The sequence below is a fragment of the Pelodiscus sinensis genome, chromosome 16, assembly GCF_052426305.1.
Source record: "Pelodiscus sinensis isolate ZL-2025 chromosome 16, ASM5242630v1, whole genome shotgun sequence".
Taxonomy (NCBI): domain Eukaryota; kingdom Metazoa; phylum Chordata; order Testudines; family Trionychidae; genus Pelodiscus; species Pelodiscus sinensis.
Genome location: NC_143067.1, coordinates 27926377 through 28070555, shown reverse-complemented (window position 1 = coordinate 28070555; position 144179 = coordinate 27926377). Strand labels below are relative to the sequence as shown.

Below are 144179 nucleotides of genomic sequence, written 5' to 3'. Positions count from 1 at the left end.
CTCTAAACCTGGACTCATCCAACAAACTCCCCTCACCCAGACTCCCATCCCACTGAGCCCCAGCAAGCTGCACCTGGATACCCTATCCTATGAAATTCCACTTCCCCAGCATCTGGATCCCACACCAACCCCCAGGTTTCCCAGACTCCTTAATTGAGCTGCACCAGAGACCCATTGACCCTACACCAGAACCCCACACTGAGCCCCTGTGCATCCAGAACTCCCACTGAGCCATCCACACCGCCCGACACCTGGGTTTCCCTACAACAGGGGTGGGCAATAATTTTTTATGGCGGGGCCACTCCAAAAATTTGGAAAGTGATCAAAGGCTGCACTATTGCATGATATTAATGGAGGAGGTACAGGGTCTGGGATGGAGGTTAGTGTAGAAAGAAGCTTGGGGTAAAGGAAGGAGTTTGGGTGAAGGAGACAGTTCTGAGCGGGGATACTGGACTGGTGATTCTCTCCCTCCCCTTCCCCCCATCCGAGGGAAGCTGGTGCGTGCCTCCTCTGGTGCTGAACCCTCCTCCCGTGGCGCAGCCAAACCCCCATGCGCACCTGCCCTGGGGCCAAACCTCCCTCCCATGGCGCAGCCAAACCCCCGCATGCATCTACCCCAGGACCAAACCCTGGGGCCAATGCCCACTACCGTGGTGCAGGGCAACCCCTGCACTCAACTCACCCCACGCTCCTCCTCCAGGGCCGACGCCCCCTCCCACAGCGTGCCTGGCACACCACAGAGCTAGCTGTGGGAGGGGAGCAGCCAGCACACTTCCAGAACCCCCGGAAGTGGTGCGAAGCTGCAGGCAGGATACTACGCTGAAGGTAGGTAGTGAGGCTTCTTGGGGGTGGGAGGGAAATGGGGAGTGGAGTGGGCCTAAACACCTTGCGATCGACTGGTCGAGGCCTCATGATCGACCAGTCGATCGCTTATCAACTGCTTGGTGACCACGGCATTAGCCATTGCTCCTGGATTACAGGAGAATTTCAATTTGGGACATTATGGGGTGACTCCTCTTCCCATTGTGTGATGCTGGAGCAATTTGCCAGAAGATGCAGGTGGGGTAGTGAGAGCAGGGCTCCATCTTGCCTCCTCCATCATGACTTTTCAAAGGGCTAATCGAAGATGCAGGTAGGCCAGCTAGCCTTATGCTGCGTGTGTGCTGCAGGGAGGACTGGCTCATTTGTGGCAGCAGGTACTCTGTGCTGGCCTGCTAAGTGGAACTGGGCAGAGCAATAAAGGGCCAGGAGGAATGGATCCCACTCCACCTGGGCCAGAGAAGCCCTTCAGAGCTTTCCCACAGGTAAGCAGTGGCCTCAGCTGGGCCAATTTGTTTTGTTTGTTTGTTTTTACTTGTTCAAATTCTGTGATGGTCAGGGCAGGGGAGAGCTGGGTTGGGGAGGGCAGTGATCTTGACTGGTGGGAGCCTGAGGAGAAAGGACTGTGGAGGGAAGAAGGGGGGGGCGGAAGGAGGAGGGATGTGGTGGCAAGGAAGAGAGAAGTTATTGGTAGTATAGGTCTTTTCAGTCTCAGCTCTTTTCAGTGGATGGGAGATTACATTTGCCTGGTGCGAACAGAGCTGGGGATTTGGTTCCTTTACCCCTGGTGATATTGGGTCTACCAGTCTGATACATAAAGCTGTCACCAGCATGCTGCCTCAGTGGGATACTTTTACACTGACCATACCTCCTGGAAAATCTGGGACTGTCCAGATTTTAAATACTCTGTCCCAGTGTCCCATCAAGTAGTGAAATGTCCCAGAAAGCCCCGCTGGCCATTCCACTACTTGATGGGGTCACTGGCTTGCAGGAATAAGTGACCAAGTCCGTGCATTACCATTGCTCGCAGTGCAGCATAGCAGCAACAGCTTCTTCCCCTCCCCACCTCTCCCAGAGAGCGTAGGTGGCTCCATTGGAGCTATGGGGGTGGGCCACCACTCACTGTCCCACTACTGTGTAGCCTCCTCCCTCCCCCCATTGGGACTGCCTCTGTCGTGTGAGGTCCCGGTCCAGTGCTGTGCCTCCTTCTCCACATGTGCAGGTGGCAGCTTGTTCTTGATACAGCAGCCATCACTGCTGTCGCTGCCAGCAAGGGGGGTCCGCCAGGTCTGAGACAAAAGGTGCCAAGGAGCCACTCCCAGGCCTTGGTGCTTTTGAGCTATCCCCTGAGCCCTGCTGCGGCGCTGCCCTCCCCCCTTCAGGGTACAGAGGCTCGGTGCCCCCATGCACTGCTGCTCTCTCCCCGCCCTTCCTCAGGATGCCAGGTAAGCATCTCCCCTCGTGCCCAGACCCCGCACCTCAGTGCCCCCTCACTCACTTTCCTTCCCCATCCAAGACCCCACGCCTTCCCCTTGCTCCTGCATCCTCCCTCCTGGCCAGACACCCTGGCCCCATACTGCCTCTGCACCTCATCTCCCACCCAGATCCTGAACCCCATGCCTATCCCACACATTGGCAGGCCTGTCCCGCTCCCTGAACCCTCCTTTTTGTCCTCACCCCAGAGCCTAAGAGGGTCCATAATATCCACTAATTCCAGAACCCAAAAAAAGTAGATCTGGCCTACGGGATGCCCTGATCCTTAGTTGTCTCTGTCCTTTCCCCTTGCTGGAGTGCTGGAGAAGTGAGGTGTCTCAGCTGGGGACCAGATTAGTGAGGGTTGGGGGTTTTTGTAGGAGTTTTTTTGTTTCTCGCTTGTGTGGTTCCCAACTGATTTTTCTGTGGGTCAGTGGCCTCCAAACCAAAAAAGTTTCCTCACCCCTTCCAAAAATAAAGAAAACATTGAAACCTTTTGTGTTGGACATATGTTAATATTTTACTTTATTTAAAATGAAGTTTGATAAACTAAGATGAGAAAGATAAACCGCTTACTCTATTTAATCATTTAAATTAAACCATTCTCTCTAGCTGCAGCACTAGCAAAATCATGTAATTAATGGTGAGTTTCCATTAGCAACTGGTGGTTCATGGAAAGGTTTACACTGAACCTGGCAATTCACCTGCCAAAAAGTAAGAGACCACAGCAGGCTCCCTGCTGCTGCACAAGAGCCCACAGAGAGATCAGGTCTGTTACCATAGCGATGAAATCACCATGTCGCTCGGGTGTGGATGATGGACAGACTCTCTGTAAGTCTTCCTCATCCAAACAGTTGGGCTGTGTCTAGACTGGCCAGTTTTTCCAGAAAATCAGCAGCTTTTCCGGAAAAACTTGCCAGCTGTCTACACTGGCCACTTGAATTTCTGCAAAAGCACTGACTTCCTACTGTAAGAAATCAGTGCTTCTTGCGGAAATACTATTCTGCTCCCGTTCAGGCAAAAGTCCCTTTTGCGCAAAGCTTTTGCGCAAAAGGGCCAATGTAGACAGATCAGATTTGTTTTCTGCAAAAAAGCCCCAATCGTGAAAATGGCGATCAGGGCTTTTTTGCGGAAAGTGCATCTAGATTGGCACGGACGCTTTTCCGCAAAAAGTGCTTTTGTGGAAAAGCATCCGTGCCAATCTAAACGCTCTGTTCCAAAAATGCTTTTAACGGAAATCATGCCAATCTAGACACAGCCTTGATGATTTAAAGGGAGCATTAAGATGCCACATGAAAATACTTGGTGTGTCCACAAGGGGGCAGACTGTATCAGCTCTCTACAGAGAGGGGTGTCATGACTTATGTGTTTGGGTAAACAAATCCTTTGTGAGTTCTGTGAAAAGGTGAGATGTTTTGACTTCCAGTTTCAAGGGATTTGTTCCTCTGTCTTTGGGCTGCACGTTGTCTAGGCTTGAATGAAGTTAGCTATGACAACACATTTCTGAGTTATTTTGACACACAAAGTGAAACCAGTGCTAAACACTACATGTCCAGTGAGAGAAAGTGCTGCTGTCAAAAGAAGTCAGTTCAATGTCTCTCTAATTTTCATCAAAGATTGCCTCTACCAGGCAGTAGGGTTTTACTGACTGGTCTCTTATAATTTTGAAGGGTGACTAAATGTTAACTGGATCTTCTTGGGTAATATCAACAGATTGCTTTGGGCCCAATCCTACCTTAAAATTTAAATTGGATCAGGTCCCATTGGAAAGTTGTCTCATTTGGCAATTATTACTAGGTATTATTTACATAATATAGGCATTGTCATGATGGCATTGACATATACATTTCTCAGTAGCTTTACATATTAAATAGCCCAGCCCCATTGATCTTTATGGGAAATGTACCTTTCAAGCTGTGGTGCTGAGGATTAGTGACATGGGCTTCTCCACTCTGTAATTGCTGTGGTTAGTTCAGTATTGTCATTATGGCTTATGGAAATGGAGGACACTTGATAGTTTTCAGTAACTTCAAAAAATACAGTTGCAGTACATCTCATTAGGGATGCTAAGTCACACTGGGGCTGCCACTGGCTCCCAGCCCCTTTTGGAGCAGCCCCTGTCCACAGCAAGCTAAACTCCCCACAGAAAGAGGCTGCTCTAGACACTGGTGCAGTCCCTGTATGTGGCTCCCAGGTTCTTCACGGACAGGAGCTGTTCCAGACAAGAGCAATCCCTGTCTGCAGCAGGCCCTTTCCAGCCCCCTACTTTTGGTCCCATGAAATTGTGGGATAGTTCTGGATGAGTCCTAGGCCCTGAGTCAAATGGGGCTGCATCTACACTGCAAAGTAATAGGTCTCAGATCCTGGATCCTATCTTGAATCAAGGTTGTCCAGAGACCCTAGGTCTGGGGCCTGAGTTAATGCAATTGCAATATAGTTGCATGAGGAATTCCTATAATTCCCAAACCCATCCCTAGTGGTAAAGGATAGTAGGAGGAATTCTTGGGGAGGGGAGTCAAATGACACCCTTTACTTTTACTCATCTGTCCATCTTCACCTGCAGGTACTACCCCCAGGGGTGGGACTTCCTGTGGCAAGTGGGCAGTTCTGAAGAGGTCAGGGGCCTGACTAGCCGTGTCAGGGGGCATGGCTAATGTGTCCCTACTTTTGGATCAGAAAATATGGTCACTATAGACATTTTACCTTCTTGGTTCTGTGAGCTGAATGGGTGCAGTTGTTGTGAAAGCAGCAGCCAGCCCGTATTTTACTGGCATCTCCCTTGGCAATTCTTATTCGTTGCCTGAGGTGCTTTCTGCTGTTGAAACAATCAACATAGGAAGCCCTCAACTTGTTTGTGTGAAGAAGTGAAAATGAGGTGGCAACTTTTGCAGTCTGATTCTAGTCATTTTCTTCCTGTCAGGGGGCAAAAGCCAGCTGAGGGAGAGGCCTGACACCCTGTTCGACTGTGTGAAGAAAGAACAGATTTCTCAATTAGCTTTAACAGGTTGTTGGCATTCTGTGTTTCCCAGGAATAATGAGAGGATTTGGGAGCATGTGCAAGCTGCCTGCATGTCAACTATGAGGGTATATAGTAAACCTGTTATTGACATTCCTTATTCCGTGCTGTTAATTGGGTAACTTCTGCATACCTGGCACATGGTACAAAACATGCTCCATTTTGTTGAGAAAGAAATTGCAGAAAAGTGGAAGGCTTTTCAAAAATAACTTGTTTGGGTTCAGGGATTTGTCTGGAAAGGGACAAGCATGCAATGAGCAGGGACACAGGATGCTCAGGGAAGAGAGGTGACAAGAAATGTAGCCGTGTTAGTCTGGTGTAGCTGAAACAAAAAAAACAGGACTATGTAGCACTTTAAAGACTAACAAGATGGTTTATTAGGTTGTGACAATTTTCTTCCACTATTTGACCTGAGGAAGTGGGTCTGGCCCACGAAAGCTCATCACCTAATAAACCATCTTGTTAGTCTTTAAAGTGCTAAATAGTCCTGGTTTTTGTTTCAGGGAAGAGAGGAGAGAGACAGTGGGAAGAGGCAGGGCCTGGGCTGGGAGAGGGTGGGGCCTAGGCTGGGATGCTACTGCTTCCCCAAGTGGAAGCTTCACCAACCACCCATGTTAAGATTTATTTACTTTTTCTTTGCTCTATCTGAGAAGGGCAGATTGATAGTCACAGTGCAAGAAAGGCTATCAGACGATAGTTCATTTCTGTGTATTCTGCATTTGTACAAGCAAATAATAATGGCAGCAAGGCAGAATTCTTTCCTTGTGCAGTTTCTGACCTCTTCCATAAAAATAAGCTAAACCAAGCATTCATTTTTAGTACATTCAGACTGACAGCATCCTACTTGAGAAAAAGCCATTTGATAATCATAGGTGTCTACATGACCTGTGTGTCAGCATCTGCTGAAAACACATCTGTTTGGAGCAAGTCTTAATCATGCACCTTTAACTCTTTGAAAAATCAGGTTCTGTAAACATGCTGCTAAAGTTGAAGGAAAATTTTGCCAGGCATTAAAATCTTCTGTCTGCCTTGGGAAATATGTTATAAATAGCCCATTGTTGCAAGATTTTAGGATAAATTTCTCCCACTAGGAAAAACAATCTAATCACTGCATAAAAAGCTTGCATTACTCTAATAGAATAAGAATGGAAAGCAATGCATTGTAGTCTAATGATGCCTTAGTCTATTTATCCCACAAAAGGAAACATTATATAAATATTAATCCATAATGCATTTCCATTCAATGAATGACAGAACAGCCTGCAATGACAGAACAGCCTGAATTTTTGGATAATCATTACTTTAGGACCAGTTTTTAACTTTTGTTGATGCCCGCTGTGCATTATTTCTTCAGTATAGTGTCTAACATAATTCCAAACAATGTATATAAACTGCTCATGAATTACAATAGCCTCCCTCTCTAGCCCCATTCAATATTTTCATCAGCTTTCACTTGCCAAATATTCTTTTCAGGATTGGTTTGACTGTATCCTCATTACAGGAGGATTTATATAGCATAGCAAAAAAAAAAAAAAAAAAATCAGACGGCTTCCTAGCAGATAATTGCAATGCATATGAAAAAGTGTTGTTCAGCTTTTTAATGCTCTGCCCACTCAGCAATGTTTATTTCCCTCACAAAACCATTCTGAAAATGATTCACATAAGTGCCACATCTTTTATATAAGGCAACACAATGAAGAATTACTGCTATTTTCAATTAGGAAAGAAAGACGAGAAAACTTTAAAAAACTCAAATTAAGTGTTTAAGGGAGATAGTGTGTGACGTGTTCTACTAGTTCATAAGCAGGTATATAGGTTCTTTCAGTGTGCAAATGTAAGGTAATTGTTCGGATGAGAAAATTATCTGTTTTAGTAACATTTTATTAATGTATACATCCCTGTGAAAGGTCTTCAATGAAATTGCTCATGTTAATTTATTACATTTAGAATTCCCTTTCTGAATGAATTTTTGCCATGGAGTAAAATTTTCACAATCACATGCATTGACTCCTAAGAATCCTAATTAACTTAGAAACTTTTCAAAAAGGTTACGCCTTTTTTTTTGTATTGTTGATGTCTGGGTGGTTTTTTTTTCTATACATATGTTTTCACATACCATAGGACATTTTTCTGAACTGGGTCTTATCCCTCCTAGGCTATGTCTAGACTACATCCCTTTTTCGAAAAGGGGACGTAAATTAGATGTATTGCAATTGCTGATGAAGCGGGGATTTAAATCTCCCCCGCTTCATTAGCATAAAAATGGCTGCCGCTTTTTTTCCGCTTTGTCGGAAAAAAGCGCCAATCTAGATGCTGATCTTGTGGAAAATAAAGCCTTTTCCAAAAGATCCCTTATCCCTTATTTCATAGAGGGATAAGGGATCTTTCGGAAAAGGCTTTATTTTCCGAAAGATCAGCGTCTAGACTGGCACTTTTCCCCGGCAAAGCTGTGTGCGGAAAAAAAGCGGCAGCCATTTTTATGCTAATGAAGCATGGGAGATTTAAATCCCCGCTTCATTAGCAATTGTGATACATCTAATTTACATTCCTTTTACGAAAAAGGGATGTAGTCTAGACGTAGCCCTATGGAAGAATATAAAGGACATGATATTGCAAATCCTTGGTCTCACAGATACTAGCAATCAAAAGATTAAAAATCAGGGAAAGTATAAGTAAAGGCATACCAATTTGTTAAATGCTGCCCTTTGACAATAGCTAGACTGGTGGCAAAATGACACTATGGAAAATAGTGATTGTTATACTGAAACCTTATTTTCCCACTTTCCCCTCAGTTGTATCTCACACTCACCTATTGATTATTTTTAATAAATCAGGATGTCTACATGGGGCCAAACGTCTGAAAAAACCCTCTTTCAAAAGCCTGCTTATTATTTGTAAAACGAGGTTTACAGGAGCTTTCGAAAGAGGATTTTTTTCTGGCATTTGGCCCCATGTAGACAGGCCAAATATCGGAAAATCCTCTTCCAGAAAAAAAAAATTAAGAAGGTATGCAGGTGGGAGTGCGATTTGCATACCTTCTTCGAAAAAACCACAGTGTAGCCATACCCTCAGACAGGGACGTCATGTTCATAGAATCAGAATCAAAGAACACTAGAACAGGAAGGGACCTCGAGAGGTCATTGAGTCCAGTCCCCTGCCCTCACGGCAGGACCCAGTACCATCTAGACCATCCCTGATAGATGTCTATCTAACCTGCTCTTAAATATCTCCAGAAAAGGAGATTCTACAACCTCCCTAGGCAACTTATTCCAGTGTTTAACCTACCTTACAGTTAGGAAGCTTTTCCTAATGTACAACCTAAACCTCCCTTGCTGTGGTATAAGCCCATTGTTTCTTGTCCTATCCTCAGAGACCAAGGAGAATAATTTTTCTCCCTCCTCCTTGTGACACCCTTTTAGATACCTGAAAATTGCTATCATGTCCTCTCTCAGGCTTCTCTTTTCCAAACTAAACAAACCCAAATTCTTTCGGTCATCCTTCATAGGTCATGTTCTCTAGACCTTTAATCATCCTTGTTGTTGTTCTCTGGACCGTCTCCAATTTCGCCGCATCCTTCTGGAAATGTGGTGCCCAGAACTGGACACAATACTCCAACTGAAGCCTAATCAGTGCAGAGTAGAGCAGAAGAATAATTTCTTGCATCTTGCTCACAACACTCCAGTTAATGCATCCCAGAATCATGTTTGCTTTTTTTGCAACAGCGTCACACTGTTGACTCATATTTAGCTTCTGGTCCACTCTGACCCCTAGAACTGTTTCTGCAGTACTCCTTCCTGGACAGTCGCTTCCCATTCTGTATGTATGAAACTCATACAATCATAGAATCATAGAGCTGGAAGAGACCTCAGAAGGTCATCAAGTCCAGCCCCCTGCTTTAGGCAGGACCAATTCCAACTAAATCAACCCGGCCAGGGCTTTGTCAAGCCGAGACTTAAACACCTCTAGGGATGGAGACTCCACTACTTCCCTAGGTAACCCATTCCAGTGTTTCACCACTCTCCTAGTGAAATAGTTTTTCTTAATATCCAACCTGGACCTCTCCCACCACAACTTGAGACCATTGCCCTTTGTTCTGCCATCAGTTCGAACCCCGTGCCGTGGAATGAGGAGTACTAGCTGTACTAGCCGCGCCGCACGGGGTTTGAACTGCCGGCATTTAAAAATGGCGCTGGCCGGCTTCATGCAAATGAAGCCCGGGAAATTCAAATCCCGGGCTTCATTTGCAAGTGCGGTATGCCTACATTACCCTCCTAGTTCGAATTAGGAGGGTAGTGTAGACATACCCCGAGGGAGTCAAAATCTGCTTTTTTGAAGTCTAAGGTGTGTATTTTACTACTCTCTTTTCTTCCTTTGGTCAGGATCCTGAAATCTACCATCTCATGATCACTGCTTCCCAGGTAGTCACCCACCTCCACTTCCCCTATTAGTTCCTCCCTGTTTGTGAGCAGAAGGTCAAGCTGCGCATGGCCCCTGGTCGGATCCTTCAGCACTTGTGTCAAGAAGTTATCCCCAACATTCCCCAAAAACTTCCTGGATTTCCTGTGTACTGCTGTATTGGTTTCCCAACAGATGTCAGGGTGATTAAAGTCCCCCACGAGAACCGATAACCAGTTGTCTGAAGAAAGCCTCATCTACCTCATCCACCTGATTCAGTGGCCTGTAGCAGACACCAACTACAACATCACTGCTGTTGTTTGCTCCTATAAAATTAAGACTCTCAACAGGTTTTATCTTTCTTTATACTGGAATTCAGAGCAATCATGGTACTCTCTTATTTATTGTGCAACTCTTCCTCCTTTTGTCCCCTGCCTGTTCTTCCTGAACAGTCTATACCGTTCCATGACCGTGTTCCAGTCACGAGAGTCATCCCACCAAGTCTCTGTTATCCCAATTAAATCATATTTTTAGGACTGGTCCAGGGCCTCCAGTTCTTCCTGTTTGTTGCCCAGGCTTCTCGCATTAGTGTACAAATACCTCAGATAACCAGTTGATCGCCCTACCTTCTCCATTCAACTCAGGTATTCTTCTTTGTTGCTTGTTCCTTTTTGCATTTCTTCCCAGTATCCGACTTTCCCACTCCCCTCAGAGTTTTGATCACTGTTACCCCCAAAAACCTAGTTTAAAGCACTCCTCACTAGGTTTGCAAGCCTGCCCGTGAAGATACTCCTTCCTCTCTTGGTTAAGTGGATCCCATCTCTTCCTAACAATCCTTGTGCCCGGAACAGAGTCCCATGGTAGAAGAACACAAAGCCTTCTGTGCAACACCACCTGTGCAACCATGCATTTATTTCCTCAATTCGACGATCCTTGTCCAGTCCTTCCCCTTCAACAGGGAGGATGGACGAGAACACCACTTGCGCTCCGAATTCATGGATCCTTCTTCCCAGTGCAACATAATCTGTATTAACCCACTCAAGGTCATTCTTGGCTGTGTCTTTAGTTCCCACATGGAGAAGCAGGAAAGGGTAGCGATCCGAAGGTTTGATCAATTTGTTAAGCCTCTCAGTCACATCCTGAATGCAAGGCTCCCAGTAAGCAGCACACCTCTCCAGATTTGAGGTCCAGACGGCAGATGGATGGCTCAGTCCCTCTTAGGAGGGAGTCCCCAACCACCGTCACCCGTCATTTTCTTTTGGGGGTGGTGGCCGTGGAACCCTCATCCTTAGGACTCCGCATCACATGCCGTCCAGTAGATGTTGTTCCCTTCCGGTTTCTTCCTTGTGAGGTCCCTTCCAAAGTATTCAGCACTGCAGAGCCTGTGGATAGAGCCTGAAAGCGATTACTTACCTCTATAGCATTGGGGAATTCCCGTGCTGGCCTTTTTCCCTTCTAGAAGTTACATGCTGCCAGTTCTCTTCCTGGTCCCATACTGCCCTCTCCGGCTCTTCTGCCTGCTGTGCTTGAAGGATTAAACACTGCCTTCTATCAAGGAAGTCTTCATCCTCTCTGATCAAGTGTAGGGTTGACACTTGGGCCCCTAGTCCCCTAATTTTTTCTTCCAAAATGGTGACCAGCTTGCACTTTATGCAGATGAAATCTGTTCTTTCTTCTGGGAGGAAGACAAACATGGCACACTCCATGCAGGTAACAACAGCAGACCTATCACCATACATCGCTGCTGTCCTGGAGATGGGATTTAAAAAGAAAAGCAAGAGAACCTCACGCCCTTCCCTCTCCCTCTCTAAACTCCCTGTTAGCACTCACCTGTTCACAAGCTCCCTGGTCGCTTGCCCACTGCCTTATAAAGCCCTGGACTGCCTGAAAGTCACTCCCTCTACCAAAGCTCAGCCAATCTAGAATTCAAACTTTAATTAGAAGCCAACAGTTTCCACCTGCCAATCACAGCACACACTCCATGAAGGGGAGGGGGAGGGCAAAGGGAAGTGGAGGGGGAAAAAAGCCTCACTCACAAACACAGGGGAAAAAACAAACAAAAGCAAAAAAAGAACACACACCAATCCTCACTCACAAACACAAGCTCAGCATACAGCAAGAAAGCCCCAAACACAACACCCACTTCCCTTAAGAGTCCTGTACCTGCTTCTCCTCTATCTGGAGAACTCGCTCTCTAAAGCTTCACTCACAAACACTGATTGTTCCTTCCTAAGTGGAGTACTTTTCATTTATCCTCAGTAAACTTCATTCTATTTATCTCAAACCATTTCTCCAATTTGTCCAGATCATTTTGAATTATGAACCTATGTTCCAAAGCACCTGCAACCCCTCCCAGCTTTATATCATCTGCAAACTTAATAACCATTTTCTTTATGCCATCATCTAAATCAATGGCTCCAAAACTTTTCAGCCTCACACCTCCCTTTTGATTTTTGAGAAACCCTCACACCCTCTGTCTCTTCTTTACTATCATCCTACTCCCCTTTTAACAAAAAATGCAATTTGTAATTTAAAATGAAAAACAAACACAAAAACTTGGTATAAAAATATTTAAAATTAAAAATATTCACAAATAGTTTTTCTTGGCACAAAATTTAATAAAAATGTAATTTAACATCATAGAAGAAAAAATTGAATTTAATGTGAAGGATGATGCTGCATTTTCTTCATGAGTTGGGAAATCCTAGGTTTGAATATGAAAGTGTGCAATGTAAATCATTTTCGACATCCAGTAGATTTCTTTGTTTTGTTTTTAATGTAACTAAGCTTGAAAAGCTTTTTTCACAGAGGTACATTGACAAAAATGGAAGAATAATACGTAGCGCTTCTTCTCCAACTTTTGAATACATTGGGAAATATTTTATCCAAAATTCCTCCAAGCTTGTGTTTTCAAAATTATCTTTCGCACTTGAATCATATTTTATTTTGAGTGCTTGTTCTTGCAATACTTCTGGCAATGAATTGACATCAACACTGAATTGATATCATACTACTTTATGAATGGGGGTTTCAAAAAATGTTGGCAGTCCAGATGAAACACAATTTTGTTCTTCACATCCTTTTTACAAACTTCTTAGAAACATTCATTTTCAGTGAGTGATGAAAATGTCGGAAAAGACAAAAAGTTAGGCATCTGAGCTTGTGTTCAACATTTCCAAAGCTGGGTTTTTTTTGTATATGCTTTGATGGCATTGTGGAGCGCTATAATGCTTGCAGCTTCAAATTGAGGTTGTTCAAAGGTTCAAAAAATGTCCATGAGGTATGCCAGTGAAAGTTGAATGTTTGGTCTGTAAATGCATGATATAACTCTTCTTTCTTCTGTTGCTTGAGGAAAATTTCCACTTTGTCTTTCAGTTTGAATAATCTCGAAAGCATGTTACCTTTGGAAAGCCATTGTACCTCCATGTGAAACAAAAAAGTTTTATGATCCGCTCCCAAATCCATGCAAAGAGCATCAAAAAGTCTCATATTTAAAGCACTGTTCTTCACAAAATTGACAATTTTGATGGCCAAATTCAATGAGTCACATAGGTCGGCTGGAAGGGTTTAGCAGCCAACACTTGTCTGTGTATGACACAGTGAGTTGTGGTTACGGCTGGATTTTTTTCTTTCACCAATGTCACAAATCCAGAGTGAAAGCCAAGCATTGCTAGAGCCCTGTCTGTGCATACACTAACCAGTTTTCCTTATGAAAGTCTATTTTCTTCAAAAAAAATTGGAAATCATTTTCATAATATCAGAAGCCTTTGATGTGGTCGTCAATTCCTTTGAAAAAAGCAGTTCTTCTTTCACAGTTCTATTTTTAATGAATCGAAAGTAGACAAGCAACTGACAGCACTGTGCTACATCAGTGGTATTGTCGCACTGAATTGCAAAAAAAGGAGAAGCCAAAACTGACTCCACAACTTGAAGTTTAAGATGTTTCGCCAACTCATTGATTGGACATTTCACGGAATTGTCATAAAGTGAAATTTCTGAGTTTTTTCTTGCTTTCCACACCATGCACAATATCAGCTGCGTTTAACAAGCAAGGTTGCACAAAGGTTTCTCCGATTATGTGTGCTTTCTTGGCTTTAGTGATGAGCAATGACACGTCATAAGGTGCGTCTTCCACTTTGGCCAATAGTTGATGGAAAGCTCCAGTAGTGTCCAGCTTCATGTGTAACAAATTTTGAAGTATAGCAGCAAAAAGATCTCTTTTGGTTTCTCTGTCAAAGCACTATAGTTCTTTGTCAAGTGTCGCTCAAGATGAGTAGGTCTCAAGGCGTCATTGCTAAGAACTGTGTGGAATACTATGCACTGAGGATGATGGATCCCATTTTTTTTCTATGACAGTGCAGCCATACCTAATGTAGTCTTCCTTTTCTTAATCGCAGCCATAATATATTAATTTAAAAAATCTATAAAACTAATTTTCCCAATTAGAATAAATTTAATGGACACAATTTACTTTGATAAGTTATTGCAAACATTTATTTACTACTACTATTATGTACGGATGCATGCTCCTTATATATAACCCAGCACCAGTAACCATGCAAGACTGGTTACCTACTCCCATGATAGAACAGTCCCAAACACTCCCACAAGCATACTAGAAAGTTCGAAAAAAGTTTCATTGCCTTCTACATTGTTCTTTGGCCTCCCCACCAACTGAACTGGTACCCCTTCACGTCAAAAGGCAAATATTTTTCTGGTATAAAACTTGAAAATTAAAAATTGTTTACCTTACTGTCTCCAATCTTTTTACACCCAAGATCACTTTTTAAAAGTCAGAGCAAGCCTCAAGATCCCACCCCTTTCTAGAGGCCCGGCTCTCTCCATTTCCCTCCTCTCCATCATTTGCTGCCCCCAGCCCTTACTAACTCTCACTGGGTTGAGACAGGATGAGCGGACTCTGGAGTGGGAATGAGGGATTTGGGTGTGGGAAGAGGTGGAGAAGAGGGGGCTCCAGACTGGAGAGTGTTGGGGGTCAGGTGGAGTGTTGGGGTGCTGAGCAAACCACAGGCTTGTGGCTATGAGAGTGCAGGAGTTCAGGTTGGGATGTATGAGGGGCTCAGGGCACGGGGGTTGGGAGTATGATGGGCTCAGGACACAGATTTGCAGTGTGTGGATTGTGCAGTAGTGCTGTGACAGAAGACTGAGGATTTGAGATGCTCAGGACAGGGCGTTCCAGTGTATGATAGGCTCAGGATTGAGGTGTGTGTGCGGATTCAGGGGTGTTATGATGCTATGGCCAGGCCAGCACAAATGTTTCAGCATTGTCTTTATTTATGGGAGGAGTGGGGAACCTGTTATGGGTCAGAGGTCACTGACCCACAGAAAAATAAGTCAGGGAATACATAAGTGAGATGCAAAAAAACCCAAACACTCCTAGTTCATAATCCCCCATACACCACTGATGTGGCCCCAACTGAGTGACCTCCCTCCCCTGGTACCCCAGTCCCATGGGGGGTAGGTAGGATGGAGGCTCAAGGCATCATGCCAGATTAATTCTTCTGGGGTTTGAGGGTTAGTGGAATTTGTGGGCCCCTCTACACTCTGAGGTGGGGCCAAAATGAAGGATCCAGTGTTTGGGACAGGGCTGCCAGTGAGTGGGAGAGGGATGGGTGGGCAGAATCTGGGAGGAAAATAGGCTACAGGAGCAAGCTGTAGGTGTCTGGCCAGGAGGTAGGGGGCCTGCTTGAGCAGGGGACAGGTGGGTCCCTGGGTAGGGCACTCATGGAGATCTGGCAGGGGGGCAGGGGGACAGGGTACTTGTGGGGGTCTGGGCGGGGGGGCAGGGTACCAGTGGGGGCAGGAGAGTATGGTATTTGGGCTCTGGGCGGGGTGGGGCATGGTACTCATGGGGGCCTGGGAAGGGGGGGCAGCTAATTCGTAGGGTCTGGGCAGGGGGGCAGGTACCAGTGGGGGTTTTGGGCAGGGGGGCGTGGTACTTGGGTTCTGGGCGGGGGGCATGGTATTTGTGGGGGTCTAGGTGGGAGGGCAGAGTACTCGTGGGGGGTCTGGGCCAGAGGGGCAGGGTAATTGTGGGGGCGTTGGGTGAGGGGCAGGCACTTGTGGGGGTCTGGACAGGAGGCAGGGCACTCGTTGGGGGTTTGAGCAGGAGGGCAGGGCATGGCCCTCAGGGGGTCTGTACAGGAGGAGTAAGGGCACTTATGGGGATCTGGATGTGGGGAGAGGACAGCTAAGCTGGTACCTGGGGGTCCCGCAACCAAGTCCAGGTGCTCAGAAAGCACCTGTGCTGCTTGTTTCCTGGGCTGCTTCATGAGTCTGAGCTAGCAGCTGTTTGCAACTCTGCCCGCATTCGAGCCTTTTTAATCAATGATTATTCAAGGAGCCAGCTCCAAGGCCCTTTTTTGGGGGGAGGTTAGCACCTTTTCAAAGTCAGCTCCAAATTAGCACCTTTTCAAAGTGGCTCTGGGGCATGTCTGTAGCCCCAGGAGGAGGGAGGGAGACAGACCTGGGGAAGCCATAGTTCAAAACAAACAGTTACAGATGAACTTTGGGTGAAGTAACACCAGAGCGGGCTCTTTCTTGGGGGGGGGGGGTAACCTCGCTGGGTCACCTTGTGGCCCCCCGTGGAATTTCTTCACACTCCCCCAGTTTGAGAACCTATGATCTAAACGTTTGATGAAGCTATTGAACAGAACCTGTCCCAAAACAGACCCCTGCAGAACCCCATTTTTTAGGCCCTTCCAACAGGATTGTGAACCGTTAATAGCTACTCTCTAATGGTATGTCTACACTACCCCCCCTAGTTCGAACTAGGGCGGGTAATGTTGTCATACGGAGTTGCAAATGAAGCCCGGGATTTGAATTTCCCGGGCTTCATTTGCATGAAGCCGGCCGGCGCCATTTTTAAATGCCGGCTAGTTCGGACTCCACAAGGCGTACAGCTAGTTCGAACTAGGGGGGTAGTGTAGACATACCCTAAGGGTATGTCTACACTACAAAGTTAATTCGAACTAACAGACGTTAGTTCGAATTAACTTTGATAGGCACTACACAGGCAAACCTCTAGTTCGAACTTAATTCGAACTAGCGGTGCGCTTAATTCGAACTAGGTAAACCTCATTCCATGAGGACTAATGCCTAGTTCGAACTTACTAGTTCGAATTAAGGGCTGTGTAGCCACTTAATTTGAACTAGTGGGAGGCTAGCCCTCCCCAGCTTTCGCTGGTGGCCACTCTGGGCACCACCAGGGAAACTCTTCTTCCCCCCTCCCCGCCCGCAGCCCTTAAAGGGGCACGGGCTGGCTACGGTGCTTGTGCCAGGTACAAGCCTGCCAGCACCCAGCCAGCAGACCCTGCACCTGGCACGACTCGAGCCGGCCACCCGCTGCCACCCAGCCCTCCGCCTCGTCCCGGGACCAGTCTGGCGGCTCCTGGGAGCATGCCCAGGTCCGCAAGAGGCGGGCGCCCGCCTGGTCTAGTGCAGACATTGTGGACCTCATCCACGACCTCCGCACTAGGCACAGGAAAGTGGCCGTCTAGGGCAGGAGAGCTGCTAGCCTGACCACCCAGGAGCAGGTTGGCATGAAAATCAAGGTGGTTCACTGAGACCCCCGACCCTGAGCCCTGAGCTTAGAATGGCCGTACTGGGTCAGACCAAAGGTCCATCTAGCCCAGTAGCCTGTCTGCCGACAGCGGCCCACACTAGGTACTCTAGAGAGGATGGACCGAAGACAATGACCAAGCCATTTGTCTCGTGCCATCCATCTCCAGCCTTCCACAAACTTTGGGCAGGGACACCATTCCTACCCCCTGGCTAATACCACTCCATGGACCCAACCTCCATGACTTTATCTCACTTCTCTTTAAACTCTGTTCTAGTTGTAGCCTTCACAGCCTCCTGCAGCAAAGAGTTACACAGGTTGACTCTTTGCTTTGTGAAGAAGAACTTTCTGTTGTTAGTTTGAAGCCTGCTACCCATTCATTTCATTTGGTGTCCTCTAGTCCTTCTTTATGGGAACTAATGAAGATCTTTTCTTGATGCACCCTCTCCACACCACTCATGCTTTTATAGACCTCTATCATATCCCCCCTCAGTCTCCTCTTTTCTAAGTTGAGAAGTCCCAGTCTCTTTAGCCTCTCTTCATATTGGACCTGTTCCAAACCCCTCATCATTTTAGTTGCCCTCCCCTCTCCCACCCTCTCTCTTCCCCTCTCCCACCTCCTTTTCCCAGTCTCCCCGAGTTTTGTTCAATAAAGAGGGTTTCTATTTTTAAACACACGTGTCCTTTATTTTGAACATCAGGAAGGGGGGCTAGGAAGGGGTAAGTGGAAGGAGGTGAGGGAGGAATGGGGTACGAGCCCCCGATGGGGAGGACTGGGCTGCCTCTGCGGGCTCCTTGGGGTGGAAACTCTCCTGAAGCCCCTTGATTGACCCCCCCCCCCGGATGGCAGCCTGCGGCAAGTGCAGCCGGTCTGATGGCCGAGTGCTGTGATGTGCCGAGTGTGGGCACTCAGGGCACTCCAAGCCAGGACTGCTTTGCAAGTGGGGAACCCCTGAGAACTGTCTGTCTGGGGTGGGGGTCGGGTCCCTTTAAGCACAGCCCTCAGCTAGCCTGAGGCAGCAGCTCCATGCTCTAAGTCCTAATCTAATGCCCTGCTGGCACTGCTTCCGGCCATCCTTAACCTCGGTTCAGGGTCCACTCAGTGTGGACATGCTATTTCGAATTAGCAAAATGCTAATTCGAACTAGTTTTTAAGTCTAGATGCACTAATTCGAATTACCTTAGTTCGAATTAACTAATTCGAACTAAGTTAGTTTGAATTAGTGCTGTAGTGTAGACATACCCTAAGAATGGTTATCTAGCCAATTATGCACCCATCTTATAGTATCCCTATCTAAGTTGTATTTGCCTTATTTATTGATAGGAAGATCATGTGAGACCGTATCAAAGGCCTTACTAAAGTCTAGGTATACCACATCCACTGTTCCTCCCTTATCCATAAGACTTGTTTTCCTATCAAAGAAAGCTATCAGATTGGTTTGACATGATTTGTTCTTCACAAATCCATGCTGGCTGTTCCCTATCACATTATCTTCCAGATGTTTGCAGATGGATTCCTTAATTACTTGCTCCATTATCTTTCTTGGCACAGAAGTTAAACTGACTGGTCTGTAGTTTCCTGGGTTGTACTTATTTTTATAGATGGGCACTATATTTGCCCTTTTCCAGTCTTCTGGAATCTCTCCCGTCAAAGATGATAGCTAAAGGCTCAGATACCTCCTCTATCAGCTCCTTGAGTATTCTAGGATACATTTCATCAGGCCATGATGACTTGCAGACATCTAACTTTTCTATGTGATTTTTAACTTATTCCTTTTTTTATTTTATTTTCTAAACCTACCCCCTTCCCACTAGTATTCACTCTGTTAGGCATCCCGTCATCATCAGACTTCTTGGTGAAGACCAAAACAAAGAAGTCATTAAGCATCTCTGCCATTTCCAAGTTTCCTGTTACTGTTTCTCCCTCCTCACTAAGCATTGGACCTACCCTGTCCTTGGTCTTCCTCTTGCTTTTAATATATTTATAGAAGTACTGTAGCTAGTTTGAGCTTGTTTTGTGCCTTTGCCCTTCTAATTTTGCCCCTGCACACCTGTATTATTTGCTTATATACCACATCTAGATTTACAAGGCCTTGTTCCTTGATTGGGACTTGTAGGTTCTGGCCTCTTAATGCTATCTGCTTCTGTAGTAGTAGAAAGTGGGCTCTCATTAGTGGCAGGTAGGGAGAAAACAGCAAGATCACAAGTGTCTGGTAGTCACACTGGCCATGTGTAAGGAATTATAAATTCAGGTAGGAGTAAAGAAGCAAGAGAGAATCTCTCCCATTAGTTTGAGGGTGGCAAGGAAAGGAAGGGGAGAGGATTTAGCAGCAGTGATTCACAGGAAAGGGCAACATTGCACAAATGGAGTGTGCTGGGTTTGTTTGCAGTTCTGGCAAATAGGATATGATATGTGGTGAATGCATTTTAATGCCCTATTTTGTTGATATACTTGCTGGATATGCTGTTAAGATTCTAGAGTCCTATCCCAGTCATGGTTTATTTCTCATGTAAGATTAAGCTGTCACTAAGAAACTCTATATTATGTGCTGTAAATAAATGAGTAGGTAAAGTCATGATTGATTGGACCTCAGAGCGTGAGACAGAGATGAAGCATCTTAAAAGGCAAGGTACGACAAGCATTTAGTGGTTCATGTGTTTATGTGGAATATTAAACCATTTGAGCCAAAACCCTGCTCAGAGAATTTGGGCAGCATCCCTTTCACCCCATGGCTGTGTCTAGACTGGCAAGTTTATCTGCAAAATCATCTGCTTTTGCGGAAAAACTTGCCAGCTGTCTACACTGGCCGCTTGAATTTCCGCAAGAACACTGACGATCTCATGTAAGATCGTCAGTGTTCTTGCGGAAATACTATGCTGCTCCCGTTTGGGCAAAAGCCCTCTTGCGCAAATCATTTGCGCAAGAGGGCCAGTATAGACAGCACAGTACTGTTTTGCGCAAAAAAGCCCCGATGGCTAAAATGGCGATCGGGGCTTTTTTGCGCAAAACCGCGTCTAGATTGGCACGGACACTTTTCCGCAAAAAGTGCTTTTAAAAAAAAGTCCGTGCCAATCTAGATGCTCTTTTCCGAAAATGCTTTTAACGGAAAACTTTTCCATTAAAAGCATTTCTGGAAAATCATGCCAGTGTAGACGTAGCCCATAAATATACAAAATACCTGCAACCTTCTTCTCTATTACAGTAAATGACTTGTTCCCTCCACTAAAATCTTGATCATGGTTCTCTTTAGTTTCTGAAGTGTTCGGAGACCTCCTCACAGAGGACTTGAATCTCACAGATCCTGTGTTAATTCTATTTTGGTTCTGGGAAAACATGCCTTTAAAAAAAGTGAGGATTAGCTAAGAAACTCTAACGAGGTGTAGGGCAGAGCATATTTAAATCGGGATGAGCTGTCCAAGGCAAATATAATGAATCTGGCATTAGTCTTAATAAGCATGATTTTCGATAGTACCAAATAAAAAAATGAGACGAAAATAAATGAGTCTTTTAAAATTGTGATTTCAGGAATGGTAGCCTTGGGCCTTATGAGTTGTAATTCATGGCATCTTGTTGCAGTAAATACATTTCTTTTGGTTTTGATCCATATGTGAAATCCCTGACTGTGACAGTATAGTCAATAGTATTTCACAGCCAATGTGTTTTCTACAGTATCATTATAAAGCCTTTAGGGGAAAAATTTTATTCCCTTCCAGTAATAGCATGGAACATTCTTTTGAGGTTAATAAGATGATGGATATTTTAATCTATGTGAAAATGGTAAAGAAAAATCTGTTTAAAGTGATTCTCTTTTAATAGTATGTTGTGCATTGACTTGCTTGAGATAAATTTGAAGCCATTCTGAAATGCCTGGAAAAAAATATTAGCAAACTGCACCTGAAAGCTTATCACCAATAACTGAAAAAACAGCATGATGTTAGTTCTTTTTATATTGCAAAGAAGTCCAGATTTTTCAAAACCTTTTCTGCTGATTGAGAATTTTATCACTTTTATTTGTAGATTGGCATCTTATTCCACTGTCTTGTCAGGTAAAATATCTCTTATACATTTTTTCATATGTAAATCTTCCCATGTTTTTTTTAAAGGAGATAAAACATCTGTGGACAGTTATTTGTATTGTTTATGTCTGGGCCTCCTACACCAACATCATGTGCCTCCTATTCTGAAAAACCGTGTGTTATCTACAACCCTTTCCTCTTCCTTCCCAGAAATCCCACTATCTTTGTTTTGAATCACTTTGTACAATTGGGCTTCTAATTCTGATTATGCCACTCTGCTTTATTTTCAATTAACTTTGGTATAGTCGGATGATGTTTAAATTGCTTAGTATTGTTTTCCTTCTCAGATTCAATTCTTGCCTTTCTATATTTGAATAAACAACTAACTGTATACATGTCAGACTCCCTAAAGATTCTGAAGAATTCTTAAGGAAAATTTAAAAAGAGTAGTAAAAAATGATGGGGTCTGGGAAGGACTGACTTCACTATGTGAAGTTTGGCTATATAAAGATGGTATGATATAGTTACAACTTAATATGTGAAGGGTATCAATACAAAGGAGGGAGAGGAATTGGACTAACTTGTGAACCTCTTACTCATCTTTCTGAGTACTTAGTCCTACTGGAACTATGTGTAGTAGTAATTGCTTACCAGTATGATTTAGGATTTCATGAGAAATCCATTAAGAGGTACAGGTTGAATCTCTCAAATCTGGCACCCTCAGAACCCAAGAATTTGTTGAACCACAGTAGATCAATATTATCTAGCAGCATTACAAACACTCCAACTGCCTACTGGGCTCTAAGAAGACAATTAGGAGTAAATTAGAGGTAAATAACAGCACACAGAACACTGCAGTCCAGAACTGGTGGCTGTAAACAAACTTTATGACTACACCTATGGTAAGTGGACATCTGGCTAACTAAAATGTGGGATCATAGATATTGCCAGGCCAGAGAATGCCATACTGGAGAGATTCAACCTATACCCGTAGTTTCATTTAGGAATAATGAATTGAAATAAAGGAAAGTGGAAGAGAGGTGTATTTGGGTATAGACTAGAACTCCACAGGGAAGAGATGGAAACCTCATCAACTACAACTTTTCAAAAGACTGGACACGATGTTTAAATGTACTCAACAAGGACAGTTGTGCATTGGCAGAAATCATCCAACTTTTATGACCTTTCCAAATTCCTCCCTTATGCCCTTTATTCGTGTAGTAGGGTCACCGATGTAGTAAGGTTAGTATTTACTGCCGTAGTGTCCTGACAGGTCTTCTGCCCCATCAGTGCTGATAACCTGAAGGCTGCTTGCATGTGTACTCAATGATATGTGCTGTGTTGCCTTGCACAATTATTAGACACAGTGGACCTCAAAAGAGCCCCCCAAGGCCACAAGCCAGATAAGGATTGAAGGTGCCAACCAGGTTTATCGTAAAGTGAAGTACTGTAATCAATGTCAGTAGACTCTACCAAACTGCTACACATATGTATCGTAACAAAGGAATGACTCAATCAGTGGGAGGTCCCAGTGCCCCCAGGTCAGACAAAGACTGTCCTTCCAAGACACCACTTTATATACAGGTACAAACAAGTGATAGAAATGTAGCCGTGTTAGTCTGGGGTAGTTGAAGCAAAATGCAGGACAATGTAGCACTTTAAAGACTAACAAGATGGTTTATTAGATGATGAGCTTTCGTGGGCCAGACCCACTTCCTCAGATCAAATAGTGGAAGAAAGTAGTCACAACCATATATACCAAAGGATACAATTAAAAAAAATGAACAAATATGAAAAGGACAAATCACATTGCAGAACAGAAGGGGGATGCGGGGGGGTGGGAACGGGGAGGAAGGAAGGTAAGTGTCTGTGAATTGCTGATATTAAAGGTAGGGAGAGTGGGATGTTTGTGAGTTAATGGTATTACAGGTGATAATTGGGAAAACTGTCTTGGTAATGGGTGAGAAAGTTCAAAGTCTTGTTAAGTCCTTGTTGACAAGTGTCGAATTTTAACATGAATGACAGTTCAGAGGATTCCCTTTCAAGTGCAGATGTAAAAGGTCTTTGTAGCAGAATGCAGGTGGCTAAGTCATTTAGAGAGTGTCCTTTCTGGTTAAAGTGGCAAGAAACTGTTTTCTCTTTGTGATCTTGTCTGATATCTTGTTTTGTGGGCATTAATCCTTTGGCGAAGTGTCTGAGATGTTTGTCCAATGTACATAGCAGACGGACACTTTCGGCACATGATAGCATAGATTATATTTCTGGATGCGCAGGAATATGTGTTCTTGATCTTATAACTCACTTGGTTAGGTCCAATAATGGTATCAGCAGAATGAATATGTGGACAAAGCTGGCAACGGGGTTTGTTGCAAGGGAAGGTACCAGGGTTGGTATTAGTGTGGTATGTCCTGTGGTGGTTGGTAAGAATCATCTTGAGGTTAGGTGGTTGTCTATAGGAGACTATGGGTCTGTCTCCCAGAGCCTCTTTGAGTATGGTATCCTGTTCCAATATAGGCTGTAGTTTATTGATAATGTGTTGGACAGGTTTAAGTTGGGGGTTGTAGGTGATGACAAGTGGTGTTCTATTGTTGGTTTTCTTGGGTCTGTCTTGAAGTAGATGGTTTCTAGGTATTCGTCTGGCTCTTTCAATTTGCTTTTTTATTTCTCTGGGTGGGTAGTTGAGATTTATAAATGCTTGGTAGAGATCCTGAAGCTTCTGGTCTCTGTCAGTGGGGTTAGAGCAGATGCGGTTGTATCGAAGGACTTGGCTATAGACGATGGATCGTGTGGTGTGTTCTGGATGGGAGCTGGATGCATGTAGGTAACTGTATGAGTCGGTGGGTTTTCTGTAGAGAGTGGTGTCTAATTTTCCATTGTTGATTTGTACGGTGGTGTCCAGGAAGTGGATCTCTCGTGTAGAATGGTCCAGGCTGAGGTTGATGGTGGGGTGTAGGTTGTTGAAATCTCTGTGGAATATCTCCAGTGTTTCTTGGCCATGTGTCCAGATCATAAAGATGTCATCGATGTACCGTAGGTAGAGGAGGGGTGAAAGGGGACGGGAGTTGAGGAAACGTTGTTCTAGGTCAGCCATAAAGATGTTAGCATACTGTGGGGCCATGCATGTACCCATGGCTGTGCCGCTGATCTGGAGGTATAAGTTGTTCTCAAACTGGAAATAATTGTGGGTGAGAACAAAGTTACATAGGTCTGCTATCAGGTTGGCAGTAGTGTCCTCTGGGATAGTGTTTCTAATTGCTTGTAATCCGTCTTCATGTGGGATGTTGGTATATAGAGCTTCTACATCCATGGTGGCAAGGATGGTATTATTGGGGAGGTTATCGATGTTTTGTAGTTTCCTTAGGAAGTCAGTAGTGTCTCGGAGAAAGCTGGGGGTATTGGTTACGAAGGGTTTGAGAAGAGTGTCTACATAGCTGGATAGACCAGTAGTGAGCGTGCCAATACCAGAGATGATGGGACGTCCGGGGTGCCCAGGTTTATGGATCTTGGGAAGTAGATAGAACAATCCTGGTCGGGGGTCAGAAGGTGATTCTGTGAGGATTTGTTCCCGAGTAGCTGTGGGGAGGCTTTTAAGGAGACAGTGTAGTTTCTTTTGGTAGTCCAAGGTGGGGTCAGAGGGGAGAGGTTTGTAAAATGTGGTGTTCGAGAGTTGTCTGGTTGCCTCCAAGTAACACATCACTCCTCATATGTTAAGTTGCCACCCTCTGATGTTGTCAGGTTACCACCCATCATCCCATACCTCATGGTTTGATTAGATCATCATTCTGTCATTTTAGACCCTTTCCTGAAACTCAGTCTGTATTTGTAGAGAGTGTGGGTACCTAGGTGTTTTTTAATGAGCTGGTATTGCCATATGCTTTCGAGTTATGACCAGTACTAATTACTATTTTACAGTCAGTACCTATTACTAATTACTAGCCAAGTGTTGTCCATTGTCAGGCCTCAAACCAGGCCTGTGCTACATGGGCTTTTGTTTCAGGCCCTCATCTTACTACAATTAGCCATTTGTTCTCAACAATCCAAGTCTGAGAGCTGAGTGGAGGCAGTGCCAATAGCTTTTCCTGTGAAGTTCTTCTGCTTGACTTCTTGATTATCCAGAGGGCTGATCATACCACATAAGGACAGGATTCCCTGCACTTATGCCTAAACATGTGTCTCTCTTGTCCGCTCAGAGAAAGACTGACCAGAAACCCATTCTGTGTCCTATACCTGGCCTTAAAGCACACTGCTAGGACCTGATTATTGCTGTTCAAAGGCAATCAAATGTTTTAAGTTTCTGATAAATGTGGTGAACATTGAGAGAACACTGTTATTTTTTAGTGTTGGGATAGAATCAATACATGTTGTAACCCTAACACTGGATTAATATAGCAGGCAAATTAGAAGCAATATCACAGCAGCTGGAAAAATAAATTACTACAGTCTACATCTTGCCTTCTTTTTCTTTTGGGGTGCCTCTGAGGGTACAGAAGCATCATTTTCAAGGTGAGAGATGCTTGGTTGCTCTGGAAATCATTTTTTGAAAAGATCTGCTATTTACTTTAATAACATATAGCACCCCACGAATATATCGTAACATAGTGCTATAAATAATGTTTACTATATTTGTGGGTCTACAGAGATGACATTCTCTGCTGCTTTTTAGTTTTATATCTCACCTTTTTAAAGAAGAGAGAGAGAGAGAGAGAGAGAGAGAGAGACTGTGGGAACTGCTAGTATGAGAGCCTGGATATCAGTTGGCTGATATAATATGATACTGAATTTACAGAGTAGTGCCTCTGTGAGATCGTCCTTCCTTTCCCCAGTCATCTCCTAAGTAAGGTGCCAAGTCAGGTTCAAATTTATTCTTAATGATCCCAAAATATATCAGTTGCTTTCTGCTTCTTTGTTTTTTCCACCAATTTCATTCCTGTAACAAGGAAATCATTAACTTCTGCTTTGATTATATATCCAGCAATATAATTTTTCATTGCATAGCAGTTGTCCTTTTGCATAGTTTATGTTATGACATTTTAACATTTCCTGTGACTCAGTTAATTGTATGTTATCTCCAATCAATGTCCATCTCCATAGATACAGCACAATTCGTGACCATAGTACAAAGAAAGCCATGATAAGAAATGTTCTTCCTAAACTGAAGCAGAATAACTAGAGCAAGGTTATTCTTTAATTTGGGGTGGGCAATAATTTTTTACTGGAGGGGGGCACTCCAAGATTTTGGAAAGTGGCTTAGGGCCTCACTCTCATTATATTAATGAAAGAGGTTCAGGGTCTGGGATGGAGGCTGAGTGCTGAAGGGTAAGGGATTGAGGTGCAGAAGGAAGAATGGAGTGTGGGAGGGAGTTTGGGTGAAGGAGATGTTTGTCACTGGGGCACTGAACTGGTCAACGACTCATTAGAAGATTTAAAGTAACTTTAAGTCAGAAAAGTGGCTAAGTGGACAAATAAGGGGCTGCAAGTTTCTGACCACTGAGCACTCTTGCATATATGGATGTAGGAGGGGGCAGAGGGTTTGGGTATGTGGAGTAGGGGGGCAGGATTGGGGGGCAGAGGGTTGGGAAAGGGAGAGCTGGGTTGCCAGAGGCAGACTCTGGCCAGGAGACTTACCTGAGTGACTCCTGGCCAGCAGCCCAGCACATTTCTCAGGCAGGCAGAAAGTCTGTCCCACCTCCACACAGGCTGCAGGGCCATGTGTGTGTGAATAACTATGAGCTGGAGAGGAGGGGGGAGTGGTGCTTCGTGTGCTGCCTGTTATTCAAACAGGCAGCTCCCATTGTCTGGTTTCTGGGCAGAAAGCGGCCAATGGGATTGTGCTAGGGGTGCGGGCAGCACCTGAAGCCTTCCCACTCCCCACTCTGGGCTCGCAGTTTTTAAAGAGAAACGGCCTGGCAGCCACTTTTCTGAGCAGCATGCAGGTGGGACAAGGCAAGCAGGGAGCCTCCCTGGGGCTCCCCGCAACATCCACGGGCCAGATCTGGTGGCTTGACAGGCCAGATCCAGCTTGCAGGCTGTATTTTGCCTAGGCCTGCTTTAATTAATTAGTTTTAATGAAGTAGCGTAATAGTAAGATAAGAAAACAGCCTGAATATCATGAAAAACTTCATAGCTGTGAGATCTGTAAGGTTCTTGAACATTCTCCCAAAAGAAGTGGTGGAAGGCATTATTTTAGAAATTGAAAGACCAGACAACTGGCAAATAAACTTTTACTGGTGGGAAGAGATGCTCTGATTTAATATATGTTTTCCTCTTAAATACCTATGATTCTGAGAATGAACTCTATTTCATTTTTATTTGTAAGTGTAGAAGACTTTTATTTACCTAACTTTATTTCAACTAGGTGAAGAACTAGGAATATTAATAATTTGGGGGGTCTGATAGGTTAGTCAAAATGTATATCTGGCATGTAGGCATATGTAATTTTGTTAGAGACACATAGAATATAAAAAAATCAATGGGTAAAAGCGAAGAAAATCTTCACTTAACATTGAGCAGTATGTTACTCGGCATGAAATAAATATGTTTGCAGAGGTTCAAGTTAGCCACTCTACACTTCCCAATGGCACAATGCACAGCTGGCCAATATTAACTCTTCATTAACTATTTTTAAGTATTTAATAAATAATAGCACAGTGGTATGACATGTGTTCTGTTACTATAACTATGCGTATAAGCACCATATCAGTGTAACATATGGCATAAACTATGTCTCAGTATATTATTTCTCCTTATCTTTAAATATGAATAATTTAAAAAATATAAATAGTTTGTATATGACTCTTGATGAAGAGAAGGTGTGGATGTTCACAACTTTTAAGAGGAAAGAAGATTTGGAAAGTGGCAGCATAATGTAGGGAAAATGAGCATTTGTCTATATTAAATTGGCACTGATCAAATTTAAATTGTTTAAAAACTAATTTACTTAAACATAAACATATGTGAATTCTCTTAATCCTATTTAAATGAGACTACGATCAAATTTGCTTAAGCAGATTCTTTTCTGAATTAAACTAAATCCGGTATTAAAATAATTTAAATAAGATTAAGATTGTCCATATTGTGTGTTCTTCTAATTTAAGTAAATTGGTTTCACTTCAAAACTAAGTTAAAGCAGTACAGCTTTGAATATTGCCAAGGCTTGAGGCTTCTTCTTGTTTGTGCCATACTAGCTGTTTTATGTATCCAGCGCCTACGCTCATGCATTTTACTACAGTTGGGATTGGGCATAATGATATTGAACCCAGAGCCATACTTTTGAAGTCTTTGAAGAAAGTATTGTGGTATTACCTTCAGTGGGAATAGAATCAGGGACTTTACTGTATGACTGTGTTCCAAACTGTACTATTGCAATGTTTAAGTCACTAATATTTACTACTCAAGTTGTTAAAACTATCTAAACAGTAAAATGCCATTGCTTTGTTCTTGGTGAGTTCTTCATACAAATCATATTTCTATGAAGCTTGAAGAATGTTTTCCTGTCGTGAATGTAAATGAGTTTAAAATAACCAAACAATTCATTCTGACTATATCCTTTGTGTGTGCCTTTAAAATTCAATACCTTTGTAAAAGAACATGAATGGAAGAACCATCATGCAAAAGTAAGAGGCAGTCAAAGAAAAACTGCCAAACAGCTTTGGTTGTGGCAATTTGATTAAAGAAAATGCTATAAACTGGAAGCATAGCAAGCAATCAGTTTGAATCTGCCTTATTTGCATTAACTCACAGTTAGAACTCACAAATCATAAAGTATTTTTCTCATAGGGTTAAAAATGGATTTTTCCAATATTAAATATTTTTGATGTACCATTTAACTTCTGTACAGAAAGCCTAGAGTGTGAAGCTGAAAAAATAATATGTTGAACAGTACTGTTTACTGCTTTAAAATCATCACTGGCAAGACACAGAGTGAATATGTTACCATAATGGAATTGGCTTTCAGTCCTTGTAATGCATTTCTTTTTCAGCCTTACCTTGCTTCTTCTGGATGACTTTGTCAGTGGACTCCGCTTTGTATTGTTGTTGGTGTCTGGCTGCCAAAGGAGCCACTTGGACTCAGTTAGAATCAACACCTCTGCTCTCTTCTGTAAGAAAGAGGCTGAGATACAACTTGGACAAATGGAGGATTGTGATTCCTAACAATAAGAGACTTCAAGAAAATTGTGAGAAGGTTTCTAGGCTTTATTTTGGAAATGGGATACAGACCACAAAATACACCTTGCTCTCCTTTGTGCCCTGACACCTCTTTGAACAGTTTTACCGGTATACATTTGCAAAAACTAAAGCAATGATGGATCAGCTTTCAGATCCATCCCATCATAAGTGGTCTTTTTTGTGCGGGGAGGAATGTAGAGGGGGAGTAAGTTCTGAGTTTGACATTTTGCAGAAACCAAAATTGCAACTATGGAAACAAATGTGAGTGGATTACACTGCAACAGAAGTTACGGATGTAAAAAACCCCCATAAAATATATGAAAATTTAGACTAAAAAAAATGTATACCGAAGCAACCTGCTTCAAGACTGAGATCTGCACCCTTGTCTGAAGGTGTCAATCTGAGCAGCAAACAATCCTCAAAGATAATTAATATCCCTGATTTAGAATGCACAGATGGCTCAAAACAACATATTGAAAAGAATGTATTTTCTTACGGTCTATAAGATTTTAGAGATTTTTTTAAAACTATGTTAATTTTAAGTAAGCACATTGATGTCATCAATATAAAGGTACACAGAACTTGTCCAGAAAGGGTGATGAGATCTCAGTTTGTGTGGATCAGACTTTCCCACCAACTGCTTGTTGTAGGATAAGTGACATTGGCCTGAAGAATCCTGCCCAAAGCAGCCAGTGAGAAATGCCATTCTGATTGAGACAGGTGAAATTTGCACATCTAGCTCTCACTTTGAAATTCTGTAATATGATGCCTGGTTCTGTTATCCCATGTTTTGGCCTATTTTTTTCATTACCATATACCTGTAAATTCATATAGGGCCTAACCCTAACCTTAAAAACAAGCCCATACATTTCTAAACATAGCTTTTAAATATTTTATTGGCTTTTTTTAAGTTGGTAATCCTACAATCATAAATCAATGTAAATACAGGAATCTGGATGTAAAGGAAATCATGAGAAACAGTTTTTATGTGTTTGGATTTGAATGGTGATATTGTTCACAAATTAAATGAAATTATTTTGAATGTTATGAAACTATATCTCCTATAGAATCCTCATTAGAAATGGAGACATCACAATGTGGTAGGAAATAATCTGTTCTTTAGTGGGATGATGTGGAAAGAGAAGTGTGTGTGTGTGTGTATGTCTACACTACCACCCTAGTTCGAACTAGGGTGGTTAATGTAGGCAACCGGAGTTGCAAATGAAGCCCAGGATTTGAATTTCCTGGGCTTCATTTGCATGTTGCCGGGCGCCACCATTTTTAAATGTCCGCTAGTTCAGACTCCGTGCCTGCGGCTACACACGGCACGAACTAGGTAGCTCGGATTAGGCTTCCTGCAGAACCTGTGGAACCAGCGCCTGCCCACGTGGAGCTTGGTGCACCCTGGCTGAGTGCCATGGCCAGCTGGCCGGGCAGCCACTTCTCTTCCCTCCACCCCGGCTGCCCTGAGCTCAGCCCAGAGAGGCTGCCTCTAGCTCCAGCTTTGCTGGAGCAAGCTTCCCAGGCTGAGTGCACAATCACAGATGCCCATCTGATGGACTGTATACAACTAGCAATCTCAGACTACAACCCAGACTTCAAGACACTGGCAGATACTGTTCAGTCACAGGTGTCACACTGAGACTTTGTTATTGGAAGAAAAAATATATAATTATCAATACTTGATTTTAGATTTACAAAATAGCAGAGAACAAAATGTATAATTGTAAATGCTTCATTTGACATTTAAATAGCATGAATTAAAAACAGATAATTTATTTCATAACTATAAACATGTGATTTTAATTTTATATATTGCATAATTTAAAAATAAACTGTTTAACAGAGTGTATAAGGGCTGGGGATAGCAAGTGATGGACAGGAGAATAGAGAGGGCGGGGCTTCAAGGAAGGGGTGGGGTGGTAGATCTTTGCCTGTTCTGAGACTTAAAAAGTGATCTTGCGTGTAAAATGGTTGGAGACCACTGGTCTAGACAGTATTTGGTCCTGCCATGAGCACAGGGGATTGGACTTGATGACCTCTTGTGGTCCCTTCCAGTCCTAGTATTCTATGAATCTATGATTCTAAGAGGAGCTGGTTTTTAAACTGGGTGTCCTCACAGACCAGCTCCCATCGGGTACCCCACAGAAGCAGCAGCGTGAAATGGCAGGGGCTCCTCAGGAGTGAGGCTTGAGTGCACTGGCTGCCGGCCCTACGCCCAAGGGATTATAGAATAGTCAACTAATCAATAAGAATTCATGAGGTTAATCAACAATTCAATTAACTGATATTTAACATCTCTAGTATGTAACACTTTTCAGGAGTTCTTTTGTCATCAGTGAACTGCAACGAGACAGACTTTAGGACCCAGAGTCAGCCTGTCTGACAGTGGCAGAACTGGTTTCTTGGAGAATATTACCTATTCCTGTGACGTCTGTATTCCAACAGGTGTAGTTTTCAATCAAGTGAAAGACAGCAGTCCGGGAAAACTCAAACCCTCATTTCACTGCTGTGCATTCTTCTGGATTATTTAACCACTTTACCTTATTTTATTATTACTTCAAACTATAATTTAGAGGGAAATAAGATGCCACGGAAATATGCTCTAGGCTGCTGTTCTATGAAGATCATAAGGAAAAAACTTTTTTTCAAGAAAGCTCACAGCCAGCACACTGCTTCAGATTCTGAGACACAAAATGATGACTCAGAAAAGAGAGGAAAAGGTAAAAAAAGAAAGAAGAAAAATGAAAATAGATGGGTGGTTGTCTCCAACTTGCCCTTTGAAAGCTGCAAATGGAAAGAGAACCCAAATAGACATTATGACTGTAATAAAATCAAGACCACCAAATACACTTTCTTATCCTTCATTCCAAAAAATGTCTTTGAACAGTTTCATCGTTTTGCCAACTTATATTTTGTGGCCATTGTAGCATTGAACTTTGTGCCAGTGGTAAATGCTTTTCAACCAGCCGTTTCTGTGATCCCAGTTTGTGTTATAATGGCTATCACAGCAATTAAAGATGCCTGGGAGGACTTTCGGAGATATCAGTTGGACAAAGAGATCAATAATATGGTCTGCCTCATTTACAGCAGGTAAATAAATCACATGTTTTTCCATGTAATTGCCTCAAATTCTATTTTATTCAGAGTATCTTAATAAATGATGACGTTTCTGGAAACAAAATAACTACTAGGGGAAAAGCTCTTCCATAGTGGAAACCAATGTTTTTGTGTGTTTGATAGATAAAATTAAAGGGATGCCACAAAACAAATTTGTAAATAATACATTATGAGGGGCTAATTAGAATGATTTTTCCAGAATGACTAAGAAAAAACTAATTTCATAAGCTTATAAAAAGGTGTGACCCCTACATAAAGAGTACACCACCAAAATTGTCTATAGTCACAATTTCCTGAATTGCCTGCAGAATTGATGTTTTTTGTTTTCCTGTAGCATCAATGGTATTTTCAACCTTAAGGAAATGACACATTGTAATAGAGGTAATGAAAATATTGTCACCTTTATAAGAAAGGTGGTGATAAACAAAAAATCTTTTGTTTGTTTGTTTTTTGTTTAATTTTACTTTGCTCAGAAAAAGAAGTCTTAGGGAAAATATAGCAAATATGCTAAACATTAGCCGAGTGACTTTGTGCAGGAAATCTTAATTATCGCTCTTGTACACAAAAGAAGCATAATAAATTGTTTTAAAAAATCATTTACCAGAGATGGCTAATTCTAAGTGTTATGTGGGAATGCAGAGAAGTTATTTTTTGGTCTTTAGCAGTCCCTCTTGTGCCATTTTGTATTGCTCTATGTTCTTTCTAAATCTAGGAAACTGTGTGCACTTTGAAATGTCTTTGTCTTCCTAAAAAATTCTATGCTTATAGTTTCCAAAAGATCCAGTATATCCTTAAACCTTTTTTATGTATGAAAATATATCTGCCAACTTACAAGTGGATGTATGAAAGCTTTGCGGAAGTGAGCATAATGCCTCCAGCTCATTTTTTTCCTCCAGGCATGGGACACGGGGTTAATCAAACATTAAGAATAGTTGTTGGACCAGCCCAAGATGACGATGTATTCATTTGGATTGCAATGATGTCTGGAGATTCTGAAAAGAGTCCTTTTCAGTTGTCTTTCACCAGATATTTGTGGCCTTAAGGAAGCTGTAGAACAAGGGGAAGTGGGTGTCTTCAGGACAATAGAGGTTCTCTTCTCATGGAAAAAATGGTATATAAATTAAATTGCCAACAGACTTGTTATATGTTGTAATTAATCTGAATAACTTCAGTTCTTCAGGAAACTGACATTTCTTGTTCTTCTTGTTAGCTACACTGTCACAGAGGTGCTTAGTGTCTCCTGGTTTTCTTTTCTTCCTTATGAATCATCTGTCATATATTATTTTATACCAAGTGTGAAACACTTTTTTCTAGGCAGTGGAAGCCTTGTGAAACTAAATTATAATCTTGTTGCAGTAGAGCATTTTCTTTTAATACAGTGACTGATCTCCCATCTGAAGGTGAATGAGTAATCAGATTTACAGTATTACCCTATGAGAAATTGAATTGGATACTGTGTTATCTATCTCTGTGGTTTCAGAAGTCAAGCTAATGAATTCTGGAATCTGGTACCTCAACTCACAGTGGGGACTAATGAATTTAAACAGGGCATCTTGTAACATGGCCCTTTTCCTTTTTCCTTTTTTAACTAAGATGACATGTAAAGACAGTACTGGAAAGGGATAAGCTTTCCTAATAGCATAATTAAATAAGGCTCAGCTGAGAACAGGAGTGAGGACAATAGTCACTGAAGAGTGTTTTAGGCTCTAATTCTTGAATGGCTTATGGCCTTAGTAATTGGTGATGGAGGCTTGGATCTCTAGGGCTGCAAGTTCACAGAAAACATAATAAAGTGTTTATAAATTGTAGCATCTTGTGCACATATAGTACTTACAAAATAAATTAAAAAGTTAGTAATCTAATTGCAAGTTGAACACACCTGTCTACAGTCACCTCCATTTTCTGTGTCAGTACAGATTTGTCCCTACATATATATGTTCTGTCTAGTTTTCAATGTCACTATCAGGAAGTCATCTATGATATTTACCTTATAGTTTCTCTTTCTCAATTGCATTCCATTTCTTCAAGAGTACTCCTTCATATATGTACTCCTTCATATAAGCCTGATTAATTCTTCTTTATCCTTAGTATTTAATTATGTCCTTTAAATATTTGTGATCAAAGTCCCTTGACTACACTCATAACTATCTCTTAACAAAGATGCCAGAAAAGATCATGGAGAAAATAATTAAGGAATCAATCTGCTAACATCTGGAAGATAACAGGACAATAAGTAAGAGTCAGTGTGGATTTGTAAAGAAAAAAGCATGTCAAACCAATATAATATCTTTCTTTGATAGGATATCAAGCCTTGTGGATAAGGGGGAAGCAGTAGATATGATATACCTAGACTTTAGTAAAGCATTTGATAAAGTCTTGCATGACTTTCTTATTAATAAACTATGAAATTACTCCTTAGATGGGGCTAATCTAAGGTGGGTGATTAACTCGTTGGATAACCATTCTCAGAGAATGGTTCATTCTCAATGGTTCATTCTGGAAGTGCATAAAAAGTGAGGTTCTGCAGGGATCAGTTTTCATCAACAATTTAGATGATGGTATAGAGAGTACTCTTATAAAGTTTGCAGATGATACCAAACTGAGAGGGGTTGCAAGAGCTTTGGAGAATAGGGTCATAATTCAAAATGATCTGGACAAACTGGAGAAATGATAAAAAGGATGAAGTTCAATAAGGACTTCATACAAAATACAAAATACTCCACTTAGGGAGGAACAATCAGTTCCATACATACAGAATGGGAAGTGACTGTCTAGGAAGGAGTACTGCAGAAAGGAGATTGAGGGGTCAGAGTGGACCACAAGCCAAATATAAATCAACAGTGTGACACTTGCAAAAAAAATTCAAACATCATTCTGCGATGCATTAATAGGGATCTTGCAAGCAAGACACTGCAAGTAATTCTTCCCCTCTACTGTGGGCTGATTAGGCCTCAGATGGAATATTCTGTCCAGTTCTGGGTGCAACATTTCAGGAAAGATGTGGAGAAATCGGAGTGGGTCAAGAGAAGAACAACAAAAATGATTAAAAGTCTAGAAGACAGGACCTATGAGGGAAGCCTAAAAAAAATGCATGTCTTTAATTTGGAAAAGAGAAGACTGAGAGGAAACACAATAGCAACTTTCATGTATCTAAAAGGGTTTTAGAATGAGGAGGAAGAAAAAGGGTTTTTCTAATGTCCAACCTAAACCTCCCTGGCTGTAATTTAAGCCCATTGCTTTCTGTCCTATCCTCAGATGTCAAAGAGAATAAGATGCCTGAGAAGCAGAAATTAAATCCATAATTCTAAAAGAGCTGCACACTGTTCTAGAATGTCTTCTAACACCGTTCATACTGAAAGGACATACTGAAAACAAAGAGATATTAAAAAACAACAAATAGTCTTGCAGCACAGTAGAGACTAACAAAACATGGGTCATGAGCTTTCGGGGGAACAATCCACTTCTTCAGAAGAATGTGTGGATAAATAAATAATGGATGGGAGGGGGGAGAGGAGGAAAAAGAAAGGGGGTGGGAGAAAAAAAGGGAAAAGAATAGTCAGTTAGAGTGTCCTTGCTACATGAAGCTGATAGAGAAGGTACTAAGTGTTCTTAAGTACCCATTGTTTGGTTTATTTATGTCATTAGGATGTGGAATATAGCAAGCCATTGACCCTATGTGTTTGGAATCCATTCTATCATTCACTAAAGTCTGTCCAGGTAAAACTTAGATTATCTGGAATTTTCATACCTGTATTAACAACGTGGGTATGTACAGTCTGCTCTGTTATGAAAGATTGATGCACTTTTTGGACTTCTAGCAAATTGTGGCCATAAAATTAAAATAAATTTAATTAAAATAAAATAAAATTTGATGTGGCCATAAAATTAAAATAAATGACATCTATGTTGCAAGCTGCCATGGAACTTACTGAAAGCCATAGTATCAAATTTGTGAAGCAATAATTAAAAATGGAATTCATACCTTGGAGAGACAGCTCACTAAGTGGTAAAAGAATATCAAACCTGCTGAGCTGATTAAACTTAAAAGAACATCTGATTTTCAACAGTTGCTTTGTTTAGATCCAAACCTCAGAACTTAACATCAGGAAGCAGTGAGTTATCACTTCTTATTGCCAGTCAAAGTACTCCACTGCAGTCACGATTCTTGGCTCCCTTAAATTAAAACCTGCCATAGCAATGCTATCTCCTGTTTGTGCACTGCTTTAATAACAGCCTCTTTTAGGGCTATCACTTTATTGTGCTAAGACCTTTCACCTGCTTCACCCAAAAATGTGTATGCAGTAGTTTAACAGATGGTAACACCAAACTAATGACTAAAGACAAAGGGCAAACAGGCACCTTCGTTTCTGGTTTAATGAACAGGGCTCGAAAACCACTATTTCTACTTGCCCATGGCGAGTAGATTTCAGCAGGTCGCTCTGTGTGCCCCATTCACCGGCGCTGCGCACATGCACAGTGCCAGTCTGGTGCATGTGTGGTACGGGGCTGGCGAGTAGCTCTCGCCTCAGTTTGTCGAGCCCTGTTAATGAACATATCATGGCAAGGAGTGCCATGGAGAACTTACTAAGTGGCTGAAACAATGGGTGAACAGCTTATTGGGATGCTGCAAGCAGTCAAGCTGGCCTGAATGGTGCTAATGCAGAATTGGATAAGCAAACATTAAGTGACTAAACTTGAAGTGGTGTGCGCTCTCCATCTGCTGTCAGTTTCCAAGCTGCAGGATTCTGCAGTCACTGCTAATACATTGAGGTGTGAAATCAGAAAAATGTCAAAAGAGTGCCCTGCTTAGAAAATGCTCCTGAAAGTTACTAGACAGTGAAGTTTGAACAACACCAAAACTGCTTTTTACAAAATAAATAAATACATTTTAATTGGTCCAGTTTGTTTTCAAAATGGATTCTGACCAAATCTGGTAAAACAAAGAAATACAATAGTAAAATAGTCCTAACTCTTACCTATCTTAAGCCAGCACAGACTTGGAATGTCTACTCCATAAGAATATTGGCATCTTTTAGCATTGAAAGAATAGTGACCATGGTAGAAGGCAAGAGATTATTGTATTGAAATGTAGGGTCCCTTTTGTGGCATTAAGGAACTTTCAGTCCCCAGGCAGTAGGATTATTTTAATGGTATATTTTGTTACTTTCTAGAAAATAGCATGTCATAGCAATATCAACAGTATTGTTAACTTGCTAACTTATCATTCAAGACCAATCCTGAGTTTTTCCAATTGCAAGGAACATACATATCTGTTCACAAACGAGGACTTATCTGGCTGCATAAACTACAACTTACATAAAGAACTGTCACCTCTAGCTCATAGATTTGAATCCAGCCTAACAAAGCAGTGACTGGAAGATTGGCACAGAACTGGCCTCTTGTTCTTTCCAAACACATGTGTCCACCTCATAAAAATCACTTAGGCCATGTTTACACTAGGAAATTATTTCAAAATTAGTAAAATCAAAGTAACAGAATCAAAATAGTGTGTCCCCACTACAGGAGACCATCAAAATTACTCAAAATTATTTTGAAATAGTGCATCCACACTGACTGGAGCCTGCCGTGGACTTAGACCCGACCCCCCGCCCCCCAGCAGCACTCCGGAGAGGGCACCAGGAGGGTGGACACTTCCTGTGGCTGCTTGATCAGGCAAGCTGTGACACATGCTTTCAGGGGCTCCTCTCTACGGCTGCTTCTCACACACCACTCCTCCATTGCCTCCCTCCTCACAGGACACAAAATGCAAGTCGTGTGCTCTGGTTGCCCTTGCAGATGCCACATCATTCAGCTCTTCCAAACTGCTCACATGCTGCTCCAGCAGAACAAGGACCACCCTGCACTGCAGGCCCTGATCACCCAGGTCATAGAATCATAGAATCATAGAATAATAGGACTGGAAGGGACCTCAAGAGGTCATCGAGTCCAGCCCCCCGCCCTCAAGGCAGGACCAAGCTCCGTCTACACCATCCCTGACAGATGTCTATCTAACCTGTTCTTAAATATCTCCAGAGAGGGAGATTCCACCACCTCCCTTGGCAATTTATTCCAATATTTGACCAACCTGACAGTTAGGAATTTTTTCCTAATGTCCAATCTAAACCTCCCTTGCTGCACTTTAAGCCCATTACTCCTTGTCCTGTCCTCAGAAACCAAGAGGAACAAATTTTCTCCTTCCTCCTTATGACACCCTTTTAGATATGAAAACCGCTATCATGTCCCCCCTTAATCTTCTTTTTTCCAAACTAAACAAGCCCAGTTCATGAAGCCTGGCTTCATAGGTCATGTTCTCTAGACCTTTAATCATTCTTGTCGCTCTTCTCTGTACCCTTTCCAATTTCTCCACATCTTTCTTGAAATGTGGCACCCAGAACTGGACACAGTACTCCAGCTGAGGCCTAACTAGTGCAGAGTAGAGCGGCAGAATGACTTCACGAGTTTTGCTTACAACACACCTGTTGATACAACCTAGAATCATATTTGCTTTTTTTGCAACAGCATCACACTGTTGACTCATATTCAACTTGTGGTCCACTATGACCCCTAGATCCCTTTCCGCCATGCTCCTTCCTAGACGGTCGCTTCCCATCTTGTATGTATGGAACTGATTGTTCCTTCCTAAGTGGAGCACTTTGCATTTCTCTTTATTAAACCTCATCCTGTTTACCTCTGACCATTTCTCTAACTTGCTAAGGTCATTTTGAATTATGTCCCTATCCTCCAAAGAAGTTGCAACCCCACCCAGTTTGGTATCATCTGCAAACTTAATAAGCGTACTCTCTATCCCAATATCTACATCATTGATGAAGATATTGAACAGTACGGGTCCCAAAACAGACCCTTGCAGACCTCCACTTGTTATCCCTTTCCAGCAGGATTTAGAACCGTTAACGCTTGTTAACGGTCCTGGTGTTTCTGCTGCTGCAAAGGCCCCCTCAATATCCAGGACACTGTGGAATGCCACTTCTGGCAGAGGGAGGCCAGTTTGGACCGGTGGGACCACATCATTCTGCAGCAGGATGACCAGCAGTGACTCCAGAACTTCCACATGCTGAAGGCCACCTACCTGGAGCTCTGTGAGTGGCTTGCCCCTTCCCTCAGGTGATAGGACACACAACTGAGACTCGCCATTGCTGTGCAGAAGCGTTATCATCACCCTGTGGATGTTTGCTATGCTGGACAGCTACTTCTCTTCTCTTTTGGGAACCAGTTCGGCATGGGAAAATCCAAAGCAGGGCTGTGCTCCTGCAGGCAGCAAGGAGCCATGTGCTGCTACAGTGGGTTGTCACTCCAGGCAACGTGGACACCATTGTGAACTGCTTTGCTGCTAAGGGCTTTCCCAAATGCGGGGAGCCATAGACAGCACTCATATCTCTTTCCTGGCCCCCAACTACCATGTCTCAGACTACATCAACAGGAAGGGGTACTTCTCCATGGTGCTGCACGCCCACATGGATCACAAGGAATGATTCACTAACATCAGTGTTGGGTGGTCAGGGAAGGCTAATGATGCCCGCATCTTCCGGAACTCTTGCTAGCACTTTTTTTCCCAACTGCACCATCAGAGTTGGACGTGGACATGCTCATCTGCATCCAGGGTGATGCAGCCTACCCCTTGTTCCCCTGGCTCATGAAGATCAACACAGGCACCCTGGACTCCACCAAGGAGCACTTCAATACCAGGCTGAGCAAGTGCTGCATGGTGGTGGAATGTATGTTCAACGGCTTACAGGGGAGGTTCAGGAGTCTCCTCACCCATCTGGCCTCAGTGAGCACAACATCCCCTTTGTGGTGGCAGCAGCTTGTGTGCTCCTCAACCTATGTGAGAGCAAGGGGGAGACTTTTCTGCCAGGATGAGGGGCAGAGGCTGAAAGGCAGGCCAGGGCATACAAACAGTGCTATTCAGAGAGCCCATCAAGGGGCTGGACTCATCAGAAAGGCCTTGAGGGAGACTTTTGTGCAAGGCCAGCTATAAGACTCTTCCCAGTGCTCTCCACAAGAGTCCCTGCATTCCCTCTGTGTGCATTTCCTCCCCCACCCGTCCCTTCCCTGTCCTCCTCACTTTCCTCCCCTCCCCAAGAGGTCCAACCACCCCATATTCTGTGGCTCCAGCACGCCCTGGAGTGGGGGCTAGGAAAAGAAGCCATGGGAAGTCAAGTCTCCTCCACATAGCCATGCTTGACTGGGAGTGAATGCTACCCAAATGTGGGCATGACCCTGTGCTGTGTGCAGCACTGCTGTGTGGTTCCATGACCCCAGAATCTTTAGTGGTGGCTTGTTGTGGGAAGGTGTTACATCCCAGAGGCCAGAATAAGGCAGGCATCCCCAGGAACTTTGTGTGAGTGTCATGGGGCTGAGTGCTCCAGACTGGTGTTCCATGTGCACTCACATGCACAGGCTGTTGTATGACCCCCGAGGCCGACTAGGCTGAACAAGGAGTGTGCAGCTTCTTGCAGCCTATCACCTTCCCACAGAAGCTTCCCACCTGTGTGTATAGGCCTGCCAAAGCTCCTTGATTTTCATTTGGGCCTTGTCGGGTGTCCAAATGTGGTCTTTGTTGGTGATCTGGCTGTAGATATCAGCATTCCTTTTTCTACTGTGGAGATCCTGGATGTTGGTCTCCTCCCCTCTGACCTTGATAAGATCCAGCATTTCCACACCAGTCTAGGCTGGAGCTGTTTTCCGTCCCTGGCAGCCAAAGGAGTTGCAGGAGTGCTGGCAGCTGTGGGAGGCTGTAAGTGGGTGTTGGGATTGCTCATGGCTACCTGGGATGCTGCTGTGTGGCATGGAGCTGGCAAAGCTCATCACATGGCACAAACCCTGCCTATGGTTTTAAGCTCCGTAAGAGAAAGGGAGAAGTGAAGCTAGCAGGTGTGGCCACAGCAGTCAAAAGTGCAGCTGTGAGAGGCCTCTGGAGGCCAATTATTTCAAATTGGCAGCACCGGATCATCCACACTAACACTATTTCAAAATAACTCCCTAGTGTAGACCAGAGCCTACAGAATACACTAATTGACACCCTAGTAACAATGTTGAGAGAAATGTATGGAGCAGCATAGAGACCTAGCTACTTTCTCCTCCTCCACAAAAGTGGTTCCTTCATGTCAGAGATGAGGCATGCATGCTATGGCTCAGTACTGCAATGTGTTCTGTAACTAGACTTCAGTGTCTATTCCGTGTCTGTCTGATACCTTCCACAAATGCTAAATTCACTCCTAAACATTACTCCATAGTCTGTCTTTACAGAAGAAATTCTCAGCTTTTGGTTCTGAAGTTCTCAATTTTTTTGCTGAACAGTTCTTTTGATGAATTATTTTATAGCCTCTCTGGTTGCAAAGATAACTGACCAAGAATACACAACTGCAATAATATTCTGTTTACTGAATACATAACATCAAGGAATATAGAGTTGATTACAGTTTTAATTAAAAGCTAGAGATGGTGCTTCTTGAGATAGTTTTAAAATCTGGATTGTTATGAAATATATGTGTGATAAAAGGAAATGTCTGCATTTACATGATGCAGTGAATGTTTTTGCTGGAGGACTGGAAGAAAGGTTTTGTTTGTTTTTGTCTTTAAAAAACACTGCAAAAGATTCTTGGGTAGAAGAACAAAGGATTCAGGGCCAATGTGGTCACAGAAGAAAAAAAATCAGCTGAGAAGCAAAAATACACATTATTTGAAAGTTGTGAATGCTAATTGAGAACTCTTCCTATCAGGGAATTAACTAAATGACTATTTCAGAAGGCTTCACAGGTAAATCCTTTTGCACATGCCTGTAGCTAGTTTGCTGTCCCTTTACGGCAAGCCAGACTCAGCTTGCTTGTGATCATGCAACTATCCTCCAGCTGATTGTGATGGAATTGTGTGGTGCATCGGATCATGGAGAAGAGTACTTAACAGATGTGAAGTCATTCTAGGGAGGAGACCTGGGAGAGTGAAGCAAGAGAAGTTATCTTTTCAGGAAATGGCCTGGCGAGATCAGGCTGGAGAAGATACTCAGAAAGTGGGTTAAGTTCCTTGTGGAGTATGGGACAAGGAAATGAAATTGACCAGAGTCCTCAGGGAGTGGAGGCAGTGGAAGAAACTTCTGATTAGAAGAAGCAGCAGAAAATAAAGCTCTATAGATCTCTGGCAGAGGGGCAAAAAGCAGAGAATTTCTGAGTAGCCCAAGTAATAGAGATGTAGCCATGTTAGTCTGGTCTAGCTGAAACAAAAGACAGTACTATGCAGCACTTTAAAGACTAACAAGATGGTTTATTAGGTGATGAGCTTTCGTGGGCCAGACCCACTTCCTCAGATCAAATTGTGGAAGAAAATTGTCATGACCATATATACCAAATGGATACAATCAAAAAAAGTGAACACATAAAAAGGACAAATAAAATTTCAGAACAGAGGGGGGATAAGGCGGAGAGGTTAATGTCTATAAGCTAATGATATTATAGGTGATAATTGGGGAAGCTATCTTTGTAATGGGTAAGGTAATTAGCATCTTTGTTGAGTCAAATTTAAGCATGAATGACAGTTCAACAGAGGATCTTTAGAGATGATGACCCTTGCAATGCCCAATTAAGGCACACAGGGAACCTTACACGTGAAGGCTTGCAATTAAGTCTCCCAGCATAGCTAGCTTTGCCTTCCCTCCACTTGGACATTGTTTTTCTTAATACCTTGGTTTAGAAATCCCAGAAATCTGTTTGAATCCTAGAAATAAACTGTGATGACATTGTTGACACAATGTAAATCATTTATTCATATATAACCACTCAATTTTTTTGTGGGCCTTTTTTCTCAGATACAGATTCAGAAAACACCTTTGATCCATGTCCATGGATACATAAAGGGAAAGAAGTCAGAGCAACAGGAAGTAGCAGTGGCTTTTGACTGGCTGGATAGGTCTTTAGGACAACTAAGTGGAAGAGAAAATGATTATCTAGTACGAGATATGCAGACCAATTGGGAGAGGTGGGGGAAAGATAAGAATCATTCTATTGAAAACCTCAGATTTTGAAAGAGCCCGTTTTTTGCCTACAGAAAAACAGAGGTCTGTTCTTCCTCAGTTTCCTCTGTGGGCAGAGTCTTCATCACTGACATCTCTCATATTTTCTCATTCATTTGATCAAGTGCTGCTCTGCCTCATCCCAACATCCTGATGCTGCTTACTGGAAGGAGTAACTCAGGTTTCAAGTTCTCCACCTATCAGAAATCACTTCATGCTGATTTTTTCAACAGCATAATTATTTTTATTTGTTCATTGCCAGAACTGCCTAGGTTCGCAAAGTTGCTTTATTTATTTAGCACCAGGAGCTTGTGACTGTGCTGAGAACTTAAATCAATGAATAGCAAATAAGCATTGCTCACCGTCTATGTGAAACACTAAAGGAAACTGCTTCATTTAAAGATCTTGCATAAGACTTTAGCAAAGGTTTTTATACGGTTTCCCACAATATTCTTGCCAGCCAGTTAAGGAAGTATGGATTGGATAAATGGACTGTAAGATGGTTAGAAAACTGGCTAGACTCTCGGGCCCAATGGGTAGTAATCAACGGCTCAATGTCATGTTGGCCGTCGGTTTCTAGCAGAGTGCCCCAAGGATTGGTTCTAGGGCTGGTTTTGTTCAACATCTTTATTGATGATCTGGATGAGGGATGGATTGCACCCTCAGCAAGTTTGCACATGATACTAAGCTAGGGGAGAGGTAGATACACTGGAGGGAAGTGATAGGGTCCAGAGTGACCTAAATAGATTAGAGGATTGGGCCAAAAGAAATCTGATGAGGTTCAACAAGGACAAGTGTAGAGTCCTGCACTTGGGATGGAAGAATCCCAAGGATTGTTACAGGCTGGTGACTGAATGGCTAAGTAGCAGTTCTGCAGAAAAGGACCTGGGGATTACAGTGGATGAGAAAACAAAAGGAAAAACTATGTAGCACTTTAAAGACTAACAAGATGGTTTAATAGGAGATGAGCTTTTGTCAGCCAGACCCACTTCCTTAGATCATATTCTGGAAGAGAATTGGCATATTAGGTTGCATGAGGAGAAGCATTGCATTTATTCTCCTTTATTCGGCTTTGGTGAGGCCACACCTGGAGTATTGTGTCTAGTTCTGGGCCTCCAACTACAGGAAGGATGTGGACGCATTGGAGAGGGTCCAGCAGAGGGCAACCAAAATGATTAGGGGGCTGGAGCACATGACCTATGAGGAGAGACTGAGGGATTTGGGTTTGTTTAGTCTGCAGAAGAGAAGAGTGAAGGGGGATTTGATAGCAGCTTTCAACTTCCTGAAGGAAGGTTCCAAAGAGGATGTTCTCTGTAGTGACAGATGACAGAACAAGGAGCAATGGTCTCAAGTTACAGTGAAAGAGGTCTAGGTTGAATATTAGGAAAAGCTATTTCACTAGGAGGGTGGTGAAGTACTGGAAAGGGTTACCTAGGGAGGTAGTGGAATCTCCATCCCTAGAGATTTGTTTTTAAGTCTCGGCTTGACAAAGCCCTGGCTGGGTGATTTAGTTGGGATTGGTCCTGCCTTGGGCAGGGGGTATGACTTAATGACCTCCTGAGGTCTCTTCCATCTCTTTGATTCTATGTTTCTATGATTCTATAATTTCAAACCTGGTGGCTACGGGGGGGAGGGAGGAGTAGTGGAAGGGATTGCTTCTGAAGAGTTGTTTTGTGCCTTATATCTTGAGGTAAGGCACTATAAGGTGCTAAAATGTAAATGATGCCTTGTACTGAGGAAACTTGTTAATTACACTGTAACAGTGATAGAAATGTAGCCGTGTTAGTCTGTTGTAGCTGAAACAAAATACAGGACTATGTAGCACTTTAAAGACTAACAAGATGGTTTATTAGATGATGAAGTTAGATGAAGTTCATCATCTAATAAATCATCTTGTTAGTCTTTAAAGTGCTACATAGTTCTGTATTTTGTTTCAGTGATATAACAAATAGTGCTGTAAAAAAAAATTTAGGATGGGGAAGGAACATAGTCTTTTGATACAAAACATTTAAGAGCTCTAATTCCCTATTGAAGGTAGGAAGAGAAGAGACTAGTGGGAAGAAAACACACCTGCAAGCCAGGAACTCCTGAATATGAATCTCAGCTCTGAAATGACTGTCCTTGGAGCACTGAGCACATCATTTGGCATTTCTGCCTCAGTTTCCCTTCAGTAAAATGAGTTAAATATTACTCTGTGATAAAATTAAAGTTTCTAAAGCTCCTTGAAGATGAAAGGCATTACACATAATAAATGATAGAATCATAGAGCTGGAAGAGACCTCAGAAGGTCATCAAGTCCAGCCCCCTACTCTAGGCAGGACCAATCCCAACTAAATCAACCCAGCCAGGGCTTTGTCAAGCTGAGACTTAAACACTTCTAGGGATGGAGACTCCACTGCTTCCCTAGGTAATCCATTCCAGTGCTTCACCACTCTCCTAGTGAAATAGTTTTTCCTAATATCCAACCTGGACCTCTCCCCTCACAACTTGAGTTCATTGCTCCTTCTTCTGCCATCTGTCACTAATCTTTAATCAGGCTATAATCACCATCTCATTCTGACAGTTTACTCTCTTAACTGTTTTATTATTCAGAGAACTTTCCTGTAATTTTGTGTATGTTTCATTGAAAAGCAGAAATTCATTCATTCAGTAGGTTATTTTTGTTTACATAGGCTTTTTGGTCCCTTCTAGCTGTCAGGTAAATGGGCCAGGCTTTTCTAAAGATCTCTGTGAGCAAGATCAATGGAAAGAAAGTTTGGTAGATATTGGAACTAAACAAGAGGTGGGGAGAGAGAACACAACAGGAGTCTACTGCACTGCAGACTAGCACCATGCCCAAGTACATCTCGTAAAGGTTATGACACATCATCTGCTTATTGTAGTCTGCATCTGTCCTTTCGTTTCTATGTTCTGTACAAACAGATTCAAAGGTTTTACCAGGAAGGTGTTAAACACTGTTAAAGGTCACACTGCATTTGTATCATAGTCATACCCATCCCCACCTTCGTGAAACATTTAGTGCTCAGCTACTTAAATATTTTTAAGCAGCAATTTGTCAGAGTTACTGGGATGGAACCTTTTTTGTTTTTAATGTATAAATAACACTGAGCATCAGCTTAGTCTGGCCCACGAAAGCTCATCATCTAATAAACCATCTTGTTAGTCTTTAAAGTGCTACATTGTCCTGCATTTTGCTTAAAATAGGATTGACTTCTTAGGGTATGGGCTTTCAGCTCATTGTTGCAAAACTCTGGAAGCAAGTTCTTGGCAACCAGTTTCACAGGTGGAACAAATGTCTGAGAACAGCTTTGCTAACAGAATTAACATGGAGAGTTAGATTCTGGCAAGCCCCTGTGTGGTTGTGGTGCAGATTATAAGGATGTAATGTAGGGGTGGGGAACATTTTTTGGGTCAGGGCTGCTGACCCCCAGGATAGTAGATTTTGTATATACCGCCCCACGGTGGGATAGCAGAGGGTGCTGGAGTGGTAGTACAGGCTTCCCAATGCTGGGGGAAGCCCCAAGCCTCAGGGTCCAGATCCAGGCAAGCAGGGCACTGCCGGTTCCCCACCGTGGTGTAAGGAGTTGCTCCTTCTGCATGATCTAGCCATAGTTGCACGCCTCTGGCTTGCATGTGTTCAAAGACTGTTCCCTGGCTTGTGCTATGAGTATAACCCCATTCTCCTCTATCCTGACTAACCAACTGTGGAGAGGGTACATGCCGCAATCTGCTGGGAAGGCAGCAGTGGGCATGATCCCCACATGCTCCTGAAACCCTCCAGGGTTCTTGCCAGGGCAGTGCAGCTCTATATGCCTTCACTGTTGGCTAGCAGTGCTTTATATACACAAGCCCTTAAGTGAGTAGCTGTATATGATGCTGTGATGATATTCTCTCCATGTGATCTCCAGGCCCACTTGTATGGCCAGGAACATGTAGCCTACATGTTGGCTTCCACTCAGGATACTGTCTAAGAGCACTGTCCATCCATGGGACCAGTGAATTGCTAAATAATTTGTCCATAATCAACATGTTTCATAAATGCCCTTTACATAACCCCTTTAAATTGCCTCTGTCCACCAGATACATCAGAAGAATTGAAATCTACTGTATTGGTGGCTTGAGAACTGTTCAGTATTCAAGTAAAAACATATACTAGCTCTGTGGGATGGTGAGAGATCTTCTTTGCCACAGGGCATCTGCAAAACCTTGACTTATGGAACAGTTCTAGAGCCCTGTGATCAACTCATGACACTTTTAGTCAGAGCTCGTTAAATGTGACTGATATATAGGTCCATGTAATGATTAGCCAAATTTGAGATACTCTGAAAAAAGGGAACCAGCGAAGAAATTAGTTATCACAACGGAGTGTGTCGCAAAAAAGGCTCTAACTATACCAGGGAAATCTGTATTGCCATATGCAAAATGGACCTCTGCTTGTAGTGAATGGAGAATTCCTGAGGTAACTGCTGACCAGACTGTCAGTGCCTCATAATCCTTGAAAAAAAGATGTTGCTCAAGAAAACAAAACTTCATTCAGCACTGAAGTCACCACTGAAAGCAGTTTAAGCTGGTATTACTACACAAAGGATGAGGGGAACAAATTAGGGCATCCAACCCTTGTTCCCCCTCAAAGGCCCCTTTGGCTCCAAAATGAAGCAAAACAGGCAAACTGATAGACTCTAAGGGTATGTCTACACTACAAAGTTAATTCGAACTAACGGACGTTAGTTCAAATTAACTTTGGTAGGCGCTACACATGCGAACCGCTAGTTCGAACTTAATTCGAACTAGCGGAGTGCTTAGTTCGAACTAGGTAAACCTCATTCTACGACGACTAAGCCTAGTTCGAACGTCCTAGTTCGAATTAAGGGGTGTGTAGCCTTCCCCAGCCCTCCCGAATTAAGGGCTAGCCCTCCCCAGCTTTCCCTGGTGGCCACTCTGGCCAACACCAGGGAAACTCTATTGCCCCCCTCCCGGCCCCGGACTCCTTAAAGAGGCACGGGATGGCTACGATGCCCGTGCCAGGTGCAAGCCTGCCAGCACCCAGCCAGCAGACCATGCACCTGGCACGGCTCGAGCCAGCCACCCGATGCCCCCCAGCCCTCCCCCTCTTCCCGGGACCAGGCTGGCGGCTCCTGGGAGCTTGCCCGGGACCGCAAGAGGCGGGCACCCGCCTGGTCTAGTGCGGACATCGTGGACCTCGTCCATGACCTCCACACTAGGCACAGGAAAGTGGCCGTCTAGGGCAGGAGAGCTGCCAGCCTGGCCTCCCAGGAGCAGGTGTGCATGAAAATCAAGGTGGACCACTGAGACCCCCGACCCTGAGCCCTGAGCTTACAATGGCCGTACTGGGTCAGACCAAAGGTCCATCTAGCTCAGTAGCCTGTCTGCCGACAACGGCCAACCCTAGGGACCCTGGAGGGGATGGACTGAAGACAATGACCAAGCCATTTGTCTCGTGCAATTCCTCTCCAGCCTTCCACAAACTTTGGGCAGGCACACCACTCCTACCCCCTGGCTAATACCACTCCATGGACCCAACCTCCATGACTTTATCTCACTTCTCTTTAAACTCTGTTCTAGTTCTAGCCTTCACAGCCTCCTGCAGCAAGGAGTTCCACAGGTTGACTCTTTGCTTTGTGAAGAACAACTTTCTGTTACTAGTTTGAAGCCTGCTACCCATTCCTTTCCTTTGGTGTCCTCTAGTCCTTCTATTATGGGAACTAATGAAGAACTTTTCTTGATGCACCCTTTCCACCCCACTCATGCTTTTATAGACCTCTATCCTATCCCCCCTCTTTCTCCTCTTTTCTAAACTGAAAAGTCCCAGTCTCTTTAGCCTCTCTTCATATGGGACCTGTTCCAAATCTCTGATCATTTTAGTTGCCCTCCCCTCTCCCACCCTCTCTCTTTCCCTCTCCCACCTCCTTTTCCCAGTCTCCCCGAGTTTTGTTCAATAAAGAGAGATTCTATTTTTGACCACACGTTTTCTTTATTTTGTACATCAGGAAGGGGGGCTAGGGAAGGGTAAGTGGAAGGAGGTGAGGGAGGAATGGGGTACGAGCCCCCGATGGGGAGGACTGGGCTGGCTCTGCGGGCTTCTGGGGGTGGAAGCTGTCCTGCAGCCCCCCCAATTGCCCCCTCTCCCCAGATGGCAGCCTGCAGCAAGTGCAGCCGGTCTTATGGCCGAATGCTGTGATGTGCCCAGTGTGGGCACTCCAAGCCAGGACTGTTTTGCAAGCGGGTCACCCCTGAGAGCTGTCTGTCCGGGGTGGGGGTCGGGTCCCTTTAAGCTCAGCCCTCGGCTAGCCTGAGGCAGCAGGTCCATGCTCTAAGTCCTCATCTGATGCCCTGCCGGCACTGCTTCCGGCCATCCTTAAGCCCGGTTCAGGGTCCACTTAATGTGGACATGCTAGTTCGCATTAGCAAAACGCTAATTTGAACTAGTTTTTTAGTCTGGATGCGTTAGTTCGAATTAGCTTAGTTCGAATTAACTAATTCGAACTAAGTTAGTTCGAATTAGCGCTGTAGTGTAGACATACCCTAAGATCTTTGTCACATCTCTGAACCATTTGGCTGACACCTTCCTGCAGTTTCTATCCCAATGACTGAATCCAGAAAAGCATCAATAGAAAGTTGTTTGAGCAAGGATCAGTAGATAGGCACTGCAGATGTCATCACACTGATTCCTGTAACTATAACATCATCTTAATGTTCCCTTCCTGTGCAAAGGTATTGAGAAGGAGGTGACAAATTAGAAGTTTTGTGAGAAGTGAAAAGTATTTTTTCCTTTGAGTGTAGGAAAAGACTTTGACATCTATTCATTGAGCATTTTTTTCTGGACAAATAGTGTGGCACGAAAGAAGGTGAAGGACACAAAAAGCAGAAGTGTGTGTGTGGAGCATAAGAGTAATAAGGGGTCAAAGATGAAATAAGGGAAGATTAAAGAATTAATTTTTATTGCCATTAATATTAACAATATTTTAAACATATCTCCCATGTTATATATTCCCTGAGAAAGGTTTGTGAAGATTCTTACAGAGTAGGATTTCATGTAATGAATGTGAAGTGGATGCAATGAGGAAATGATATACCATTGTATTGTATGCAAAAATATTACCAGAAAATGTTGTGTTGGAATCAAGAGGTTTCCAAGTCACAGTATGTTATGTTCTTCCTTTTTAGATATAAGTATTGAAACACCTGCAGGGTAATCCAGGGTACTTATGTGTGTTGTAGGTGGAGTGGTCCAATGTCCAGGACATGCTTGCTTTTATTATACCCAGATATTTAGTAATTACTCAGAGCTATAAATTAATACTTATTGTTAGATGCAAGGCTCACTACTAGCTCTAATGCTTTGAGAGATATTAGACATTGCAGTCACTTGTCATTGTCATTGCATTTTCCCCCCTCCCACTTCAATTTTGACCTGATTTTCAGTAGGTGCTATCTCAAGACTTTACAGCGAGTACTTGAGCCTTTCTGAACTCTTGGGATTCAGATTATATAAAACATTTATTTCTAGCTCTTGGGGCTCATGAGACATGCTGGCAGTTAAAATCATAGTTGAATTGAAGAGTATTACAGGGAGTAAGCAACAGTAATGGGAAAGGTGTATGGGTGTCAGAATCTTAGAAATATAGGGTTGGAAGGGACCTCAAGAGGTCATCCAATTAGAGATAAGACCAAGTAAACCAAGGTCATCCCTGACAGGTGTTTGTCCAACATGCTCTTAAAAATATCAAATGATGGGAATTCTACAACCTCACATAATAACCTACTCCAGTGGTTAACTCCCCATATAATTAGAATTTTTTTCTTAATATCTAGCCTAAATGACTCTGACTGGAAATTAAGATCTTCTAGTGAACATGCAGAACAGTTGATTGCTGTCCTCCTGCTTTACCATGTTATCAGTCTTCTTTTTCCCAAATTAAACAAAAACAGGCTTTTTAAACTTTGTCTTGGAAGTTAGGGTTTCAATGGCTAAAATGAAGAAATGATACACTATTGTATTTCATGCAAAAATGTTACCAGAAATGGTAAGTGTTGGCATCAAGAGGTTCCCAAGTCACAGTATATTATGTTTTCTGTTACTGTCCTCTGGACTTTCTTCAAATTAACCACATCTTTCCTAAGGAATCGCACCCGGAACTGGTCACAGTATTCCAGAGGCCAACTAAAAAGTGATAGTTACTTCCATGTTTTACAAATGACATTGCTGTTATTAACCTGAGAATGATGTTAGCTTTTTTTTTCCAGCTGCATCAAATTGCAAACTCATTCAACTTGTGATCCACTATGACCCCCAGATACTTTTAACCTAATCTCAGTGTTCCCTCTAAGATTTTCCATGCATGAGCGGAGTGAGTTTTGTCTTGTGCACCAATATTGAGGTAATGTGCACTTGTCTGGATGTGTGGCACCCACCAGTGGCACTGCTCCCTGAGACAGTCTCTAAGGCCCCAGCAGCCACTGCGCCACATTGCAGGCCTTGATCCTGCAAAAAAAATCCATTTGGCAGAGTTGGGAATAGAACCTTAGGGACATGTCTACACTAGGAAATTATTTCAAAATAACTTACTTTGAAATAATAACTACCGAAATAACTATTTCAGAATAACATGTCCATACTACAGGGAAGCCTCAAAATTAATCCAAATCAGGCTCCCCTAATGCGAATGTGCTACCTCAACTTAGAGCCTCAGGAAGCACTGGGGAATAATTACTTTGAATGACTCTGGGGAGTAGTTATTTCAAAATAGCGGCAGTGGAGCATCCACATTCCTGCTATGTTGTAATAACTATATTGAAAAAAGCATTAATCCTAGTGGAAAGCAGGAGTTATTATTTTTAAAAAACCAGCTCCTTATTTTGAAATAACATGCTTGGAAGTGTGGACACTCGGCTTGTTATTTCAAAATAACCCCCTAGTGTAGACCAGGGGTAGGAGACCTGACCAATGTTCCCTATAAGCTGAGTACTTCTGCAGATTCTCAAGAAATTTAAATGCTGCCAAAGTGATTAACAGAGCACTCACAGCTAGGTTTTGTGTTTCTAGTGGTGGTGCATATTTGCTCATGCCCCGGTGCACATAAAAATTTATTCCACACATGGGTGGAAAAAATCCAGATATGGATAGAAAAAAGTAGAGGGAACACTGGTTCTGACTCCAAATCTGGTGTAGACACCAATTCTGGAAAAGTCTTCTGTGAAGTAATACTGAAATGTTTATGTGAAAATGAAAGAGAGTGGGAAGGAAGCTCAAACAGAAACCTCTGGCATGGTGCCACGGCCCTTTTCATAGCAATTTAAATATAAATCAATCTACAGAAACTCTTAGATTCAGGCCTGACAGGCTGTATTGGTGGGTTCAGGGCCAGCATTAGAGTGGAGCAAGGAGGACAATAGCCCTGAGCCACATGCCCCAGAGCAGGAGTAGCCAACCCAAGGCTCTCGAGCCACATGCGGCTCTTTGCTTAAAGAAATGTGGCTCTTGCTAGTTTAGAGCCGTAAGCCTGGAGTGCTCATGGACAGCTGCTCTGCACACGCACCCCACGGCCTGGAGGGAGAAGTGTGTGGTGGTGGCGGCTCCAAGATGCAGGCATTAGGTTAGAGTAGAGGGGAGGGAGGCTGGGGATGCTGGGCTCTGGGGTAGGGGAGGGGGATTGGGTTAGAGCAGGGGGAGGAGGGGATGTCTGGCTCTGGGGGAAAGGGAGAGCATTGGGTTAGAGCAGGGGGCTGAGAGTGCCTGGCTCTGTGGGAGGGGGAGGGCACTGGGTTTGAGCAGGGTGGGGGCGGGGACTGAAGAACCATAAACTCAAAGTCTTCATGAATGCAGCATAAGGCAGCCAACACAGATGTCATATTTAAATTCCAGGGGGGAAAAGAATCAGCATATACCTGATGGGTTTCTTTAAAGAAAATTCAAAGGCTATTGTTTGCCAGGCTGAAGCAATTATTCTGAGATATGAGTCTCTCCCTTATTGTTTTTGAACCTCTCATATTTGCAGTCTGGAACAGACCTGAATTTTTAGAACAATAAAAAAGCCATAATCTGCATAAGTAAAAAGAGGAAACCATACCAGAGATCAACAAGCTGGAGTGAAACAGGCACTTCAAATTGTGCTAATTTACTTCTCAGTTCATCTTAATTTTAAAAATCTCACAGGACATAATAGGGCAGTACCTAAAATACATGGTGGGGATACTTATTTTTAGTGTGAGAATATTACTATATTTTTAAAGGTTGTTGTTGGTTTTTTAAATTTGCTGTTTGTTCCTTGTTAAGTTCTCTGAAGATCTATGGACTGGCCATGAATGTTTTAAGTAACTAGAGACTTTTTTATTGTTTTTTGTCCAAAATGTCCTGTAATATTATTTTATCACTATACTCTGTGTACTATATCTATCTATCGATAGATAGACATATAACAATAAATATATAATTTGTGGATCTTTGTACCCCACAGCTATTTAGCTTTTTGTCTCTAAGTGGTTGGCCACCTCTGCCCCAGGGGATACTATCTGGTGGGGCTCAGGCAGCAGGCTTCAATTTCAAAACATTGCAGAAATCCAGCAAGTGAGCAGCTAAGGGAGGTAGGGTGGGGGCTCACTCTTTAGTTTCTGTCTTGAGGCCCAGTGAGTCTAACATCAGCCCTGAATGGGTTTTTCAAAGGCACTCATACCTTGGCTTAATTTATTCCCATGATAGTCAAATGTAAAATTCCCATTGATTTCAATAAGTGTAGAGTTAAGCCAATGCTGACTGTTTTGATCCCGCTCTATAGGATACTTAATCAACTTACGATGCTCTGGAATGCTTCAGTCATGCACTGCTGCATTATTAGTGTAGCAATGATAATTCACAGCTGTTAACATTCCTCTGGGCTAATTGGAGCAGTAAAAGGAGCCCATATCCCAAGATGGGAAGAAACCTAGCAGAAAAATGCATGACCATACCTTGTGTCAGGTGCAGAGCTGGATAATCAGAAAGTGTGGAAGACAATTCAATGAGCATGTCAGATCAGTTCCCATGACCACTTTGAAAAGAGAGTCATCTGCGCAATTAAAACATCTATTCTAACACTTCCTAATGAGCCATAGTTACTAATTAAGGGATAACAGTTCAGATGGAGACCTATACAAGGCAATAAATAGCATTTCTGGATGATTAAGCGCTGAAGAGTAACTGAAGTGTTGAATCATCACTTAAATAATTTAGTAAGTATCTATTCTAGTATCTGGAACATTTTCCTGATTGTGGGTTCAGAAGTAACATACTTCCACAAACCATATTACAAAAATAACCTTTCTGTTGCAAGGGTTTAAAAAAACCCTATGTTTCTGTTTCCAGCACTGACTTTCAATTGGCCATTTTTATAGCATACTGCAAGATTCTTTAGTTGGAATATGTTTTCCCTCCCAACACTAGCTGATGGACAACTGAGCAACATGGAGGAGAAAAGGTGTGTGTGTTGGGAAGGAGGTGACTCACTACTAACTCACAGCTAAATAAATAAATTATTCAGAGAAATAAATTGTATTTATTGGCCAGATATGCAGATAATGAGCTTTTCAGAAGCGTAAAACAGATAATCTCAGGCTCAAAGCTTTAGTGAATACACTTTTCACATGACACTTTTAAATAGAATATAATTGTAAAATAAAAATTGAGTGCTGTCTTAGGATACACATGCTAAGCCAGAGCAAGAACATTGTATCACCTGGAGAGCCAAAAAAGAAAACAAACTTGATGATAAGTGAGCAAAGTAGAAGATTCAGAGTTGGGATGAATCTGGCAAAAAGGACACATGGGGTGATGCAAAGTGCAGTGGAAATATAGCAAAAGCATTGCAGCTGTGAAGAAGATTCCTCTATTATGCAGAAAAAATAACCACTGAATATAGTTCTGCAATGGAAGATTCTCTGGCTTTCCTGTTCTGACTAGTGCAAAGGTTACAGAGTCACTTCAGTCATTTGGAAGCTAGGGACAGTGCACGAACTGTGGCATCCAGGAGGCAAACATGAGGTTGAGGGATGGATTTGTAGCTGTGTAGTTGTGGGGGAGGATCCCTCTTTCCAGTGCACATCTGAGGGTCCAGTCCAAACACCTTACTGGGGTAAGCTGATCCTTGCCCCTATAGCTAATGAATTACGCTGTTTTAAATGGCTTTCTTAGTTCTCTTCAGTCAGACCACACTCCATACATGCAATATATGGGTATTTCTTTATTTTAGTTTATATTATTTTATATTGTAACCATAATAAGCAGAGATGTAACTAATTCCTGCCCTTTGCACTAAGTTTTCATGAGAGGACTAAAAAGCTTCCAGGGTCAGAGAACACTAATAAAATGGTTGCATATGCCGTGGATAATTTTATCTATAACCTAGGTAGGCCAAAATGCAGAAGCCAAATCAGCCATCTTGTGCTTCCATTGATTTCCTGTGACAAGTGGCTGGAATGGGAATAGGTCTGGAAAACAGGCCTGGAGATGGAAGAAAATATGGTATGTGGAGAGTTTCACACATCCAAATGGAAGCTGCATGGAACACAAATTAAAGCAGGCAGCTGAGTATGAGCCAGAGATGCCTGAGGCAGCAGACTGTGCGCCAGTTAGAAAGAGAAGTGATCCCAGAATTCCTAGAGCCCAAAGTCGTAGTTTGGAGTCACTGTTTAAAAAGTTTGGCCTTCCTTGAATCATAGAGGGAAAGTCTGTTCAGTAGTTATTATTTGATTTATTATACTTTGAAATAAACCATATTTATCTTCCTTATGTCTTAAGGCTATAATACTTTTCTGTTTTCACTAATTCAAAACCTGTAAATGTGCTTCACCTTAAGATTTTCATTACCCTTTTTTTTTTAAAAAGTCACAGCAGCCTACTTATTTTAAGGTGGTGCCTCTCAGTTGTTGCATATATTGAAACCATGAAAGTGGACTAAACCTGAAGATTGTCATAACCTTTCAAGATTTATTAACTAGAGAGAGCTGAAATAACTGCAGCTGAGAAAGTCAGTCTGCCTTAAATATCTCTATTTTGGTGTTAGGAAACTCAAAAAAGTAGCCTTCCAGTCAAAAGTAATGTAGCGTTGTCTGGAAAATGTGAAACTCACTACAGAAGTTCTGTCCAGTGTACTTTTAGGGCTTAAATCTTAACATGAGAAATTTTTTTTAAAGTGTCCATCATTGTGAGGCGTATAGACCTAATATTTTTTAGCAGAATACTAAATGACATGGAGTGATGCTAGTGCCTTAAACAATCAAGATGCTATCATTTTACTTTGGTTAAAGATACTATTGTTACACAACTTGCTTTCCAACGTAAGGTGTGCAGAAGAGATGCTATGAGACTACAGTTTAGTGCTCTGTGTTTTCCTGGGCACTGTGACTGCGCGTCCGGGAGTCCCCGACCCTGCATGCTCCTTCGCAGCCTGATGTGACTCTCTTCCAGCTATAGAGTAAACAGGGTTTATTGCTTCTCTGAGATACAGCCCAGCACAGGCTCGATGTTGACATAGGAGCCAGGGCAGACAGCCTTAGTCTTCTTGGGGGGAAGGGGTTTACAGGCCCCTGAATCCCCCTGTACTGGACTTAGTCTGCTTCCTTCATGCTTCCCCCAGACAAGAATGCTCCTTCCCCCAGCCACCAGTCACTCATTCTCTCCAGGCAGTCACACCCCCTCCTTTGTTCAAACTCCTTTCCCTGGCCAGCTGTGAAGGGGCTGGGCCATTGTCTATCTGCCATAGACACACACAGTCTCTGCAGACCAGCATAGGGCAGTAGGGGTCACACACAGCATAACACAGTGAATGCAAAACCAGAGTGAATTCAGAGCCAAAAGAGTAGATAGAACACCTTCTCCCCCCTCCAGCCCCCCACATCACAGGCACCAAAACCTAAAGTATGGTATAGCTGGGTTTTCTTTTCATAAGGAGCTGGTAGTTCTAGCTTTTGCTCCAAATGTGGTTATTCAAATGTGGCATTTCTTTAACTCAACAGGAAAGAGCAAGACTATGTTGAGAAGTGCTGGAAAGATGTGCGAGTGGGAGACTTTGTGCAGCTGCAATGTAATGAGATCATCCCAGCCGATATCCTGTTACTGTTCTCCTCTGATCAGAATGGGATCTGTCACTTGGAGACTGCAAACCTCGATGGGGAGACCAATCTTAAACAACGACAAGTTGTGAAAGGATTTTCTAATCAGGTAGCCCTGTAGGACATATGACAAAGAATATTCAAGATTTTCTGCCTCTGTTTCCATGACAACTAGTTTCATGAAATACAATATAAGCACATTCTGAAGAGCTGAATAATACTTGCTCAGTCTCACAGAGTCATAGATGCACGCCATCTCAGGGCTTGAATGTATAGTATGATAAGCAGCAGAGTGCTTTAACAGGTTTGTGTAGGTGTGTCACAGAAGTGCACAAATATAAATGAATGTTGTGTAACACAAATAAGCGCATATATTATTCTGTTTCCTGCTTGTAGGAACTAATGACAGTACCTTCTGGGTTGCAAGTGGTATTCTACTTCCTGTTTTTGCAGAAAAACTTGCCAGCTGTCTACACTGGCCGCTTGAATATCTGCAAGAACATTGACGATCTCATGTAAGATTGTCAGTGTTCTTGAGGAAATACTATGCTGCTCCCATTCGGGCAAAAGCCCTCTTGCACAAATGCTTTTGCGCAAGAGGGCTAGTGTAGACAACGCGGTATTGTTTTGCGCAAAAAAGCCCCGATGGCGAAAATGACGATTGGGGCTTTCTTCCGCAAAACTGTGGCTAGATTGGCATGGACGCTTTTCTGCAAAAAGTGCTTTTGCGGAAAAGCGTCCGTGCCAATCTAGACGCTCTTTTCCGCAAATTCTTTTAACAGAAAAACTTTTCCATTAAAAGCATTTGCGGAAAATCATGCCAGTCTGTATGTAGCTAGAAGTGTTGGATGCACTCTGCAGACAATTATGAATGACATTTAATACACCCCTCCCAATTCAGTCTTTCGGCAAGAGAGAATAGGTGTATGTTTCATTCCCAGACTCTCTTATGGCCTTTGAGTTTTTATGGTTAGGTTCCTATACATCACTTTGACATATATTAAGCAGTTCTAGTGCACAGTAAGCTGAAAATAACTTTGTGAATGGCCCTGCTTGAGAGTACAATATATTATTCTTTAAGATATTAGGCCAAATTTTAATTTAAACTAAAATTGAAGATTGGCTGCTTAGTCATCAGCTTGAATATACAGAGGTGAGAAATTAAATATTTGTTGTTCACACTTTTGCATAGATCATTGTTCCTTTCTCAGAAGAAATTGATAAATCCTAAAAGTGAGAGAGCTTGACCTTAAAGGAATACTCTTAAATGACTAGTGAGAGGTGTCAAATAAGACAAAACTAATTTAATCAGATACATCAGAATGAATGGAAAAAACTTGTTTCATTGGGAGCTATAATTGCAAATGGGGTAAAAATAAAGAACATATAGATAATTCCTGTAACTGAATATCAATAGTTTTGTGAGCAGAAATTGAGAATAGCCATAATGCACAAACATAGTAACCATTATTGCACAAATCTCCAAATATTTTTAGCACAAAAATATTAATGTTTTGTTTTTTGTTCATTTCAATAGTTCAGTAGTTAATTTTTAATTCATTTCATTTTTAATTCATTTCAATAGTTCAGTAGTTAAGTTAAGAATGGGAAATGTGGTTCACCAGGGTTAGCCCCTGGTGGGCCACCAACACTTTATTTTCCTGTGCATTGGTAGATAGAGCCACTCGCAGCTCCCGTTGGCCGTGGATCATTGTCTTGGCCAATGGGAGCTGCAGGAAGCAGTGTCCCTGTCTGTGCTACTTCCTGCAACTCCCATTGGCTGGGAAGGGCTATCTGCAGCCAATGGGAATTGCAAGCATCTCTACCTGTGAACACATAGATAAATAAAGCACTGAGCCACTTATTGCCCACCCCTGAGTTAAGTAGCTTTAGAAGCAAATTTATCCCTACTCCATCCCCTTCATTTAATTCAGTGGGGACTCCTAAGATATTAGCTGTCATAAAAGGCATTCCTCATAGATCTTGAAGGTCTAAGGAAGTTAATGCTCCATAAGATCATATGAAATTTGTGATTTAAGGTGTACTTACATGAAAATTTCTATGAAAGGATGGGGAGAGAACAAAGAAATATGTTTTCTCAGCAATTTAACATTTTATGTTTCGTTCCCCCAAGCCCATACTATTACTCTGAACAGCAAGACAATTCCAGATGATAGGTCTTTAAAGAATAAGAACTCAATCCTTCACTGATCTCTCTGGGTATGTCTACACTACAAAGTTAATTCGTACTAACAGACGTTAGTTCGAATTAACTTTGATAGGCGCTACACATGCGAACCGCTAGTTCGAACTTAATTCGAACTAGCAGAGTGCTTAATTCGAACTAGGTGAACCTCATTCTACGAGGACTAACGTCTAGTTCGAATTAAGTAGTTCGAATTAAGGGCTGTGTAGCCACTTAATTCGAACTAGTGGGAGGCTAGCCCTCCCCAGCTTTCCCTGGTGGCCACTCTGGGCACTACCAGGGAAACTCTTCTGCCCCCCCTCCCGGCCCCAGAGCCCTTAAAGGGGCGCGGGCTGACTACGGTGCCCATGCCAGGTGCAAGCCTGCCAGCACCCAGCCAGAAGACCCTGCACCTGGCACGGCTCGAGCCAGCCACCCGCTGCCACCCAGCCCTCTGCCTCTTCCCGGGACCAGGCTGGCGGCTCCCGGGAGCCTGCCCAGGTCCGCAAGAGGTGGGTGCCCGCCTGGTCCAGTGCAGACATCGTGGACCTCATCCATGACCTCCGCACTAGGCACAGGAAAGTGGCCGTCTAGGGCAGGAGAGCTGCCAGCCTGACCACCCAGGAGCAGGTTGGCATGAAAATCAAGGTGGTCCACTGAGACCCCCGACCCTGAGCCCTGAGCTTAGAATGGCCGTACTGGGTCAGACCAAAGGTCCATCTAGCCCAGTAGCCTGTCTGTCAACAGCGGCCAACACTAGGTACCCTGGAGGGGATGGACTGAAGACAATGACCAAGCCATTTGTCTCGTGCCATCCATCTCCAGCCTTCCACAAACAGAGGCCAGGGACACCATTTCTACCCCCTGGCTAATAACACTCCATGGACCCAACCTCCATGACTTGATCTCACTTCTCTTTAAACTCTGTTCTAGTTCTAGCCTTCACAGCCTCCTGCAGCAAGGAGTTCCACAGGTTGACTATTTGCTTTGTTAAGAAGAACTTTCTGTTGTTAGTTTGAAGCCTGCTACCCAGTAATTTCATTTGGTGTCCTTTAGTCCTTCTATTATGGGAACTAATGAAGAACTTTTCTTTATGCACCCTCTCCACACCACTCATGCTTTTATAGACCTCTATCATATCCCCTCTCAGTCTCCTCTTTTCTAAGATGAAAAGTCCCAGTCTCTTTAGCCTCTCTTCATATGGGACCTGTTCCAAACCCCTGATCATTTTAGTTGCCCTCCCCTCTCCCACCCTCTCTCTTCCCCTGTCCCACCTCCTTTTCCCAGTTTCCCCGAGTTTTGTTCAATAAAGAGAGTTTCTATTTTTGAACACGTGTCCTTTATTTTGTACATCAGGAAGGGGGGCTAGGAAGGGGTAAGTGGAAGGAGGTGAGGGAGGAATGGGGTACGAGCCCCCGATGAGGAAGACTGGGGTGGCTCTGCGGGCTCCTCGTGGTGGAAGCTCTCCTGCAGCCCCCTGATTGACCCCCTCCCTGGATGGCAGCCTGTGGCAAGTGCAGCCGGGCTGATGGCTGAGTGCTGTGATGTGCCGAGTGTGGGCACTCAGGGCACTCCAAGCCAGGACTGCTTTGCAAGCGGGGAACCCCTGAGAACTGTCTGTCTGGGGTGGGTCGGGTCCCTTTAAGCACAGCCCTCGGCTAGCCTGAGACAGCAGCTCCACGCTGTAAGTCCTAATCTGATGCCCTGCCAGCACTGCTTCCGGCCATCCTTAACCTCGGTTCAGGGTCCACTCAGTGTGGACATGCTAGTTCGAATTAGCAAAATGCTAATTTGAACTAGTTTTTAAGTCTAGATGCGCTAATTCGAATTAGCTTAGTTCGAATTAACTAATTCAAACTAAGTTAGTTCGATTTAGTGCTGTAGTGTAGACATGCCCTCTCTTCCAAAGGACTGAGCACCTTTACCTCCCAATACGGTCAATGGAAGTTAAGGGCAATAAACACCCTCGCATCAAGCCCTATATTAGTATGTACTGATCTGTTGTTTCTTTTAAATAACTTGCCTTTCCACTAGCTTTTGTTCCAGATATCAAGGTAGAGCATGGCTAGGCAAGAGCCTGTCAGTGGGCTGAATCAGGCCCACCTAAGTCTTTTATCTGGCCCACACGGAAGTTCCCTGTCCTGCCCGATAACAAATTGCCTGGGAGCCAGGGACACATGAGCCCTTTCAACTACTTCTATTTAAAGGGCTCACATCTCCCCCGCAGCTCGTAGGCAATGTGTTAGCAGCAGGGCTTGGAGCTGTGAGCTCTTTCAACTGCTTCCATGTAAAGGGCTTGCCTTCCCCACCTGCTAAAATAGAAGGAGTTGAAAGGGCTTGCAGCTCCCGGCCCCACCACTAACACATTGCCTAGGATCCACAGAGGTGGCACGAGCCCTTTCACTTGTTTCTCTGTAAAGGCCCTGCCCCACCCCAGCTGGGGTGGCTTGTAACCACTTCCAAAATGGCCACCCCTTCAAAAATTATTGCTCACCTCTGAGGTAGAGGATAATAAACTACATTGTGTGTTAGCTATTATCTAGCTTGAGGTGGGCAATAATTTTCACAGGGTGGTCACTTCACAAATTTTGGTACCTAGTTGTGGGCTAACTTGGGCAGGAGGGGTGAAGCTGGGGACTAGAGAGAGAAAAAGAGAGTTGCGTGAGTGTGAAAGACAGACACTTCTTGTGTGAGAGACAGACTTTATTATACAGATTGTGTTTGTCACAGACCACCCCCCCATACCCACACAGGCTGGGGGTGTATGTCAATGACACAGAGAGTTTGTGCTGGCTGCTGCTGGGTAAGTTTCTGAGAGAAGACACACTCTGTCTCTTTAAGGGAAATCTGTCCTATTCTGTTGTTTCTCCCTTCCCTTGTGCTGCACTGCTCTGAGTCACTTTCCATCCATGTTTGAGACTGGAGCAGCCCCGCTGTGTGTATCTCTGTCCCCAGTTCCTGCTCTACAGAGATGGGATACAGGGGTGGGGGACACCTTGACTTCAGCACTTCTCTCTCCCCTCCATACTCACCTCCCCTGCTCTGCACAGCTAGCAGGAGAATCCTGGGAGCAGTTTCACTGCAGGATGGAGCAAGGGTTTGGAAGGGGCAGGTGAACACATGTTGCTGGCTGAGTATGCACACTCTGTTAATCATCTGGTCAGGCCAGAGAGAGAAATGCTTGGTGGGCCAGATCTAATCCCTGGGCTTGATTTTGCCCACCCCTGATCTAGCTGCTGCATATTCTGAATTCTCCCTACCATTTTCAATGTGAGAAGATCTGTGGTTTCAGTTCATCTCCTAATGCTTCAATTAATACAATCTTCTATTAATCTAACAGTTTTATTTGTCTGTTTCACTGTTTAAAAGATTGGTTCTAATTAAAATTTCCACTTAATAGATTTGCAACCTACTATTAGTTTGCATTCTTAAGACTATATACTCAATTGATTACAACAGTCCAAAATTATAGCTAGTTCTCTTTGCAAATGAAAGAATATATTTATTTTATTATATTTAAAAAGAGGTTACTTGTATCATAACTCAGCTGTGTGCAACTGGGGGGTCTCAATTGTTTTCCTGGCTTAGCAAGTGGCAGGGTAGCAGACTGGCATTTTAAATTAAATGGGCCTCAACCAAAATTTTCCCAGCTCTGGGGATCACGAATTAAAAAAAGGTTGAGTACCACTGGCATAACTGATGCTATGAGGAAACAGAATATCATCATTGTTACAGTTCAGGGCAAATCTACCTCATGGTCCTTCGAGGAGACCCACTGGAGGTGGAGAACTTGTACTGACCTCCCTTAGGTATTTCCCAGGAAATCCACTTTGTAAGTGTTTTCCCAAAAGTCCATTCTTATCTTGCATGTTATTCCATTTTGTCCAGCCAGGCCTTAAATCACATCTTCTTTCCTTCTGACCCAGAGAGGTTACATACAATCTTAGCCCAAAATAGTACATAAACTTTGTTTTTAGGATGAAGGACCTCAAAAATACTTAAACTTAATTCAATTAGATTTTTCAAATATTTTGCTAGAAATTGCCAAGTCAGTTAGGAAATTTTGAACACTTCTAAATGTTGATGAAAAGGGTAGAGAATGTCTGCATTTTCCCCTTCCATTTTTTCTCCAACATTATTAGCTCATAACATGTGGGGAGGAGGGTGGTATTTTCTTTTATATGTCTTAATATGAATAGCAATACCACCTCTTCCCAGTTTAGATTTCTCTCCTCTTAAAGTAACTGGCAGATAAGAAAGAAACAGGAAGAATCTGTCGTATCCTTTAAATGATGGTAAACTACAACCACTACTAGTTGCAGACAGGAACAATAAATCTACATATTCTTCATTCTTAGTATGGAATTTATCTTGTGCACATGCTTAAGTGCTTTGTCAGATTAAATCTATAGTTCCATAAAACTCAGACTATCTCTAAGCTAGTTATGACTGCAGTGAGGTGTTCTGATTGTTGGATTTTAAACGTTATTATTTGACTTAATTCCCAATGCATTTTCTTTTGTAGAACACTCCATTTGATCCAGAAATTTTCCAAAACACCATAGTCTGTGAAAAGCCAAATAATGATCTCAATAAATTCAAAGGTTATGTGTAAGTACTTGCTATTTGTTTCTATAAATGTGTTCAATCACCTCTGAGCTTCAAAGTACCATTTTTAAAGTTATTTTTCAGAAAGTAATGGGCTTAAAAGCTGCACTGTTACCTAAATGTGGGCTCTGGAAGCTGTGTTCTAGGTCCAATGTAGATGGGATTTGGCATTTGTGGCTATGTCAATGCCAATATTTGGGTTTGGATTCAATGTTGTCAGAATTACATGAACCCTCTTCATGAAACTTCAGCTATGTCTGTACCCAGATATAGGTCCTTTTAAATTTTAAATCTGACCTGGAACCAACACCAGAAGCACTAACCTGGGCCAGATTCTGAATCTAAATATCTGCTAATGTTCAAAGGGGTACAGATTCAAAGTTCTGGTTTCTTTATATATGGGTATGGCTAGACGACAGATTCTATCGACAAAGTTTCTGTCAACAAAGAGCGTCTAGACTACATCCAGTTCTGTTGACAAAGCAAGCCGCTTTGTCGACATGAGAGTGTAGACACAAAGGACAGTATAGATGCAATAATGCCTTCTGTCGACAGAACTCTGTCGACAAAAGGAGTTATTCCTCCTAGAATGAGGTTTACCACCATCGACAAAACTACTTAGTTCTGTTGACGTTGTGTTGACAGAACTCGGCGGTAGTGTAGACGCAGGTATACTTTTGTCAACAAAAGTCCACTTTTGTTGACAAAACCCTGTAGTCTACACACACCCTATATGTCGACAGGAAATAAAAGGCATCCAGGAATGAACTAATTTGGCATCATTTTCCTATAGTAGTAGAAATCAAGAGTAATTCCATTGAGATCAATGAGATTATATAATGTAAAATATGTGCACGTGAGGAAAGAATTTGCCTCTAATTTTTTATTCCTGTTTGTAGAATGGTAGTAGAGGTCTATATAATACAGCAAGGGCCAATTTTTCTATTGTAGTGTAATCACTGTGGATACGTCTAGACTACATGGCTCCATCGACGGAGCCATATAAACTAGTTTACCCAGCATAGTCAATGAAGCGGGGATTTAAATAATCCCCACTTCATTAAAATAAAAATGGCCACCGCACTGTGCTGATGATCAGCTGATCCGGCACAGCGCGGCAGTCTAGACATGGCGCAGTCGACAAGGGAAGCCTTTGTCTACCACTCCGGTATGCCTCGTGAAGACTGAAGCAAAGAATTCACTTAGTTTAACTGCAGTGACATTATAGTCTTTGAGGGCTCCTTCAGCAACTTGATTGTCCAAGGGCACCACTGGTTGTTTAGGAGGCTTCCTGCTTCTGATTTACTTAAAAAACATTTTGCTATTACTTTGGAGGGAGTTGGCTAGCTGTTCTTCAAACTCCCTTTTGGCTTTTCACTTCACAGATTTTATGCTCCTTTCTATTTTCCTCACCTGGATTTGACTTCCACTTTTTAAATGATGTCTTTTTATCTGTCACTGCTTCTTTTACTTCATTAAGTCAAGTCATTGTGGCACTTTTTTGGTTCTCTTACTCTATTTTTTAATTTGGGGTATACATTTAAGTTGGATTTCCATTATGTTGTTTTTGAAAAGTTTTCATGCAGCTTGCAGAGATTTTACATTTGTCACTGTGTCTTTTAATTTCTTTTTAACTAACCTCCTCACTTTTGTGTAGTTTACCTTTCTGAGATTAAATGCCACAGTGTTAGACTGCTGATGTGTTTTCCCCTGCACTAGGATGTTAAATTTTACAACTTTAAGGTCACTATTTCCAAGAAGTCCAGTTATATTTACCTTTTGAACCAGATCCTGTGCTCTGCTAAGGACTAAATCAAGAATAGCCTCTCTCCTTGTAGGTTCCAGAACCAGCTGCTCCAAGAAGCAGTCATTTAAGGTATCAAGAAATTTTATCTTTACATCCCGTCCTGAGGGGATGTGTACCCAGTCAATATGAGGATAGTTGAAATCCCCCACTATTACTGAGTTTTTTATTTTGATAGACTCTCTAATCTCCTTTAGCATTTCATAGTCACTATCATTGTCCTGGTCAGGTGGTCGATAATATATCCCTACTGCTATATTTTTATTATTGGAGCATTGAATTACTATCCACAAAGATTCTATGGAACATTTTGGTTCATTTAACGTTTTTACTGAATTTGATTCTACATTTTCTTTCCCATATAGTTCCATTCACCCACCAGCAGGACCTGTTGTGTCCCATTGATTTTCTGCAGTCCACCAAGTTTCTGTGATGCCTGTTATATCAATATTGTCCTTTAATACGAGGCACTGTAGTTCACCCATCTTATTTTTTAGACTTCTAGAGTTTGTGTATAAGCACTTCAAAAATGTGTCACTTTTTCTCTATCTGCCATTTCCTGATGTGTTAGACTCTTTTTTTTCATTTGACTGTGTCTCATCTGATCTGATCCATATATCATTTTCCATTCTCTCCTTCTGGCTAGAACATAGAGAATGTCTATTAATAGACCCTCCCCTAACAGATGTCTCTGTTTGATGTGTGTGCTTCTCTGCACCCATCGGTTTTCCCCCAGCCCTAAGTTTAAAAACTGCTTTATGACCTTTTTAATGTTAAATGCCAGCAGTCTGGTTCCATTTTGGTTTAAGTGGAGCCCCAGTTCCTAATAAACCTGAATCCCTCCTCTCTACACCATCATCTCATCAATGCATTGAGACTCTAAAGCTCTGCCTGCCTACCTGGCCCTGCATGTGGAACTGGAAGCATTTCAGAACACACTACCATAAAGGCCCCGGATTTCATTTTTTCCCCTAACAGCCTAAATTTGGCCTCCAAATCCTCTCCCCTACCCTTTTGTATGTTATTGGTATCTACATGTACCTTGACCACTGCTCCTTCCCAGCACTACACATAAGTTTTTCTAGATGTCTTGAGAGATCTGCAACCTTCACACCAGGTAGGCAGTCACCATATGGTTCTCCTGGTCATCACAAACCCAGCTATCTATGTTTCTAAGGATGGACTCCCCATTACTAATACCTTCCTTTTCCTAATGACTGGAGTTCCCTCTCCCAGAGAGGTATCCTTAGTGTGGGAGGATACCACAACATCATCTGGAAGGAGGCAACTATGGGATTGACATGCATCTGATGAAGTGGGTCTTTGCCCACGAAAGCTTATGCTCCAATAGGTCTATAAAGTGCCACAGGATTCCTTGTCAACTATGGGATGGTTATCCTCTGCTCCAGTTGACTGTTCTCCTCCCCTGAGTCTTTCATCCTCCTTAACAGCACAGTGGCCGTTTGACTGGAGGTGGGACAGTTCTACTGTGTCCCAGAAAGCCTCATCTATGTATCTCTCTGCCTCTTTTAGCTCCTCCAATTCAGCCACCCTGGCCTCTAAAGCCTGTATACAATCTCTGAGGACCAGGAGCTTCTTGCATTGAATGCATGCATACACCATCTGTGCATAGGTCAGGTAATCATAGATGCTACATTGGTTGCAATAAATAGGATAGCCCTCACTCTGCTGCTGGGCTTCTGCCTGCATTCTCTCCTACGGAGAATTAGATTATTGATTGGGTTTTTATTCAAATCAAGTAGTTTTGGTTTTAGTTTAATTTAAAAGTTTTGAAGAATGCCAAATGTATCTTGACTCCTTCCAACTCCCCCTCTAAACTCACTGACAAAAATTCCTGTTAGCTGATCCTGTTCACAAAGCTCCCTGGTCGCTTACTCGTGGTCTTTATATAGCCCTGGCCTTACTGAAAGCCCCATCCCCTGGTTAAGGCTTGATCAATGAACAGAGGTTTCTAGATTTCAAATCCTCATCAGAGCTTCCAACCGCCAACCTCAGCGCACAGTGCTTCAGACAAACAGCTCAGCACATGAATCTCCAAACAAAGAAATAAACAGACAAGCACAAGCTCAGCACACTGTATCTTTCAGGCAACCAGCAAGTAATCCCCTGTGATGGAGTGAGGTCACAGAAAACCCCTTTGGGGGGCTTTCCGGAGTGCTGACAAGGCTATTGCCACTCGCCTTCCCACTCTCTGGGGCGTCTCACCTCTTGGTCCCGCTGGCCCAGCCCTGCTGGTGTCTCCCAGCCAAGGCAACAAACTGAGATCACTGCCTTCCCCTCTCCCCTCCCATTGAGAAGCAGTACAGATGATGAACCTGTTCAGATCCAGTTTTGGCTCAGCTTTCTGGGATACCACTCCCCAAATGGGATCAAACCCCAAAGATTGATTTAGGTAAGCCCCCTTTAACAATGAAAGGGGGAATGTACACACTGATTACTCCCACGTGTAATAAATATTTACACTGGGCAAGATAGTAAGTAAAAGTGATTTTATTAAGTACAAGCAGCAGGATTTAAGTGGTAATAAGTGAGAACAGGCAGAGCAAAGTAGATTAGAAATCAAAAGTAACAAAAAATGCTTAGCTAATTCTAACTCTAAATCCCCATGATGAATTTATTACAAACTCACCTTAAAACTGTTTCTGTTCCAGCTGCACCTTCAAACCAGGGAAATCTCCATTTCCCCTGGAATCTCTGGTTCACTTTCCCTGGGTGTGTCCAGCCAGCCCAAAGACAAAAGATTCCTACCTTCCTATTCTTTTTAAAGAATTCCCTATTCAATGGGGAGCCACCTGGCTGCTCCCTACCAACCACTGCTAAGACTTAAAGACAAAAGGCTATTTGCATATGATTGCCTAGACACTGAGGCCTGCCTTAATGACATTCATTCACACATTTAAAATCCATGAAGTATTCCCTGCTCCATGTCTAATTTTACACACAAGAATGATACACACACCAAAATAAGATAGACAGAACCAGCGGATTATGACATGAAGATTGATAGTTTACATGAAATAATTTGCTGAAAACACCTTTGAGTTATGTATATTTATGTGCATAAGTCCATTTCATAAAGCATGGGGGGATCTGCCATACCCACAAACACCAACACACACACTACAGACAGCCACTTACCCCACAGGTCCCATAATTGCTCCTTCTTCACCTGGAGAACTGCCTCACGAAACTCCCTGTTAGCTGCCCTGAACTTACTGAATGCAGAATCCATTCAGTGGTTTTCATCATGCTGGTCCAAGGACAGAGGGAAGAATCTTCAGTAAAAAAATATTCACTGAAGCTTAATGCATGTAATGATCAATGAGGCTTGAGTTCTTCCCTTTAGTTTTGCTATGGTTTAAGACAATTTAGAATCCTAATCATGGGAAACCAGAATTATTTTAAGCAATTTCCCACCGAAGGTTGATGTTCCAACAAATGATTGGAACTGATACCCCTCTGATACTCAACAAATGATTGTGACCCAATGTAAAATGAATGTATTGAATTCGCTCTAAGACTATGGTTCTCAAACAGGGGTATGTATATGCCTGGGGTTACCCTGAGGTCTTCCAAAGGGTACGTCCACTCATCTAGATATTTCCCTAGTTTTACAACAGGTTAAATAAAAAGAACTAGTGAAGTCAGTACAAACTAAAATTTCATACTGAGAATTACTTGTTTAAAATGCTGTATATCTGCACTGAGTGGTAAGAACAATATCTATATTCCAATTGATTTATTTTATAATTGCATAGTAAAAATGAGAAAGTAAGCTTTTTTCAGTAATAGTAGCACTTTCATATTTTAAGCCTGCTTTTGTAAGCAATTAGGTTTTTTTAAAGTGAGGTGCAACTTGAGGATACGCAAGATAAATCAGACTCCTGAAAGGTGTAGAATAGTCTGAAAATGTCGAGAGTCACTGCTCTAAATGGTATGTACCTAGAATAAAACAACACAATGGCTACGTCTAGACTGGCATGATTTTCCGTAAATGTTTTTAACGGAAAAGTTTTCCATTAAAAGTATTTGCGGAAAAGAGCGTCTAGATTGGCACGGACACTTTTCCGCAAAAGCACTTTTTGTGGAAAAGCATCCGTGCCAATCTAGATGCGCTTTTGCGCAAAAAAGCCCCGATCACCATTTTCGCAATCGGGGCTTTTTTGCGCAAAACAAATCTGAGCTGTCTACACTGGCCCTTTTGCACAAAAGCTTTGCGCAAAAGGGACTTTTGCCCGACGGGAGCAGCATAGTATTTCCGCAAGAAGCACTGATTTCAGACAGTAGGAAGTCAGTGTTCTTGTGGAAATTCAAGTGGCCAGTGTAGACAGCTGGCAAGTTTTTCCGCAAAAGCAGCTGCTTTGCGGAAAAACTTGCCAGTCTAGACACAGCCAATGTTTGGTTACATTTTCCTTCAAAAATTATTTCTGTGTTATAGTTATTTTCTGAAGCTTCACTGTAAAACTACAATAACTCCTACAAAAGGGCTTTCTTGGCTACAAGGGCACACTGTTGACTCATATCCAGCTTCTCATTCACTATAACCCCCAGGTTCTTTTCTGCAGAACTACTAATTAGCTGGTTGGTCCCCAGCCTGTTACAATGCTTTGGATTCTTCCGTCCCAAGTGCAGGACTCTGGACCCTATCTCTGCCCTCAACCGTATCTACCTCTCCCCCTAGCTCAGTGTCATCTGCAAACTTGCTGAGGGTGCAATCCATCCCCTCATCCAGGTCATAAATAAAGATATTGAACAAAACCGGTCCTAGAACCGAACCTTGGGGCACTCCTCTAGAAACCGACTGCTGTTGATCACTACGCGCTGGGTCCGGCCTTCTAGCCAGCTTTTTATTCATCTTACTGTCCATTTATCCAGTCCATATTCCCCTATCTTGCTGGCTAGAATATTCTGGGAGACCATATGAAAAGCCTTGCTAAAGTCAAGGTAAATCACATCCACTGACTTTCCCATGTCCACAGAGCCAGTTACCTCATCGTAGAAGCTAATCAGATTGGTTAGGCACAACTTGCCCTTTGTGAATCCATGCTGACTATTCCTGATCACTTTCCTCTCTTCCAAGTGCCTCAAAATGGATTCCTTAAGGAACCCTTCCATGATTCTTCCAGGAACCGAGGTAAGACTGACCGGCCTATAGTTCCCTGGATTGTCCTTCTTCTCTTTTTTGAAGATGGTCACTACATTTGCCCTTTTCCAATCATCCAGGATCTCTCCCGATCTCCACTACTTTTCAAGGATAATGGCCAAAGGCTCCTCAATGACATTTGCCAACTCCCTCAGGGTATGTCTACATTACCCCCCTAGTTCGAACTAGGGGGGTAATGTATGCATACCGAACTTGCTAATGAACTTGCCTCGTGGAACGAGGTGTACAGATAGTTCGGATTACGAAGCCTAATCCGAACTATCTAGTCCGTGCCGCGTGTAGCCGCGCGGCACGGGGTTCGCACTAGCCGGCTTTGAAAAATGGCGGCGCCGGCTTTATGCTAATGAAGCCTGGGAAATTCAAATCCCAGGCTTCATTAGCAAGTTCGGTATGCATACATTACCCCCCTAGTTCGAACTAGGAGGGTAATGTAGACATACCCACAGTATCCTTGGATGCATTAAGTCTGGACCCTTGGCAGGGGCGGATGAGAGTGCCGCGGGGCCCAGAGCAGCAAAATTTCGCGGGGCTCCCACTTTGACACGGCACATGCGCGGGGCCTCAGGAAGCGTGGGACCCGGGGCAGCCGCCCCGCTCGCCCTGCCCTAAATCCACCGCTGACCCTTGGATTTGTGTACGTTTAGCTTTTCTAAATAGTTCCTAACCTGTTCTTTACCCACCAAGAGATGTCCATCTTCATCCCATCTTGCGTCACTTAGCGCATTAGTCCGGGAGCCGACCTTGTCCATGAATACAGAGGCAAAGAAAGCATTGAGTGCTTCAGTTTTCCCCACTTCATCTTTCACTAGGTTACCTCCTTCATTCAGTAGGGGCCCTACACCCTCTCTGATCACCTTCTTCTTATTAACATGCCTGTAGAAACCTTTCTTGTTATCCTTCACATCCTTTGCCAGTCGCAATTCCAATTGCGCTTTCGCCTTCCTGATAATCCCCCGGCATTCTCGAGCTATACATTTAAACCCCTCCCTGGTCATTTGTCCAAGTTTCCACTTTTTGTAAGCTTCCTCTTTGTGCTTAAGTTCACCAAGGATTTCCCCTGTAAGCCAATCCAGTCCCCTACTATGTCTGCCTCTCTTGCTACGCATCGGGATGGTTTCTTTCTGTGTCTTCAATAAGGCTTCTTTAAAATACTGCCAGCTGTCCTGGACTCCTTTCCCCTTCATGTTAGCATCCCAGGGGATTCTGCCCATCAGATCTCTGAGGGAGTCAAAATCTGCTTTTCTGAAGTCCAAGGAGTGTATTTTACTACTCTCTTTTCTTCTTTGGTCAGGATCCTGAAATCTACCATCTCATGATCACTGCTTCTGAGGTTGTCACCCACCTCTACTTCCCCTATTAGTTCCTTCCTCTTTGTGAGCAGAAGGTCAAGCTGCACATGGCCCCTGGTTGGATCCTTCAGCACTTGTACCAAGAAAAGTGTTCCTTTCTGGAATGAAATCTGAGCAAAGGGATGGGCCACATCAAGACTTTTAGGAAATGATCTTATCAGTGCCTTCTCTGCATGAGGATAAAAAGAGGTCACTGGAGTTCTTTATAACTGAAGACTTTTAATGCGGTTTAACTAACACATCAGCAGTATAACACTTTTTGCAAGTTACCTCAACTACATCACTAGTTTTGGTACACTAAACTTTTATTGCTCCAAAAATATATTTGTATGTATCAGCAGCATTTAATTCTGACTACCTAGTGTTCATATGCAAATTGCTTTTTTGTGAGCAAACAAGATGCTTTGGGCACCTATAAGCTACTTGTGAAGATCTGTCCCTGCAACCCATTTGTGGATTATATTGCAAACTGAGCACATGCTACTTTGCTAGCTCATCAGACTTGAGGATAAAGTGGTTCCCAACAAGTCTATAAACATTCTGACCTGATTCTTCATTGCCTTGCACCTTGTGCTGTCATTATAATATGGGCCAACTGACTAGAAGACACTGAAAGTGCACTCATTTATTTACTTTGCACTCACTTGCTCAGGTGTCTGTGATATGCCATATGTGAGGTAGTGGATAAACAGGCCTCATCTCTGAATAATAACATACTTAACCAAGGCTATGTCTAGACTGCAGGCTTCTTTCGAAAGAGGCTCTTTCAAAAGATCGCGTCTAGACTGCAGGCGGATCTTTCGAAAGAGAAATCCACTTTTTCGAAAGAGAGCACCCAGCGAGTCTGGATGCTCTCTTTCGAAGACGGCCTCTTTACATTGAAGAACGCCTTCTTTCGAAAGAGGAACTTTCGAAAGAAGGCGTTCTTCCTCGTGAAACGAGGTTTACCGCCATCGAAAGAAAAGCCGCGTTCTTTCGAAATAATTTCGAAAGAACGCGGCTTGAGTCTGGACGCAGGGGAAGTTTTTTCGGGAAAAGGCTACTTTTCCCGAAAAAAACCCCTGAGTCTGGACACGGCCCAACAGAAGTGTAGCTGAATATAGTTTTTTTTTTTTAAATAAATGGAAGCCGGGAACACTTGTGAACCTCCTGTTCAATGCTGATGTTTAAAATAGCAACATTATTTCACTAGGTTAGCACTGACCTACATCATAAATCCCAATTCAATGACTTAGCATGGTGTGTAACAGTGCAAATGTGATGTGTTCAGTCCCTAGAGGCTGATACTGAAATGTTTACCTGAAAAAACAGCTTCATAGTGATTTGCTCAATATACGAATCATGTCTCCACTATCGTCCATCTTACTAGCAATGAGGTCTATTTTGTGATTGTTCATCCTAAACTAGGATGCTGTAAAGGAGGAAGAATGATGGGATCAATAATATAGTGAAGGAAAAAGTCTCATAAGGTTGTTTGAAAAACTTCTCCTCCCAGCTGGTTGTCTCTTAGAGTACATCTAGACTGCCTGTAGCTTTCGAAAGAAGATATGCAAATTTGGTGCAAATTTGCATATATTTTTCTGATTACATTTTTGGAAGAGTTTTTTTGGAAAGAAAAGCAGTCTAGATGTGGTTCTTATGGGGAAAAAAAACCCTTTTTCGAAAGATCCCTTCTTCCTATAAAAATGAGGTGTATAGTAAAAATGAGGTGTACAGGGTTCTTTCAAAAAAGGGTGGTTTTTTTAAAGAACCACATCTAGATTGCTTTTTCTTTAAAAAAAAAAAAAAAAAAAAAAAAAACCTCTCCAAAAATGGAGTTGGAAGAAGATATGCAAATTCGGCAAGAATTTGCATATCTTCTTTCGAAAGCTGCGGGCAATCTAGACGTGCCCATAGAGATGACCCCATGAATGATAACCACAGCAGACAAAGGATATGCACATGGTGGTCAGTGTTTCTTCTAAGCTGTGTGGCAGCACAGCTTCACAGGTGATTAATCAGCCCCACTTCACTTCTAGATAGTCAGTTCCATGCACAGTCCTGAGCCTCTGACTAGGTGGGGCTGATTAATCAGCTGCAAAGCTGTGCGTCCAATCAGCTTAGAGGGAACACTGATGGTAGTATGTGTTAAACTGTCTCCACAATATGATAAAATCTATTAATCTTAACCATTAGTACCAGAGAGAACATCTTTAAGATTTCTTTAATAATTTCATCTGAATCCTGAGTTAAATTGTACAGTTTCTCTTATCCCCATTTATGAAATACTAAATCTGTACAGAATCAGTGGCTCCAATCACATAAATTATATATTCAGGTTTAAATTTTGATGTTTTAGTCCATATAAACAGGTTATATATTACAAGATACAAAGACATCTATACACCCTCGGCTGTGTCTATACTGGCAAGCTATTCCGGAAAATCAGCCGCTTTTCCGGAAAAACTTGCCAGCTGTCTACACTGGCCACTTGAATTTCTGGAAAAGCACTGACAATCTAATGTAAAATCATCAGTGCTTTTCCGGAAAAACTATGCTGCTCCCGTTTGGGCAAAAGTCTTTTTCCAGAAAACTGTTCCGGAAAAGGGCCAGTGTAGACAACACAGTAGTGTTTTCCACAAAAAAGCTCTGATCGCGAAAATGACCATCGGGGCTTTTTTGCGGAAAAGTGCGTCTAGATTGGCCACGGACGCTTTTCCGGAAAAAGTGCTTTTGCGGAAAAGTGTCCTGCCAATCTAGACGTGCCTTTCCGAAAATGCTTTTAACGGAAAACTTTTCCGTTAAAAGCATTTCCGGAAAATCATGCCAGTGTAGACGTAGCCCTCCAATGTGCACCTTTTGACAGAAGCTGGATATGGTGGAACACACTTCTTAGTTCTTAAAATTTGTTGATTCAAACCTGAAAGAAAAAAATGCACAGAATAGAACAAAAATGTAAACCATAATTTATTTTCTTCTTTGTAGTGAGCAGCCAGATCAGAAACGGATTGGTTTTGGCAGTGAAAGTCTTTTGCTTCGTGGCTGCACAATCAGAAATACAGAGATTGCAGTTGGAATTGTCATTTATGCAGGTAACAACTCCCTTTTTTACCTTTTCTTTTAGTTAAGCATGGAGTTGCTCTTAAAATATCTTACAAAAAGAATAGGTAGAGTCTGATATTGAACTGTGATATTTTATTTTAAGAAGTGATGGTTTATAGAAATAAACTAGGTTGAAAAAGTGGAAGCACTGGCCATGATTCCAACCCCCTGCTAAAAGCAGGACCAATCCCAACTAAAATCATCCCAGCTAGGACTTTGTTAAGCTGAGACTTAAAAACCTCTTGTTACCTGTTTGTCGAACAGAATAAGGAAATGTCAAGGGTGTTTAAGGACTTTTCCCAAAGAGATAATTTAATATCCCGACCGATCCGCTTGGGGATGGTATATCAGGATGGGACCCTCTCCTCCCATATCTAATCACCGGGTAGAGTGTGTGGCGCGTTGAAATAAAAACTTAAGTCTGGGTTTTAAACTGACAACCACAAGACTATATTAAACAAAAATAAAATTTACAACAGAGATACCTCGAGATAACATCGGGGGCAGTCCCCGTTTTACACTAACAATAGACCAGAAGGGGAAGTCCCTTAAGGTCCTTATACCTACAACAGAGTCTGCAGCGAGAAGGGGCGATTGATGTGATGCTGGCGACCTACGACCCTCGGGCTAATTGAAAGCCTTCAGGGAGGAACTACCAGGTGTCCCTTGTCGGATGATCCTGTTGCTTGGCGACCTACAATCCTTTGGCTAATTGGAAGCCTCAGGAGAGGAACAACCAAGGTGATCCCTCGAAGTACGGGTTGAGTTCGGTGACGGTCGGTTCACCTTCCGTGAAGCCTCTGGTCTCCGGATACTCTTCTCGCGCTTCGGTAGCAACAGGCGATGGAAGCTAGACTCTATCCTAACCCTATCCTAACCTTAACCTAAAATAAAAACCCAATACTAATCTCGACGCACCCAACGTACAGACTCGACGACGGCCGACATGCGTGGATCGACGCAGCCTGACGTACAGACACGATGACGAGATCTACCTATCTAACCTTACCTAAACTAACTAAATAATCTAATTAGGAGAACTGACCTTCCGTCAGACTCGTTGAAGGAAAAGAAAGATACCTAGAGTACCATTATAAGCATTATAGGCTGTAGAAGACCTCTTTCACTCTCTTTCGCTCATCTAAACCTATTCCCGATGAACGAGCGACGCCCTGATCCCGGGTTAAGCCCAACGAACCAGAACGAACTGATGCTAGGGAAGGGCTTTTATATCCTCCGCTCATGAATATGCATGAACTGCAATGGTTTAAAACGATTGGCTGCCAAATGATGCACCTTGGGCGTGGTACAAACTGATTGGATAGTGGGACTGCTTATGAATATTTATATATTATGTAAATGATACCTGACAGGTGAATGATGTTTTAAACTTTAACAGTCACCTGTGGACGTGACAGAATGTTGGACCTTAATGGATGGTACAAGAGGCATTCCAAATTCAAAATGGAGTTTTAGACTCCATTTTGAGACATTGCAAATTTCCAAATATTTCAGATATACAGGCATTTTACTACGAGAATTAATATACATATATATAACACAGTCCTTTGTATTTTACAGATGTTTACAGGGTGACATGCATTAGACCTTTGCATTTACATTCAAATAAATCTGCATCTTGATATTCCTGCCTTACACTCTAGGGATGGAGATTCCACCACCACCCTAGGTAACCCATTCCAGTACTTCACCACTCTCCTAGTAAAATAGTTTTCCTAATACCCAACTTAGGTTTCCCCAACTGCAACTTGAGACCAATGCTCCTTGTTTTGTCATCTAGGATCACTGAGAACAGCCTTTGGAATCCCCCTCAGGTAATTGAAGGCTGCTATCAAATTCCCCCTCACTCGTCTGTTGATTAAATAAGCCCAGATCCCTTAGCTTCTCCTCGTAAGTCACGTGCTACAGCCCCCTACTCATTTTTGTTGCCCTCTGCTAGACTATCTCCACATCTTTGATACCAACTGCCAACCAGACATGGAGCTATTGATCACTACCTATTGAGTCTGATGCTCTAGCCAGTTTTCTAGCCACGTTACAGTCCATTTATCCAAGCCATACTTCCTTAGCTTGCTGACAAGAATACCTTGCTAAAGTCAAGATATATCATGTTCACCATCTTCCCCTTATCCACAGAGCCAGTTACCTCATCATAAAAGGCAACAGAGTTGATCATGACTTGCCCTTGGTGAATCCATGTTGACTATTCCTGACCCTTTTCTCTCCTCCAAGTGCATCACAATGGATTCCATGATCCCCTCCATGATTTTTCCAGGAACTAAGATGAGGCTGACCAGTTTGTAATTCCCAGTAATTTTCCTTGTTCCTTTTTCCAATTGGCCTTCCCCTGATTACCTCCCCAAATCACCACGAGTTTTCAAAGATAATGGCCAATGGCTCTGCAGTCACATCAGCCAACCCTCTCAGCACCCTCGGATGCCTTAGATTCAGCCCCATGTATCTGTGTATGCCCACCTTTTCTAAATAGCTTGTTCTTTCTCCACTAAGGGCTTCCCACCTACTCCCCAGACTGTGCTGCCCAGGGCACCAGTCCAGGAGCTGAGCTTGTCTGTGAAGACAGAGGCAAAAAAAGCATTGAGTACTTCTATTTTTCCCACATCATCTGACACTAGGTTACCTCCCTCATCCAGTAAAGGCCCCACACCCTCTCTGATCACCCTCTTATTGCTAACATGCCTGTAGAAACCTTTCTTGTTACCCTTCACATTCCTTGCTAGCTGCAATTCCAATTGCACTTTGGCCTTCCTGATTACACCACTGCATGCTTGAGTAATATATTTACACTATTCCCTAGTCATCTGTCAAAGTTCCCCCTTCTTGTAAACTTACTTTGTGTTTACTCTCTCCAATGATTGCACTGTTAAGCCAATCTGGTCACCTCCCATATTTTCTTTTCTTACTGCACATCAGGATGGTGTGTTCCTGTGCCTTCAATAAAGCTTCTTTAAAATACAGCCAGATCACCTGAACTCCTTTCGCCCTAATGTTAGATCCTTCCCATCAGTTCCCTGAGTCTAGGTCTACACTGCCTCTTTTTTTCGGTAAAAGCTACGCAAAATGCTCTCTGTCTAAACAGGCCTAAATGTCTGAAAAAAAACCCTCTTTCAGAAGCCCCCTTATTCTTCATGGAATAAGGAATGCAGAGGCTTCTTTGGAAACATTTTAACACAAACATATAGTGAAATTTCATAAACACATTTTTTATGAAAATCACACATAATAAATCAGTGTTCCCTTTTTTCTAAAAGCAGCAAAATTTGTTTTGAACACACTAAACCACCCTAACTAATTTAAAATAAGTCTTTGTTTCACTTGTAGTAATCTGAAATGATTGCTTTATGAAGACTTAAAAGTATATTTAAAATATAAAATCAGCTTAGAAATACTGATGAAGAAAATGTAAAACACAGAAAGGCTGCATCATGTATTCCATAATATATAATGTTGTATTCATCAGGACAACTGACTTGCCCTTACTGCCAAGGTTTTGCAAATAAATCTCTGACAAACTTCAGAGCATATCAAAAAAACTGTTACTGACATTTTTTTATTCCCAGATGTGTTTCTTTTAATTAGGTACCTTCTGCATGTCCAGTCTTTACAATCTGGCATACAGTGGGAAACATGCTCCTTGTCTTTAGAAAGACATTTCAGAGAGAGGGTTTTTTTCCCCAAATGTCATTTGTTACCATTGGGTTCAGGAGTTTGGCTGGAATGGGTGAGCAGAGACAGAGAGGCAGGGCAAGGGCAGAGCAGGGGTGGAGTACGGGCATGGTCAGAGGCTGGGATACTTGCCTCCTCAAGCAGCAGCTTCACCTAGAATCTATGCAAGGGAGTGAGCTAAACAGCTTGTTCATTTATGGAAAGGGCCTAGAAATATATTTTATTTCAGACATCTAGTTTGTAGTTTTAGCCTGCCACAAATTTTCACTCTGAGCTTTCTGAGATATTTATTTAGATTTTATGGTCTTTGGGATCAGGGAGGTGTTTCTGTGGGAATGGGAAACATCTATCACAGTGGGGTCTTGAGTGGGGACTCTAGGCACTACAGAAATAGTAACAAATAGCGATATTAGATGTTGTGCAATATGCATTCGGGCTACAACATGGAACATCAACAGCATTAGAGATACAACTAGACCACTCACAGATCACTTCCTCTTCATGTTATCACTTCCTAAACTAGTCTCTTATTTCCATTACACACTTAACTGGATTCAAATTTAAGAAGTTTAATATTTTTCTATTCTACTGTGTTGTTTGTAATTTACAGTTATATAGTGCAGAGCTAAAGAACATTAAAACCATTCACTTCTGGATCTGAGATACTGGGTTTTCTGTAAAGTTCACACATGGCAAGTTTGATTAGCAGCTTCTAATTAAATTAGTTTATCTTCTGAGATACTTAAATGTAGTAAGCCAGTCTAAGCAAGGTTTTTATTTCTATATAGATATAAATATAGGTCTAAGAAAGTAAAACAAAATGTGTATATTGTATAAAATGTATATTAACTTTTTGTGTAAGATGCATGCATTTTACAAATCTTATTTTACTTCCTTTTCACATCAAGCAAATTTAGCTGTTAAGTAGAAACTCATTCAAGCTTCCCCAAACCTTCAAATCTTGGTACAAAGCTTGTGATCCTGCTGACTCTGCTGCCCTTGTGAGAGTGAAGTGTATGGGACAGCTGAAATCTGTAATGTAATTCTTTTTTTGGAACCCTTCCAGACGTAATTGGAGGCTTTACTTCCTTCTCATCCTTGTAAAGCTTGACTCTAATGTGAAACATGCTCCCCCTAATGTCTGTCTCAGAGAAATTCTTAGTGTTAAAAGTTTGTCTATCTTCTGTTTATAGTTAAACATGTACATTTTATACTGTGAATACTGTGAAGATGTCAGAAGAAACTCCATAGTTAAGGTTGCATTATAATATTTGCATTTTAAAGCAGGATTCAAATTTTTGGCTCTAATTCTCAGTTATGGGAATGAAGTGCTTTAGGTAGGAAGTGAGGGTGGAAAGGAAAAGTGACATTTTAAGTCACCCTTGTGAGCCTGCAGTTCTAAAGAAGGAGAGGCCTGCCTGGCTCTGGTGTAAGTTAAGTCCTCTTATATATGCTCTGCTTTCTGTAGTCTCTGGGAGCCAGTCATTAGCCATTGCTCATTTGTCATTTCACTCCAGGCACAACTTCAGTTAGCCCTTCACATACCTTATATTTCAGGAACTGGGATAACACTGGTATATGCTTTAGGCTGGTCAGGGAGTTCCCTTGTAAGTGGCTTTCTTATGGGACCTTAGTGTAAATGATAATTGGAGTCCTTGAATTTACTGCATAAATACATCGGTTTAGTATACATGTGAATGTCTAGAGCAGTGACCTGGAGGGCGTGTGATAGGTTGGTGCCCCACTAGACTATTCAGGTAAAATAACCTGCTGACATGCTTTTGCTGTGGATTTTGCTATGGGCAGAGGAATGCTTCTTCCTGGCAAATAATGCCAGGTGAAGACAGGGAAACGCTCCCTGTCTTCCTGTCACCCTTCAGCTCTGACATCTCTCCCTTCTGAAACTCCTCCAATGAAATGCTTGGAGTCAAGTGAAGATTTTGGGGCACCAGCATGTTAAGTATAGTTATGTATTAACCCTGTCTCTTCCCCAAAAATATTCTAAGAAACTAAATAAATTAAGCTGTCTCCAATTGTGTTTCTGAAGGTCATGAAACCAAGGCCATGCTGAATAACAATGGGCCTCGTTACAAACGTAGCAAGATGGAACGGTGCATGAACATTCATATTTTCTTTTGTGTGGGGCTTCTGTTCATCATGTGTCTTATTGGAGCAGTAGGTATGGAACAATGTCATCTTCCATTTGAAACTTTTCCTTCTTTGTGGTAATTAAGATTTTTTGTTATAAGGCATGTGTACGTTCCAGAACCTAGACTTGAACACCTTTTACTCTGGGGGACTTCATTAAAACATTGATGTTGACTTTATAATGGGTTTGAATCAAAATGTCAAATAATCCCTAATCTGGGAGGAAATACAACTGCGGGTATACATTTTCATCTTTGGTTCTTGTAGGGTTTGCTAGATACTAATCATGGAAATAGTCATCTTCATTGCATTACAGAAAGCTGCAGCACAACATTGCATTCCAAAAGTGATTATGATCCTATCCTAGTCAGAGCAGGATCAATAAATTCTCTTAACTCTAATGAACAAAGGGTCAAATTTTGAGCACAATGAGTTTTCCATGGACCATGACTATACAGAGGTTACAAAGGCTCCTGCAGGTATCTTGTGGTTTTTATGCATTTTAATTAAAATACAGCATGGCCATGAAGTTCCCTGGTGCTATTGCTTTGATGGAGTTCACACACACATGGCTGTAACACACTGACACCTTAACAATTTTCCTGGAATTTGCCCATGAGAGCTGTGATGTGGCATACCAGAAAGCCATTAAATTAGCACTTCTAAAAGAGAGGAAGCATCAGAAAAAAGGAATCTGTTTAACTATATGTTTTGTTAGTCTATAAAGTGCTACCAGACCAGTTTTTGTTTTTTAAGTTTATTCTATACAGACTAACTCAGCTACCCCCTGAAGCAGTAGAACTCAGATAATTCCTTTTTAATATTGTTACTTCAGGTTGGAATGAGCTTTTCTTTTCTGAATAGTGATAGAAATGTAGCCGTGTTAGTCTGATGTAGCTGAAACAAAAAACAGGACTATGTAGCATTTTAAAGACTAACAAGATGATTTATTAGGTGATGTGCTTTCGTGGACCAAACCCACTTCCTCAGATCAAATAGTGGAAGAAAATTGTCACAACCATATATACCAAAGGATACAATTAAAAAAATGAACACATATGAAAAGGACAAATCAAATTTCAGAACAGAAGGGGGATGGGGAGGGGAGGTAAATGTCTGTGAGCTAATGATATTAGAGGTGATAATTAGGGAAGCTATCTTTGTAATGGGTAAGATAATTAGCGTCTTTATTCAAACTTAGGTGTAAAGTGTCGAATTTAAGCATGAGGATTCTCTTTCAAGTGTAGTCTTAAAAGGTCTTTGAAGCAGGATGCAGGTAATCAAGTCGTTGAGACAATGTCCTTTCTGGCTGAAATGGCAAGAAACTGTTTTTTCTTTGTGATCCTGTCTAATATCTGTTTTGTGGGCATTGATCCTTTGGCGAAGACAATTTTCTTCCACTATTTGATCTGAGGAAGTAGGTCTGGCCCACAAAAGCTCATCATCTAATAAACCATCTTGTTAGTCTTTAAAGTGCTACATAGTCCTATCTTTTTTTTTCTGGCTTAGAAATAGGATTTCAGTTAGTCAGCTGAATTGTATGCATTTGAGAGACACTTGACCTTCATTACTCCAGGGCTGCAGTCAAGTATACTTGGGGTACATCTACACTACAGAGTTTTTTCAGGAAAACAGCCGTTTTTCCAAAAATAACTTCACTTACGTCCACACTGCAATTGCGTTCTTTCAAAAAAAATTGAATGAACAGAGGGGTTTTCAGACATTGGTAAACCTCTTTCTTCAAGGAAGAAGCCTTTTTCCGAAAGAGCTCTTTTGGAAAAAGGTGTGTGTGGACATGGAAGTGGGAGTTCTTTTGAAAGAAGAGGAAAGAGGAAAAAGCACAGGTGCCCTGGTGACCACTGCATCCATAGTAATCACAGCTTAAATGTGAGAGAGCATCCATTCAGTGTAGAATCTATTTGTCGAAAAAGCAGATTGCTTTTTCAATGTGCTTTGGCAGTGTGGATGCACTCGTTCGGAAGAAGTTTTTTCAGAAGATCTCTTTCCGAAAAGATTCTTCTGAAAGAAGCTTGTAGTCTAGATATAGCTGGTCTCTCATATTTGTCATGCTCATGTACAGAGTCCAGAATAGCAAAATCCTTTAATTTAAGACTTGTTGTGTTCACTAATGCAAAACGTCAACATTTAAAAACTAATATATCTGTTATCTTATAAAAAGAAAAAAGAATTAAACATGAAACTTGTAAAATAGTAATAAATCCACTTAATTTCATCTACTTATCTGCTTTAGCTTGTTGACATTAGTTTCCTCAACAAAACTTGGTAATGTAGACAGACCTCTCAGTGATCAGTATCTTGCTTGCACTTAATTGCAACATGGTTACTCATGTGGTAATGGGATAATTGTCTTTGTTCAAATATTATCAGGTCTGTAGCCACCAAAATCTGGTGTTCTCTGACAAGTGTTTTCATAGCCAGCATGAAATAATTTGAGAGTCTCTATCTAGTCCATATTTTTTTAAAAACTGCTTCCACAATTGGCATTAAAAGCATCTTGCATAAGAATATATGAGGACCATTCTAGGTCAGACCAAAAATACATCTCTTTCAGTGTTTGTCTTCAGATAGTGGCCAATGCCAGGTGCCCCACAGGGAATGAACCGAACAAGCAATCATCAAGTAATCCATCCCCTTTGCCCATTCCCAGCTTCTGAGAAACAGAGGGTAGGGGCACAATTTCTACCCATCTTGGCTTATAGCCACTGATGGACCTAACCTCCATTAATTTATTTAGCTCTTTTTTGAACCCTGTTAAAGTCCTAGACTTCATAACATCCTCTGGCAAGGTGTTCCACAGGTAGACTGTGCGCTGCATTAAGAAAAACTTCCTTTTGTTTTATACCTACTGCCTATTAATTTCATTTGCTGATCCCTAGTTCTTGTGTTATGGGAAGGAGTAAATAATTCCTCTTTATTCACTTTCTCTACACCAGTCACAATTTTATAGACCGTTATCATTTATCCCCTTATTTGTCTCTTTTTCAACCTGAAAAGTCCAAGTCTTATTAATGTCTCCTAATGCAGCAGCCATTCCATACCCCTAATAAATTTTTGTCACCCTTTTCCAATGCCAAGATACCTTTTTTGAGATGAGACAAATACATCTGCAAGAAAGAGGCCAAGATAAAGGCTAGAAGAGTGAAGTAGTAGAGAATTTGCTTTTTATATAAGGTCTGGAGCTAGAGACAGTGTAGGGGAACCTTGTGTTCCTGCAGACTTCCTATACAGTATCGAACAACACTAGTTCTGTATTGAAATGCAGTATGTGGTGTTAAGCTAGCATTCTCAAGCAACTTGCATATATGAGAGTCCAGAAAGAAAGATGCTGAAGTAATCATGGCAGTAGCAATAAAGCCTTGAACAAAACATCTTTCTTTACAAAGAATAATACCTTTTTTCAAAAGCGCTCTTTTGAAAAAAGGCACTATGGAATGCAAACTGTGCTTTTTCGAAAGAGAGCATCCAGACTGCCTGGGTGCTCTCTTTCGAAAAAGTGGCTTGCTTTTTTGAAAGTACTGGTTGTAGTCTAGATGCTCTTTTTCAAAAGAAGCTTTTTTAAAAAGTATCTTTCAAAAAAGCCTCTTTTGAAAGATGCTTGTTGTCTAGACGTAGCCTAAGAGTCCTCACCCTTCAAGTTTGCTACAAATACAAACTTTATAAAAATATGGTGTGGTGTTCTTCATTAATGGCCCAGGTTACAGTCAAATTACAGTATTGCTTGGGGACATGACTGTGACTTTTTTTCTTTTTAACAAGATTGTAAAAAATAGAATGTACATATTCCAGAACTCTTGCCCCATGACTATATTACTTAACTTATTCCACTAAAACAGTGTTGATTCTATATAGGTCATGTCATTTGGAATGGGAACTTTTCAGAACACCCACCATATGAAATCCCGGAAGTGAATGGCAACTACCTTTCTTCTGCTCTTGCTGGTTTCTGCATGTTCTTGACAATGATAATCCTGTTACAGGTAAAATACAAATTTTAAGAATCTGTAGCTTTGGAAAGGGAGATGTAATGGCTGCCAATCAATTACAGCCTCTTGATGGTTGAATTTATTTGTAAAACTTTTCGTAAAAATAGTACGGTATTTTATAGAAATGGTCCAAAATACTATTGTAAAGTAGTTACACTACTTTTGGACCATTATTGTAGAATATTTATTTAAGTGATAACAGGTTTTTTGTATTTGTAAGTAAAAAATCACCTGGTAGAGAATAAGGGTATGTCTACACTGCAGCACTAATTCAAACTAACTTAGTTCGAATTAGTTAATTCGAACTAAGCTAATTCGAATTAGTGCATCTAGACTTAAAAACTAGTTCGAATTAGCATTTTGCTAATTCGAACTAACATGTCGACACTGAGTGGACCCTGAACTGAGGTTAAGGATGGCCAGAAGTAGCACCGGCAGGGCATCAGATTAGGACTTAGAGCGTGGAGCTGCTGTCTCAGGCTAGCCGAGAGCTGTGCTTAAAGGGACCCGACCCCCACCCCGGACAGACAGTTCTCAGGGGTTCCCCGCTTGCAAAGCAGTCCTGGCTTGGAGTGCCCTGAGTGCCCACATTCGGCACATCACAGCACTCGGCCATCAGCCCGGCTGCACTTGCTGCAGGCTGCCATCCGGGGAGGGGAGGTCAATCAAGGGGCTTCAGGAAAGCTTCCACCCTGAGGAGCCCGCAGAGCCAGCCCAGTCCTCCCCATCAGGGGCTCATACCCCATTCCTCCCTCACCTCCTTCCACTTGCCCCTCCATAACCCCCCTTCCTGATGTACAAAATAAAGGACATGTGTGTTCAAAAATAGAAACACTCTTTATTGAACAAAACTCGGGGAGACTGGGAAAAGGAGGTGGGAGAGGGGAAAAGAGAGGCTGGGAGAGGGGAGGGCAACTAAAATGATCAGGGTTTGGAACAGGTCCCATATGAAGAGAGGCTAAAGAGACTGGGACTTTTCAGCTTAGAAACGAGGAGACTGAGGGGGGATATGATAGAGGTCTATAAAAGCATGAGTGGTGTGGAGAGGGTGCATAAAGAAAAGTTCTTCCTTAGTTCCCATAATAGAAGGACTAGAGGACACCAAATGAAATGAATGGGTAGCAGGCTTCAAACTAATAACAGAAAGTTCTTCTTCACAAAGCAAAGAGTCAACCTGTGGAACTCCTTGCTGCAGGAGGCTGTGAAGGCTAGAACTAGAACAGAGTTTAAAGAGAAGTGAGATCAAGTCATGGAGGTTGGGTCCATGGAGTGGTATTAGCTACACAGCCCTTAATTCAAACTAGTTAATTCGAACTAGGCGTTAGTCCTCGTAAAATGAGGTTTACCTACTTCGAATTAAGCGCTCCGCTAGTTCGAATTAAGTTCGAACTAGCGGTTTGCATGTGTAGCGCCTATCAAAGTTAATTCGAACTAACGTCTGTTAGTTCGAATTAACATTGTAGTTTAGACATACCCTAAGTTACTATAGGTCAGATAGAAGTACTCTCTTTATTCTGAAAACTTCTTAAGGTATAAGGTTCTACACTACAACATCCAAAAACCCATAGTTAATATAATGTGCGTATGAGTATGTACATATACATAGACACACAATTATAGACATTGAGGACATAGATTTAACTCTTTTCGCTCTTTCCCAGTGTATGGATATGAAGGACATGGTAATATCATTAAACTAGTTCCAGTATTAATAACATTCAAACAAAGGAGGACAATTCCATCAGTATGTTAAAATTTCAGTGTTTTTCCCCTGATTCAGAATGAGAATTCTATTTAGTAGCTCAAAGAAACAGTGGAAGAAAAGTTATTGTAGTTTTTGCCAACAGGGAATAATAACTAGATAAGGCTATGCTGGTGTGTAGAAGGAAGATAAATTAGAATTGGGAGACCATACATCTGAGTCTGATTAAGCCTAACTGAGAACATTTTATGGGATGGGGATTTATTTTTCACATTTATTATTATAGCCACTGAGATTTGAACAGACAGAATTTGTTTAGCATGAATAAAATATGAGGACAACATCTTGAGCTGTTGGTAGAATCCCTAAGGAAGCTGTGCCTTATTTCTGAAACTGAATACTGGTATATTTTGAGAATTGAAAAGTTTGGGAGGGACAGAAGCAGGAGAAGTGGTAAACAAAGCAGTTATTTGTGAAATGTATTTATGGTAAGAATTGAAAAACATGCTAATCCATCCTGTTTTAGGAAAATGAGCAAGATATGCCCAGGGCAGGGATCGGCAACCCCCAGCACATATGCCAATTTCCCGTGGCACAAGGCGCGGGAGCTCAGCCCTGCCGCTCCCTCCCGTGCATCCGGGAGCTCATGCTGCAGCTCCAGCCTCAGCAACACAGCTGTAGGCTGGAGCACTAGTTCCTGTTTTCTGCTGGGAGGGAGGGGAGCAAGAGAGGCATGTGCACATCCCTGGGGCTGTCCCTGCCCCGCCTGGGAGTGCTGCTCCTGGGAGTTAAGGGGTTAACACTCCCACCTCCGGCTACGGGCTTTTTGCTTGGGTGAGGGAGGGGAGGAGCGGGGCTGGGCCTATTCTGCAGAGCTGGGGCTGGGCAGCCTACACACCTGGTGCACCAGGCTGCTCCCATGGACTATGTGCAGGATCAAGAAGCTCCTTCCCCAGCACTCCTCTGCACCCAGCTGGGCTGGAGCCAGCCCTGGGCAGCCTTGGGTTCTGCCTGCCCCAGCCCCAGAGCTGCAGCCTTCAGGCTGGTCCGGGCAGGGAAGAGACTCTGTCCCCACCTCTGCCCCAGCCTCTCCTCACTCCAGCATTCTTGACCTGCCAGTGAGTGTGCTAAGGGCACAGGGGGCTGGCATTAGGTGGGAGTGAAAGACGATACAGAGGCAGGATGGGAGAGGACATGGGGTGATGCAGGACATCAGGCTGCAGCAGCGGGATGGGAGGGGGCAGGGCTTGCACTGAGGGGCATGGGGCGATGTAGGGGGATTAGGCTTGGGGAGATCATGGGGCTGAGGAAAGCAAGGCTGGAACAGAGGAAAGATGTGAGGGGGATATAATTTTACTTTGCAGAAGCTGCAGTTTCCTTTACTCCCCACTTTGCCTCCCTCCTAACCTAGCTATTTGGCTGCATTCTCACCCTCTCACCTTTTCTGTGTTACTTCCCCAATCCCCTCCCACCCCCAAATTCCCTCTCCTACCCCCACCCCACACCCTCTCCTGCCACCTGCCACTCCCTTTTGGACTTTGCCCTCCTCACCCCATCCTGCATCCCTATTCCACATCCCTATTTCACGAGGAGTAATGGTAGTTCGAACTAGGAAGCCTAGTTCGAACTACCTAGTTCGTGCCCCGTGTAGCTGCGCTGCACGGGGTTCGAACCAGCGGGGTTTTAAAAATGGCGGCTCCCCGCTTATGCAAATGAAGCCCGGGAAATTCAAATCCCGGGCTTCATTTGCAAGTGCGGTATGCCTACATTACCCCGCTAGTTTGAACTATCGGGGTAGTGTAGACATACCCAAAGGGATTTAGGGGTCATAGTGGACCACTAGTTAAACAAGAGTCAACAGTGTGACTTTGTTGCAAAAAAGGCAAACGTGATTCTGGGATGCATTAATAGGAGTGTTGTGAGCAAAATACGAGCAGTCGTTCTTCCACTCTTCTCTGTGCTGATTAGGCCTCAGTTGGAGTATTGTGTCCAGTTCTGGGCACCATATTTCAAGAAAGATGTGAAGAAATTGGAGAAAGTCCAGAGAAGAGCAACAAAAATTATTAAAGGTCTAGAAAACATGATTTATGAGGGAAGACTGAAAGAACTGGGCTTATTTAGTTTAGAAAAGAGAAGATGGAGAGGAGACGTGGTAGCAGTTTTCAAGTATCTAAAAGGGTGTTACAAGGAGACAGGAGAAAAATTGTTCTCTTTGGCCTCTCATGATAGGACAGGAAGCAGTGGGTTTAAATTGCAGCAAGGGAAGCTTAAGTTGGACATTAGGAAAAACTTCCTTCCTGTCAGGGTGGTTAAACACTGGAATAAATTGCCTAGGGGGATTGTGGAATCTTCATCCCTGGAGATATTTAAGAGCAGGTTAGACAGACATCTGTCAGGGATGGTCTAGACAGTGCTTGGTCCTGCTGTGAGGACAGGGGACTGGACTTGATGATCTCTCAAAGTCCCTTCCAGTTCTATGATTCTATGATTATGGAGATCAAAGCACTTCAGTGTGAGAGTGACCATGACGTATACATTTCCTGTGAATTAGAGGGACAGTGAAAATCTTCCTGTCACTGGGTTAAAAAGACTTAAACTCCAGAAAGAACTGGTTATTTTTTCTTCTCCATAAAGTGTCATGACTGCACTGACATAAGTCTTGGTTGCCAGTGTGAAAAGTACAGATAGAAAAACACCCACCACTGAGATTATAACATCTTGTACAACATTCTTTTTTCAGATTTTAATCCCCATTTCTCTCTACGTGTCCATTGAGTTGGTAAAACTGGCCCAAGTTTTCTTAATTCATAATGACATTGACCTGTATGATGAAGATGTAGATTTGCCTATTCAATGCCGAGCTCTAAATATCACTGAAGATCTGGGGCAAATTCAGTACATCTTCTCGGATAAAACTGGGACCCTAACAGAGAACAAGATGGTGTTTCGGCGCTGTACTGTTGATGGAAATGAGTTTTCACATCAAGAAAATGGTAAAATACAAAGAAATATTATTGTATTATGATCATGCTATGCCTTCGCCTGACTGGCTAAATCTGGCTTAATGTTCCATTTTGTGGTTTGTTTGGGACAGGGGGGTTGTTTTGCTTGATGAGGGTTTTTTTTGGGGGGGGGGGGACTTTTTGTTATAAAGATTTACAAGAGATTGGCAGTTTTTAAGATTATTCTGAAGCCACATAACTAATTTTCCTATTCCCACATCAAACATCTTAGCCTCTGCTGTACCATGATCCAAAATTCAGGACTGCAAGGAAGAAATAGCCTCTTAAATTCAGCCCTCTGCTATAACTGCCAGCCTTACCTTTCCCTGATTCTTACTAAGAAAGATAAGTAGTAATTAAATTCAGTGGGTCCAAAAGTAATTACCAGTACCATACAAGGTATGAACAATTATGTATTTGCCAGAGATGGGCATAAACTACAAAGTTCATATCTGCACTTCCCCAGGGATTGAGGTATTTGAATCTGGGGGGTTTGGCTCAGGTCCATTGGTGACAGTTACTTTTTCATTCATAAAAACTGCTAGGCTATGTCTAGACTGCATCCCTTTTCCGTAAAAGGAATGCAAATTAGACACATCGCAATTGCAAATGAAGCGGGGATTTAAATCCCCCCCACTTCATTTGCATAAAAATGGCTGCCGCTTTTTTCCGGCTCGGAGCTTTGCCGGAAAAAAGTGCCAGTCTAGACACAGATCTTTCAGAAAATAAAGCCTTTTCCAAAAGATCCCTTATTCCTCTTAAAATAAGGAATAAGGGATCTTTCGGAAAAGGCTTTATTTTCCGAAAGATCCGCATCTAGACTGGCACTTTTTTCCAGCAAAGCTCCAAGCCAGAAAAAAGCGGCAGCCATTTTTATGCAAATGAAGCAGGGGGGATTTAAATCCCTGCTTCATTTGCAATTGCGATGTTTCTAATTTGCATTCTTTTTACGGAAAAGGGATGCAGTCTAGACACAGCCCTATAGTTTTTGTAACACCTCATTGAAATAGAGGGAGATGAATTCTGTCTTCATTCAAGAGAGGTGTAAGAGATAATTAGGGAACCCCACCTAAAACAAGACATAATGGAGTCTGCCCTGAACCTCACTGCCCTGAACCTCACTCCATATAAGCAGGAGCCACAATATGTGTGTGTGTGTGGGGGGGGGGGGGGGAGAAAATGATAGGTAGGCTGAAGTACAGACAAACTGAGTACAGAGGGACAAACAAACTGAAGCAAGATCTACTGAGAGAACTTGGACAAGCACAGTCTACGGCCCTGAAAGAAGCTGGAGAATGGGTTAGTGCTGGCTAAGGATGCTTGGGACTGCATGCAAAACATCTGTCTCATTGGGATTCCTTCTGTATTTGGAGACTCAGAGTTTTATATATTCCCTTTTAATAAATATGGTTTCCTCCAAGAAAACACCAGACCTCGTTGTTAATACTTACACCCAAGTGCAGCCCCCTCGGGGACATAAACTTTGACAAGCCACTAAGGTTAAAAAAGGATAACAATGCTATTAGTCTCATCTTGTAGCCCTTGCTAAGATAACATTCCCATTTGACTGCAACTCCCTTTCATGTTGTATTCTTCAGTGGGAATTTTTCCTGTAGGTAATGCAAGATTGGATCCAAAATACTTATTATGCATATAACTACTCCCCCTCTACATTATATTTAGAATGTCATTAAGCTGGCCAACAGCTGCCAAATAGATTTTCATGCTCTGTGAATGAAAACATTACCAAATGTGTAAATTACCATAGTTCATTCTGTTCCATTGAACTGTAAAGAGTGCAGCTAAAGAGACTTTAGTTAAAAAAAGTCCAAGAAAGTAATCAGTCTCCTAACATTTGAGTTGCTTTGGTTTGTATTCAGTGGGAGGCATGATAAGAAACTGAACTGTGCATAGAAGTTTTTCTGGTGATGGTTTGCAGATTGTTATGACAGATCACCAGTGTACAACCTGAAACTATGAGACTGCTGTGCCATCTGATAGCTATTATTTGGTATTTGTTAGTTAGCTGTGCACACTTCTAATAAAAAAAACAGACTAGTCAAGATCTTGGTATCTCTCTTCCAGCCAAACGCCTGGAGACCTATAAGGAACTGGACTCAGATGAGGAAGACTGGGCAAGACATCAGCGTTTTGCTCTTCCTGTTATCAAGATTGAGAAACCCGACACTTTAAAACAGAAAACAGATAAGCCCTTGAGAAGGTGCCAAAGTGCTCGGGCTCGATTTCAGGGACATTCAAGAAAGAAATCATTGGGGCATTGTGACAGCCTTCGGTCTCAAGTGGCATTCAGCAGTACCATAGTGAGTAATTTCATGCATTTTCGGATCTCTAATTCATGGAATTGTTTGAAGGGAAAAGGAAACCAAAGGAGGAAAAGAGTCAATAAAACACCACTTGTTTACTAGGCTGGGAACAAGGACACTATAACCTGCTAGTTGCCAGAGGAGGCTACATGGTCACCCCCCCCTCCCCCTTTGAATTACACTATCATGGAAAAGTGGTAAATTGAGCCATCAGGAGAATTATTCTGTAAAAAAGATCATAGAATTATAGAATCCCAGGTCTAGAAGAGATCTCAGGAGATCATTGAGTCCAGACCCCGCCCAAAGCAAGACCAACCCTAATTAAATCATCCCAGCCAGGACTTTGGAAAGCCAGGACTTAAAAACTTCTAGGGAGGGAGATTCCACCACCTCCCTAGGTAACCCATTCCAGTACTTCATCACCCTTCTAGTGATATAGTTTTTCCTAATATCCAACCTCATGCTTCACCAGGCTCACCAACTGGGAGGAGGGAGGAGCACTTCACTATAGCTAAAATACACTGAACATAAATTGGTTTTGAAACAAAGTTAAAAATATAAAATTTGAGTTCATATAAAATAAGGCTCTAATTCTACTAAACACTAAACACTTTGACCGCAATCCAGAAAAATACTTCAGCACATCCTTATTTTCAAGTACACAAGTAGTCCCACTGACACCAGTGAACAATGCACATATCTAAAATTAATCACTAGTACTGATCAAAAACTCCCAGAATGTCACAACTTTGTCAGAAATTTAGTAAAAAAAAATGGGCCAACATTTTCCAGGTTGAAAGTTTTCAAAAATCAGAGTTTTGATTTTTTTTAAATTGAAAAGGCAATAATATTTGGGAAATTTTGACTTTTCAAATCTGCTCTGTTAAATACATACTCAGTTGTATTGGAATCAGAGTACTGAGCAATTCATGGGCTCAAACCCTAAGTCCTCACATTCTTCAAAGAGACTCAGGATGGCAGTCTTTAATGCCCAGTGATTTTACTTTGCAGAGTGTGGGGGTATGTCTACACTACCCTCCTAGTTCGAACTAGGAGGGTAGTGTAGACATACCCTGGGTTTTGGAATCCATTTATTACAAGTTTCTGACTTGCTACCCAATATCTCCCTTACAGAGAAGCGGACAGCAGTAGATATTCTTAACTTCTAAAATCTGTTTATTTTGTGATGATTTTATTGCATGCTGGTTTGTCATCATCCACCCCATTTTTCCACATGGCACATTGAGAACTTCTCTGTATCTGTTTGCTTTATGGATTGTGACATTTCAGGTGTGTAAAATGTCTCCTTTAAAATAATTTTTCCTCGGCTACTTTTTCCTATTATCGTAAAATTGCTTGAGTCAAGATCTATAGTTTCTTGTGTGTCTCTCCAATTCTTCTTTGTATCTTTATTTTTAAGGGATGGAGTTAAAACTTCTGTCACTTCACTTTGCAAATTCAGCTAAACTTAGGTTTTCCTACTTCTTAGACTAGCTAAACCTGGAAGCCAAGGGTGGAGAGGCAATTCTTGATCTAGTCGTAAGTGGATCTGCTCCAACTGAATACAGCTGAGTATCTCAGTAATAGCAATCATTATGTAATTGAATTTAACATCCTTGCAATGGGGAAGTATCAAAGAAACCCAAAAGAGTAGGATTTAATTTAAAAAGGGGAAACTACACAGAAAAAACCTTAAAAAAACAACAAATAGTCTGGTAGCACTTTATAGACTAACAAAACATGTAGATGGTATCATCAGGGCCAGCCCACAACATTTTGGTGCCTGAGGCGGGGAGTTCAAATGATGCCCCCATGTCACCTTTTCTTCTGCCTGCCTGTTATGTCTCTTGTGTCCCCCTTCCTCCAGCACAGCACTCCACCATCTCTGTGCATATAGAGCAGAGAGAATACATATGCGCCAGCAGCAGACACAATCTTCTACACTCTAGGTCCTAGTGGTGCCCCCCCCCCATCTCCACCGCACAGTCTGGCACCCAAGGCAGCTGCCTCAGTTCGCCTCATGGTAAGGCCAGCCATGGGTATCATGAGCTTTTTTAGACACAGCCCACTTAACGACAGAAATGGTTAAAAGGAAGAGTTGTAAGAGGGAAGTGCCTTCAAGCTACATGAAAAGTATTTAAAAACACCACAGATCAAACTAAGTGTGTACTCCAAATTAAAAAAAAAAAAAAGACCAAAAAATGACAATAAGTATAAATAAGTAAAAGAGGCTGTTAGAAGCAAAAAGGCATTCTTTAAAAACTGGAAGTCAAAGCATACTGCAGAATAGAAAGGAGCATAAACCCTGGTAAGTCAAGCATAAAAATATAATTAGACCAAAAAAAGAATTTGAAGAGCAACTATCAAAAGACACAAGCTAACAGCAAATTATTTTAAGTGCATCAGGAACAGAAAGCCTGTTGTACAGTCGGTGGGGCAACTGGATGATCAACTTACCTGAATGTTAAAGGAGCACTCAGGTAAGAAAAGGCCATTGTAGAGAAGCTAATTGAATTATTTGCATGGGTGTTCACCGAAAACAATGTGAGGAAGATTCCTTGCCTGAGCCACTCTTTTTATGAGGCAAACTTGAGTAACTGTTCCAGACTGATATATCATAGAGGAGGTTTTGAAACAAATTGAATAATTAAGTCATGCTAAGCCACCAGGGCCAGATGGCATTCACTTGGGAGTTCTGAAGAAAATTAGATATGAAATTGCAGAAGTACTAACTATACTATGTAACCTATAACTTAAATCAGCCTCTAAACCAAATGACTGGAAGATAACTAGTGTAATGATGATTTTTTTTAAAAGACATCTTAGGCAATCCTGGCAATTACAGGCCAATAACTTCAATACCAAGTAAATTGTTTGACATTATAGTAAAGAACAAAATTGCCAGACAGATAGATAAACATGGTATGTTGAAGAAATATCAAGCTGGCTGTTGTAAAGGGCAATCATGCTTCAGTGACCTATTAGAATTCTTTGAGAGAGTCATCAGTCATGATCCAGTGGATATAGTGGATTTGGACTTTCAGAAAGCTTTTGATAAGATCCCACACTTATGATTGTTTAGTTTGCGTAAGAGTCTGGGATAACAAGGAAAGGTCTTCTCCAGGATCAATAACTGGTTAAAAGATGGCACCCACGTCCCCTTCTGGGCCCCTGACCACCAGGCATCTCTCTATATCAACCGGAAGGGATACTTTCAATGGTCCTGCAGGCCATCATGGACCACTGGAGCCAGTTAATCAACATCTGTGTTGGGTGGTCGGGGAAGGCACACCTCACATGTGTATTTAGAAACTCTAGCATGTTCCAGAAGCTGCACACTGGAACTTTTTTCCCCGACCGCACCATCGGGGCAGGGACATAGATATGCCTTTGCATAACTTAGGATCATATGGGTGGGGAAGCAGTATAGAATGGTAAAAAAGCTGTTATTTTAGAAAGCCCCAGAGAGTGTGTGTGTGTTTTATGTGTCATTAATTTCTCCCTGATTCAGTGAGAAAATGGGGAAGAGGGTGAGGAAGGTGAAAGATCAATCTTATCAAGATGTCTATAGGGAAGAAATCAGATTTCTTCTTCCTTCAAGCCACAGATAAAAATGAAACCTAATTCTTTTCATCAAACCCCAGTTTCACTGAAAAATAACCTGCAGCCCAATAAGAATTACCTATTTCATGTTGTGACCTACAAATGTTCCTTTTTGTTGGTCGGCTTCATGGTTTCTATTTGTGTGTCTAGTGGAGAGAATGCCAATTTATTTTATTAATTTTGTTTCCTCCTGCTGTTGTAACTTCTCTGAACGAAAAAGGCTGAAGCAAATCATGTACTATAAAATATAAGATAGACCCTGTGAGGGGGAGAGGACTTCCTTGTCCTATGAAAGAATGGAAGGAGAAGCCTTATAATGTGAAAAGGAATAAATTATGGTACAAGATAGAAAGAGGATTAACACTGTCCATATTCCCTTTGCTGTGCCTTTTAAATTAAGGTTCTTACAGTACTCAATCTAGATTCAATATGTCTGCAATTGCATATCATTATTAGAAACATTTCTTGTACACTAGCAGTTTACATAGTTAACTTTGACTTTTAAAGTCAGCAACTGACTTTTAATTTTGTACTCATTAAAAGGGACAGTCATATGAAAACTATTAATAAATTATAATTTTAAACTTAAATGTCCTTATCCATTTTAAAAATAATAAATTAGCTTATTAACAGAGGAGGAATATTTTCATTGATTTTTCATTGTTTAATTTCTGCATTTCATTCAGTTTTGTCAGTAAAAATAGATGTCATTTTCTCTATCTGTCTCTCATAGATTATCATCCAGCTACATGGAAACATGTGAATCTGAATCAACATCTCTTTTTATTTTTTAAAATAAGGAAAACTTTTATTCTAGAATTCAGGTGTGCATTATCTAGCTTTTTAAACCTGACAGCGTCCCCTTAACATTCAATAATTGTAACATGTACAGAAATATAATACAGAAAATTTCTGCACAAGCAGCATACCTGATGTTAAATAATTCTTCATCTACTGCATGGTGCTGCAGTACTGGATACTAATGATATAGATGCAGTAGAAACTGGATGGCTGATGGACAGGAGCAAGAGAGATCTGTATATTTCTGTGCTTTGCTGTTTGGGTCAATGTGCCTTGATGCATTTGACAAAGAGTACAGATACAACATAAATAGTTATATGTTTAGTAATCAGCAGTTAATAGTTACTATATTAGAATATTAATGGATCCTAGAAAAAATATTTTTGTTTTTGGGGCTTTGTGTGTATATTTGTGGGGGTGGGGAGGGTATTGAAATTAGGCATGTAATAGGAAAGTTATTTTTCCCCCCCATTGAGTGATACTATAGCAGCCAGTGAACACAAATACACTTTCTTTCTAGATCTTTTAACTTGCTAACATTTCAATGGAATGTTAGTTTAAACCAGCAGCCCCAGAGGCACAAGAGGGTCTCCTGTAGCTGAGAATTTATTCCATCATGTTTTGTCCTTGGTCCCAGTCAAGATCAGTATAATCAGTGAATGATTTATTTTCAATTATTAGACAATTTAAGAATCTCTATTCACTTTAGCAAGTGGGAGTTAAAATGTAACACATTCAGCACAACACAGCACAGCCATAAAGGTGATTGATTTATTGTTGTTTCATATGAGGTAACTTTATAATAATTGTGCCAGGTTGAAGGAGGAGAGGGTAATGACTGAGATGGTCTGGGAAGGAAGTTAAATTGTTGTGACAGTAATTTCAAGAAGAAATCTAAAAGCCTTGTGAGGCATTCTGCACCCCTTCCCTCAGGTGGTCCATTAGCATACTCACATGCAGGGGAAGATGAGAGTTTTGCGGGGTCCAGGGCAGCACAATTTTGTAGGGCCCCCCTTTGGAGAAAAAATAGAAAAAAGGCATCCCCCCTGTGCCCACTACTTCAATAGCCCCACTCTGATCATGTGAGCTACCCTTCCTCATCCCCTCTCCTAACACCTCCCTCTACACACCTGCCCTGCCTCTCTCCTCTGGTGCTCATCCCTCCCCTGCGGGTGTCTGCCTTTCTGCTTCACCCTCAGAATCCCCTGGCACCTGCACCTTCCCTTACCCCTGCACCCTCCTGGTGCCTCCTCCTTCCCTCACTGCCCCTGTACCATTTGCCCTCTTTTTCCCTGATGCCCACCCCTCACCATCCTCTGCCCCCATTTCTTTCATGTCCCTGTGCCCTCACACATGCCTTGCTCCATCCCCACCTTCCTCATGCCCACCCCTCCTTTCAAGCCTTCTCCCAGCACCTACCCCTCCCCCTTTAGTCCCCAGTGCCCTTACCCTCTTCTCTCCCAGCATCACCCTGTCCCCTCTCCCACTGACATCTCCCCTCCCTCCCTTTTCCTCATTGTCTCCACTTGGCCCCCTGGCATTTGTTTCTCCTCCACCCTGTCCTTTGGTGCCTTCCCCTTTCTTCTCCTGACCTGCTCCCCTCCCCTCAGCATAAGCCCCTTCCTCTGCCATCCACCTTCTGCCTTCTAGTTTGCAGGGTGGCCATGACCCCGGCCCAGGCTCCAGACCATATGGTGAACCATGCTTGCAGTGCAATTCTGGGCTGCACGGTTTTAAAGTCCTGGGCCATGATGCCATGCCACGCATGGGCATCTCCCCTCTCAGCTGTTGCGTGGCGTTTCAGCATGCCACGCTTGCGCTCCCTCAGCCCCACATGGCCCGTACTAGCTGGCGCTGGGGAATTTAAAGTGTGGGGCTGCGGTGCCCCATCACAATCCCCCTCCTCCTCCAGCAGTTGCCAGCTAGCCCTTTGGCGGACGGTCCACCAGTAAATTCCCAGTATCCCGCCAGGCCAGGCCGCCCCTGGCGCTGGCGCGGGCCCATTAAAGCACAGGGCCCGGGGCAGCTGCCCTGTTTGCCCTGCCCCATATCCGCCGCTGCTCACATGCCTTTGCAGATAGCCACTGTTTTCTACCTTCCTGTCTCAAATCAAGTGCCAATTCAATGTCTGACACTAGCGTGTTTTAGATCAATGGAGTTTCCACTAATTCCTCATGTTCTGCTTCCATGAAGCTAATTGCAGAGTCACCCCCCACTGGGAGTCCAGACTCAGCACTCCATCTTGAAGCATGACTGACAGGCAGGCAGCTTGGGTTTACAGATATACACCCAGCATCCATCTCTCAGCCTTTGCTGCCAAAGATGGAGATACAATCTTGTTCTCTGTACACTAACTACAAGTACCGGATTTTCCAGGACAGTCCCAAATTTAAATACTCTGTTCCGGTGTCCCCATCAATTAGCAAAACATCCTGAAAAGCCCTGCCGAATCTAGCTTGCACAAAAGCGGCAAGTTAGAAATGGCTCGTTGCACTGCCATTTCCCTCCCTGCGGCTGGCAGAGCCTCACCCCCTATTGCAGCGCATCAGCAATGGTCTTTTCCCCCTACCCCCCACCACACACAGAGCACCTAGGTGCCTCCCTGCCTTGGCACTTTGCCAGCGGCCAGCTGCGGCAGCTTCTATTGGTGCACAGTTTCTGGAGAATTCCCCGTGTTCCAGCACATGCTGTCACCACCATGCACCGACCCAGCTCCCTTCCTCCCCCCGCAGGACTGCCTCTATCGCGTGGGGCCCCAGTCTGGCCACGCTGCTCCCTCCTCCATGTGCAGGCAGCAGCTTATTCTTTGTTACAGCAGCCGCCGCTACTGCCAAGGGGGGGGGGACAGTTGGGTCCAAGCTGCTCCCAGACCTATGGAGCCCAAACCCACCCCTATTGGTAGAGCATGGTGGGAGGAGTTCTTAGAGGGGGTCACATGACACCCTTTACTTCTCGTCATGTGTCCATCTTGACCCCAGATGAACTACTCCTAGGGGTGGGACTTCTTGTGGCAGGTGGGTGGGGCCTAAGGGATCAGAGGGTGTGGCTAATGTGTCCCCATTTTGGTTCAGAAAATATGGTCACTGCAGCCATCTACCACCTGTCTAGCTGTAGGCACACAGCTCCCAGCCACGACAGGCCCTTCCTTGGAAAGCCCCGGGATTCCTCAATTCCCGCAATAGCTTCTTGGACTCCAGCCTCTGTCTGAAGGTTCTGCTCCAAGACACGCACCTCTGTGCCTCCTGGGGTTGGACCTGCACCTCTGCTTTTTCCATGCCCCTCCTGACCATACCACAGCTTGGTCAGACTCACTGACAATGGGCAGTACTTCAGTGGCAGAGCTGGCTTCCTCTACCCCTCCCCCTTGTTGCCAATTGTTCAGTTTAGCTGGAGGCAAATCAGGGAGACAATCTCCTGCCCCCTCCACAGCCCCTGTGGCACTTCCCTCCTGCTGTGGGATTTCAGCACAAGAATCCTTGCCGCTGCTAACAATTCCTGGGGGATTCAGCCATATTAAAAAGGACATTTCCCAAAATGAATGGCACAGTATTAGGATGGCACAATATTATCAGGAATTACGTAGATCAGTCATGTCAAACATGCGGCCCGTGGGCCACATGCAGCCTGATAGAATTTTTTTGCAGCCCACGACTACATCTTTATCAATTATCTAAATGCAGCCCACCTGGTTACATTGTTTATAACAGGGGTGGCCAACCCGCAGCTCTTGAGCCACATGCGGCTCTTTGATTAAAGAAATATGGCTCCTGCTGATTCTGAGCCACGCCAGGACTGCTCATGGCTAGCCACTCTGTGCACATGCCCCAGTGCCGGGAGGAGAAGTGTGTGGTGGTGGTGGCAGTGGCTCTAGGACCCAGGCATTAGGTTAGAACAAGATGGGGGGTAGCTGAGATTGCCTGGCTCTGGGGGAGAGGGGAGGCATTGGGTTAGAGCAGAGGATGGCTGGCTCTGGGGGAGACAAGGGGTATTGGGTTAGAGCGGAGAGGGAGGAGGATGGGAGTGCCTGGCTCCGGGGGAGGGGAGGGGATTGGGTTAGAATGGAGGCATGGGGGTGCCTGGCTATGGGGGAGAGGAGGGGATTGGGTTAGAGCAGGGGGGCTAGGGTGCCTGGTTCTGGGGGGGGGGGCATTGTGTTAGAGCGGGGGGAATGAAGCACCTTAAACTCAAAGTCTTCATGGATGCAAATAACAACAATTTTACACATCAAGTTACTGTATTATATTCAAACAAGACCTGAAAAAATATTATAAAATATACCTAAAACATAATCTATAGTAATAAATAATTACAACTTTTGGCTAGAAGTACATTTTCTTTGGTGGTCCTGAAAGTTATCAGTTTTCATTGTGCGGCCCTCAGTAGGCTTTGAGTTTGACATTCCTGAAATAGATAGTCTTTTGCAGATGATGAAATATTTGATAAGACCTCCAGACATATAATTACTGGGAGACAGTCAGTGCCACTCTTGAGTTTGGGGAAGGAGGGTCCTGTAGCATTGGTGTGCTTACTCTTGAAGACAAGTACAGTCAGTTCATGCAGTCTCTCTTTTTCCTTCTTCTCTCAAGCAGATTTTAGGGCTTTTTTCTTGGCTCAAAAGGCTAAATCATGAGCAGTCTATAGTTCAAGCTCTTTCAATTCCAGGGCTTTTTCATGAGCGGCTTTTTGAGTTCTTTCTTCTCTGTCTATTTCAAGTTTTAATTTTAGGGTTTCCTCATGGGCAGCTTTCTCCCAGGCTGCTTGGGCTTCTATCTCAAGCCTCTTTAACTCCATTTGTCTCTGTACAGCTCCAATGTGTTCTGAACCTCACTATCACGCATTTTGCTGATTTTCCTGCCTTTATTTCCCTTACCTGAAATAAGCAAACAGAAAATAACAGACCAGTAACTACTTTGTCCTCTAAAAACCATGCCTAGAACATACTTAAAATTACTACTAGCATTCAGAGCAACCAGCTGTGCACAACCTTGCTCGCTGTGCAGTCACAGAAGACCCCTTGTAGGGTACTTCCTGGAGTGCTGACAAGGCCACTAACACTTGTCTTCTTGTTCTCTGGGGCTTCTCCTTGCCCTGTCCTCCTGGGCCAGCTCCTCTGGTCTCCCCCAACCAAGGCCCCAAGCTGAGATCACCGCCCTCTGCCCCTCATCTCTCCGAGGAGCAATAAACACTGAGGAAAATGCTGTTTTGGGCCCAGCTTCCAAGAAAACTACTGCCCAGATGGAATCAGATCCCCACATGAATTATTTAGGTAATCCCTCTTTAACAATAAAAGGAGGATATACACACCGGTTGCTCCCCCAGGAGTGTAAAACATTATTTACACTGGGCTTAATAGTAAATACAAGTGATTTTATTAAGTACAAGCAGTAGGATTTAAATGTGTGAGAAAAAACAGACAAAGCAAAGTAATTTACACATTTAAAATAACAAAAAATGCACAGCTAATTCTAACACTTATCACAAACTTATTACAAACTCACCCTAAAACTGTTCTATTCCAGCTAAGCCTCCAAACTGTTCTATTCCAGCTAAGCCTCATTTCCCTGGGGTCTTTAGTTATACCCTTAGGTGTGCCACGCCAGCCAAGACAAAGGGACAGCTAGCTTCCCATTGTTTTATAGATTCCACTTTGGGTGTGAATTCTGTTTCTCCATTCCACCCTTGCATGGAAATTTACTTGGTCAGACACTACCAGTTGGGTGGTCACTTGACTTCAACCACTGCTTGGACTCAAAGACAAAAGAGGCTGTTTACAGGTGATCACCCAGACATTGAGGGAAACACCCTTGAAGGCTTGCATTTACACATTTTAAACCTTTCCATGCTTGATATATCTAACTTTACACACAAGAATACACCAAAAAAAGATTTACAGACCCAGCAGATTATGACATTAAGATTGAAAGGTTACATGAGGTAACTTGTCCAAAGCATCATTGAAATATGCATATGTGTGTCCATAAGTCCATTTCATAAAGCATGAGGAGATGAACCATCACACCTTGGCTCATTCAAACCTATGTATTTTAAATCTGGAAGTTCTTATCAAAATTAAATTCAAATTTATTAAAAATCAAAGGGAGCCAAGAATTACAAAACCACATCACAGGAATTAATGATTTTTAGAGAAAACATCAGTGAAAGCTCTTTGAGGGGTATGATTTCTTGCATTTTTTGGAAATAACATTATGGTAAGAGAACAAAAAGTGAAAGTGACCACACAGAGTGAAGTGCAAAAATTAAACATAGGCCCTAAACTTGCAAGCAGATTCACTTGGGTGGTCACTTCTCCCTGTTAGTGTTCCATTCAACTCAATGGTCAATGGTTTCAAGGATCTGCCCATTTAGAGCTGTGTATGGGTTGTCAGCCAGAGTGTAAATTGCAGAACATTAATTTTAATTAGCTAGGATTAGATTCTGGCCTGACTTGCACTTTGCTGGGCTTGCGGAAAGTGATCATTTTTCTGTTTTATTCTATGTAGGTTCTTATTCTACCCTTCATCATCATAATAGCTGATATAATATAGCCTCTCAGATGGAGAATGTATTCTTCCAGAAAATTCATTAGTGACGATGTGTGACCTTGACAACCTATTTATGTGGCAATGGGAATTCTATCCTTTTTTCTATATGCTGAGTACATAAGATGTTTACATTATATGATTCTGCACAAGTATTTCTTGAATGCTCTTGAAGACCTAAGGTGTAGGTCATGCACAATTCCGAATGTGGGGGATCCTTACTGAATAACTTCTTTTTCAGGAAAAGGATGTGACTCCTGATAAGAGGCTGTTGATGAAAGTGAGAGAAGCGTCACTACAGATAGAATCTTTGACATCATTTCCATCTGGAAAGGACACCTGCTGCACCACATCCATTAATGACTTTTTTCTTGCACTGGCCATCTGTAATACTGTTGTGGTCTCCACAGCAACTGAGCCAAGACAAAGGGTAATGGCACTTTAAATTTGTAAGGAAAATTGATTTGCTTAAAATATGTATAATAAAATCGAAAGCTAACTGCAATGGTGAAAAAGCCCTGCTTTGGAATTACCATATGGCTCTCTCTACTCTGCCTGCAGTAACTCCAATGACAGCTATCCAACCATTAAGATTAGAAGGACTCATCATGATCATCTAATCTCACGTCCTGCACATTGCAGGCCATAGAACCTCTCCCACCCACTCCTGCAGTAACCCGACTAGAGTCCTCAAACCAATGGCCTCATTATAGAGAATCCACCATTTATATTAGTTTAAACCTGAAAGCGCACCATACCCTGTATTGCAGAGGAAAGTGAAAACAAACAGGTTCTCTGTCACTCTGATCTGGGAAAACTTCCTTCCCAGCCCAAATATGGTGATCAGTCAGACCCTCAGCAAATGGTCAGATGCAGTAGCCCGACACCTTAGAAAAAAAATTTCTATAGCAATTCAGAGCCCTTTCCATCTAACTCCAGCCACTGGAGATACTTGCTGGTAGCAGACACAGATCAGCTACTTGCCTTTGTAGGCAGTCTCATCATACCATCCCCTCCATAAACTTGTCAGACTCAGTCTTGCAGCCAGTTAGATTTTTTTTTTTTTGCCTGAATTGCTCTCCTTGGAAAGCCATTCCAGAACTTTACTTATCTCATTGTTAGAAATCTTTGCCTAATTTCAAACTTAAATTTGCTGATGCTAGTTTATATCCATTTATTCTTGTGTCTGCAATGGCTCGTAACCAGTTCTGCTCCATCCCTACCTACATACCCCCTATTTAGCAAGGTGGCTCTTAAGAATGTTATATATGATAAATCAATGTTACCAATGTTGCCAATGTTACATATGATAAATCAATATGACTACCTCAGTGTCTGCAGCATTCCCTTATACTTTAGGAAATATTTTGAATGCTACAAGGTTTAATCACGATAAAAGCTTGCTTAGTTATTTCCTATAGTTGGTGAGATTTTTAGGGTACCGTTCTGTGTCTGCCAGAGATCACTAACAAATCTAGAAGCTAACTTAATTCTAACTGTTCTCCTAAAAATCCCTTGACATAATTTGTTAGAAAAGGGACAGTCACATTTTTAAAAAAATCATTACTTTGGTGTACTGGAAATTTGCAAATATCTCTGTGACTCACATTATTTAATTTCAGGTGCAAAGTTGTTAATGTCTTCTCATGTCTAATCAAGGTTACAGCCCCACCACTAATGAAACCATCTGGGATCTCTCTGGAAAGGATTCACCAGCTTCTCCAACGGCTAAAATTAGCAAATCTTGGTCAATCTTTCTCATTGACTCAGTCCAGCTCAGACCTAGAAGCAAGTTTCAATGCAAAGAACAATAAAGAGAATCCAACTGCCAGAGACTCTTGTAACAAAGATGAAATGTCCACCCAAACCTGCACCCGTTCAACAGATGGTGACTACAAAGATGATAGTACAGCTGGTGCAATGTCCTGGAAAGGCAGCACAGAGATTGGGGGTGCCTCTTTGGATGAGGAGTTTGGGTTCGTTAGTCAAGGCCATTTGCAGCCAGAATTTTGTTACGAGGCTGAGAGTCCAGATGAGGCAGCCCTTGTCCATGCTGCCCGAGCTTACGGTTTCACTTTAATGTCCAGAACTCCTGAGCAAGTAACTGTGAGGTTGCCACAAGGTACCCTCCTGACCTTTGACATACTTTGCACTTTGGGTTTTGACTCAGTCCGAAAAAGGATGTCTGTAGTGGTGAGGCACCCGTTCACCAAAGAGATCATTGTCTACACCAAGGGAGCTGATTCTGTCATAATGGATTTACTGGAAGACCCTGCCAAAGGTAATTGGTGCACTACCTAGTGAACTGTTACCATTATGTTGTCTGGTACTAAGTACTGAAAGTTTACAGGTTTCCCTGCATAAAATATTGTATCTAATCTTTAAGACTATAGAGCCGTGGACAGCAACCAGTAGATCGCGATCTACCAGTAGATCTCAGGGGCTCCAAGAGTAGCTCTTGAGCCCTCTCTGAACTGCGCACCTGCACAGTGCATTTACATTAGATTTCCTCATGTAATGTAGGCGGGGCTTCAAGGAAGGGGCGGGGCAGTAGATCTTCACTTGTTCTGAGACTTAAAAAGTGATCTTGGGTGTAAAAAAGTTGGAGACCACTGCTATAGAGGGATAATACATCCCATGTAATATTGTTACTGCAGATGAATATTAAGATGTTTGTTTATCCTGAAGAGTGCTTGGAATATGGAAATGCTAATCAAGATTCATAGGCAGCCTAAACTACCTGAATAATGTACTACACAATATTGTCATACAGATCCAACCAGTGTATTTTATCTTGGTAGTAATGGAGCTGTAACATAAAGAAGATCAAGAAATGCCATCTTGGTGCATAACTCAGAGCCAAGAAATTAACATGCTGTTGGGGTTAAGGAGAACAAACCTCCCTAAACAGGGTCTCTCTGGTCTAGCAACTGAACCACAGATGTCTCTGGACTAGAGAGCCCCAGTCTGGGAGTCCAGTGGCAGTGGGCTGGTGTCCAGCAGCCCCAGCCTGGGCTGGGAGCTCGCAGCAGTCCCAGCCAGGCAGCCAATGAGCTCTCAGTGATCCTGGCTGGGGCCAGTGATAGAGTGGCCGGGGGTTGGCTGAGGCCAGCCTCCTAGCTGGGCCAGAGGCAGGGGGCTGGCTGGGCCAGAAGCGGAGCCAGCAGCAGGGATGGTCAGTGGGCTGGGGGCAGTAGCAGGGTATCTCCTTATGTCCAGCAAACTCCCTTGTTTAGGAGTGGTCAGGACCTGAGGGTACTGGACCAGGGAGGTCCAACCTATATTTATGGACTTTGAAAGGGATTGCTCTTCTGCTAGTATACAGGCTTTTATGTGACCTGCTTTCTTTCTTTCTTCCTTCCTTTGACTGTTGGGTTTGGAATGTTCTGTGCTTGAAATAAGTAGTTGATTACTTGTTTTTCACAGCTGACCTAAATACAGGGAAGAAGATGAGAAGAATACATGCTAAGACACAGAAACATCTGGACGGATATGCACGGTATGGCCTGCGAACCCTGTGCATTGCTAAGAAGGTAAGACTTGTTAGATCGATGCTTTTCTTGTTGTCCTGTACATGTGAACAGATTTAGGACTTGAGAAATGTAAGAATTATAAACTCTTATGCTTCAAGTCAAAAGCCACACTGTGGTTGCTCTGGAGCTGTGTTCTCCTGGGGCTTTGTCTCCGGCTGGCTGGGTTGCTGGCAGGTAAAGCCCTGGACCTCTGGTCGAAGGTTCTTCTCCTTCAGTAGCCCACCCAGACTGAACTGCTCTGCTGTCTTTTATGCTGCCCAGCATTTGTAGTATGCCTAGTCTGGGTGAAGGGGCAGGACTTCCTCCGCTCACAGGATTTTAACCCCATCTGCTTCAGTGCGGGATATGCACACCCCCTGACACTCAGCATTCTAGCTCAACAATACTCAACCCATCCAAACTTTCCATTATGTAGCCATTCAGTTTTGCAGCAAGAGTCTCTCATAGACATCTTTACTCTCCCCAGTTCTTCCCCATTGCTTGCTACTTGGTTTTGTTTAATTCAGTGAACTGTCCGGAAACAGTTGTGTTGCACAAAGGTGAGCCACAGACCACACACAGTTTGAACAAATGAGCTACCTAAATCTCACTATGTGACACAGGTTCTGAGCGAAGACGACTTTCGGAAATGGGCCAGTTTTCGTCATGAGGCAGAAGCAGCAATTGATAATAGAGATGAGCTGCTAATGGACACAGCACAGCATCTGGAAACCAGACTTACCTTGTTAGGTAACTAAAAATAAAGATTTCTTACTGAGCAAAATAATGCTTGCAATCTGAATATAAAACTCTTTTTAGCCCTAGATGCAGCTTCCAAGGGCAAATATTTATATATATAATACTAAAGAATTTACCTGCCATTGCTTTGGTCCTTAACTAGATTAATTCTGGGGGTTTTGCAAAATAAAATGAAAATGTCCATGCTTCATTTAAATTATTGCTCTGGGTGGGGCTGGAGATGAGGAGTTCAATATGCAGGATGTCCCTGAGAAAGAAGACTTTCAGGCCTTTCTCCAGAAGGCACAAGCAGGAGAGGGGTGCATGTCCCCCAGCTACGGCAGGTCTGGGTTCATCTGCCCCCTGCACTTCCCAGCCAGAGGCAGGAATGCAGCAAACTGTTCACTGTGCACCAGTGTTCCCTCTAAGCTGCAGGGGACCCCAGCTTCACAGGTGATTAATCAGCCCCGCCCAGTCAGAGACTCAGGGCTCCATGCATAGAGCTGACTGACTGGGCGGGGCTAATTAATCACCTGTGAAGATTAGAGGGAACACAGCTGTGCACTTTCCTCTCTCTCCCTGATGAAGGGGAACTGCCAGCAATGTCCCCATATGAATGGGAAGGGGGGAACCTCAGCCCTCCCACTCTCCCTAAAAGGTGCTTGGAGATGGGAGGCTGGGGCTTGGAGCAGTCCCAGATGGGGGCAGGTGCCTCCAGCAAGCCCCTATCACCTGCCTGGAGATTCTGTCGCTTTTCTGTATATTTATATGAGAAGCTTTTCCATTCCAGGCACATTCCATTGTCCTGGCACAGCCAAACCCTTACCTTGCTTTAAATTATGATAAGAGTAAGCGGTGTACCAAATTTGGTGGTCCTAGCTCTTTGGGTACATCTACTCTATAGTGCTATTTCAAATTAACTTAATTCGAAATAGTTAATTCGAATTAAGCTAAATCGAATTAACGCATCTACACACAAAAACTATTTCGAATAGCATTTTGCTATTTTGAAATAGAACATCCACACTGAATGGACCCAGAACCGAAGTTAAGGCTGGCTGGAACCAGTGCTGGCAGGGCATCAAGTTAGGACTTAGTGTGTGGGGCTGCTGCCTGAGGCTAACTGAGCTCCGTGCTTAAAGGGACCCTACCCCCACCCTGGACAGACAGTTCTCAGGGTTCCCTGCTTGCTTGTCTACCTCGATGAGGGACAGCAAAGCAGTCCTGTCTTGGAGTGCCCTGAGTGCCCGAACTTGGGACACCACAGCACTCGCCACATGGAGCCAGAGCTGCCCCTGTGCACGCCGGTGCATCTCGTGGGGTCATTGCCATCAGCCCGGCTGCACTTGTTGCAGGCTGCCATCTGCGGGAGTCCATCGGGGGCTGTCAGGATCCAGGAGGCCCTGGGGGAGAGCATCCATCCCAAGAAGCCCTGAGAGCCTCCCCAGTCCTCCCCACCAGGGGCTTGTGACCCATTCCTCCCTCATGTCCTTCCACTTACCCCTCCCTAGCCCCCCTTCCTGATGTCAAATAAAAGACATGTATGTTCAAAAATAGAAACTGGATTTATTGAACAAAACTGGAGGGGGGGGGATTAACCTCTGGGAAGACTGGGAAAAGGAGGTGGGATAGGGGAAGAGAGAGGGTGGAAGAGGAGAGGGGGAAACCTGGGAGGAGGGAGCTGGAAGCGGGAAGCAAGGGGAAGAAGCAGGAGGGAAAGCTCAGGATCAGGGTTCTGGGTCTTGCCAGACCAACTTGACTTTCATGCTAACCTGCTCCTGGGTTCGCATGTGGCCTTTGGTGGCCAGGCTAGCAGCCATAGATGGCCGCATTCCTCTGTCTAGTGCGGAGATCATGGACATTGGGGGCATCCCCCCAAACATGACTAAGGTCCATGATCTCCACTCTGGACCAGGAAGGCGCCCGCCTTTTCCAGCCCCTGTCAGGCTCCTGGAGCTGGCAGGCTGCTCCTGGGGAGCGGTGGGGGGCTGGCTGCCAGTGGCTTGCTGGCTCATGTTTTGGCAGGCTTGGATCTGGCACAGGCACTGTGGCCCGGGTCTACCCTTTTAATGGCTCCAGGGCTTGGGGACAGAAGAGTAAGTTTTCCTGGTTGTGCCAAGAGTGGCTACCAGGGCTCCCTGGGAAAGTCTGGAGGCCCCCTATTTCGAATTAAGTGTCTACACAGCACTTAATTCGAAATAGCTATTTCAAATTTGGTGTTACTCCTCGTAGAATGAGGTTTACCAAATTCGAAATAAGGGCTCCACTATTCCGAATTTATTTCAAAATAGCGGTTTGCCTGTGTAGACGCTATTAAATTTAATTCAAAATAACTGCTGTTATTTCGAATTAACTTTGTAGTGTCAACATACCCTTACTGTTTAGGGAAGGCCTGGGCAAAATACCCTCCATGGACCAAATATGGCCCATCAAGCCACCAGATCCAGCCCACAGACGCATCGGGGAGCCTCAGGCAGATTCCATGCCTACCCTGCACCTCCCCACATACCGCACATCTGTGAGCCCTGGGGAGGAGGGAGTGGTGCTTCATGTAATGCTCCTGTCCCCAGGACAAGCCCATTTGCCAGAAAAGGGAGCTGCCTGTTGTCAACAGGCAGCTTGCGAAGCACCTTATCCTCTTCCTCCCAGGCTCATGGGGTATGTCTACACTACAGCTAATTCGAACTAACGCATCCAGACTAAAAAACTAGTTCGAATTAGCGTTTTGCTAATTCGAACTAGCATGTCCACATTAAGTGGACCCTAAACCGGGGTTAAGGATGGCCGGAAGCAGTGCCGGCATGGCATCAGATGAGGACTTAGAGCGTGGAGCTGCTGTCTCAGGTTAGCCGAGGGCTGTGCTTAAAGGGACCCGACCCCCCACCCCGGACAGACAGTTCTCAGGGGTTCCCCACTTGCAAAGCAGTCCTGGCTTGGAGTGCCCTGAGTGCCCACACTGGGCACATCACAGCACTTGGCCATCAGACCGGCTGCACTTGCCGCAGGCTGCCATCTGGGAAGAGGGGATAATTGGGGGGCTGCAGGAGAGCTTCCACCCCCAGAAGCCCGCAGAGCCAGCCCAGTCCTCCCCATCGGGGGCTCGTACCCCATTCCTCCCTCACCTCCTTCCACTTACCCTTCCCTAGCTCCCTTCCTGATGTACAAAATAAAGAAAGCATGTGGTCAAAAATAGAATCTCTCTTTATTGAACAAAACTCGGGGAGACTGGGAAAAGGAGGTGGGAGAAGGGAAGAGGGAGGGTGGGAGAGGGGAGGTCAACTAAAATGATCAGAGGTTTGGAACAGGTCCCATATGAAGAGAGGCTAAAGAGACTGGGACTTCTCAGCTTAGAAAAGAGGAGACTGAGAGGGGATAGGATAGAGGTCTATAAAAGCATGAGTGGTGTGGAGAGGGTGCATAAAGAAAAGTTCTTCATTAGTTCCCATAATAGAAGGACTAGAGGACACCAAAGGAAAGGAATGGGTATCAGGCTTCAAACTAGTAACAGAAAGGTGTTCTTCACAAAGCAAAGACAACCTGTGGAACTCCTTGCTGCAGGAGGGTGAAGGCTAGAACTAGAACAGAGTTTAAAGAGAAGTGAGATAAAGTCATGGAGGTTGGGTCCATGGAGTGGTAAGCCAGGGGGTAGGAGTGGTGTCCCTGCCCAAAGTTTGTGGAAGGCTGGAGAGGGATGGCACAGACAAATGGCTTGGTCACTGTCTTCGGTCCATCCCCTCCAGGGTCCTAGGGTTGGCCGCTGTCGGCAGACAGGCTACTGAGCTAGATGGACCTTTGTCTGACCCAGTATGGCCATTCTAAGCTCAGGGTCGGGGGTCTCAGTGAACCACCTTGATTTTCATGCACACCTGCTCCTGGGTGGCCAGGCTGGCAGCTCTCCTGCCCTAGATGGCCACTTTCCTGTGCCTAGTGCGGAGGTCGTGGACGACATCCACGATGTCCGCACTAGACCAGGCGGATGCCTACCTCTTGCGCTCCCGGGCAAGCTCTCGGGAGCCGCCAGCCTGGTCCCGGGAAGAGGGGGAGGGCTGGGGGGCATCGGGTGGCTGGCTCGAGCCGTGACAGGTGCAGGGTCTGCTGGCTGGGTGCTGGCAGGCTTGCACCTGGCATGGGCACCGTAGCCAGCACGTGCCCCTTTAAGGGGTCCGGGGCTGGGAGGGGGGCATACGAGTTTCCCTGGTGTTGGCCAGAGTGGCTACACACCCCTTAATTCGAACTAGTAAGTTCGAACTAGGCTTAGTCCTCGTGGAATGAGGTTTACCTAGTTCGAACTAAGCACTCCATTAGTTCAAATTAACTGTGTAGTTTAGACATACCCATAGCTATTCAAAAACCTCATGGCCCCTACAGCCAGTATGGGGTGAGAGCAGGCAGGTAGTCTGCTTGAGAAGGCTGCTGGCTGGGAATCCCAGCCAGAGCCTGTCTCTGGCACCTCAATCTTTTGCACCCCCTACTCTACATTACCCAAACCTTCTGCCCACCCTCCTGTACCCCATTCCTCTTCCCCAGATCACAATCCAAATTCCTGCACCCCCTCCTGCACCCTAGTCCCCTTCCCCAGGTCACAATCCCTCTTGCCCAAGGTCACAACCCAAACTCCTGCACCCTAGTCCCCTAACCCAGGTCACAACTGCCTCCTTCAACCAAATTCCCTCTCCTGCACCACAATCCCTTACTGCAAGCTCCCTTCTGCACCCAACTTCCATCCCAAACCCTGCACCTCCTCCGTTAATATGGAAGAGTCTGGCCCTTGACCACTTTTCAAGTTCTTGGAGTGGCCCCCTCATCAAAAATTATTGTCCACCCCTGATTTAGGAGGAGTTCTTGGACAGACAGACAAGGCAAACTTATATATCTATAGTAGATGTACAAGTTGGATCCAGAGTGCTAACACTGATGCAAAGTAAAGTGATTTTATTTTGATACCTATGGTTTGTTTGCGTGTGGACTTACATAGAGTTATAAGTGAGCTTGTGTAGCTGTAAGAATCTTCACCTTTGCCAGCTACAAAGCCTCTATATGAACTCCTACTTAATATTCCTCAAAGAAATATCCTTTGTTGCTTTAAGTAATAACTGATCTTTAATGTACAGTAAGGGCATGTCTACACTACTGGGAAGATTGATGCTGTGACAGTCGATCTTCTGGCATTTGATTTAGTGAGTCTAGTGGGGACATGTCAAATCAAACGCTGAGGGTGCCCCCGTCATGCTGGTACTCCTTGCTGTCACAAAGGGTAAGGGAAGTCAGAGGGAGCATATCTCCTGTTGACCTCTGCAGTGAGGACAGCACTCTAGTCAGCTTAAGGTACATCAACTCCAGCTACGTTATTTATGTACCTTAAGTAGACTTTCCCCCATACTGTAGACCTGCCTTAAGTATCACTTTACAAGCAACTTTAAACTAACTTCTAGTGGAAGAAATAAGAGAATTCTATTTGTAACTCTTTCATATGATGATTCACCTCCCGTTAAGTATCTTTCAATTAAACAGCCAAGATTCACTGTAGAATTGCATCTTTTCTCATTCCTCTGATGGGAACTGATTCTGTACTTTAAAGAAAATGCAAGTGGTGTATTTCTTGTCATTTTGGAGCATTAAATAGAAATGAAATGAGACACTACAGTGCCAAGTAAAATGAATGGCCACTAGTCACTGATTGCTGTTTAAAAAAACTCAATCTAAATGCAGATTTGTGTGCCTGTTAATCACATAGAACTGTTTAGTATTCAGCCATATATTCCCCACAAGACTTATGTGAGGCTTGAAATAATGCAAAAATATAGGGAAACTACATAAAGATTTCCCCCCACAATTCAGGCTTAATTTTATGCCTTTTGAAGTCTATATCAATCACTGGGCAGTAGCATTGGATTAACTGTTGATGTTTGTTTGTGATCAAAGATTTCAAATATTTGTCTTTAAATCTCACCACAGCTTTTAAAGGGAAATAAATTTGCTCACTTCTCATTTTCCCCTTTTACTAGGAGCAACAGGGATTGAAGATCGGCTGCAAGATGGAGTGCCAGATACTATTGCAGCACTCCGAGAGGCCGGGATACAAATCTGGGTACTGACTGGAGACAAGCAGGAAACTGCAGTTAACATTGCATTTTCTTGTAAACTTCTGGACCAAAAAGACACCGTCTTTACCATTAATACTGAAAATAAGGTGCGTCCAGAAAAGAGTTGAAAAGCCTGCTGGGAAGTGCACTCCATTTCCTTCAATGATTTGGGGATTGAAAATTATTTATTTTATATTATTGCTTGATGAAAACCCTCCAAAAATCTCTCATGACCTATTGGGAAAAGGTCTTAAAACTCTGTAGATCACATATCATGTTGTATAGTGATAGAAATGTAGCCGTGTTAGTCTGGGGTAGTTGAAGCAAAATGCAGGACAATGTAGCACTTTAAAGATAACAAGATGGTTTATTAGATGATGAGCTTTCGTGGGCCAGACCCACTTCCTCAGATCAAATAGTGGAAGAAAGTAGTCACAACCATATATACCAAAGGATACAATTTAAAAAAATGAACAAATATGAAAAGGACAAATCACATTGCAGAACATGTGTGATTCCGAGTCCAAGAAAATTTTATAGATTCTTTTTATGAGATTAGAATATAATGAATTTTCCACATGAATATATTTTTCCCTGCAAAAATGGGGGCATTGAATATTATACTTTTGAGAAAAGGTAACTTGCAGTTCAAGTGGCTGATCATATAATATTGTTGATGTTTGACTTTGCTCCTTGAAATGGAATTTTCACTTGCAATGATAATTTAACTCTGAGTCTAGGTGGTATCTGTAGGAGGATAATTTTAAAGTAGAGCATGAGTCATCTTGGAAAAAATGTGCAGGTGTAGATTCCATTCCCTTCTAAACCTAGTAGCAAGACATAGTGCATGCTCCTCAATAGAGTTAGTAGTTTCGGTTTCAAAAGTTATTTAGTAGGGAACATTTCTTTGTCTGGGTCAACCGCATCCATTTCATTTAACCTTATTGGAATAATTCTCATGATCCTGGCAAAATAATGAGATCATTTCCTAGGTGCTGTTGTGTGTCAGGCATTGATTTGCACAAGTATCACTTGTATATCCACTGGAAATAGTTTGCAAGCAGTAGCAGCAAACCTTTTACTTTCAGAATGTTAACTTTTAATTTTAACAGTTTTCAATGCACCACAAGGGAAAGCATAGCAATCAAGCAATCAGAGCTGTTGAACTGAGCAATCAAGCATGAACTATTGAATTGTGCAGCAAAGGCTTTTGTGTTGCTGCCAGTTCAGCACTTATTTGCATAAATGATGAGTTGATATTTAAACACTGTGGAAGAGAACTACCTATTTCCCATACTCTGCAGTGGTGGGAGACCAAACCCAACCAAAAGAGAGCTTCCCTCTTCCTGACCAGAATTGTGGGCCAGCTTGCAAGTGAGCTCTAACAAGTCATCGCTAGGCTTTGTTTGGGATCAAGAGGATTGCGTGTGATACAACCCAGGTGGCACATAGCAAAATCAATCCACGTGATGGTTAAGTTACTTTCACACACACTTCCATTCAGCTATCCTAAGCACTAACTAAATAATATTTCATAAAATGCTTTTGAGTATGAAAAGGCAATGAATAAGTGCTGAATATTTTATGGTGATGGACACTTGTAGAGAGCAGCTATATGGCCTGCTTTGTAGTTTCCTTTGTCTTGTGGTTAGCAGCTCCCCACACAGGAACAGAATTCTGTACATATCACTTCTTTTTTAAATGCATTATTTTGGGGAATAGAAAGCATGCAAAGCTGATACAGAATCTGGCATAGAATATGTTCGCTGCTTCAGTGTGTAAATTTGATTTGATATGCCTGTCTTCTTTAAAGAAAAGAGGCATGTGTTTTACTAAATGCAGTGCCCTATAAAATTGAACTGATGGATTATACACTTAGTGCATTCAAACCTACATTGTAAATAAAGTTGATGTTTTTTATTTCAAATGGATGTATTGGAGCCTTTGGGGGAAGTTTCCCACCTATGCAGAAGCAGGTCATGTAATTTTGGACTCAGGAATGGGCTGGAAAACAGTGCAAATAGGCATCACTATCTTTAGTGCCATTGTTCACTTCACTGAGGCTATATCTACACTACACTGTTCTTCCAGGAAAAGCTACGCAAATTGTGAACCGCAATTTGCATAGATTTTTCCGCTTCTTTTATTGGAAGGGGCTTTTCTGACATTTGGTCCCTCTACATTGGGCCAAATGTCAGAAAAAAATCCTTTTTTGGAACATCCCTTCTTCCTCATAAAATGACGTTTACAGGGATGGTGGAAAAGTACATCTGCTCTTCTGAAAATTTTTTTTGAAGAGCAGATGTGTTCCCTGGACATGGCAGGGTCTTTCCGGGATACCGCTGGTATCCTGGAAAAACTCTGTAGTGTAGACATAGCCTGAGTGTGTGGTTTGGTGGGTTGGATCTGGCCAGAAGGCTGTATTTTTCCCAGGAATGCAGTAAGTGCTAGGACCACCAATTTTGGTATTCAGCTTCCTCTTATCATAACTTAAAGCAAGGTCAGTGATTGGTTGGGCCAGGATAATGAGATGTGCACAGAATTTGATAGTTTCTCATAAAATGGAAAGAGAGATGTCTGTTAGGAGGTAGTTATATGATAGAATGACCACAGGGTGGCAACAAGGGACCAGAGTTAAGGACTAGGACAGCTAAAACCATATTGGACCAGCAGGTGGCAGGAGTGGAGAAATGAAGAGGTATCTACTATATATTTCAGAAAAACAAAAAAACAGGACTATGTAGCACTTTAAAGACTAATAAGATGGTTTATTAGGTGATGAGCTTTCGTGGGCCACGGGCAAGTAGATTCAATATTTTGTTGAGCCCTGCTGATCACTTTCCTCTCTTCCAAGTGCCTCAAAATGGATTCCTTAAGGATCCCTCCATGATTTTTCCAGGAACCAAGGTAAGACTTACCAGCCTATAGTTCCCTAGATCGTCCTTCTTCCCTTTTTTGAAGATGGGCACTACATTTGTCTTTTTTCAGTCATCCGGGATCTCTCCCGATCTCCATGACTTTTCAAAGATAATGGCCAAAGGCTCCTCAATGACATTTGCCAACTCCCTCAGTACCCTCAGATGCATTAAGTCCAGACCCATGGATTTGTGTACGTTTAGCTTTTCTAAATAGTTCCTAACCTGTTCTTTACCCACCAAGGGCTGTCCACCTTCGTCCCATCTTGTGTCACTTAGCGCATTAGCCCGGGAGCCGACCTTATCCATTAATACAGAGGCAAAGAAAGCATTGAGCGCTTCAGCTTTCCCCACATCATCTGTCACTAGGTTACCTCCTTCATCCAGTAGGGGCCCCACACTCTCTCTGATCACCTTCTTCTTAACATGCCTGTAGAAACATTTCTTGTTATCCTTCACATCCTTTGCCTGTCACAATTCCGCTTGCGCTTTTGCCTTCCTGATAACCCCCTGGAATTCTCGAGCTATACATTTAAACCCCTCCCTGGTCATTTGTCCAAGTTTCCACTTTTTGTAAGCTTCCTTTTTGTGCTTAAGTTCACCAAGGATTTCCCCTGTAAGCCAATCCGGTCTCCTACCATGTTGCCTCTCTTGCTACTCATCGGGATGGTTTCTTTCTGTGCCTTCAATAAGGCTTCTTTAAAATACTGCCAGCTGTCCTGGACTCCTTTCCCCTTCATGTTAGCATCCCAGGGGATTCTACCCATCAGGTGTCTGTGGGAGTCAAAATCTGCTTTTCTAGAGTCCAAGGTGTGTATTTTACTACTCTCTTTTCTTCCTTTGGTCAGGATCCTTAAATCTACCATCTCATGATCACTGCTTCCGAGATTGTCACCCACCTCTACTTCCCCTATTAGTTCCTCCCTGTTTGTGAGCAGAAGGTCAAGCTGTGCATGGCCCCTGGTCAGATCCTTCAGCACTTGAACCAAGAAGTTATCCCCAACCTTCTCCAAAAACTTCCAGGATTGCCTGTGTACTCCTGTATTGGTCTCCCAACAGATGTCAGGGTGATTAATGTCCCCCATGAGACTTTAATCATTCACACACAAACACCATACACACACACAGTCCCACCAGATTATGTTATAGTTACCAGTCCAGATTCTGTATCAATCTAGTGGTCAGCTAGATTGAACACAGGGGAGGTGTAGGGCCTTTGTCAGTCGATCAGTCCAATGCTTCTCTGGAGTTTGTGGCAAGACGAACCCAAAGTCCTATAGCAAGGCACCTTGCTTTTATAATCTTCTCCTCTATGGATTTCACTGTGTCAGTCTGTGACCGGTTACTGTTATCTTTTGATGTTGACATTCATTCCCAAAACATCTCGAAAGGCTCATCCTGTCCTGGATTTAATTAGTTGTTTTCAGGGGTGCCCACCCTTCACCTTTAGAGCCATCAATTCTGCCAATCTGATCAATTCTTGACCGTGGGTACGCACTGATGGTTTTTCTGACTCCAATATGTTTCTTCTCAGTCTGTCTTTTACAGTTTGTCTTCACCCCACATTCTCCCCACCTTCTCTCTTGACCATCTGGCTCTAATGGTGACCTTCACACCATATCTCATTCGTACAGTCTTTTTCACAGAATCCTTCAACGGTAAACAGCAGTGTTTTATTTTAAGCAAAATCAAAATAATTCGCATCGAAGGCCCGGGCCTTCAGTTTTCTAATCTCACTAACCTAGACACAGTATGAGAGCCTGTCTCCTTACTTACTAAGCTTACTAAACTTTAGAACAAGGAAATATAGGAGATAGATACTTAACTAAAGAATTTAACTTACTACAATATTAAATATAATTATATATATTACCTTACATTACTACATTACTAAACCTAAAATACAAATATAAAAAGAATAAAACTTTCAGTTCCAACAACCTTGGTCTTCATAGTTATCACAACTACTACTAAGAATTCCATGGTGATATTTGGGATATGATTCAGATATTTTTGCTCCAAGCATAATATCCAGCTAGTTAAACTAAAGGAAAATCTCCTTTAGCTGTTACCAATATATGACTCATGGCACAAAGCTGAGCATTCCGATCTCATCTAGTAGTGGCAAAGATATGCCAGTTCATAGCAATGTTAAAGTTCTGTCTGTTGAAATGGAAATTCCTTTACTGTATATGCGACGTCACTTTTCTTTGAAGATAACACCACACATATTCAGTGATGGGCACCAAGGTGGTAAAGATAGTTATGCCCATTTGCACTGTTTTCCACCACACACCTGAATCCAGAATTACATGACCAGTTTCTGCACAGTTGGGAAGCTTCCCCCAAATCTCCAATGTACCATATTTATTGACACTGCCCCCCTCCCCCCCTTAAGTGAGCAGAGAACATTTCTTACCTACCATTCTACATGCTCCCCAGTTTGGGCTACAACAGTAGTGAACCTTTCTTTGCTTCTTGCCCTCAATAACTATCATTCATTATTCAGTTTCCTCCTTAGCTGAGGACGAGGTGGGGCCCTGACTAAGGGATAGTCAGTTGTCACATGGTAGAAGGACCATGTGTTGAGGCTGGCAGTTGGAAGCTGTAACAAGGATTTGAAATCTAGAACCCTCTGTTCATTGGTCATGCCTTAACCAGGGGACAGGGCTTTCAAGAAGGCCAGGGCTACATAAAGCCTGTTCGTAAGTGACCAGGAAGCTCAGTGAACAGGGCAGTTAACAGGGAGTTTCAAAGGCAGTTCAGAGGGGTAGTTAGAAGGACCTAGATACACTTGGCATTCTTTACAACTTTTAAACTAAACTAAAACCAAAACTACTTGGTTTAAATAAAAACCCTAACAATCTAATTCTCTATAGGAGAGAATGCAGGCCAAAGCCCTGCAGCTATCCAGTTTATTGCACCCAATGTAGCATGTATGATTACCTGCCCTATGAACAGCTGGAATATGTGTACATTCATTGCAAGGAGCACCTGGCCCTTAGCGATCACATACAGGTTTTGGAGGACAGGGTGGCTGAACTGGAGGAGCTAAGGGAGGCCGAGAGGTACACAGATGAGGCTTTCTGGGATACTGTAGAACTGTCCCATCTCCAGTCAGATGGCCCATGTCCTGTTATGAAGAATGAAAGTCTCAGGGAAGGAGAACATTCAGCTGGAGGAGAGGGAAATCATCCCATAATTGGGACCCTCCTTCCAGATGATGTTGTAGTAACCTCTTGCACTGAGGATATCTCTCCAGAGGAGGGAATTCCAGACATTAGGAAAAGGCAAGTGTTAGCAATGGGGGATTCTGTCTTTAGAAATATAGATAGCTGACTTTGTGATGACCAGGAGAACAGTATGGTGACTACCCTGTCTGGTGTGAAGGTTGTGGATCTCTCAAGACATCTAGATTGACTTATCTGTAGTGCTGGGGAGGAGCTGGAGTTTGTGGAACATGTAGGTACTAATAACACAGGGAAGAGTAGGAGAGAGGTTCTGAAGGCCAAATTTAGGCTTCTAGGAAAAAAATTGAAATCCAGGACCTCTATGATAGCATTCTCTAAAATGCTTCCAGTTCCATGTGCAAGGCCAGGTAGGCAGGCAGAGCTTCAGAGTCTCAATGCATGGATCAGATGATGGTATAGAGAGTGTGTGTGGGGGGTTAAGATTTATTAGGAAGTGGCAAAACTTTTGGGGTAGGGGAAGCCTATACAGGAAGGATGGGCTCTACCTAAACCAAAATGGAACCAGACTACTGGCACTTAACATGAAAAAAGTCATAGAACAGTTTTTAAACTAAGGGCTGGGGAAAAGCCAACAGGTGCAGAGGAGCATATAGATTGGACAGAGACATCTCTTTGGAGGGGGGTCTATTAATAAAAATTCACTATGTTCTAGTCAGGAGGAGAGGATGGAAAATGATAAAATATGGGTCAGATCACGAGACACAATCAAATTAAACACATCAGGAAATGGCAGACTGATAAATATTGATACAATTTTGAAGTGCTTATGCAGAAATGCTAGAAGTCTAAAAAATAAGATGGGTGAATTAGAATGCCTAGTTTTAAAAGAGGATATTGATATAATAGGCATCACAGAAACTTGGTGGAATGAGGACAATCAATGGGACACAGTCATACCAGGGCACAAAATATATCAAGAGCACAGAAGAGGTTCCGCTGGTGGGAGAGTGGCATGATACAAATGTAGAATCAAATTAAGTAAAAATCTTAAATGAACCAAAATGTTTGATAGACTCTCTATGGATAGTAATTCAACGCTCTAATAATAAGAATATAGCAGTAGGGATCTATTATCAATCACCTGACCAGAACAGTGATAGTGACTATGAAATGCTAAGAGAGATTAGAGAGTCTATCAAAATAAACAACTCATTAATAGAAGGTGATTTGAACTATCCCCATATTGACTGGGTATAAGTCACCTCAGGGCAGGATGCAGAAATAAAATTTCTTGATACCTTGCATGAATGCTTCTTGGAGCAGCTGGTTCTGGAACCCACAAGGGAAGAGGCTATTCTTAATTTAGTTCTAAGTGGAGCATAGGATCCGGTCCAAGAGGTAAATATAACTGGACCTCTTGGAAATAGTTGACTATCATGTAATAAAATTTAACATCTCTGGGGGGGGGAAACACCTCAGCAGTCACTGGCTGATTGAATTTCCGCAAAAGCACTGACTTCCTCCTGTAAGAAATCAGTGCTTCTTGTGGAAATACTATTCTGCTTCCATTCAAGTGAAAGTCCTTTTGCGCAAAGCTTTTGCGCAAAAGGGCCAGTGTAGACAGCTCAGATTTGTTTTCCGCAAAAAAGCCCCGATTGCGAAAACGGCGATCAGGGCTTTTTTGCGGAAAAGCGCGTCTAGATTGGCACGGACGCTTTTCCGCACAAAATGCTTTTGCGGAAAAGTGTCCATGCCAATCTAGATGCTCTGTTCCGAAAATGCTTTTAACAGAAAAGTTTTCCGTTAAAAGAATTTCCGGAAAATCATGCCAATCTAGACGCAGCCTAGTTGTTTAGCAGGCTTCCTACTTCTGATGTACTTAAAAAACACGCTGCTATTACTTTCTGAGTTTTTCGGTAGCTGCTCTTCAAACTCCTTTTTGGCTTTTCTTATTATAGTTTAACACTTAATTTGACAGAGTTTATGCTCCTTTCTATGTTCCTTACTAGGATTTAACTTCCACTTTTTAAACAATGCCTTTTTATCTCTCACTGCTTCTTTTACTTGGTTGTTAAGCCCTGGTGGCACTTTTGGGGTTTTCTTACTGTGTTTTTTAATTTGGGGTATTCATTTAAATTGGGCCTCTATTATGGCATCTTTGAAAAGTTTCTATGTAGCTTGTAGGGATTTTACTTTAGTTACTGTATCTTTTAATCTGTTTCAGTAACCTCCTCCTTTTTGTGTAGTTACCGTTTCTGAAATTAAATGCCACAGTCACCAGGAGCAGATGGCATTCACACAAGAGTTCTCAAAGAACTCAAATGTGAAATTGCAGAACTATTAACTGTGGTTTGTAACCAATCTTTAAATCAGCTTTGGTATCTAATGACGGGAAGATAGCTAATGTGATGCCAATAATTAAAAAGGGCTCTAGAGGAGATCCTGGCAATTACAGACCAGTAAATCAAACATTAGTACTGGGCAAATTAGCTGAAACTATAGTAGAGAAAAAAATTGCCAGACACATAGATGAACATAATTTGTTGGGGAAGTCAACATGGTTTCTGAAAAGGGAAATCATGCCTTACTAACATACTAGAGTTCTTTGAGGGGGTCAACAAACATGGAAAAGGAGGATCCAGTATACTTAGATTTCCAGAAAGCCTTTGACAAGGTCCCTCACGAAAGGCTCTGAAGTAAAGTAAGTTGTCATGGGATAAGAGGGAAGGTCCTTTCATGGATTGATAACTGGTTAAAAGACAGGAAACAAAGGGTAGCAAGAGTGGCCCGAGGCCGGCTGTGGCAGCTGGCGCCCCAGGCGGAAGGTGCGATTGGTGCCCCCGCCTGCACGGCCGTCAATGGCCGTGACGTCATCATCGGGAGCCCGGACTGGCGGTGCCCTAGGCAACTGCCTAGTTTGCCTAGGCTCACAGGCCGCCCCTGAAGGGTAGGAATAAATGGTAACATTTCAGAATGGAGAAGGGTAAGTAGCGGTGTCCCACAAGGTCTCTACTGGGACCAATCCTATTCAACCTATTTACAGGGGCGGCCCGTGAACCTAGGCAAACTAGGCAGTTGACTAGGGCGCTGCCGGGCCAGGCACCCGATGATGACATCACAGCCCTTGACAGTCACGCAGGCAGGAGCACCGATCGCGCCTTCTGCCTAGGGCGCCAGCTGCTGCAGCCGGCCTCGGGCCGCTCCTGCCTATTTATAAATGATCTAGAGAAAGGGACAAACAGTGAGGTGGCAAAATTGGCAGATGATATTAAACTGCTCATGATATTTAAGTCCAAAGCAGACTGTGAAGAGCTTCAAAAAGATCTCACCAAACTATGTTTGGGGGTGGGACAGATAGCTCAGTGGTTTGAGCATTGGGCTGCTAAACCTGGTGTTGTGAGTTCAATCCTTACAGAGGCCATTTGGGGCAAAAATTTGTCAGGGATGGTACTTGGTCCTGCTGTGAAGACAGGGGACTAGACTCAATGACCTTCCAAAATCCCTTCCAGTTCTAGGAGTTTGCCAATTTTTACATGATTAGGCAACAAATTGGAAAATTGGCAAATGAAATTTAATGTTGATAAATGTAAAGTAATGCACATGGGAAAAAATAATCCCAACTATACATACAATATGATGGGGACTAATTTAGCTATAACTACTCAAGAGAGATCTTGGAGTCATTGTGAATAGTTCTCTGAAAACATCCACGCAATGTGTAATGGCAGTCAAAAAAGCAAACAGAATGTTAGGAATCATTAAAAAAGGGATATAGAATAAGAGAGAGAATATCTCATTGCCTCTATGGTATGACCACATCTTGAATACTACGTACAGCTGTGGTCGCCTCATCTCAAAAAAGATATATTGGCATTGGAAAAGGTTCAGAAAAGGGCAACAAAAATGATTAGGGGTTTGGAATGTGTCCTATATGAAGAGAGATTAAACAGACTGGGACTTTTCATCTTAGAAAAGAGACGACTAAGGGGGATATGGTAGAGGTCTATAAAATCAGGATGGATGTGGAAAAAGTGAATAAGGAAAAATTATTCACTTGTTCCCATAATATAAGATCTAGGGGGTTACCAAATGAAATTAATAATTAGCAGGTTTAAAACAAACAAAAGGAAGGTTTTTTTTTCACTCAGTGCACAGTCAACCTGTGAAATTCCTTGCCAGAGGATGTCGTGAAGACCAGGACTTTAACAGAACTAGATAAATTAATGGGGGTTAGGTCAATCAATGGCTATTAGGCAGGATGGGTAGAAATGGCGACCGTAGCCTCTGTGAGTACATCTGCCCAGTAGCACCTACCTCAAGATAAGCTATGCAATTTGAGCTACACAGATTGCATAGTTTGTTTTGAAATTTGGTGCTGTCTACATAGCACCACATTTTGAAATAAATCATTAGTCTGGTATCTTCCTTAATCCTCATGCAACAAGGTTTATAGGAAGCTGGAATATGTTGCCCATTGTTTTGAATGTATTTCAAAATGGTGGGCTTCTTGGGTAGACAGCGGAGAATGCTATTTCAGGCTAACAGATGTTATCCCAAAATGGCCCTGCTGTGTAGATGTACCCCTGTTTGTCAGAGGCTGGTTTGGCCAGGAAGCTCTCAAATGCAGGCACTTCAGTTGCCTCTCCCCCCACTGTCATGCTGCTCCTGCTTTTCTGCCTTGGAGCTGCCCCTTAGGGGTCTCCTGCTTGCTTTACAGGGTGGGGAGAAGAGGGTTGCTGATGTCAGGGTGTCCCTCCTCCTCCCATTCCTATACTCTAACTCCACACAGAGAGAAGAGACTGGAAGGAGCTTGGCAATTCAAATCTCTGTCATTCCCACAAATACACATGGTCCTTCCCTCTCATCTCTGTGCTCCTAGGATGGGCAGGACTTGAACAGACCACCCTGGACTTCCCCAAGCAAATGCTGCATATACTAGGCCACTCCAGAAGCCACACCATTACCCTACCTTCAGCGGGTCCCTTATCCTGCTTTCCTTATGCAGGAGACAGCTTTGTCCCTGGGGCAGTTAGGGTGTTGACTGCTCAGGTGGGTGGGTGGGGGAAATCAAGCCCAACACCCTGTGCTCCAGAGGCTGTTGCCCCTTAGTCAACTCAAGAATCCACCCCACCGCCGTACTTTCAGAGGATCCCTTATCCTGTGTTGGCTGTCTGGCCGCTCCCAGGGCGGATGGGACTCTGACTCAAGCCCACCACCCTGTGCTCCCCTGGCAAATGCCCTGTCCTCTAAGCCACTCCAGAATCCACCCCATCTCCCTACCTTCAGCAGGTCCCTTATCCTGCCTTCCTAATGCAGGAGCCAGCTCCAACTCTGGGGCAGCCTGTGAGGGCTGTCCTGCACTCCCAGGGCGGGTGGGACTTCAACCTATCACCCCAAGCTCACCTTCCTACCTTCAGAAGGTCCCTTATCCTGTTGGCTGTCTGGTCACTCCCACTATGTCTACACTGGTGGATTCTTGTGCAAGAAAATCTTGCGCAAGGGTTCTTGTGCAATAAGTCTTCTGCAAGAAAACGTCCATCCTGCCATGTGTGAGCTGTGCTTTTGCACAAGAGCACCCATGGTAATGTGGATGCTCTCTTGTGCAAGAAAGCTCTGATGGTCATTTTGGCCATAGGGCTTTCTTGCACAAGAAATCCCTGCTGAGCATCCATACTGCCCTCTTGTGCAAGAGCGCCTGTTAAGGATAAGGGACACCTGTTAAAAAAGAGCATAGCTCTTGCACAAGGAGCTGTCTCTTACCACGCCTTACTGTAAATTTCCTTGCACAAGAGTTGCTGGGTAGTGTGGATGCTCTGCAGATTCCTGTGTAAGAACAGCTGTGCTTGCGCAATAACCTAGCAATGTAGATATAGCCCCAGGGTGGACTTAAGCTGCCTAAAGGGGCCCAGACTCAAGCCCACTACTCAGTGCTCCAGAAGCTGATGCCCTATTCTTGAGTTCACTGGAGACCCCACTCCATCTCCTCCTAGTCTGTTATCCTGCCTTCCTAATGCAGGAGCCAGCTGTATTCCTGGGGTAGCCTGTATTGGCTGTCCAGCAGCTCCTACTCCCAGTCCCAGTGTGGGCAGGACTCAAACCCACTCCCCTGTGCTCCCCAAGCACATGTTTTATCCCCTAGTCCACTCCAGAACTCCACCACTGTCTGTGCCTTCAGAGGGTCCCTTATCCTGCTCTTCTAATGAAGGAGACCGGTCCATCCCCTGGGCAGTCTGTATTTGTTGTCCAGTCACTCCCAGGGTGGGAAGAGGGGGAGAACTCGAACCCACCACCCTGTGCTCCCAAAGCTAATGCCCTATCCCCTAAGCAATTCCAGAAACCAGCCCACCACTTACCTTCAGGGTGTCCCCTCCCACACTCTCTACCCCTTGGCCCAAGTCCAGAGCCTGCTCCCCAGTCTCCTACCCCAGCCTGGTGAAAGTGAATGAGATCCGGGGAGGAAGGGGGGTGGACTGAACAGGATGAGGCCTTGGAGAAGGGGTGGAGCAAGGGCAGGGCCTCAGAGAAGGGGAGGAAGGAAGCCAGGCAAGGGTATTTGGGTTTGACGTAGATCTTACATTGCACTTAAATTGAAAGTGGTTAAAAAGGTTAAAAAGGTTAGAGTGCTTTGGGGCATCTGGCATTAGCCACTGTTGGAAGACAGGATACTGAGCTAGATGGACCTTTGGTCTGATCCAGTATGGCTGTTCTTATGTTCTGATGTTCCCTGACAGGAATAGTGAGGAATGAAAGCAAGTGGACGTACTGCAAGAAGGGATCCCAAACCTTCATTCTCTCCACTGGCCTCTTTGGTACAGTCACTCCCAAAGAGTCACCAAACCTTAGAAATGAGATGTATTCCTAGTGACCAGCACTAGGAAATTAGCCAGTTCCTTTAGGATTAATTTTAAAATACCTTACATTTTCAGTATATATTTATACTGATTTACACATAGAAAGGTGCTGTTCCACCAGGAATGTTTTTAGAGCATATTAGTGATGCGACTTCGTCTTAGGTGTCAGAGGTACACTTGATTTCAGAACCTCCCACTTATGTGTCATTTAAATCTTACAGGATCATATGGGTGCACCTTATGCAACAAAAAGTGAAAAGAACATTTTAGTACTGAATCATCACTCAGGAAGGCTGACAGAAGGCAAAGACGGGGAATGATTAACTATTCTCATATTCTATGCCATGCCACAGGAAAAGACTTATTAAAAAGACTAACAGCAAGATGAACTATGTGTGACACCATATGTTACACTGTCACTGTGCCCTTGTGAACCTTAGGGAAAGGAAAGCATTTTGTACAGGTTATCCATGCTTGGATACTTTTGTACCTAACTCTTGCTTAAGCCATTATTGACTGTGTTCCTCTGAAAGAAAAGTTTGGTCTAAAATGGTGAAATGCACTAATGGGGAAAGTATGGTTTTATGGCTAATGCACAGAAGCAGCTGTTATGATAACCTCAGTTAAGTTCTTATCTGTTCCATGCAGATCACAGTATTTAGTTTTCAAAACTGGTGCCTACTTCTAAAAATCGGAACCTCAATTTTTCTGGCAGAGAGAGAGAGAGAGAGAGTGTGAGAGAGAGAGTAATAGAAATGTAGCCGTGTTAGTCTGGTGTAGCTGAAGCAAAATGCAGGACTATGTAGCACTTTAAAGACTAACAAGATGGTTTATTAGATGATGAGCTTTCATGGGCCAGACCCACTTCCTCAGATCAAATAGTGGAAGAAAATAGTCACAACCATATATACCAAAGGATACAATTTAAAAAAATGAACACATATGAAAAGGACAAATCAAATTTTAGAACAGAGGAGGGATGCCGGGGGGCGGAGGAAGGAAGATAAGTGTCTGTGAGTTAATGATATTAGAGGTGGGGAAAGTTAGATGTCTGTGAGCTAATGGTATTAGAGGTGATAACTGGGGAAGCTATCTTGGTAATGGGTAAGGTAGTTGGGGTCTTTGTTCAATCCCCCCTGGAGGATTTTGCTTCAGAGAGAGAGTGTGAGAGAGAGAAATCATGTCTTCACCAGCCCTCACATGAGAGTTGTCAAATTCCATGTGTTTGTGTCTGAAAGACAAATATGAATCATGATTTCACTATCTGTCTCAGGGGTGTTTGTAGTTATTACTTTACATTATTATTAGGAATGTATGTTAAGATCCTTGTATGGAAAGGCTATTGCAATGTAATTTATTATTAAAACAATTAATCCATTGCCTACACAAATACAGGCTCTCTTTGTGAAACTAGACTTTCTTTTCAAATGAATAGTCATATTGGAACCAAATAGCTGTTAAGATGGTCTGTGTTTTCAACATACATGGGTAGAGAAGCTGAGGGCCTCAGTGGTGCAATCTCCAGTGTGGTAAACTATAGATGTTCTTTATCAAACACTCCAAATGGTTCTGTGACATCCTCAAATGTACCTGATCTGCTTAGACATATACATGAGTAATATTGTAATGGGACATACATACAAGCATTTTATAATCATCTCATCTTCACACAGGAAACCTGTGAATCCCTCTTGGATTTAACATTGGAAGAAGTAAGGAAGAATTCTAATGCTGAAAGAACAAAATGGAAAATTTGGGGCATTAGCCTGTCATCATCTTTAGCAGCCTCTGTGGCCCACAGCATTGACATTGGGCTGGTAGTTGATGGGAAAACATTGAATGTTATTTTCCAAGGAGACCTGGAAGATAAGTTTCTGGAGCTGACAAAGTACTGCCGCTCAGTTTTGTGCTGCCGTGCCACTCCTTTGCAGAAGAGCATGGTGGTCAAACTAGTCCGGAGAAAACTAGAAGTCATGACACTATCAATAGGTACTTAGTCTCTTGCAATTCTAAATTATTTTGGTCTCACGCTTTTTATATTCATCATGAATTTTCAGCATGTGGAGAGTACTGCTATATAATATTCACATTGTGGTTCCTGCTTCCTTTCATTCTGATGGAAAAAGATAGGGCTAAATAGTATCTTCTTAGCAAGAGCCATAGGCTTGTGTGTGAAATTTCTTTATGAGGTGCCTGACTGACCTGAGCTCCTATTAAAGTCAAAGATTTGATGAGAGCACCTGACAATTTCAATGTCTCTTTCTCCCTGTTACCCTCCAAAGCTCTACAGTTCAGGAAAGCCAATAATCATAATCATTATTCTGCTTGTTGTGTTAACTGTTCCCTTTTACTCCTGGATTCTTTCCAATTTGCATATCCCCAAAGCAGCATTAGGCACTGCTTTTCACCTTCCAAGTAAACTAGTTAAAGTGAAATCTGCATGTTCCTTGTTTCAGTTTGTATGATTCTATTAAAATCCTTACAGAACTGACTTTAAAACTTTCAACATAACCAAGGCCTGCAGTGCCTACACTACGGGACAAAGTCAAATTAAGATATGCAACTTCAGCTATGTTAATTGCATAGTTGAAGTCGAAGTAGCTTAACTCAGCTTCTGGAGCTGTCCACACTGCAGGAAGTCAAGGGAAGAACACTTCTAATTTGAACCCTGGAAGATCAACAGCAGCAGCTTCAATCTTCCACTGCAGTGTTGATGTACCCACAGTGGGCAAGAAGGAAGTTATGTAAATTATAACCCCTATTTCACTCAGAACTTTTGAAAATGCTCACCTGTGGACTGAATTTTTCCATGTATGGATCCTATCTGCATCTGAATATTTTAGGCCTTTTTGAGTTAAGAAAAGATAAAAAAAAATGTGGTTTTTGTTTTGTTTTGTTTTGTTTTTGCCATCGTGGAAAGGAGGGACAAACTGTTCTCAAAGACCTTTTTGTTTGGCTTGTTGGTTTTGATGATGGTTGGCGTGAATAAACTGAACGTGACAAAGTAAATTTATTTTTGTATAGAGTACATAAAGAATAGCATCTACATAGGGAAATATGAACAAATGTGATAGTTGAAATGCATGAGTATTCCTACTTTGGCTGATGATTCTGCTTAATACTTTATGCTTGTAAGTATAGAGCAGGGTTTCCCAACGTATGGGTTGGGACCCAAATATGGGTCACCATTACATTTCAAAAGGGTCGCCAAGTGTCTCCCCAGGTGGTTCTGCCCTTCCTCCTCCCCCCGTTTTTGAATTGCCTTGGGTCACCAAGTCTTCCTGAATTGTCAAAATGGGTTCCCATCTGGAAATGGTTGGGAACTGCTGGCATAGAGGGAATTCTGCCCTTGATTTCAATGGGACTAGAATTTCACCCCAAGAATTTGTGACCCAAAGACTTACAGCAAAGAGGTTCCAGATCTGTTTTTTGACTGCTTGACCTAATCCTAATCCACCTGACAACACGCAAGGCACCAACAACCATAACTACATATGTGTGCTATTGTAAAGATACCTGTCTATCAGGAAGGGTACGTCTGCACTTGCTCCCTAGTTCAAACTAGAGATGCAAATGTAGCCGACCAAAATTGCTAATGAAGCGGGGATTTAAATATCCCGTGCTTCATTAGTATAATCTCACCTGCTTGCCAGCTGATTTTGAACCAGGAAGTGCGCTCTGGGACGCATTAGTTCAAATCAAACCCCTTGGTTCAAACTAACGTAACTCCTCATTTTTTGAGGAATAATGTTAGTTCGAACCAAGGGGGTTGATTCAAATTAACACGTCCCGGAGTGTACTTCCTGGTTCAAATCAGCTGGCAAGCGGAATAACGCATGGGAAAGATTATGCTAATGAAGTGTGGGCTATTTAAATCCCCTCTTCATTAGCAATTTTCGTCGGCTACATTTGCATCCCTAGTTCGAATTAGGGAGCAAGTGTAGACATACCGGAATAGTTTGAGATCTTGCTTTCAGATACAGGCATTTAACACTAAACAAACCAAACCTTAGCATTATTTTATGTTGTATTTTCATATTTCTGGAACTTGGTTCATTTTTTCTCTTCAAGGTGATGGTGCAAATGATGTGAGTATGATTCAAGCAGCTGATGTTGGGATTGGAATTTCTGGCCAAGAAGGCATGCAGGTATCCTCCTTTCTGGTTTTATGAAGTAGATTTGAATAGTTTCAAGGACTTAGGGAGGAACCTTTATTCTGAATAACAACTTGAAATTAAGAAACAAGTTAGCATTATTGCTATCCTGACATTATGCTTTCCATCATTATAGCTAGCTGAATCATCAGTTAACATGCATGTATGTTTATTCTAAGCTTGAAAAATCAGCAGATAAATATCCACCAATGGAATAACACCTGCTTTCTTGTTCATCTCTTCTGTAGAATTTCCCAAGATTCAAATACAGGGCTTCTTCTCATTCTAATTTCTTTCCAAATGATTTCTCTCCTCCATCATCCTGGGTTCATTAATACCATTTTGTGGTGCATTCTGGGGAGGCAGAAAGATGCAAGTTCATATTGGGAAGAGCAGGTTTTTTGGTTAGTTAATAAGCCTAAAAGTGTCAGCATAATCATGGGTAGTTTCCTCACTGTTCGTTCTTGAATCAGGTCATTGGGTACAAAAATAGAATTTCTATAAATAAACTTAATACTTTTTATTTAAGGCTGTGATGGCCAGTGACTTTGCAGTATCTCGATTTAAACATCTCAAGAAGTTGCTTCTGGTCCATGGGCATTGGTGCTATTCTCGATTGGCAAAGATGGTGATTTACTTCTTCTACAAAAATGTGGTAAGAAAGATGCAAAAGATATTGGATGGCTTGGTTTACTTCAGTCACGCTGGCTTAAAGTCCCAGTTCTTGTGGGCCAGGTTAATTCAATATTCATTGAATTGAAACTAATTTTTCTTCACTTGGACAGTTCATGGTTACTCTCAAAGTCACTCTTACTACTCTGCTGACCCAAAGCCTTTAGAAAAATTAACATCTAGATCTTTTACTGTACATGTTGAACAAAGTACTGTCCCAGGGGAGAAAAACCTCTGTTTAGTGACTTTTATTAGTACAGAAACGTTTCCACTAACACTCATGAGCCTCAAAAAAAATTTTGCTATGTATTTGCATAAGGAATGGTAGATTAGTGCTACAAGATGGAAGATGACTTTACATTAGACAAGAATTGCCTTTGAAACTTGTGAATTTTGTTATTAATTTTGTAGGAACTGCTTGCAATCACTGATGCAGTCATATCTAACATTTTTTATTAAAAGTTTAATGTGTATGCAAATAAGCTGTGGGTGAAGAATAATGTAAAGTGGATAAACTTGAGAGTACTACACTTTCAGCAAACCTGTTCAAACAAGTCTTTTGGACTTAAAATATTTTCTGAGCCTCAAAGACTATTTACTTAGAATTCAAAATGTTCACATTTTAAATGTTTTTAAAGTAATTTTAAATCAGGATCATGTCTTATCAGTATTAAAATTTGTAATGGAAAACTTCTTTGGTCTGGGCACACTTTCAAAGCTTAAGTGATATTTATTTGTGATATAAAATAGTTTTCTCAACTGGAATGCTGTTATTCATTATCTCCCCACTACCATTTGAGAGTGGGGAGAGACCTTTTGATTCCACAGTCAAAACCAATTTTGTGAAAGGATTTAAAAGTTGGTGCTCAGAACTCAATAATTTAACTACTCTGCTATATTTTTTTAAAGGAAATCCACTGTGATACATTGATTTAAAACCAAAATATTCCTTAATGGTACACTGCATTTAATAAGTGAAGAAATACAAAACTATCTGTTTAAGATCTCTGTAGGTGAAATGTATGTGTAGTATGGAATATCAAGTAGCCAAAGGTGAAATGGATCTATAGTGTGGAAGAATATATCAGGGCTCTCTGTGCTATTTAACCCCCATTGGTGGACTGATTGGCTGAGATTAACTATGCATTGCAAAGTGAGGAACTCATGCCATACCCAGACAGTCACAATTGGAAGGTCCAAAAAAGAGGCCACAGGAGATCTCCGACTTTGTGGCTTTAGGGGCCCAAAGTAAAATGAAATTTGTATTTACTGAAAGCAATTTTTGTTGCAAGTTCAAAATGTCGGGATTATATGTTGGGTCATCATGCATCATGGGATATTTTCTGTTCACTTTTCTCACAGAGCTACGTAAGCCTGCTCTTTTGGTATCAATTCTTCTGTGGCTTCACAGGGACTTCTATGATTGATCCCTGGCAATTGATCTTCTTTAACCTCTTTTTCACCTCAATACCTCCCATCCTTTTTGGAATCCTGGATAAAGATGTATCTGCAGAAACGCTCCTAAGTTTGCCTGAACTGTACAAGAGTGGGCAAAATTCAGAGGTGGGTCTTGATTGCTGAAGTAACTATATGAGACCTGCTGTTTTGTTTGATAAGGCCATGGTTCTCAGCTCTTTTCATGTTCCCTCTCCCCATGATATCCACTATTCACCTCATCTTTCTCTTCTGCTGAGAGCCACCCAAAGGATTGTGTAACTGGGATCAGGACAAGTAAATTTGGAATGGAGTTGGTGGTGGAAGCTGGGCTAAGTGCCGGTGCAAATTATGGTGCTTTGTTGGAACGTATAAAGTGGGGGTTAGTGTAGTCACAGTTAATGCGGTCCGATCGGGGAAAAAGCTGGAGCCACAAACAACTCCGCGCATGCGCGTGCACAAACACACACACACACACACACACACACAAACACGCCGCTCCCACAGCTGGAGGAACAAAGCAACGCACTGGCATGCTGCCTGCAGGCTTTTCCTGCTGCTCCATTGGCCAGAATCCAGCCAATGGAGCAGTGGGAAGCCATGCCTGGGACAGGGAGCCTGAGAGCTGCACGGGGGCGCAAAAGCAGACCCATCTGCCACCTTTCCCATGAAGGACCTGCTGCTGCCATGGCCATGTCCCCACTACTCCATGCCCTGCTCCGCTCCCATCTCATGCCTCCCCTGTGTGCTTTGCACTCATGTGCACCATGCTCTCACACCTGCCGGAGAGCTAGAGTCTGTCATCCAGGTGCCGGCAGGCTGGATCCTGGCTAGCCTGCCTGGACCTGCTGGCTGGACTCCCTGCACTCCTGACGAGGCAATAAATAAACCCTGTTATAGACACTGGGGGAAAAAAAGTTAAGTCCTGCCCAGACCCTGCACTCCTGACCCCTCTCCATGCCAAGACCCTTCACCCCCCAGCTTGCTCCTGCCCTTCCTCCCTGACCAGACACCCACCCGCACCCTGCTGCTGCCCACTTCCTCCTGGCCAGACACTTACCCACAGGCTTCTCTTGCACCCCCATCTCCTACCCAGATCTTGCATCCAAGTGTATAGAAGCGCATGCACACTGCTCCTCCCCTCCCCACAGGAAAAGGTGGAGCAGAATCCAGGGCAGGGCATGCAATGGAGAGAGCCCCTATCCCCATCTTGAGAGAACGGCGTGGCACAGCCCAGGGCAGGAGGGTTAAATCTTGGCACACAGCTTCAGAAAGGTTGCTCTATATATTGAAATCCTGAAAATTTTTAACATCAGAAATGTGTGTTGTCTCTAACCTGAACAAAATGAAGTGAAGAAATTTGTATAGACTTTTTGTTTTTCATTACCTGGGATCTAGGGGGCAATAAATTTCAGAGTTGAAATTTAATAGCTGTGTGTAAAAACAGTATGAACTCCTGATTAAATTCTGATGTAGACAGAGGATGTGTAACTTCAGGAAGTATCAGGAAGGAAAAACTTTGAAAATGAATATGGCAGTAGAAAGTGGCAAGTAAACGTAAACCTTTAGATCAACAAAAGGCTTGCAGACTGTGTGTATGCACTCCTGCTGTTATGCTTAGAAATAATTATTTTAATATACAAAGTACTTCTTTTGTCACTATAAAAATTTGATGTCTCTGCTTTCCAGAGATGCTTTTATATTTTTTTATTTTGAATACTCAGAAATTGATAAAAGTCAGGGGATATGCGTAAGTGTTTATATTAAGCGCCTTCTCAAACCTCCCTGACAAATGCAGAGAACCAGGCTGATCTTTTATTTATGTATTACAAATGCACACACTTTTTTTTTCTATCATTTTAAAATGCTTAACCTAGCTTTGGTTCAACTATGCCTTTCTAATGTGTTCTAATAAAAAAAACTTTTAAAGGGAAGATTTTGACCTGCCCTTTTCAGGTCCCAGAGCAGTGCAATACATAAGGGCTACATCTAAACTGGCATGATTTTCTGCAAATGCTTTTAACGGAAAAGTTTTCAGTTAAAAAGCATTTGCGGAAAAGAGCATCTAGATTGGCACGGACACTTTTCTGCAAGAGCACTTTTTGCGGAAAAGTGTCCGTGCCAATCTAGACGCGCTTTTCTGCAAAAAAGTCCCGATCGCCATTTTTGCGATCTGGGCTTTTTTGCGCAAAACAAATCTGAGCTGTCTACACTGACCCTTTTGCACAAAAGCTTTGCACAAAAGGACTTTTGCCCGAATGGGAGCAGCATAGTATTTCAGACAGTAGGAAGTCAGTGTTCTTGCGGAAATTCAAGCAGCCAGTGTAGACAGCTGGCAAGTTTTTCCGCAAAAGCAAGTGCTTTTGCGGAAAAACTTGCCAGTCTAGACACAGCCGAGTCGAGGCTCCTCTTTTCTATGCAGCAGCCACATTTCTTGTCTGAATGTGATTTTCAGTAGTGTTGAGCACTCATGACTCAGACTGGTATCCCTTTGGAATTCTGACCATTCAGCCCTTCTAGTACAAAATATGGAGGCAGTCATGCTGCCAAGAGACCCCCTGAAGAGATCCCACCCTCTTCCAACACCAGCTCTTGCCTGGCCACTGGAGAAGTGTATTTCTGCATATTTTCAAAGGACATAGTCACTGGTGCCAGAGCATTCTGAATGAGTCAGCAGGAAGGCCTTGTCAGCCTGCCACTCCAATAGTGACCCTACCTATTACTGAAGCTGTGGCATTAAAAGTTGTGATAAAGGTCTAAATGTCAATTTGCAATCAAACATACTGTTCCATGCAAAGGAGTTGTAAAGAATAACATTGGGCCCAATCCTGCAACCCTTATGGAAATTTTGCCTGAATAAAAATGGAAGGATCAGATTCTTAAAGACAATGAGTAACTTAGTGGAGCACAAACTAGCAGAAACAGCGTGATAATGGATATTCCTCACTTCCTACAGACCTACAAACTGTCAACTTTTAGTATTGCTGTGTTGGATGCCTTCTACCAGGGTCTCATCTGCTTCTTTGTCCCTTATTTGGTAAGTATGTTGAGGTTTTAAACTCTACTTCTTAAAAGAAGTAGAAAAAAATCACCAATGTTTTCTTATGCAATTAATTAGTCAAGGTTTATCTGATTTTGTCTATTTTCTAGACGTACAAGGACTCTGATATTGATGTTATTACATTTGGAACTCCCATCAATACCATCTCCCTCTTCACAATTCTCTTGCACCAGTCTCTAGAAATGAACACTTGGGTATGTCTGTAAACGTGCTGTTTAGAGATGACAGTTTTACTTTTTGTATTTTTCCATATGGTTATGTTGTAGTGTAGGGCAGAAAGCTGTGGAATTTTCTTTGAGTCATATTTGAACTCTGGATCACACAAAGGAAATACATTTGTTTATATGGAGTAAAGTGTCATCAGTAAGACAATCAAAATGGATGATTTGCCTAGAGTAATATCTTCCTTACAATATCTTTAATTATTTGTACAGAGTCTTTGGGACAGAACAATGCAGAATTCTTGCAGCTAGGCATTAGTATAGGAGACGTTATGCCATGGTCTTAGTGATAGCTTTATTACTTGCAAGTTATTGTCCTTTGAATGAGTTGTGGGGGGTAGGGTATGTCTTATTCTGTAATTTATAAGGATTTCATTATGCAGTACTTCTCAATAACATGCTTCTATATAGGCATGTTCCTTCCAATAGCCTTATATGTTCTTCTGTGCTAAAACTAGAGTCATGGGATCTAGCATCAGTGTTTAGTGTCAAGACTGTGTTCTCTACTTCTGTTCACAGACATGCATCCATTGGATCGCCATGATTGGAAGTGTTCTGCTTTACTTCATCTTCTCAACTATCTACCATTCTGTCTGCGTTGTTTGTAATCATCCCACAAACCCTTACTGGATTATGGAAGATCAGCTGTCAGATCCTAACTTTTATTTAGTGTGCTTCATTACACCAGTCATAGCACTTTTACCAAGGTTTGAACATTTGATTTGCTTATTTTTCCTTTCCAATGTTCACTTTTGAGGGCATTAGGGTAAAATAATTAAATTAATGCACTGTATTGGTTAAAAAAAAATGTATTTTCCCTAGATGTGTCAGTGTCCCTTTTGGTCTAGCGTGAACACCTGGCTTCTAATCCCAAAGTGACCTAGACAAATTGGAGGAATGGGCCAAAAAAAATCTGATGAGGTTCAACGAGGATAAGTGTAGAGTCCTGCACTTGGGATGGAAGTATGCCAAGCAATGTTACAGTCTAGGGACTGACTGGCTAAGCAGCAGTGTGGCAGAAAAGGACCTGGGGATTACAGTGGATGAGAAGCTGGATATGAGTCAACAGTGTGCCCTAGTAGCCAAGAAGGCTAATGGCATATTAGGATGCATTAGGAGGAACATTGCCAGCAGATCTAGAGAAGAGGTTATTCCCCTTCATTCAGCACTGGTAAGGCCACATTTAGAGTATTGCATCCAACTCTGGGTGCCCCACTATAGAAAGGATGTGGACACATTGAAGAGGGTCCAGTGAAGGGCAATGAAAATTATTAGGCGGCTGGAGCACATGACTTACAAGTAGAGGCTGAGAGATTCGGGCTTGTTTAGTCTGCAGAAAGGAAGACTGAGAGGGGATTTCATAGCAGCCTTCAACTGCCTGAAGGGAGGTTCCAAAACGGAGGGAGAGATGCTGTTCTCAGTAGTGACAGATGGCAGAATGATGAGCAATGGTCTCAGGTTACAATGGGGGATTGGATATTAGGAAAAACTATTTTATTAGGAGGGTGGTGAAGCATTAGAGTGCGTTACCAACCTGACTGGGTTGATTTAGTTGAGGTTGGTCCTGCTTTCAGTAGGAGGTTGGACTTGATAACCTCCTGACGTCTCTTCCCACCCTATGATTCTATAATTCTATGACTTCACAACTTTGAGATTCCGATCTCTATGGCTGTGTCTAGATTGGCAAGTTTTTCCGCAAAAGCAATTGCTTTTGCGGAAAAACTTGCCAGCTGTCTACACTGGCCACTTGAATTTGCGCAAGAACACTGACGATCTAATGTAAGATTGTCAGTGTTGTTCCGCAAATACTATGGTGCTCCCGCTCGGGAAAAAGCCCTCTTGTGCAAATGCTTTTGCTCAAGAGGGCCAGTGTAGACAAGTAAAAACTGTTTTGTGCAAAAAAGCCCCGATGGCGAAAATGGCGATCGGGGCTTTCTTGCGCAAAACCGCATCTAGATTGGCACGGACGCTCTTCCGCAAAAAGTGCTTTTGCGCAAAAGCATCTGTGCCAATCTAGACGCTCTTTTCTGCAAATGCTTTTAACGGAAAATCTTTTCTGTTAAAGCATTTGCGGAAAATCATGCCAGTCTAGACGCAGCCTATGAGATAGGAATAAAATCCTTGAGTCTCAATTCTTCATCCTTGTTACAACTTCTTGTTCTTATTGATTTATATGGTTCAGTTGAAGGACATATTTAGTGTTTGATGAAGGATATGACCTTTGCTTGTGTGCAGGTTTTTGTAACAGTGCTGCATGGTAGTTCTGCATGCCCAGAACCAGAAAAAAACCAACCATAAAAACCTATGCTTTCCAGTTTGTGCAATTTTGCTCAACTTTTAGGCACTGCCAAAGAGCTGGAAGGAGAGTGGGTGCAATGTTAAGTCAAGGACAGGCCTTAGCCCCTGCAATTTTCCCACAGTCTACATATTCTTGGGACAGAATCCCCTACTCATTGTACTGGGAATGGGAAAATCCCATGCCCTTAGTCCTTCACCTTTCTCTGTCTCCCTGTCCCACTTCTGCCTCCCCACAACAGCTGCTCTGAGTGTGAGGGGAAATTCAGAGTTAAGATCCCTTCCTGCCTATGAGAAAGGGAGTCTGAGTCCTTTCTTAACAGAGGTTCAAAACAACATTTCCTCTTAATTGTTTCAGGATATACATTGGCCAGGCATGTGGACAAAGGCCAACTTGTTTTCAAAGCCCTTCTCCAAAACTGAGCCTTAAGATGCAGCTTTGGTTTTCAAATATAATCTAGCATTGTAATGTAGAGCCAGGCACCATCCCTCTAGGAAGGCCAAGTTGTTTTGCTGGTTCCTGAGCCACTCACAAGCTGTGATTGTTTTTACGTCCAAGCCTCAGATGAGGTTAAACTAAGATCCCTTCTGCCCATGTTCTTTCTAACTACAGGAGAGTAGAGCCACATTGTCCTAACTGATAGCACTTCTCCTAGTGAAACCAAATCGGTGCCTGACCTTTCCTGCCCTGTGCAGTGACTGCTTAACTGTATTATTGTCATTTGTATCACATCATAAGTGTAAATGACCAGGGCTCAACAGATCCACTTATCTACTCGCCCATGGCGAGTAGATTTCAGCCGGTCACTGCGTTCACTGGCAGTTCGTGCATGTGCAGTGCCGGTCTTGTGCATGCGCAGTGCGCAGCTGGCGAGTGGTTTTCACTGCAATCGACGACCCTGTAAATGACTATACAATAGGAAGACTGTGTATTTAAGTGCCTCCATTAGAAACATTACACCTCTCTGCCAGACACCTGCAGAACAATAGAAGCTGAAAGAAGTTAGGTTTTTGTCATGTTGTGGTAAATTATTGATGAAGCCCATTATTAATACAATACTCTTCATCACCATTCACCAGGTATCTAATATTGGCTGTGCGAGGAACCTTCAGAGCATCTCAGATTCTAAAAGCTCAGCAGCTGGATAAGCTCCCGAAAGAGCAACGAGACCTGGAAATCCAGAGGTGGAGATCAATAGAACGAACCACCCCAAGCACATCTGTAGCATCACCCGTCTCCAGTGATGAGGTTGACCAAAACAACAGTAACTCACCTGTGTCACAGTTTCTAGGCCAAGCAGCAGTAACACCCCATGGGAATAATAATGCCTGGGAACTCTCCACTCCTGAAATGAATCACCGAAGGGACTGGATGCTGGATGAAGAAGGTAATTCTTCCACCAGTAGGTGGACAGGGGAAGAAACTATTGCGGCTAACTCACTAGCAAGACCCTGCCCTGGACAAGATTCACTTGAGTCAACTAGGATAACATCTCCTGGGATGTTCATTAGCCATCTGACAAGCGATAATGCTGAAGAATTTAATCCTGGAAGCCATCGGAGGTCTGTGAGTGCAGTGACACTGTAAAAGATTTTGGAGGGTTGAATTTGCACTAATATTTGACTGCTTTTCTGGACATATTGTGCCGCTGCCTTTCAGCCCACATGGAAAAGGAGTACACAGGGAGGAGACAGTGTTTCTATTTCTGTTCAACTGAGAAGATTTCTAGATAGACACACATATTTATAAACCTGTTGCTAATTAGAACAGTTGCTAATACTTACATTGTCCATGTTCATGTATCTTTTTTGCAGGGTGGGAGTCAATAGATGATTTTGATTAAGTTGGGGAATATGGCATGAACATCAGTTAATCACTGTGAAATGCAAAATTGGAATGAAACACCAAGATATTGCACAGCAAGGAACATTTTCCTTTTATAATAATGGTGGCTGAATACCTGAGTGTTGATTAAATAATAACTGTGGGCAGTGAGAGCAGCTACCCTGTAGGCATTGCCTTAAAGCAGGAAACACCATTCTAGCTCCTTTAAAGCACTGCTACTTTTTTAATGGACACCAGCAACTGAAAATCACACTTCTATCTGACAGGGTATGTCTACACTACAGGACAAGGTTGAATTAAGATACGCAATTTCAGCTACATTAATTGTGTAGCTGAAGTCAAAGTACTTTAACTCAACATTTGGAGCTAAACACTCTCCCTTCGATTTCCCTTACTCCTCGCGGAAACAGGACTACTGGCATCGACTGAAGCGCCCCTCTCAGTTTGAATTAGTGTGTCTTCACTAGACCCACTAATTTGAACCCTGCAAGATCAACAGCGGCAGCTTCAATCTTTGTAGTGAGACATGCCCACAATGTGTTATCTCCTAGGGTATGTCCAGACTGCACTATCCTATACTCCTTTCCTGCACTATACTATTTTGGAATGCTGCTGTGTCTGTTAGACACATGTCAGAGTTGGCTGCATTCATTGTAGATGTGGACTGATATGTTTATCGGTATACAGTACTTGGGATCATTTTGAAATGAAAGTTGCTGAAGAGATGGAAACTATTTTAATAGTGAACTATATAAATCTTTATGAGAGCTGAGAGTCAGGCAAATAAATTCTTTTGAACATGAGATATGCAACATAGAAAGGTTGCTCATCACATTATAGCAGTTGCAATGCTAAATGGTGACTCAAATGCAGCGTGTGTCTTCAAGATTTTTAAAATACAACTCTAGATGCTTTTCAATACCTCAGAGTAATAAGAAATAAGAATAATCATAGATGACTCCAACATTACTATTGTTGCAGTGCAGTAAATGATGTCTCAGTTGTTTCTCATAGAAATACTTATTAGCACTATATCAGGTTCCAAGATGTCACAAGAAAATCTTTGCAAAATGGGGTTTAAACTGAACCCAATCATTCATTAACCTACCTTACCTGGCACATGACTATTTTAGAAAAAAATAGCCTTTTTTATATGTATTATTTTAGCTAATTTATTATGACACATAGGATGACACATAAGCAGGAGCGGCCCGAGGCCAGCTGCGGCAGCTGGCACCCTAGACGGAAGGAGCGATTGGCGCCCCCGCCTGCACGGCCGTCAATGGCCATGATGTCATCATGGGGCGCCCCGTGACATCATCATCGGGCACCTGGACCCGCAGCGCCATAGGCAACTGCCTAGTTTGCCTAGGTCCACGGGCCGTCCCTGCACATAAGATGTGTGATCCATTTACTAATGGCTATTCTGAAGATTACTGCAATTAATATCTTCAAGATGTGGTTACTTTAAAACAACTCAAGTAGCTCTGAATCTCATACCTAGTGCTTAGATTTGTACTAAAACTGTAGTACATTTATAACTATGCAATGTTGTCTGATCTGATGGAAGTAGACAGCCATTTAGAAAGAGATTTTTAATAGTATGATGTATGAATGAAGTGTGTACGTTAGGTTTTTATTAATGGGATGTGAGATTGCTGTGGCCTGCTCACTGGATAGGAATGAATTCTTCCGTGACTATACCTGATATTAAGCATTTTCCACTTCCAGAGATGGTTTTATATTATTTAATCATTTTTTTCTGAACTGGGGGAAATTGCGTATCATTCACCAATTTTTTCTTCTGTATTATACAATGACAAAATGTGGAATATTTTCACAGTAATAAAATCAATACCTTTATGACTCAGGGTGTTGTTCATAAATGAGCCTTACTTGATGGGGGTGGGGGCGAAGTAATAATACCAAGATCTTTTGTATAACACTTTTAATCAGCAGATCTCAAAGTGTCACACTCCTCCGCCTCCCTCCCCTTAAAAATTGCTTTGTCAGATAGGCTGCACTCCCAGTGGAGAAGCCAAGAGAATTAGGAGGGAATGCTCAGATGCAGGGTTATGGATGCATTGAAAGGGATAGTGGTTTTCTACTAACCAGAAAGAGGGAGGATTCCATGTTACATGCTCACCCATCTGAGGGTATGTCTACACTACAAAGTTAGTTTCAACTAACAGACGTTAGTTCGAACTAACTTTGATAGGCGCTACATTAGCGCTCCGTTAGTTCGAACTTAATTCGAACTAACGGAGCGCTTAGTTCGAACTAGGTAAACCTCATTTTACGAGGATTAAGGGCTGTGTAGACCCTTAATTCGAACTAGTGGGAGGCTAATGCTTCCCAGGTTTCCCTGGTGGCCACTCTGGCCAACACCAGGGAAACTCTATTGCCCCCCTCCCAGCCCCGGAGCCCTTAAAGGGCCACGGGCTTGCTACACAGTTTGTGCCAGTTGCAAGGCTGCCAGCACCCGTGCCAGCGGACCCTGCACCTGCCACAGGATGAGCCAGCCACCCGAGGACACCCAGCCCTCCACTGCTCCCCAGGACCAGCCTGGCGGCTCCCAGGAGCCTGCCCGGGGGCGCAAAAGGTGGGCGCCCGCTTGGTCAGTGCGGAGATAGTGGACCTCATCGAGGTTTGGGGGGAAGCCTCCAATGTCCACGATGTCCGCACTAGCCACAGGAACACGGCCGTCTACGGCCACATGGCTGCCAGCCTGGCCGCCAGAGGCCACCAGCGCAGCCGGGAGCAGGTGCGCTGCAAGATTAAAGATCTGCAGCAGTCCTACTCCCGGGCCTGCCAGCCAGGGGCCGACCCGGAGGCCTGCCCCCACTTCCACGCCCTGGACCGCCTCCTGGGGGCTCTTGCTATCCCTGCCCCGCGGGACGTGATAGACCCCGGGGCAGAGGGCCCGCTCCAGGAGACGGAGGAGGAGGAGGAGGGCTCTGAGAGCCAGGAGCCTGCCGCCAGCCTGCCAAGGACCCGGGACCCCCGAGGCACCCCACAGAGCCGCTCGCCTGTGTCGTCCGAGGCCGGGGAGGCGTCCACATGTGAGTACCATCGTGTTCCCCTTATGTGTACGGGGGGGCTGGGGCGAGAGGGAGCCCCGGGACTGTGCGCCTGGGCCTTGCCCACCAAGGAGCAGCAGCTGGGGATCCTGCAGGGGCCCTGGCCTTGCAGAGAGGAGCTGGGTTTCACACACCTGGGCCCCTGGGGTAACTGACCGCTGGTCTTGTTGCACCACAGCTGCAGCACCTGGGCCTGCAGGGCGCACCACCCCGCCTGCAGCAGCTGCCCGTGCCCGGGCAAGCAGGAGAGCCAGAAACGAGGAGGAGTACCAAAGGCGGCACCTCCGGTTCATGGATCACCAGCTCCGCACCCAGGACCACTGGGTCCAGGAGGACCTGAGGCTGCGCCGGAGGAGTCTGGAGGCCCTGGAGGAG

General features: G+C 43.0%; 1 protein-coding gene across 1 annotated transcript; it reads left to right on the top strand.

Annotated features, from left to right (window-relative positions):
- The first annotated feature begins 31924 nt into the window (after positions 1 to 31924).
- Positions 31925 to 142588, top strand: ATP10B (ATPase phospholipid transporting 10B (putative)). Its single transcript, XM_025178505.3, has 21 exons — positions 31925 to 32558; positions 57616 to 57820; positions 64422 to 64507; positions 75807 to 75913; positions 81676 to 81807; positions 85647 to 85774; positions 90223 to 90475; positions 92570 to 92805; positions 103993 to 104181; positions 105411 to 106032; positions 107178 to 107284; positions 107887 to 108013; positions 114007 to 114191; positions 128715 to 129030; positions 131113 to 131189; positions 131725 to 131850; positions 133230 to 133430; positions 136258 to 136338; positions 136452 to 136556; positions 137103 to 137290; positions 139959 to 142588. The coding sequence occupies exons 1-21, from the start codon at positions 32053 to 32055 to the stop codon at positions 140464 to 140466; spliced, it is 4485 nt and encodes a 1494-aa protein (XP_025034290.3). The 5' UTR covers positions 31925 to 32052; the 3' UTR covers positions 140467 to 142588.
- Positions 142589 to 144179: the final 1591 nt, after the last annotated feature.

Coding starts and splice junctions, on each gene's coding strand:
- ATP10B (XM_025178505.3), top strand. CDS start 32,053: ATGCCACGGAAATATGCTCTAGGCTGCTGTTCTATGAAGATCATAAGG. Junction 92,806..103,992: donor TGGCATTCAGCAGTACCATA/GTGAGTAATTTC, acceptor CTTCTTTTTCAG/GAAAAGGATGTGACTCCTGA. Junction 104,182..105,410: donor CAACTGAGCCAAGACAAAGG/GTAATGGCACTT, acceptor TGTCTAATCAAG/GTTACAGCCCCACCACTAAT.